Below are 119,530 nucleotides of genomic sequence, written 5' to 3' on the forward strand. Positions count from 1 at the left end.
CGGGGGACTTCTTATAGTTCCACAATCTTTCACAAATCACCATCGTTCCGTGAATGTTAGACGCGCCGTTCCAAATTATTCGTTCCAACCTTGTCTCGTTCCAGACAATCTCGTCTCGTAACAACTCTTCCAAATGGGAACCCAAAGTATCCATGCTCATCTCGCTCTCATATGTAAAATGCAGCAATACAACCCAGTATCTTGAGATTGTGTGGTGCGCGGGGACCGATTAGAGTGAAGTCATCACACTCCACTCGTTCCAACCGGTCAAGTGACCAGCTAGAACAACACATCCGCGTCGTCCACGTCAGCGTTGGCTTCGACCAACCTGGCGCTCCGACGTAACTCCGGCAAACCCTTCTTCTTACGATCTGCATCTTCAAAGGCAGTGATTAACGTTCCGAGCTCCGGAGCTAGAGCAGCTCGTGACAGCCAAAACGTCTCGTAGGTAGCTGTCAGTACCAGGTACTGAAGCTCGCCCTTTTCCATTTTCTTCGCAAGAATATCCACAATAGGCGACGAGACACCAGCAAAAGCAGTCTCTTCACCTCCAATAGACAAACGTTCCACAAAACTCGATGGAGGTAGATCATCCTCCTGCAATGGTCCTGGTTCCGTACGCATGTCGCTTCCAGTCACGTTCTCTGTTGTCACGTTCTCATCAGTCACGTTCTCGGTAGTCACGTTCTCATCAGTCACGTTCTCGGTAGTCACGTTCTCGGTCGAACCTTCAGGAATATCATCAGCGAACGGTCGACTCCAACGACCACGGAAGCGCTTCAACCGATTCACATTCACCGTAACAACCTTGTCAGGATGTCTGGGTATCGCAATCTTGTAGGCGTTCTCCCCGACTTGGCCGACAATACGGGTACGGACCGTGCCAAGAGAACGCCAACTTCTTCGTCTTGTTTTCACCGACTTTCGCTCTGAAATACTGATAGACCCAAACGGGATCCCCCACTTCATATGTGACCTTGACTTGCTTACCCAAACGCTGCTCGTGCCGATCTTGAGCCTTTAGTAGCTGTCGTTCCACTAGACGCCTTGAGTCACGTAACGACAAGTACAACTTCCTCCTGTACGCAGCAACCTCGTTGCTTTTCCAGTCTTTTCCAGTGTTGAGAAAGGCTAAGTCGATAGGTAGAACCGGGTCACGACCATATAAACTGAAGAAAGGAGTGTCTCCCAGACCCTCGTGATACGCAGTCCGGTATGCCAACAAGACCCGAGGCAAATAAATGTCCCAATCGGTCTGGGTCTCATTCACAAACATCTTAAGCATCCCCAACAATGTTCCGTTAAATCGCTCCACTAGTCCTTGAGTTTGAGGATGATAGGCCGCTCCAAACAACTTCTTGATCCCTAGTGTCTGATATAGAGATCGTGCCAAATCAGACGTGAAGTTCGTTCCTCGGTCACTAAGCAATCGTTCTGGAACGCCATGTCTGCAAATTACACCCTCGATCATAGCATCGACGAAAGAGATCGTGTCCAGTGACGCAACCGCGAAAGCTTCAGCCCATCTCGTGAAGTAGTCCACAAACACCAAGATATACTTATTTCCACGCGGTGTGACAACCAGTGGACCAACAGCGTCCACTACTAGCAACGAGAACGGTCCCGATAGTTCCTGGACAGGCATTCTTTGCATAAGACCAGCCCGCCAAGGCCTTCGACCTTTACCACCACTGCAAATAGAACACTCCTTCACGTATTCAACCACGTCCTTTCGCCAACCGTGCCAGTAAGCATGGCGTCTCACCTTATCCAACGTTTTAGTCTTTCCCAAATGAGCCGAGAAAATATCAGCGTGACAATAGTGCAAAACGGTCTCGATAAACGGTAATGGAACGACCGGAACGGTCACGGTCCGAGCAGGACCGGCACGAACCCCCAAATGCACACGGCGCATGAGGACCTCGTTCTTCATCAAATGATGCGGAGACATCTTCAGGACTGTCACTCTTAGTTGCGGATCCAGAGCAAGAGCACCGTCTTTCAGGAACGCCTTCATAGCACGCATCCACGGTACTCGTTCCTGTTCCTCCATGAACTTACCATAGTCCAACCCAAAGACATCGACAGCAGACGGTAGTGTAGATGGAGCACCCGCTTGCAGTTCTTCTTCCTGCTCTTCCTGGGTGAGTTCCCCACTAGAGACAACACCGTCTGTTGTCTCCCCGACTGGAACTGAACCGTCCGTCTCGTTCCAGTTCTCGGTCTGCTCCACAAGGATCGTTCCATTCTTGTCCGGAGGATCGTTCCGATCCTCGTTCAAGAGATCCTTCATCGAAATGGCACTAATAATCCCCTTGTCAGGACGATGATGAAGTCTCGATAGTCCATCCGCATGACCCATTGACGTCCCAGGTTTGTAATACACTTTAAACCTCAGCTGCGATAGTTCCGCGGCCCATCGTGCCAATTTAGCATTGGACGTCCTCGTGCTGTCACTAAAGATTCACGTGAGGGCTTGATGATCCGTAAACAAGTCGAATTCACCGTGATCAAGATAACACTTGAACTTCCGAGTTGCCCAAACAATTCCCCAGCATTCGATTTCCGTCGTTCCACTCGTCTTGTTGACCCAGTTCCGCTGTGAGCCTACCAACATCTTGCTAGCGTAAGCCACCGCTCGGTCACGTTTGTCAACTTCTTGCATCAGGCAAGCACCCACGGCCAAATGAGACGAATCAACGTAGAGCTTAAACCGTTTCTTGAAGTTAGGATATACCAGTATCGGAGGCTTCACCAAGGCCCGTTTCAGTTGACGGAACGCCACTTCACAATCATCGTTCCATTTGAAGTCAACTTCCTTCTGCTTCAGTCGTTCCAAAGGAGCGGCAATAGCAGCGAACCCAGGTATGTACCGTCTGAAGTAACTGGTTAGTCCAAGGAAGGCACGGACCGTATGAAGATCATGGGGTCTCTCGATGTTCATCACAGCCTTTTCCTTTTCCGGGTTCGGCAAGATTCCGGTAGGTGTCACGATGTGACCCAAGAACGCTACTTGGTCACGTCCCCAGTGACACTTCTTCATCTTCAGCTTAAACCCAGCCTCACGGAATCGTTCCAAAACCTGTCTCACCCGGATTAGATGAGTAGGAAAGTCATCACTAAACACCACGCAATCATCCAAGTAAACAAGGCACGTCCTCCACTTCAGATCGACCAGCACGTTCTCCATTAGACGTTCGAAAGCAGGAACGGCGTTACACAACCCAAAAGGCATAACAAGCCATTCGTAGAGTCCAAATTTACTCGTGAAAGCAGTCTTGTCGATACTGTCACGTTCCATTGGAACGTTCCAATATCCTGACGCGATGTCCATAGTAGAGAATAGCTTAGCGTCCCCAAGGACATCCAAAATGTCGTCGATTAAAGGCATAGGGTAGCTATCCTTTATCGTGACAGCATTCAACTTCCGGTAATCGATGCAGAAACGGATTCCGCCGTCCGGTTTCCGAATCATTAGCACGGGACTAGCCCATGGGCTATTCGACGGTCGAATCAAGCCAAGTTCCAGGCATTCTTGAATCTCGGCCTCCATGACATCTCCTTCAGCCTTCGAGACTCGATACGGAGGTTGCTTTATGGGCGTACTCGCTCCAGTATCGATGCTGAACTTCAGAAGGTCCGTTCGTCCCGGTTTCTTGGACGTCTCGACGAATAAATCCTTCATATCCTTCAACATTTCCACGAAAAGTCTCCTTTGTTCAGCTCCAAGTGACGAATCATGGAAGTCCACTTTGAAATCATCGTCCTCATCGTTCTGCATAGCGGCAGCCATCTCTGCTTCGACGGTTCCTTCTTCAGTATTCTCGTTCCTTTCGGTAGCACTTATCACGGCACTAACTTCATCCGTCGTTCCACTTTGAACATTTACACCAAAAGCCGATTTTGGAACGAGGGTCACCGCAGCCACATACGCACCCGATGGGATTTCAACTTCTTCGGTAGACGCATTGCAGACTTCCACTAAGACAGTTCCATTCATCACCGTACACAAGGTTCTGGCAACTCGTACGTTCTCATCCGTTCCAGGAACGCCTTCGACCAAAACTGTGGAACGATCTTTCATTGTTCCCTGAACTTTAGACTTGACTAGAGCTAAATGACCCGGCTTCAATTGCACAGTCGAGGTCACCGTGGCGGCATAAGTCTCTTCTACTCTCGTGACGCCCAGCGGGATTACATCTCCAGTTCCCTTCAGAGTCATCGATTGATCCTCGAGATCGATAACGGCACGGAACGAGCGTAACGAGTCCGTTCCCAAAATGGCATCTACGAACAAGTGGTCGACCACTACGAGCGGAAGCGTCATTTCTATCGTTCCAGTGTCACAGGAAGGTGAATCACACCGCGTACGCGGATCGCATGCCCCGAAACACTATCCAAGCTTCCGCTATAGGGTTTGAGAGGTTCCGACGCCCTGCCGAGTCGTACCAGCACGCGCTGATTCACGAGACTCGCAATGGCCCCAGTATCCGCTAACATTTCCGACGGACAACAATCGATGTAGCCACCGGTCACAGCCTTCACGCCTCCAACACTGCAGATGACACGTTTCCCGGCCGGCACGACATCCGCTTCATCTTGAGGAGCGTCACCTTCACTCACAGCTCGCAGTCCAGGCGATCTCTGTGGCTTCCGGAACTCCTTCGCGGCATTGATCGAATAGACGTCCGGCAGTTCTCCGGCTATTTTCAGCCTCTCATCTTCCGACGCATTCGATTGGAAGCTCAAACGTCACCTTTATCTGTCGTTTTAGAGCAACGGCTGTTGCGATGGGTCCTTCTATTTTAGAAGCCCTTTCCTCCCTGTCGCGTATCCTGTCACGTATAGATGAGGCTTCGTTCCAGAAATATTCTCGTCCCCAATCCATCGTCCGATGTTGAAGCGAGCGACTCATCGTTCCCCCAATGCTTTCCAAGTAGTCACGAAGATAATGGACGTCCAAGATGTCCCTGTTAGACTTGTCACGAAACGGAGGAACTTCACTCTTCGCGTCGTTACGTCCCATCGAACCAGTTTCTTTCACGGGACAATTCTTCTCCTCGTTCCACTCCTGCTTGAGAAGCTCGTACACCCACTTGCGAATTTCGGAACGCCACCTAAATGGCAGCGGCGTTCCCACAGAGTGTTCAGCAGCCTTAACCTTAGTTCTCTCTACGTCGACGCACACGTTCTGCACGAACTCGCGCTCTTCATCTTCTTCCTCCGACTTCACCTCTTCGCTCTCACTTTTCGTCACGGAACTTACAGGCAAAGTCGGTTTCTTCGTTCCATCGACTTCCTTGAAGTCCCTATTGGCACGCTTCGCCTCCGACGAATTCTTCAGCGTAGTCTCGTACCAATCCAACCAGTATTCGGGCGTCCTCATCTCTCCTGAAGAGACTTCCTTCGTGCGTTCCAGCACTTCTTCCGATATTCCTAGCTGTACACTCATTTCCGCAAGTGACGGCTTCTCCTGTTTCTCAGCGTTCCGTTTCACTCGTGACAGAATCTTCTCGTCGTCCAAGGGAAACAGTCGCTCTTCCAATTCCTTGTCGTACTCCTCGGGTTCACTCTCCACTACCGGATCGTCACCGCGTTCGAGCATATCCAGCTCCTCGTCGGTAAACAAACGATCATATTGACTGGTAGAGTCCATCTCCTTCGTACGTTCCGAATCATTATCAGCTGTGGGAACGCCCGCCTCTTCCTGGGTTGCGTTCACCAATCCGATTACAGCTGCAAACTGATTTGCCCTGACGCTAACCGCGTCCTCCGTGTCTGATTCGAGTGCCTGTTCATACCGCATAGAACTGTTGGACGGCACTTCAGCCTCCGTTCTCCTATTGCACTCCTCCTTGGTCTTCGACGCATCCTCGGAACGTTCCGTTGTCCCTTGATCGACGTCCTGTAACCAATTGAAACGATCCTTCGTTCCACTTTCCCAATCCAGCGTTACGGTGGAGCTTTCCGTTGCTCCTCCCGCGCACACAGTTCCACTTTCAGATTTCTCCTTAGAAACCTCTACCTTCTCATCTTGCCTTGAATCAGTCCGTTCCGTTGGACTGATCGTTCCAATCCCAATATCCGCATTTTCAGTCGTCACGCTCGCAACGGGAACGTCACGAGCGCTTACTCTTCTAGTCACACCAGCCCCAGGAGCCCTCTCAGGTTCACCAGTTCCACTTAATCGTGGACCTTCATCTCCCTTTGTGTCGCCAACCTGGCAAGAGGAAAGAGCGACACTTCTTTCCCCTTCCTCCTGCCCCCTTCATGGTCGGGACATTTTAGTTGGTGTAGACGTTCCAGACGAGGTAGACGTCTCAGTCACGACAGTGCTCCTCGAGAGGCTACGCAGTTTCTCGACTTCTGGACAGTTTGTCACGCTATGACCCGGTTGTCGACAGAAGACGCACTCCTGAGTACGACGATCTCCATATCGACCTCCACTCGCCCTCCTGGGCAAGTTACACTCCATAGAGTAGTGACCAAACTTGTGACAGCGATTACAATAGCCTCTCGCACGAGGGCACGTCTCACGACTGCATCCCTTACGCTCGCAACGACCACACACGACTTCACCTTCCGCTGTGCGAGTGTCAGGACCCATACGAATGTTCGGCGGTCCAAGTTCGGCACCAGTGCTCTCGTTTGGAGCGCTAGCCGGTTTTGGAACGGTCGGAGCCACCGCACTTATATGCCCATGGCTCGTTCCAGAACTCTTCAGCACGTTCCGATTCAGTTGTTGCAACTCTTGTAGCACTTGTATGTCAGTCGCGGGTGCATTCTTCGTACTCGATTGCTTCGCTCCTTCCTCAGGAAATTCGTCGTCCTCTTCAACAGGCAAGTGAAGATTCTTGAACAACAGGATGCGACAGGCTTGCTCAATGGACCCGATCATGTTACCGTTCAACACCGCTCGCATCTGCTTGTTCCTTATTCCTTCAAGGAAGAACTCGTACCTCATACGAGGGTCAGGCATGTTAAAAGCGTCACATATCGTCGAAAGTCGATCTCCCCACTCTTCTGCAGACTCGCCACGTTTCCTCGCGGCCGTTTTAAGACGGGCCCACGATTGAGTCGGAGTCAAGCAGATGAACCGGTTGTGAAATCTGGAACGAAGGAGCTCGAAGCTGTCGATCCTCGAATTGTACCACCATTCTTGACCCTTTTTGCCCTTCACGCATTGTTCAAAAGCAGTCAAGCGCATTTGATCGTCCATGCCCACCGTGCACTTCTCAAACGAGCGCCAGAACGCCGCAGCACGCTCACTCGTGGCCGTGTCCGAATAAAATGGAACGATCACTTTGACAGCGTTCCTCAATTCGTTCGGGATTCCAACAACAGGAACGTGACCTCGGGAGTAGTCTCGTGACTCGCGTTCTGCGTAACGATCAGCGGGTTTATCTGGATGAGAAGTCGCAGTCCTCGGATAGCGTTCCGGATTGAGCCCAACGTTCCCATGAAGACCCAGATTCTCACTGTAATTCGGGAACGATCTCACATTCGCTGGCTTCGTTCCCCAATTCGGAACTCCCTCTGACCTCATTTCTGCAGACACAGAAGGTGTAGTCACAGGCGTAGGTGGGTACATAGGAGGCATCTCAATCGGATCCCAACCAGGCGGCAACATCGGAGCAAACGGATTTCGGAACGAGTTGGTTCGACCGTTCCATACGTTCCTCCCCCATCGTTCGTTCTAGGCGTAGGAGCGGACACGTTATCGTACGCGTAGACAGGAGACATAGGTCTGCTCGTCCTAGGCGCAGTGGGTGACTGGTACACAGCCCTACCACCTCCAGGACTACGCATTTCACTCCTCGGCGACTCTAGCAGTCGATCCATCTCGGCGCTCGAGTACACCGGCGGCGTATTCGCCATTCTTGGTTCTTGATCCGCCAGCGGAATGCGTGGCGTTCCCACTGACCCACTCGACACCGCAATCTGTTGCATCGCCTGACCGATGGTGTTGACTATCAAAGCTTGTAGTGCCGGGTCTACAGTGGTCGTTCCACCACTCACAGACTTCGTTCCGTCACTAGCGGAAGCCGTTCCAGCACTAGTAGGAGTCGTTCCACGACTAGCAGGCGCCGTTCCGTAGCTTGCAGACGTCGTCCCACGACTTGCCGTAGGAGTATAAGCTCGCGAAGTCGCCCTCGGCGCACCGTAACGTTCCACGTCGCTCTGCTGCTCAGCGCGAGAATTAGCCGTACTCCGAACGTTCGACCATGACGCAGGAGCGTCGTTCCCATATCCTCTACGAGGATCCTCCCCACGCGAATACTTAGTCGACGCGGCAGGGGTCGCCTCGCGACTCGTTTCTTCCACGGGATCCAGAGACGGTCGTGACGGATCCAGCGAGAACGATACCCCTCGTCTCGTTCCAGAACTTGTCGTGTCGGTCTCACGCGTCTCCCTAGCCCGGGCCTGCTCCTCTCTAGGAGTCGGTCGATCAGCTAGAGTCCTAAAGAACTCTTGAAAGCTAGCCCTGCCCTGAGGCGTTCCCAGCATCGTCACGAACATCCTTCGATTCTCCTCAGCTCGAGGTGACGTGCCAAACAGGCCCTCGTCTTCATCCAGGTCGACTCGTTCCTCGTGACCTCCGGCAGCTCGTTCCGCCTGACCTTCAGCCGCTTCCCCTGTCTCACCTTGAGTCCTTGGCTCAGCTTCGTCGCCTTCACCTTCCGTGGCCGGAGCGTCAGCTACTGGCTCCTCATCTGCTTCAGCCAGGATCCGCGCGAGACGAAGCTCCTCATCCTCGATAGGATCGTTCCAATTTTGGAAGCTCATACCGTTCCAGCTTCCCTTTTCCTTCGCCTTAGTGCTTCGGTACTAAGGATCTCCAAGCGGCTCTCTCGCTTTTACGTTCCTACGCAACTTGGCTAGAAGATACCCTGCTTCTCCACCAAATTGTCGCGGTCTCCTTCTCTCGTCGGGGTCGTGTATCTTATGTAAGCCGGCGACGTAGGAACTTATACGTAAAAGTAAAGCAAATGTATTAACTTGTTTCTTGTTTCTGTTTCTTGAGCACTTCTGTTGAAAGAAGGAAAATCACGACTGAGAGCTTCCCTACCTGCTCTCCTACCTCCGAAGGTATCTCCTAATAGTCCCCATCCTGACCGACATCACTCTCAACTTCACTACCCTCCCACTGTCTGGATTCCTTGGTTCCACGTCAGACTTGGAACGAGGCCGTCTGAGTAGTAGAGACGGGATAGTCAGACGAGGCACTAAGCTTCTGCCGTGCACTAAACTGTCGGAAACACTCGTCCAGAATAGCCAGTCCTTCTGCCAGCCGTAGACCGTGACACATCTCCCAGTTCGTCTTCTCGTCGTATTTATTATCCTGCCTAATAAATCTGACAATGATGTCCTCCGCCTGAAAGCGAAGCTTCAGTAGCTCGACAGTCTACACACATACTGTCAATACCACCAATAATTTGATTTAAGATGAGTTGTCCATGTCATACCTCTTCCACAGTCCATTTTGTGGCACGTTTTTTCCTTTGATTGCCCAAGCGGGCTTCAGCTTCTCTTATCATTCTATTGCTGAGTAAAACATAGAGTCGTGAGCACATAAGAGATTCTGACAAGAAATTATTAAAGCGGAGCATCAGTAGATATAACAATACCTTTCTAGCACGAAACCAGTTCAGTAATAGATGAGCTTGTTTGTTTGGGCGTGTATGTCTTCGTGTTCAATACCTGCATAAGGTTCACGTTTAGCAGTTAGTAGACATTACCTAAGGTCAGTACAGCATGCAAAACAGCTTTGCAGCGTAGATCGAGGCCAATCGAAACGTACAGGAACTTTGGGGAGTTTACGAATAGCAGTAGGCCGGTGAATACGACTAATGAAGCGCCGAAACTCGGTGATTCCAGCAACAGGATGCTTCTATCTGCGTCTGTGGGGTCTTTGTGAGTCTTGCTGCGCAGAAGCGCCGCCTGTGGTTGGCGTTTAGCTCCTTGTCTACTACCCCCGTTTGTCCAAAGTGATCAGTTTTGGCCACTGAGTTAAGTCCCTTCACAAAGTAATATCGATTTCTACGCTACCAAGATATTCCAATACGTTTCATTTGAATTGCTATATCGGCAACTGCTATATCGTCAGATGAAACAGCCCCTTTATTGGCTCCTACCGGTAAGTTCATTTATGGCCAAGTCAGATTATCAGATGATCCGTGTCGAAGGATAATGCGCAAAAAAAGACTTGATACGAACGAGATAATACTTCAGTACTTCAGCAAAAATATCTGCAAAATAGACTTGGAAACTTGGTCATGTTTGACGTCAAAATATATCAACACATAAAAAACTCAGTCCAGCACGATGCTTTAATGCGGCGCCACCCAGCACATGCTCACTACGTCAATAATTCAGGTGTCAGTGAATCCATAAATTAAATTACAAGCTACAGACTACAAGCTTCGAGTACTATCTTCCAACTTGCCGGAAGTGCGCAGTAGGTACTGATTATGCGAACAGCAAAGAGCTCATATCATCGTTAATACTATCATAAAATCAACTTCGGAGCTGCTTCCCAGTAGAAGTTCCGTCGTCAGAGACGGAACGGTATCAAGTCCACCGAGGTCAGCGCACACATCCTCCTCGGTCAACACGGCAATCGATGCATCAGAATAGACGTCGAAGCACAAGTCCATGTCGGCATCAAGGTCGATGGTTTGCTATGGCTGTTGCTGTTGCTCTCACTATCATTGTCAGCATTGCTGACATCGAGTGACGTAGCAGCGGCGTCCCAGTCCAGGCCCGCCAGATCAACAGAATCGAGTACACCAAGTAGCAGCAGGTCGTCATTGAAGCCGAAGATAGCTATCCATTAAACACGGCGAGTCCACGAATGACGCGGAGCATACGTCCGACTGCTCGTCGATGGCGCACACGTCGCGGGGTGACCTCTTGTGCTTCTTGGCTAAAGTGGTGAGATCAGCGGTGTACCCTAGATGACTCCGAGGTCGCTTCATCGACGTCGTTGGCTTCACCGGTGCCGATGTCATCACGGTCACAGCCTTCGGTTTGAGCCTCATCTGGCCCACCATGACGGCGAGCTGGGATGGGTGGCACCGCACGGGCACCTCGTGACTGAAGGTGGCGACGCTGGCGTGCGTCTTGGTCCACTTGTGAAACCCGAAGTTATTGAGCTGGCGTTGGAAGCTGGAGAGCTTGCTGTGCTTAAAGTACTTAAGCAGCACCTCGGACTCCAGCCGCGGCACGTCGAGGACCTGGAAGTGAGATCCATCGGCCGACCAGGATATAATGCGCTGGTCTTCGTTGTGCAGCATGTCGTAGACGGTGCGCACGAAGCGAGGCACAGTGGCGAAGGTCACGTCGCTGGTTTTGTTACTGTCTAAATTCATGTTTAGGCTGCTTTGGTTGCTTGTCGTAGTGGTTTGTTGTGAGGGTGGGCCGACTGTTGTTAGGTGGTCTGAGCGAGTGGAATCCAATTGAGTAGTGATGGGTCTTCTTACTCGAGGTTCTATTCGCGGCAGATTTGGGCAACACGTAGCAAGCGTCTGGCTTACGTAGTGCCGCTCTGGGGGCACACAGCTGATCTGCAGCAACGTCGACAGCAGGACGAGGAGAAGCTTGTGCCAAGTTGCAAAGGATTATATAATTTGTCATAGTTTTGCCAGACCCTGCGTCAGATTCGTGAAGAACGCTCGACTAGCGATCTCGCTGCTGCTATTGGTCCGACCGAGCTGCTACGGGAGAATTTACCGAGAACTCACGTGGCGCGTGTGTTCTAACAAAGCACATGCTTTAGCTTGGGGTTTGAATATGCGTGCTTTATAACACATGCAAGTTCTATCGTGAGTTCGTGCAACTGCTTTCGTAGCACCAGGCAGCTTACAATTGGACCAGACTAAGAATAAGCTCTTGAAGTCACCGAGTTGAAGTGTGTGTGATGATGCATGTCGAAGGCTACAAGTGTGTAGATGAGCTCGTAAGAAAAGGACTAGATACGATCACCGAAAGTGCACGAAATAATACTTCAGCAAAAAGATCTGCAACAAAGACTTGGAACATGATCTCTTGTTCGACGTAACAGGCGGACACCTATCGTGTTGGATGCGCCACCAAGCACGTCCGGTCCAATAAAAGCACCGATGAATGCTCACTACGTCAATAGTTCAGGTGTCAGTGGATCCAACATTTAATTTACAAGCTAGTTACGAGCTTCGAGTACTATCTTCCAACGTGTCGGGCGTATACCGCAGGTATTAATTATGCAAACAACAACGAGCTCATATCAGAGTTGACATCGATGTCAACTTCTGCCAGTAGAAGTTCCGTCTCACACTCCGTCAGAGCCGGAATGGTATCAAGTCCACCGAGGCCAGCGCATACATCATCCTCGGTCAATACGCCAATCAATTCGGCGCAATCGACGTCGAACAACAAATCCATGTCGGCATCAAAGTCGATGGTACTGCTTTGGCTGTTGCTGACATCGAGTGACGTGGCAACGGCGTCCCAGTCCAGAGTCTCCAGATCAACAGAATCGAGTACACCCAGTAGCAGCAGGTCGTCATTGAAGCCGAAGGTGGCGTCCTCCATTAACCACAGCGGATCCACGAATGACGCGAAGCATACGTCCGACTGCTCGTCGATGGCGCACACGTCGCGGGGTGACCTCTTCTGCTTCTTTGCCGAAGTGGTGAGATCAGTGGTGAACGCAAGAAGATTCCGAGGCCGCTTCATCGACGTCGTTGGCTTCACCGGAGCCTTTGTCATCACGACCACAGCCTTCTGTTTGAGCTTCATCTGGCCCATCAAGACGGCGAGCTGGGACGGGTGGCACCGCACGAGCACCTCGTGACTGAAGGTGGCGACGCTGGCACGCGTCTTGGTCCACTTGTGGAACCCGAAGTTGTTGAGCTGGCGTTGGAAGCTGGAGAACTTGCCGCGCTTGAAGTACTTACGCAGCACCTCGGTCTCCAGCCGCGGCACATCGTAGACCTGGAAGTGAGATCCGTCGGCCGACCAGGATAGAATGCGCTGGTCTTCGTTGTGCAGCATGCCGTAGACGATACGCACGAAGCGAGGCACGGTGGCGAAGGTCGCGTCAGTGATATTGTTGCTGTCTAAATTCATGGTCACGTTGCTTTGGTTGCTTGTCGTAGTGGTTGGTTGTGAGGTTGACCCGGTTGTTGTTAGAGTGTCTGGGCGAGTGAAACCCAATTGAGTAGTGATGGATCTTCCTACTCGAGGTTCTTTTCGCGGCAGATTTGGGTAAGACGTAGTGCCGTCGACAGCAGGATGAGGAGAAGCTTGTGCCAAGCTGCGAAGGATAATATTATTTGTCATAGTTTTGCCAGACCCTGCGTCAGATTCGTTAAGAACACTCGACTAGCGATCTCGCTGCTGTTGCTCCGACCGAGCTGCGATGGGAGAATTTACCGAGAACGCGCATGGCGCGTGTGTTCTGACAATGCACATGCTTTAGCTAGGGGTCTGAAAACGAGTGCTATTATAACACATGCTAGTTCTATAGTAATTCGTGCAACTGCTTTCGTACTGCTTACTATTGGACCAGACTAGGAAAAAGTGCTTGAAGTCATCAAGTTGAAGTATATCAGATGATCCATGTCGAAGGATATGTAGACGAACTCGCAAAAAAGGACTAATGACGACCACCGAAAGTGCACGAAATAGTACTTCAGCAAAAAGATCTGCAACAAAGACTTGGAACACGATCTTCACTTGATCTTGTTAGACGTCCAAGTATAACGACAGACGTATAACTCATCTCAGTACGGTGCTTTGACGCGGACATCAATCGTATTAGATGCGCCACCAAGCCCTTACGTCCAATGAAAGCACGGTTGAGCTACAGACTACGAGTTACGAGCTTCGAGTACAGTACTGCACCCCGTTTTCGCGCCCTAGGACCTTTGATAAACTTCCGAATGTGATGATTCTGAATCCAAATCAACAATTGTTTGCGGGCTAAAGTCTGATTTATTTGCAAATCCTATATGATCCACCCCCGCGAAAACGGGGTGCAGTACTGTACATGTGTCCTATCCTCCTAATTATGCGAACAGCAAAGAGCTCATATCATCGTTAATACTATCATAAAATCAACTTCGGAGCTGCTTCCCAGTAGAAGTTCCGTCGTCAGAGACGGAACGGTATCAAGTCCACCGAGGTCAGCGCACACATCCTCCTCGGTCGACACGGCAATCGATGCATCAGAAAAATGGACGTCGAAGCACAAGTCCATGTCGGCATCAAGGTCGATGGTACTGCTATGGCTGTTGCTGTTGTTGTCATTACCATTGTCAGCATTGCTGACATCAAGTGACGCAGCAACGGCGTCCCAGTCCATCTCCGCCAGATCAACAGAATCGATTACACCAAGCAGCAGCAGGCCATCATTGAAGCTGCAGCTATCGTCCTCCATCAGCCACGGCGGATCCACGAACGACGCGAAGCCGACGTCCGACAGCTCGTCGATGGCGCACACGTCGCGCGGTGACATCTTGTGCTTCTTGGTTAAAGTGGTGATCTCGGTGGTGTACCCCAGAAGATTCCGAGGTCGCTTCATCGACGTTGTTGGCTTCACCGGTGCCGATGTCATCACGGCCACAGCCTTCTGCTTGAGCTTCATCTGGTCCACCAAGACGGCGAGCTGGGATGGGTGGCACCGCACGAGCACCTCGTGACTGAAGGTAGCGACACTAGCGCGCGTCTTGGTCCACTTGTGGAACCCGAAGTTGTTGAGCTGGCGTTGGAAGCTGGAGAACTTGCCGCGCTTGAAGTACTTACGCAGCACCTCGGACTCCAGTCGCGGCACGTCGTAGACCTGGACGTGAGATCCGTCGGCCGACCAGGATATAATGCGCTGGTCTTCGTTGTGCAGCATGTCGTAGACGGTGCGCACGAAGCGAGGCACAGTGGCGAAGGTCACGTCGCTGGTTTTGTTACTGTCTAAATTCATGTTTAGGCTGCTTTGGTTGGTTGTCGTAGTGGTTGGTTGTGAGGTTGATCCGACTGTTGTTAGAGTGGTCTGGGCAAATGGAACCCAATTGAGTAGTGATGGATCTTCCTACTCGAGGTCCTGCCGCTCTGGGAACAGACAGTTGGTCCGCAGCAACGTCGACAGCAGGATGAGGAGAAGCTTGTGTCAAGCTGCAAAGGATACTATAATTTGTCATAACTTTGCCAGACGATGCGTCAGATTCGCAAAGAACGCTCGACTAGCGATCTCGCTGCTGCGATGGGAGAATTCACCGAGAACGCACGTGGTGCGTGTGTTGGTCATGTGCTTTGTCAGAACACGGTGTTCTGATAAAGCACATGACCAGCATACTCAGACTCAACTAAGATCAAGTTGAAGTTTCCCAAAATTGGCTCGAACAGCAACAAGTCCACACTCCCTTGCCCACCATGTAAAACCGAACCAAGACTATTATGGTCCTCACATTAAGAGCATCCAACCTGACAGTCCTGAATAAATACTTGCATTATTGTCAATACCAACTCGCTTATCAACCCACACTGGCACGTGGCGGTGCTTTGCGGCTCGATCCGTTGAAAAGTCTTGAGTTCTGCAACAATCGTCGGGCTGCGGCTTGGGCAACAGGACTTGACAGCAACGACACTCCGGCACCACTAGGGCCTGCGTCACTATCTCCCGTGCGTAAGTCATGCAACAGTTCTCCAAACCCACGTCCATAACTGATATCGCTGGAGAAAACGTACGCTCGATCTTCTCGCTCGAACAATCTGCCCAAGGTAGAATCCACGCCGCGCGGTCTCTTGGAGAAATAAATCGGTACAATCGTCTTGCCTTTGTCTTCTGCAAACGCCAACTGGTCGCTCACCAGCTCGGTCTTGACACTGCGCTCCGATAACACGACGAGAAAGACCGAGCTCTGCAGGATCGCATCTTTCGCCGCTAATATACGCTCCTTGGTGCTGGATACATTGGTCATGGAATCGACCACGAACGGGAACTGGTGGCGACGAAGCTCCGTGCACAATCGCGTGACGAAGTCGCGATGGCAGTCGCCGTGAGACACAAAGATCGAGAACGTGGGGCCTCCTCCAAACGTGTTTCTCCTCCCACTTCCGCGAACGATCACTGCGTTGACAATCTCGTCCATCGCTCGACGTCTCAAAGTCGCAGCTCGACCCAACGGTTGGTGCTTGCTCAGAGTCGTTTGAGCCAAGTCTCGATCGCCTTCAAGTCGATGCATCTCGACCTCGTCTCGCAGTCCGTCGATGAGACTTCGGAGACTCGCTTGGAACTTGTCTTCGTCGATCTCGAACTCGATATGGTCCACACTTGACGTGTCCGATACACTGGAGCCATCTTCACTAGACTCGGCTGTCTTGAAGTGATGCGACGTCACGGCCTGGCCGAACGGAACGATCTGCCGCGTGAACACGAACAGCTGCAGTTCCTCCGACATTTTTACAGACTCGCAAGAGATTGGCACCACCGGAACCTCGTGCTGTTTGGCGAATGCCAGCTCGTCCATACACAACACACTCTGCGCGTAGCCATCACTGAGCATACACACGATCGCCGACGCGTGTTTCATGACCTCGAGCGATTTCTCTGACGCGCCGCCGCCCTGTCGACCCGCCGTGTCGTCCTCCACACTCCGCATGTATACCGTCATGAAATTCTGCTCAATGCCCGCACGCACACGCTCGGCGAAGACACGAAACACGGGGTCAAACGAAAGCACCACGTCGACACAAGCACCCGCGACTTTGACTGCGTACTGCAGCTCAGCGGATGCGCAGCATTCGACAGCGCGACGTCCTTCTCCGTTCAACGCATACAAGTCAGCTTTGCCCTCGACAAGCAAAGCCAGTGCCGTCTCTTTATACCCAAGTCGTAACGCGATGTGAAGAGGAGTCTCCTCTATCTCGGTGGGGACAAGAGCGTCGACATCTGCTCCAAAACGGACAAAAAGCTCGACGCAATCACCTCGCAGCAGTCCGCCATCCACAGCAAACGCTAAAGGTGTCATCCCACTATGGTCTAACTGTAGAAAGTCAGCATCTACAGCCAGAAGCTCTTCGACTGCATCCGCATAATTATGACGAGCAGCCCAATGCAGTGGTGTCCGTCCATGACTGTCCTTTGCATTGACGTCGGCGCCGCGTTTCACCAGTTCGCTGATCACACGATGTCGGCCCATCACAGCTGCCCAATGGAGTGGCGTACGGCTGTGTACGCCGCGCTGAAACTCGCCGAGAATGTCCGCGCTGATCCCCCATGACAGCAAATGTTGTACAGCAGCGAGATTCCCGGCAGCAGCAGCCTCGTGTAGTGGCGTCAGCGCAACGTCAGCGCCCCATTCCTCCAGCACAGTCGCCAATTCTCGACGACCCGAGAGCTGTGCGCGCTGAAGAACTGTAGTGCTGGCAGCATTGCCACCTCCCGGCACCAACAGGAGATTGGCTCGATGTCGGATTAGACACTCGACGACATCGGCCGAGTCCGCCAAGAAGATGGGAGGGACGCGCATGGAGCGCGAGAAGAAGCTGGACCGCGCAATGATGTCCAAGTTGGCGCCGAATTTCACCAGGAGATCAATCACCTGCGTGTGGCCGTGCAATGCAGCCACATGCAGAGGCGATCCCAGCACATGCGTCACTTTCTTCACTCGTAGTTGACACAGTTCGTACAGCAGCTCGAGATTGAGCGTCGCGCCCGAGATTTTGTCGAGAAAGTTGGGGTTCAGACCTGCTTCCAGCAACACCGAGACAACGCGCACGTCTCCTGCGCGACATGCAACATGCAGCGGGTTGTGTGTCCGATGGGAGAACATCCAGCAGAAGAGCGAAGGCGTCGTATACATGCGGTTGAGCAGCATGTCCAGCTGCACCTTGGACCCGAGCACATGCTCTGCACGCTCCAGCAGTTTCTCGACTGCTGCGCAGTTCCCACTCGCCGCGGCGTCATAAAGCGCGCCGCGTATTTGTCTCTCCACCGTCCGAACGGTGTTCTGCGTCGTCGCCCATGGATGCAGCTCCTGATTCAATGTTAAGTACGAATCTACGTGGTTCGACTGCAAGATCGGCGTCTTCACGCCACTTGTGGCGGGTGTTTTGCTCTCTGTGGCCTCTGCGGCATTGCCATTCCCTCCCGTTAGCGCAGTCGGGGCTACTGCCATCAGTTCGTCCTCCTCCAGACCCGCACCAAGCTGCAATTGTTGGTGTGCGCGAAGCTTGTCAAACTGTTGTGTGTGGAGCGCGATAGTAAGAATGGCAAGTAGTGTGACGTATGATACGGGGTCCGTCCAAATGGCCCACACGCCCTCCTCTGTGAGCTCTCCGAAGGCCCAGTATACGCCCAGCATTAGCACGACAATCCACGAGAGCGACACCGTCTGTACCACCACAATGGCCTCGAAGATGGCGAGCGTCAGAGTGCGTTCTAATGTCACTCCAGGGGCATCGAAAGCCGAGCGAGAGAGCGAGAAGGAGCTCACCGTCCGTGTGCCCAGCAGTTGCTCGCTTGTAGTCGCAGCTGCGAACGCTTCGACGTGTGGAATATCAATCACGCGCACGCGGTAGAGAGACACGGAGGGCAGCGCAGCTAGGCCCAGCGATATGTTGAGCGTCTGTAGTCCGAGCCAAATGTCGAGGACGACGCCTTGGGTGCTGGTGAAGAAGAGCAGCAAGAGAGACCCTATAGAGAGAAGAGATGTTGCCGCCACGCGCCATGTATAGTACGAGTTGGACCACTGGAGACACGCATCGACACCTCGCCACCGCAGCCTCGGACGCGAAGACGACGGAGGAGGAGGCGGTGACGTCGGCCCAGCGGCATCTGCAGCCATTTCAATTGTGTCACTTGGGTGGAACATCAGCTAGCAGTGAAATCGATAAAAGCAAGTGAGAACGGATTGGAGAGGGACCATTCCTGTTTAAGTAGATGTATATCGGATTGAACGGGGGTGCATCCGACCGAACACACCGTACAGTAGTCGGCTATACGATACAGCTCATGCTCGAGCTTTTGAGCTTTGCTTGAAGCGCTATCGGCTATCGGCTATCGTCTCGAGCTAATGTATAAACACCGAATGGAAGCTATGCAGGTTGCCTGTCCTGAACTTAGTGGTTTACAATCGCAAGCCGAGAATTCTTACGGCGACGATGAGAAACACGCGTCAAACGTGCTCAGTGACTTTATTTTAGCCAATTGACGAGCATTCTCTTCCTTATCCGTCCAATCATTGGATGAATAAGTGGCGAGCAAAACGAGTCGGTCAACCAATCAAGCAAACGACTTCAGAGAAGAAAGCAGACAAGAAGGAGTGTTCACGTCGCGCAACGCAGTGCGCCCACAGACCTTCAGACCGCCAGTCGCGCCACTAACATAGCTACTTGCCGAACATTTCGCGGCCCCGAACAGCCCAGTACAGGAACAGGAAAACAGGAAAACAGGTTAAGACTTGCCATGGCCAAGCGCATCAGAGTGGCAAAGCAGGAGGCCGCGCCCGCGGGTCTCCCAGATGCAGCTAATGCGGCTACCAACACTGCACCCAAAAGCAAGGCGGCAACGCCCTCAAGCGCCGAGGGAAAGCACGTGATGCTGCCCGCGTTTCTGTCCAAGACGTACGAAATTTTCAGCATGCCCGAGTTCTCGCATGTCTGCGGCTGGAACGCCAACGGAGACACCATCATCGTGTCGCAGCTCGAAGCCTTTGTGGCCATGGTGCTGCCGCGCTTCTTTAAGCACCGCAACTTTCCGTCTTTCGTGCGTCAACTCAACCTCTATGGCTTCCACAAGACGGTGCTGGACTCGAAGCGTCTCGAGTTCCAGCATCCGTACTTTAAGCGCGGCCGACCGGACCTGCTGCACCACATCAAACGCAAAGTATCCAACAGCAACCACCACAACCAGCAGCTCGTCAACTCGTCCATCCAGGTACAGCGTCGCGTTGTCATCACTAGAGCCGGTAGAAGGTTAATTCTAATGCTTTTTTTCTCTAACTATCAGCAGAACTCGCGGCTGGATGCGCATCGAGAAATCTCCGACACGTTACTGCGTGAGATGAAGGAGCTGCGTCAGCGCAGCGACGTCATGGAGAAGCGTCTTCGCGAGGTGGAGATCGACAACGCGGTACGAGCGATGTCCAGGCGTGTAAAAAACTCACTAGCAGACTCATTTTATTTTATTTTGTAATGACAGATTGTACGCAGTGACAATCTCAAGTTGTGGAAGCACCTGGAGCAGGCCAAGGACAAGCAGTTGATTATGCAGGAGAAGATGAAGAAGATCATGTGGATCCTGTTCCAGATCTACCGCGGGAAGCAACAGAATCTCCCCAAACTGTCCGGCAACGACGCGACGGGCGCAGTTATCAGCGAAGAGTACGTGTCGTACGCATGTGAACCCTTGGGTTGGCTTGTGTCTCGTGCCGTGGGATGCGTGACTAACCGTTTATGCTGCTGTGGTGTTTTCTTAATTTCGTGTCTGCTTCCTGTTGGCTCTGAACTTTTTTTCGACCTATTGGTAGCTGCATCCACAGCAGTATGCTTGGTCCCAAGGAATTTCGTGATGTATTGCGCTTCTTGGCGATGGACGAGCCCCCGCTATTGCCTGGATCGACCGATGTCGCCACTGCAGCTGCTACGTCGCGAAAACGGAAGTTCGTCGAGGTTCCGTCGGATGTCAGTGGCGCTGCTCCGTATAAATTAGGTGCGCTTATTTTTTTTTAGGGATTTTGGTATTTATTCTGACTTGTATTTGTCAGATGTAGAGCCATCGTCTGTTATCGACATGTCCAGTGCAGTGGAGGAATCCAACCCGTTTGCAATGACTGTGCCGTCCAGCTCACTCACCATGGCGCACGCGGACAGTGTACACAACAACGTGCTGAGCATCTTTTCGCCGATTAAAAGTGCACTTAACAGCAGTGTACCCAACGTTGATACGACGCTGGGTGGACTTCTAACGAATGGTGTGGCCTCTCCGCGAGTATCGTCGCCGCCGCCGACCGTATCGACGCCTACGACGTCGACTCCGACGGCATCGGCGCCGACTGCACCTACTGTGACTGTGTCGACACCAAACGTCAGTACATCGGCCGCTAGCAGTCCGGCACCGAGCGAGAAAGCAGCTGCAGTTGACGCCGCGGCGGATGCGAACCACCAGCTGGCGTTTCTGGACGAAGAACTCCCTTTGCTGCCGGAATCCGACCACTACAGCTTCAGTGACGGCGAACAGGTACTGTCAACACATCCTGTGGTCTTTGGTTTGAGCGTATTGGTGCTCTATACTGTAGATTGTGTGGTCTAATGGCGTGTCTTTTGATGGGCTGTGCATTAGCAGGCAGTAATGAAGAAGCTCGAGGATTTTGAGACGTCACTTTTGGACGAATACGACGTCAGTTGCCTTGACACATTGCTACAGCAACTGAAAAACGCTAATGGAGAGAAACCGGCAGGAATTTCGGTGGCAGAACCGGAGGAAGTTGTCGTGGGACCGACCAACGCGTCGCCGAACGATGCGTAGCCACCTCAGCCACGAAGTTACATATCCACGTACATGTCAAGCGAGTTGCCGCGCGTGCTGGTCGTCTACAGGTAGGACTGCTGTACATGTCCTCCTTTTACCGACCGACAGCAGCGTGGTGGCTTGCGTCTCCTCGCCAAGATATAGAAACAGATCGAGTGTGCAAAAAGTCAAGTAAAAAATAAATAATGCGGAGTGATGGAGGCACAAGAGGCGAAACCCAAGAGACGGAGACGAGTTCGTACGAACAAACAGCCAACAGTTGATGCGATAGGCATTCGACGGCAGCGAACGAGCGCTCCGAACCGATGACGAACACATACACGCGGCTGGTTTTATTTATGCAATTATGCGAGAATTGAAACAACCAAAAGAAGAAAAAAAAAGTGGAGTAAATATCCTCATTGTTTTATGTCTTAATCTTGTTCTAAGTGCTGGTTTCTAATTGACTACGTAGTCGTTTGATTTCCTTGTCCTTTCGTCCGAGCTCCAGTTGCGCAGTTGCAAATAGTGTCGAGATGTTGCTCTCCAATTGTTTATTCGCGGCGCCGAGCTGTCGGTTCTGCTCTTGTAGCTGCGCCAATTCGTCTCGCAGTCGCTTGTTCTCCTTCTCAACTTTCGTCTTGAGGTCCAGCGCCTCCTTCTTCTCCAGCGCCTTGGTGGACGTGTCCAAGTCGCCGTACAAATCGTCCATGTTGGGCGTCAATCCGAAAATAAGACTTACAAACTCCAAGTCATTGACCGTTTCAGAAATAATTGTTTCGGAAATTATTGCAATAGTGGCTCACGATGGATTCGAGGTGCATCAAGTTCTGGGAGGATGGTCAAGCGTTGGTGGCCGCATTCGCCGAGCCGGCCAAGGCTGAGACGACGCAAGCCAAGATCTTCAAGGAGTTGCGTACCATGAGTCGCTTCCTGCAGCGCAACCAGAGCCAGCGATTCAGCGACGCCGCTCAACAAAAACTCGTCGACTGCTTGGGGCACTATGTCGGACTGAGCAAACAGGGAGGCGTGATGTTCCCAGTGGCAGAAGCCACGTTCCAGACAGTAAAAGACAGCCTCGCTATGCCGTTTAATGTGGTCGGCACGAAGCAGAAGAAGCGGTTGCTGAAATGGTACAACGAGCTCATCGCAATCGTCGGTGGAGACCCGGACGCAACAATTACTGGCGAGATTGTTGCTGAGCCGAGTATCGAGTGGAGTGTCATGGACATCGATGAGGACGGATTCTTGTCGCTTATACAAGTGGAAACAGGCGAGACCAACGAGAGTTTTCGGGTAAAGAAGAAGGGCGCAGAGCACAAACGAATCAAGACAGCAGTAGAGAACAACGAGGTCATTGTAGTGACAAGTGGCGACGATATTAAGGAGATCCGAGTGGAAAACGAATAGATGGGACGTCCGTGTCTGCACGTTAGATGATAATTAGAGGTGGCTAAAATGCATCGAGTGTTGGACCCATCAAGGTGCCTGCTACTCCGTTAGAAGGGGCTAGCAGCATCCGTTTTCTGCCGACTTTCAGTCCACGCTTTGGCGATCGAGCGCTTCATCTCATCGTCACCTTCATCGTACATGTTCTACGACAGGAAAAAGAAGGTTAGACTGCGTTACAGTCAGCTGAGAGTCAACGCACGAACGCACCTTCATCATGTCCATGATGCCTGCAGAAGGGTCGCTAGTGTCGGGTTTGCTAGTCTTCAGCGGGTTTTTGGCCGTGAGGTTCATCCACATGTTATTCTTGTCCGCCTTGTACAGCGAGATCGTGACGCGGTTCTTCTTCACGCGGAACGAGCTCTTAACCGGGTCGATCTCCTTCTCCAAGTTGTGTTTGACCAGCCTGCATCCCACGTCACTCAGTACTCAAGAGATCAAACTGTATCTCAGCTTCGCCACCTACCGGTAATTCTTGCTGTCCAGCCCAATAATCTGTCGCAACAACAGCAGCAAAAATACACGTCAGCGACCTAGTGCGCCGACCACTATTTAAACTGTAGCAGCTCTTCGCACCTTCAGGTCGAACGATGTCTTGGTGAAGTGGCACGTCACGTTCTCCTGGGGCAAATTGCCGACCCCGTCGATGCCCGACATGATGTAGACAGCCACCTTTTCCTTGCCGTATCCATCGTCTTCCCAGCCAAAGCGACTAATCTCCGTGAACGTCGTCAGGTCGCTTGCTGCAGGGCGAGTTGCAGTCACTTTGGCGGGCTGTGGGTCCACCTCTTTGGGCCCTTCCTGGGGCTTCTTGGCGGCCTCCAGCGCCTTCTGCTTGCGCTGCAGCAGCTGCTGCAGGTCGCGGCGGTTGCCACTCGTCTTGGTCTGCTCTAACAGCGTCTGCAGCTCAGCGACTTCCGCCGCCAAATTGTCGGTCATGCCTGCCATGATACAGTGTTACTGTACTCAGAAGTTTTTGCGATCCAATTCGAAAGTGACGGCTGAAAAGGCAACAATTGAAAGCTTTTTCTAGAACAAATTTTGAAAACAATCTAATCAAAGACAATAATTTTATTCAGAAATTGCAATTAGCACCAGCGACTATTTTTGGATGAGTATTTGTTTCGACCTGGTGTTTCAGCACTCGATAATTATCGGCGCGAAAAGATGGACGTTCGAGCCCCGGTCTCGCTCGCTACCGGGGCCGCTAGGGACACGTCGCCGGTATCTCCGCCTCCCCTAAATGCAGAAGACCTGGCTTTAGCGCCTGACGGCCTGATTCTTGAAGCTATGCCCTCTGAAGTCCCCGCACAGACAGTGCGAGCGGCGCTATCAACGACGACAGATACGACCCCCAGCGGCTCTCCCACGCACGCCGCTCTTGTCTCTAACGAGCAACGTACAGGACAAAACAATGCCAGCACTCACGAACTGCCGAACACTCCGGAGACTGAGAGATCAGCGAGCGAAGGAGTGGCGACTCCAACAGAGAGCGAAAAAGGCGCGAACGGGACTCAAAATACAGGCAACAGAGACCGGATCGGGACGACGGAGGCGGCCATCAAAGCACAAAATGGAGATATTAAAGCTACAGGACAACCGAAAGAACAGGTCAGCGCTGCAACAGGACAAACAGAGCAGAAGAGTGTGAAAAAGTGGTTCGATGTGCTGCCGATGGTGTTGCAGAACTTTAAGGCGCAAGATCGCGAACAGATCCGACGTACGCCCTCTATTGAGTGAGCTGCCTAACGATTCACCGACATCTGACGTGTGTTTCTGCGTCTACAGAGTTGATGCTGCCACGTTGCGAGCTGTGCAAACGAGGCAAAGTGGATAAGAAGGCGGAGGTGAAATGCAATCACGACAGATGCATTATGAGAGGTCGTGCGCTGTGTTCTTCTTGCTGGAAGTTAACCCATTCATCGGAGAGCGGACGACAGCACCTCCAGCTTCCTGCTTCTTGTACGTTTTTTATTCTAATGAAATTAGTGATACTAATTTCGTGTTTCTTATTTTGTGTGTTGCAGTTTGTAGACAGTGCCAACTAGACCACGTCGCGTATTGGTGTGCAGAGTGTGACTTGCAGCTCTGCAAAGATTGTTTTGAGCAGATCCACAGTGTCCCCAGGACTAGAGGCCACCGCAAACTTGCAACTGAAGGTTTGTAACTAAAGTCGGGAGATGGATTGATATAATAATTTACTAATAATTTGTTACAGATGCACCCGGAACGTGTTTAGGAAAGTCACATTGGGCTTCGAATTTCCAGAAGGTGATCTTTCAAATGATTACAGCGCGGAAACGTCCACCTCCAGTGTCCAATGGCAGCTCTGCCGACAGTGTTGGGGTCAAACGGAAGCGCGATGTTGACGTGATCGTTATTGATGGCTCCGACGACGAGAAACCTGACGATTCAGTGATGAAGAGCGCCCAAGCAAAGTCGACGCTTGCCAATGGAAACTCAGGCCAACAAGGTGGCAATACAGGGAATCAGCAACACAGCAGCACAACACGAAGCGGGCTGTCGCGTTCCAGTGAACTCTTCTGCCAGCTTCAAGTCCCGTTGCCGCCAGCTTCTATTAACCCGCCTTTTCAAGCTCCAGCGGGTATGATGGAGCCTATTCCGCTCTCGCAAGCGCAAACCCAAGCGACTTCAACGCCCTTGCCTTCACCTGATGCAGTACAGACTAGCGCAGCGTACACAGCGTCGAACACTGTCGATATCAGCTCGAGTATGGGGTGGAACGGCAGTGCGTCTCAGTGTGGAGCTCCAGCAGCGATGGGGAATGCGAACGGCAGCGCAGCCTACACGTCGAGTGTCATGAGCAACGGGATGAGCACAACGGACGGAATGTGGTCCACAACGTCTGCCATCAGCACAGATTTGGTCAGCGCGTCCAATGTCAGTACTCTTCTACCTCTCGGAGGCGCCGTCTTTGCTGAGAACGCGCTGGTTGACTCGTTAGTGGACCGGTATCACGAGGTGAACCAGAACGTGGCGAATATGGAGCGACAGACGGAACAGCTGACCAGGCATATCGCAGTCGCCACGTGCCAAGGACCGTATGTGGCGGGGCCGATCATGGCATTGCTGAGCAAGCTACAGCCTATACTGGAGGCAGCGCGAGTGCGGCGAGACAAGCTGCTGATCGCCATGATTATCCAGTCCAAGGACATCATGGCGTGTGTGCGGGTGCTGCGTCTGGCAGAGCTGGGCGACGTGCCTCAAGTTCCCATGATTAGCCACCGCAAGTGTCTGCAGATATCGACCGAGATCAACCATCACAAGACGAAGCTCATCGAGTTGAATCAGCATCTCAGTGAGACGCTGACGCAGTCCAGTGCAGTAAGCTCTAGCTGGGAGAGCACCTTCATCCGAACGACTAGTACGAATATCCAGATGCACGAGAAGAGTATCAAGGAGCTGAAAAAGGCCCGCGAGGTCGAGTTTGTGCGCATTGTGCAGTTCAGTCTCAAGATCCGCGAAGGACTCAAGGCTGCGTTCCAACGCACTGTAGATATCCAGCGTCAGCAGCAACGACAGGACTTTCAGCAGTATGGATAGTTTTTTTCTTTCTGCTTTTGCAGCGCTAGGCAAACGGATTATTTAATGGCAACACAATGCACTTGTGTTAACCATGTTGGAACACGAGGAAGCCGATCTGACCTACGAAGAAGTAGAGCATCCTGTATGTGGGTTTAAGATGAGTGAAAAGGTTGCTAACAATTAACTGAGACGGAACCTACTTTTTGACCTCGTGCGAGACGAAGGACCCGAACGATTTGCCCACGATGACATGCCACGCGCCTTGTTGCGTTTCTTCGATCTCGTGTTTGATCTGTTGCGCCACCTCTGTGAAGTGGTTCTTCTCGCCCTTGAAGAGCGCTTTGAGTGCGTTAGTAGCGCTTGTGAGGATGAGCTCTTCGAGTTCCTTGGACGTGTCCTGGTACACGATACGTAGAGCCCCCACAGCGACGTCGTCTTTCTTTTGAGCTTTCGACATGGTTGGGAGACGCTTCCTGACCGTTAGACGCTTTCCAGCTAATTCAAGGAATGAGTTTTGGTGCATTTGGTTCCAAGGTTTAAGCATGACGGACATTTACGAGCGTCTAGTGCATCAAACTGTGAGCTGTGTGTTGTTTGGAGAACCTTCCAGCGGCGCTGTGAGCACTGGTGATGAAGTCATAAAGGGAGTTGGGACTGAAGACTCGCTTCTTCACTTATTCCTCCGCGATGGAGAGGACCCTGCTGAAGACGAGGACAACAATGCAGATGAAGTTCGCCGTGATATGTGGCTGGTTGAGTGTGTGGAGTGGCCCATCGAGCGTCTACGCCGTGAAAAAGCCGCTGTCAAACGCTATCTCCAAAGTCAGAAGCTTCAGAAGCTGTCGGGTGACATGCTGGTGCTTCATGAAGTGTACGCGCTGCTCAAGCTTTTCCTCCTCGAGAGAGACCCGCACTATCGTCGAGGTCTGCAACACTGCACCAGCTCTTTTTTAACGTCGCTGCATGTGCAGCTCTCACTGTACGCTACGTACTTTGAACGTGCCTATGGGAGACAGGTACATACGCATGCCATTTGTTGTCTCTTATTGACTTTACATCTGACTTTGCTACTGTGTAGATCTCGAAGAAGACCGACGTGAAGCCAATTGAGACGCTCTATGAATTGTTCGTGCAGCAGACGGAGTAAAGAGAAGCCAACGCAATGAAGTTCTTCGTTGACGCAGTTACATTTGCTCTACACGAACGAACTGTGCGTGGGGATGATGTCATCCTTCTTGGAATCCATACAGGGCACAGACTGCCACGCGTAGTAGAAAGCAGCACCGCCCATCACGTGCATGACGCCCTTGGCGAGTCCCAGAGCCGTGTGGCTCTCGTCGCTCTCCAAGAAGATAGCGATGAAGCCCACAATAGTCGCCCCAGCCAGGCATCCCACTGCGTACGTCGCGTTCTGCTTGTTTAAAGGGGAAATGTCGCTGCTGGGCGTGAGGACGCGACGATATATAAGGCCGAGCAGGTAGCAGACCACGAGAAATCCTTCATACAGTGTCGAGTCCCATCCGTCCTTGGTCTTGAAGAGCCAGGCGCCTGCAAACGCCACGTAACGCAGTACGATGTTGTGGCTCTCGTCCTTGTAGCCCATGAGATGCACGCAGAGCAGCAGGAAGTACGAGATGGACAACACGTCGGAGATAAAGTGCCACTGATCCTCTCTCAGGAACAGCTGCGTGGCAAAGGCCTCGGCAGCATTAAAGCTGAACGCAACGATAAGCTGCAGCACCCCGATGAACAACTCAAAGTGGCGGCGATTGCGCTTCATCACGTCCAGCGCCGGCAGCATCGCCGCGTCTGTAAGCGCCAGGAACACGAAGCGCCCGATCTCCAGCAACATGGTCGAGTATGGCACACGTAGAGCCAAAGCGCAATCTAATCGTGTATTCAACCAATCAAAACGCGTAAAAGCATGTGCACCTGTCTAAACAGCTACTATCGAATTAAAAGGGGGCCTCTTGAATGCGAATCCCGGTAGTCGTCATTGTTCAACCTGCGATCAAGTCTGTGACTATGGCAGTGGCAGCGTCTCCCATTCTACTGGATGGCAAGGCCACAAGCGACGCAATCTGCACGCAGCTGCAGCCTCAATGTGTCGACTTTAAGCAGCGCTACGGTCGCTCCGTGGGGCTGGCAGTTATGGTCGTGGGTTCCCGCAAAGACTCGGCCACGTACGTGCGGATGAAGCAGAAGGCGTGCACTGCTGTCGGTATTACGTCCTGGAAGATCGCAATCGCATTGGACGATAAACCTCAGGAGAGCGTAACCAGCGAGCTGCTGGCCATTATCAAGCAGCTCAACAACCGCGAGGACGTAGACGGCATCATCGTACAGCTCCCGCTACCATCTTTCTGCGACGAAAGCGCCATTCTCGCCACTATTGCCCCCAATAAGGACGTGGACGGCCTGCACCCCGAGAGCCACGCCAAGCTCTTCCAGTACGCAACTACCAAAGCTCAGCTAGTGCCTTCATTCGCCCTACCTTGCACACCTGCCGGTTGTCTGGAGCTACTGGACCACTACAAGATCCCTCTAGAGGGCAAACACGTCGTCGTGATGGGTCGCAGTCAGATTGTGGGTCTGCCTGTGTCGTTGCTGTGTCTGCATCGCAATGCTACAGTCACCATGTGCCACTCACACACTCGTGACCTTAAGGCGCGTGTGCTAGAGGCGGATATCGTCATCGCAGCCATCGGACGGCCGTGTTTCGTCCAAGGAGATTGGATCAAACCGGGCGCAACGGTCATCGACGTGGGTATTAACCCACTTGAGGACGCCACCAAGAAGAGCGGATACCGTCTCGTAGGCGACGTGGACTTCAACGCAGCAGTAAAAGTCGTACATGCCATCACGCCTGTGCCTGGAGGCGTCGGCCCCATGACTGTAGCCATGCTACTCAAAAACACCCTCCAGTGTGCTATTCGACGTGCGCAACAGTAGCCAAAACTCTTTAGTGCTTAGGAGAATCACCCAAGGTCAAACTCTTGGCTGCTTATCCTACTAGGTAAGGCGACAACAAAGCACAATGTTCCCTGACCCTCAAAATGATCCTCAGTCGAAGAGAAACTCCTGCTCGTCTTCGGACGAGAACTGCCCGCTCTCTTCCACGAGCTGCACGTCTTGATGCAGCTCCTCCCAATACCCTGTTTGTGCTTGCTCGACTAGAGGAGACGCGTCTTGATCAACACGAAACGAGTGCATGGACGCCTGACGCTGATGCAGCTCCTGCACAGCTTCCTCCAGTCTCTCCAGCGCCGTCTTCTCACTCGCTGGACGTTTAAGTTTCTCTTGTTCCGCAGCGCCAGCTTTCCGCTGTGCTTGAAGCAGCAGCCGCATACATTCCAGTTGGCCATACGCGGCAGCGATCTGCGCCGGCGTCTCCCAGTCGCAATTACTCCACGTCGGGTCAGCTCCAAGGGATAACAAGGTCTGGGTCACTGTAGCACGACCTGCAAACGCCGCCCAATGCAGCGGCGTGTCGCCTCGTTCGTCGGCGACGTTCACGTTGGCTCCATGTTGCACCAAGCGAGTCATCAGCTGAAGCGCAGCGTTCGAGTCCACTGCGTAGTGCACGGCAGACCGATGTAACTCGTCGACAGCATGGACGTCGCAGCCTCCTCCAGGGGTCAAGAGGAAAGCAGTCATAGCCACATCATGCGAGAGAACAGCCAAGTGCAGTGCTGTGCGGCCGTCTGCGTCGCCGTGCGCATGGAGCAGACGATTCCACTCGAAATTCGCTTCGGTGAGCACGATCAACTGCTTGGCACACTCGACGAACCCCATTCCAGCGAGATAATGCAGTGGATACCGACCCGATTTGTCGGGTGTGTGCAGCGTGAGTGCTGTCGGGACGAAAGACGCCATCGTCTCGGGTATAGGCGTCTCTGCGATGGAGTCTTTGAGCATAAGTTGCTGCAAGAAGCCGCAGATCTCCACTTGGTCTTGTTGACACGCGCGATGCAGCACATTCTGGCCTTGATTGTTGGTCAGTCGCAGGTCCGCGCCATGTTGCAGCAGCTTCTGCATGAACTCGAGGTGCCCTAGCGACGCGTACAACATCAACGGCGTCTCACCGTTGCAGTCGACAGCGTTGACGTTTATGGTCGCACCACAGGTAAGCAAGAAGTCCAGTACTTCAGCTCGCGATCGATGGTTCTCCTTGGAAAACGACAGGAGATGGAAGGCATTGCGTTGTGTCTTTGGGTCGAGAGCTCCGAGATCTGCTCCTTGTTGCTGAAGAAACGTCGCGGCTTCCAATGATGCGGCCTCTACCGCTGTGAAGATGGTTCCTGCGTTCTGTGCGCGCGGCGAAGTGACTGGACGTTCTTGGACACTTGTATCGACTTTTAAGAGCTGCTGACGTCCGGTTTGAGCATGTTGCTGCTCCATGTGTTGCATCAGCTTGATAGATAGAGGTAACTCCAGTTCTCCGACGTCGTGATAGCGCAGTTCAGGCCTCGGGTTAGTATTGTGTTCCATGCAGACTGGAGACTGGACAACGTGCCAGGCATCGCTCGCGAGTTCATGCAGGACTTGCTGAATCTCTGACGTCAAATATTCGTTACTTGGCTCGAATAATTGCAACAAGTTACGCGTCAGGAGCTCGTCGAAGCGAAGACGTAGGATGGAGACGTTCGGGTTGGTCTCGGCTGTTGAGGACTTGGCTACGTTCCAATCCAACCAGGCACGGGCTCTCCAGAAGTAGAAGTGAAAGTGTTCGTGGTTGGCCGCCCCACCTGAAGTGGTAAACGAATGCTGGAAGTGAAAGTGCATCTGCTGCCGTCGCTGGTGTCCTCGCACACACTTTTGCAGTACCGTGGCTGCTTCATGGCAGAACAAAACCTGGTTCACACTGCGTGATAAAATGTGAGGAAGCTGTCGGTGGCTCCAGTCAACGACAGTCGACTCCACAGCACTATGCACCACATCCACTTGAGCTTCTTCATCACGAGACACATCTGTTGGCTTCTCCGTTGGCTCTACTATCTCCAGTTCCTCTCCTATCGACAGTTCTTGCAAATTCCGTTCCTGCGACTCGATCGACGTCGGCGTATGCTCTTCAATGAGAGACTGGACTGCTGCGTCTCGTTCCTCTACTCTGTCAATCGCTGTCTCGAGTTCAACCTCGTTCTCCCTCTCCACGACCGCTCTGTGGGACACCCCGGTCGTCGCAATTAGTCTCCGTCGAGAAACCAATGCTCGTTGTATGCGTTTCGCTGCCAACGTGCGCTTAGCCGCTATCAGCTTCCGTTCGAGCGCTTTGGCTTGTTGGATTAAACGCAGTTCCTCGCTCTTCGCAGCTGCGCGCTTCGCTTGTCGAATACCAACGTTCCACTGTCGCCGGCACACTTGCACTTTGGTTGCGAGCACTGAGATCAGGAGTTGGTATTGACGCACGTCCTCGGCGTGTTTCGCCTCCACTGCTTGCAGGTACAGACCCCGGTACAGCCAGCCTTTCCAGACCGCCTCAATTTTCGTCGCAGCTCTCGCCTGTCGTCGACTCTGATGGTATCTCTTGACTGCACGTGCGATGCACTGTCCATACGATCTCTCGGTGATCGTCTCGAGTTTCTGCTGCCGCTCTAGCTCATATCCAGCTTGGTTGAAGGCCGTCGTCGCACTACTGCGTTTACGTTTCTGGAGTCCAGCGTCTCCACCTTTCGTTCGCTGCTCAAGACGCAGATACCGCCATCGTCTCCAGTGCTTTTGGATCTTCAACGCGTTTAAATTCTGCTTGTGTCGAAGACGCATCTCGATCACTTTCCGTCGCCGATGCGAGATCCCCAAGCTCCGTTGGATCTTCAGAGAGCTCTCGTCTTGCTCCTGTCGAATGCGTTCGCGCTCCAGTTCTTCCTCTTGTTCGTGGTGCCACTTGAGCCACAGCGTCTGGATTTTAAGCGCAGCCATGTGCTGCTCGTGCTGAACACGCTGTCGCTCCATCTTACGTCGATGCTGTCGAAGTCCCCAAGTCCGCTGGATGGTCAACGAGCTAGCGTTGCGTATCTGTTCCACCTGTTGAAATCGTTCGTCTTCCTGTTGGGTTCTCTCCACTTCACTGTGGCTCTGAACTGCAGCATGATGCGCTCTCCACTGCTTTTGAATGGCCAAGACAGCACAAATCTGGCGTCTTTGCTCGTGCCATTTCTTCCATGTCCGTTGAAAAAGTATCGCGCTGACACGCTGGCTTTCCACCTCTCGTTTCCTAGCTCGCTTCACTTCTTGCTGACGACGCCATCGACGCCAGTTCCCCTGAATGCGCTGAGCTCCGATGTGCCGTTTACGCTCAGCCTCCTGCTTGTTTCGACGCGATAGTTTTGCTGTCCAGTTGTGCTGAATTCTAGCAGCCACTGCGCGTTCTTCTTTTTCTTGTTGTTCTCGCTCCGCCTTCTCTACTGATCGCTTACGCCAGCATCTCCAGACTCGTTGGATCCGCTTGACAGCACAAGTTTCACGCTTTTGCTTCTGCTTTCGTGCTTTCTCCTTCTCGTACTGCCGTCTACACAACCGTCGACGCCATCTTCGCTGTATCCGAGTAGCTGCCACCGTTTGCTCCTTCCGTTTACGTTCAGCATTCTGCTTCTCCTTATGCCACTTGTTCCATCGTGTCTGGATCCTCTTAGCGCTCTCCTCTCGTCTACAGCTCCAGTCTCGCCAGCTTCGCCAGCATTTCTGCAGCCTTTTAGCGCAGCATTCTCGCTGGATTCGAAGTCGTTGTCGTGCTCGCTTGGCATTTCGCCGTCGTTGCCACTCCCTCCACTTCTTTTGGATCACTTGAGCACACGCATTGTGCAGGATACGCGTCCGTGTCGCCTTCACTCGCTGCGTCTTTCGCCACGTTCTCCACCATCTCTGAATACGAACAGTACTTGAGAGTACAGCGCGATGAGCACGTCGTCGTGCTCGCAGCTTCTTCTCGAGTACCCACCGTCTCCAAACTCGCTGGATCTTACGCGCGTTAGCTCGAATTCGACAGACTTTCAGCTGCGCTTCAAACGCCAATCGCTGCACGTGTCTTCGCGCTCGTTCGCCTTGAATCCATCGTCTCCATTCCGCTTGAATCTTACGAGCGCTAGCTCTTCGACGTATCGCTTCGACGTGCTGTGAGAACAACAACCTTCGCTCTTGCTCACGCTTCACCCAACGTCTCCACACGCTCTGAATTCTGCGTGCATTGGCTCGAGTTCGAATCACTTCCAGATGTGCGTTAAACGCTACTTGCTGTTCCTGTCTTCGCTCTCGCTCACGTTGGACCCATCGCCTCCACACTCTTTGAATTTTTCGAGCATTGACGCGAGCTCGAATCGACTCCAAGCGCTGCTCTTCTCGTCTTCGCTGTGCTTCAAGCCAGTCTCTCCACCACACCTGAATCCTTCGAGCCACTGCTTGGCACTTGGCTTCTAGTTGAGTCAGTGCTAGTTGTTGCGCACGTTTAATTCCCATATATCGTCGCCAAACGCGTTGAATTCTCCGAGCATAATTCATGTTCCGCAAGTGTTTCAACCTCGCGAATGTGTGCACCTGCGTCTTGCAGAGCTGCGCCACACTGGCTAAGCCTAGGCTGATGCCTCTGTCACTCTCTCGTTCAGTCAGAAGCTTCAGCTGGATAATAATCTGCACCAGCTGAGCTCGCGTACGTTCAGCGATCGACTTGTCCAGTGCTGCCTTCTGCTTGTGCTGGATTTGAATCAGTTCCACTGTTTTGTGGTTGCGCTGCTGGCTGATGCGTTGGTGCAGCAAGTTCGTCGCCTTGATCGAGGAGATCTCGCTGTTCTTTGCTTCGATCATGTGGCGTTGGTGTCGCTTCTCCTGCTCCAAGTCGTGCGCTGCCAGTGCTCTGATAGCAGCCTGCTCCTTATGAACTTTAGAGAGCTGTACTCGTCCGGATACCCAGGACGCTATCAGGTGCATACTCGCTTGGACTCTGCTCTGCTCTAAGACCAGTGCAGCTTGCCGCGCTTGCTCCTCCTTCTCTACTGCCAACAGATTCCTAGCAGCCTGCAGAGCCTCTGAACGCGTTTCCATCTCCGATAAGCGCTGCTGAAGATCACAGGCAATGGAGACAGCAGTTCGACGCTGCTCCAGCTGATCTTCACTGGACATGAACTCACTCTCCGTCTTCTCGGCTTGTAGCTGTGTTTGATGCAGCAAAAGTCTTCGTCGCTCACGTTCTGCTCGTCTACAGAGCGTCCGCGCGTCCATAAACGCCTTGATCTTCTGTCTCGCGACGCGTTCTTGAGAAATCCGTTCGCGCTCTTGATGCGCTTGCAGCATTTGACGATGCTGAGCGTCCGTGTGAGTCGCTTCTCGTGACATCCGGTCAAGTTTGCGCTCCAGTACTCGCACTTGAGTACGAGTCTTACCGATACGCTGTCGACTGTCAACGTCCAGCTTCTCCTTGGTGAGTACCTGTTCTTTAAACTTAAAGTTGTAGCTTCTCTTCTCCATTTCAACTCGTTGCAGCTTCTCGTGCAGAAGACAGAGACGGAAGAACATCTGGATCTTCAGTGCTGCGAGGCGTCTCTTTCGTACCTCAACAGCTTGCTGTTGCTGCTGCACCACGCGCTCGTGGTGCGTTAGCAGCAGTAGTCGCTCATACTCGGAAGCTTTCCACTTGCGATCGAGGTCTGCGAACCTCGCGTTCATATCGGCGATCAGTTCGATCCGATGCTTGGAATCAAGCTTCATAGTACGCTCCATATCTCGCCTCGCCTTCGTCCACTTGAGCTGCTCCTTGAACAGAATCTTCTTGGTCATCTCCTGAGTCGCCTTCAGCTTGCGACGCAGTAGAATTTCCTTCAAGAACTTCTGAATATCCCTGAACGCCCTCGTTCGTCGCTCTCGCTCTCGAGCGATTCTCTCGTATCGCTGTTCCTTCTTCTTGATAAGGAGACGCTGACGTCTCCACCACCGCACGATTCTCTCCTTTGCATCTTCGCGTCGACGTCGTCGTCTTGAGATCCCCACGAAGAACCGCGCGCGATGAAATGTCATGTGAACAGCGCGAAAGTCAGCTTGTCGCTGCGCTACGGTCATATAGTGGCGGAATATTCTCCAGTTTCGCTGAATTCGCGTTGCTGCGAGGAGCCGACGACGATTCTCTTCGTAGGAACGAGCTTGTTTACGTCTTCGATGATGGTCAAGCACAAACATTCGGATTTTCCGTCGTGCCACCAGTCTACGCACCACCACTTTAGCTCGTTTGTGACCAACCACCCAACGTTTCCACGATGCGATGTTCCTTTTCAGCATCTTTAGCTCGCGTTCCAAGTATTTAGGAGCGTTGTCCGCTTTGGACACGCTTTGGACAGTGGGCGATGCGTAGCCCAAAAGACAAGAGAATGGCTGAGCAGCTGACTGGATATATTCCTCCACTTCTCGTTGCGATACCCAATGACTCATGTCGAATGCCGCCACTTGGATGTCGCGACAGAGCGAGAAGATGCGGTTCAACTCGGAGCCTTCCTCTTTAACGTCAGCTTTGAGATTTGCTGCTGCTGACGGTGGCAAGTTCGACAACATGCTTCGAGAAGATACAGAAGACGAATTCGCCGTTCTCTCACTTGTCAGGTCAAAGCCACGGGGGGCCAAAGGCAGCAGATGAATCGGCTGGGTGATCAGCTCCACAGAGACGTTGCTATGAGCTGAGATAGCAGAGATCTCGCCCATTAAGCCTTCGTCCGCTTCGACTGAACATCCTTCCACTTGAGATACGAGAGAGCGGTCGGTATTGAGAGAGTCTGCATCTACTTGAACGTCAGGAGCAGAGAAAATGTCACCTCTCGAGACACCAGGCAGTAGACTCAAAGCCATCGCAATACTCGAGATAGCGGTGCTTGATGAGTACGCGTACTCATCGTCTTGTGTTGTGGGCGTCTGTACTTTCTGGTCGACACTTTCACGTCCAGTTCGACTAGATTCCACACAGATACCAAGCTCGAGCAGTGTAGACGTAGGCGTTGTGTAGTCATTTGACGCTGTCGTGTTCGGGAGTAACACGATAGCGGAGCCTTGCGGTTCAATAAGCGGTACTGTTTCTGCTAAGGTTGAAACTTCATCGGCACGCGGGGATTCAGTAGACGAAAGCGAGAAGTCTGGCAGCATCTGCAACGCCATCGCGATACTGGACAACGCAGAGTCGGACGAGTACTCAAAGTCGCACTCGTACGCGTTATCGTCGCTTGGTTCGGCTTCACGGATGTCCTCTGCCTCGCACTCGTCAGGGACTGCCGTTTCTATAGCGTTAACTAAGCGATTCAGCCTCTCTTCGACCGTATCGCGTGGTAGGACCGACGGCTCCGTGACGGGATTTAAGTTCTCGCCATTTAACGCTGGTACAACGTCCACGTCAATGACTGAGACCGAAGACTCCCTACCTTCTTCATCTTGAAGTGACCGTCCGGACGAACTCCTGCTGGTTGTTTGCGTCGTTGCCACTATCGGGGTGTTTAATTGACTCATTTGGACTCCGGCATCAGCGAAAGTCGCCTTAGCAGTTCTGCTTTTCTTTTGGGATCCAGATTTATCCAACGAACTCGACGACTTTGCAATTGCAGCGGTGTTCAACAGCGGGATCAGTCGCGTACTTGCCACATTGGCATCAGTCTCAGTCGTCGAGTTCCTTGATGCATCTGATCTCACAGAGTTCTGGTCTTTAGGACTTGGCAGCTCCGTCCACGCCGAAGATGGCGTCGGTACTTTGCTGGTATTCTTCTCTTGAGGCTCATCAGCAAGACTGGACGCTCTTGCCTTGTGCAAAGTCCTTCCATCCGAAGCTTTCGCTGGTGGCGAGCCAGTCCACGCTTCCAGCACAGATCCGTCACTCTGAAGTGATTCGTCATCTCTAAAATACGCTTGCGAGTCCTGTCTATCCAGCCGCTGTATCCTGTCATGCCCAAACGTACCGTAGTCATGAGAAGTCTCATCAGGTCTGTGAATATGCGTTCTGTAGCCACTGTGCGACTGCAGATACCTCGGAAGCATCTGAACAGCATTCGAACGGGTCTCCAGATCCATGAGATGCAGTAATGCCGCCGCCACACGCGCTGCCGGTAACACCTGCCAGCCGGGAAGATATCGTTGAGTCTGGAGCGCGAAGGTTTCGAGCCTTTGCGTCAATAATTTCAGCAGCGACGACGACGACGACGACGCAGAGCAGAATAACCCACTGGACGTAGCACTTTGATGACAGGCACAGAGCAAAACCTCCGAGGAATCCAGAGATAATCCATCCACGAAAGGGTTTCTCGCCAAGCTGACGTCAAAGTCTTCAAAAAAACGATGGAGCTGCGGAGAACACGCTAGAAACTCCGTGTCGGACGACGCCATCTGCAGCAAGTATCTGTAGAAATCCTGCTCCAGAATCTCGTGCTCGTAGCTCCTGGTAATCATACTTGACGCTCCAAGTTCGCTGCTCAGATACACGACAGCTTCCACCACTGCGAGCGACAGACTGCGCATCCTGTTGAGCAGCTTGACCACTCGTTGCGGCACGTTCTTCTCCACATGAGACGCGCGATGCAAAGGCAACACGCCCATCAGTTCTTGCTGTAAATGCGCCATCACTTGGTCGCGCAGGTGGATGTTCTGTTGGACCGACTCGACCACAAGTTGAGCCGGCGATTTGTCTAGCGAGGACGAACGCGTCACGCGCTGTGACGCGTGGAGAGCAGTCGAAGTGTGTCGAGAGCCAAGCACCTGTTTCTTGAGCTTGTGTGGACTGGAAAGGCGTTTGGCATGAGCTTGCTGCATCTGACGCTCGGTAGGAGTCCTCGACTGCAAGCGTGGCCTTGCTTCAGCGATATTGTGGTGGTCGTACCTAGGATGGACGTGTCGACTGTGGCGGATGGCTCCAGCAGAGCTCGGTCGCCTGTTGTCGCGGTGCTCCATACCTGACCGAAGCGAGTCGTCCAGCTCCAGCTCCACTAGCAGACGCTGCTGGTCGTGATGTCGACGTCCACTGAGCTCCGAGGTTCGACGCATTGGCCCACCCCACATTGTACTTCGGTCGGCCATACCTTTTGTATAATTAGGCGACACGAACCAAACTGCTGGGACGTTTCCTGGATGCGTTTCGCTGCTCAAAAATCCCAATAAAGTTCAAGCAACTAGCAACAACACATGCAGCTCCAGAGCTAGATTTGGTGAGCGTCTTAAAAACGAGTTATCAATGCCAATTTGTACCTAGATAAGCATGTCGTCCTCTTCCTCATCACCATTAGTCAAAGTTGTGAGACCCTGGGCTCGGTACAGATCGGCAATCTACATGCAACGGTCTCGGGCGTTAGTGGTCTGCTCATATAACAGTATAATACAAGCCACGTCGTACCTGCGAAGAGTTGGTCGCCTGCGTCGTGTCCTTGTCGTCTCGGATGCGAATAAAGCGAGGGAAACGCAGAGAGATGCCTCTATCCTTGGCCACCAGACCTATCGCTGCCGTGTACTTGGGCGAGATGGACAGATCAGCACCTAGAATCTCCCACACACAACTCGCCTCGAACCAAACGTCAGGTTTGATCCCTTCGCCGATCGCATAGTCACTAGGAGGTTTATCCACGACCTTCTCCTTGAGCTGCGTGTAAAACTGCTTCAGCACTTCATCCGACAGCCCAGTGCCCAGCTTGGTAATCGGTTGAAACATCTCCGTATCGGGGTCATAACAGGCCAACAAGTACGCGCCGTACACGCCCGTGCGCTTGCCACGACCATAGAACGCTCCAATCGGAACCAAGTCAGCCGAGTCGCCGATACCGTCCAGATAATCCTTCTTAAGCTTCAGCCACTTGTGCGAGCGGTTAGCTGGCTCGTACGTCGCCTCCTTCTCCAGCGTCTTCACCATCAAACCTTCGCAGTTTTCACGCACTGCCTCCTCGAGGAAGTTGCGGACTTTGTCCACCGCTTCTTCCATCGCCTCTGGGTTGTCCTTGACGTCGACGCCGTCCTCAACGTCCAATGAAGTGGCAAATTCAAAGTTGCCGGGCTTCACGTCGAACATCTCGCGCAATTTTTCACGACGTCTGGCCAGCGGGACTCCGAGGAACGACTCGCCATTCAGAAACAGCAAGTCGAACGCGTAGATGCACACAGGGATCTTGATATCCTCCACTTTCACGTTCTGGCAGTCACAACAAAGCCGTCAGTATACCCACCTTCAAGCCAGGGTATTTACACAGCACCACAAACCTTTCGCGAGCGTGTGCTCAGGATCTGGAACGGCAGACGCTTGTTAGTAGCTCGATCCACAGCGACCACCTCGGCGTCAACGATGCAGCTGTCCACCACGCCCTCCTTCGCTGCGTTCGTGATCGCCAGTTTGACGTCGGGGAAGCGCTCGGTCGAGTTCTCAAAGTTGCGTGAGAAAATGGCAATTTCTCCGTTCGGCAGGATGTGGATCTGCGCGCGTTCGCCGTCGTATTTGTACTCGCACGTGAACGGTTTGCCTTCGAAGCGATCGAACACCATCGCGTACGCCTTCGTCGGACGCGCCAGCATTGGCGACACTGGAGTTCCCGGCGTCAGCACGCACCTGTCCGCCACCTTGGCAAACTCCTTGACGCGGAGGAACGGGGCGCTCTTAACCTCCTTCTGGACCTCGTAAAAGGCAGCAACCAACGCGTCGTAGCTGGGACACTCGGCAAAGGCCTTCTTGACGAAGGCAAGCGCCTCTTGCTGCTTGTCCTTGTCCTTGTACTCTTTGTCAGTCATGAACGCGTACGTCAGCCCCATCAGAATCGACTTTTCAGCCAATCCAATGCGAAGTTTGCCCTGAAGGCCTCGAATAATATACTTGGCACCCTCGGCAGCTGTCTGCGCGCCCTTGTCCTTCTTCTCCTTCTCGCACTTGACCAGTAATCCCTTGATAATGGAGCACTTCTGCTGCTGCGAGTTGTTCCCAGTCATCTTGGCGATCTTGACAAACTGACTGTACACATGCTGCACGGTGAGTCCGCTGCCCTTGGCCGTCGCGGGTTTAAGCGACGCGAACGACAGCGTCTTCTGCTTGGATCGCGCATTCTGCGCCACCTTCCCGAGGTCTCCTTCCTTGTGATACATCTCCTTAATAAACTTGAGGTTCGCGCCCGTGGCTTCTCCGATGGCTTTCATGAGGATGGCGTCACCAATGCCGATCTTCAAGTTCTCGAACGGAGGCGCCAGGTCCACACAGACGCAGAGGTAGATACAGGCGAGTAGATCATCGGGAGAGCGACGGATGACGCCGCGGAAGAAGGCTGTGAGCAGGTCCTGGATGACGAGACGACCCGTGACTTGTTCGATCTTGGAGAACAAGTGCGCTAGCTCAAAGTACGGCGTCTCTCGAGGCTCGTCGGTGTCTTCTGTCTGTTTGTCGCTTGTAGCTGACTCGCTCTTGACCTTGGCGTCTTTCTTGCCATCAGATGAAGTCGACGTGGCCGTGCTGGAGGCGGCAGTGAAGAAACTCGTCTTGGATGCAGCAGATTTCTTCTTCTTCTCAGTCTTTTTGGCCTCTTTCTTCGGCTGAAGCTCTTCATCTTCTTCACGAGCTTCGACTTCTTCACTCACTTCCTTTGTAGGACTCTTTTTTGCCTCCTTCTTGGGACTCTTGACCGCCTTCAGAGGGGTCACGACTTTCTTTGCCACTTGCTTCTTGACGTTCTGCGGTGTCGACGTCGGCGACGTCATGTCGATCACCTCCTGCTTTGCATCTTTCTTGTCTGTCGTCATGGCCAGATCCAAGTCGCTGTCCTCGTCCTCTTCGTCCACGACGCGTTGACGCAAACGACGCCGACCAGCTGCAGCAGCAATACAAGCAACGTGAGTCATGTGACCTTCACTCTCTCTCTTCTTTATGTCGATACGTACGCTTGGTCTTGCTCTTAACGTCTTCGTCCTCCTCGTCTTGCTCTTCAACATCCACAGACGTCGCCTCTTCTTGCATCTCGACGTCCTCCGGCTCTTCCTCCACCTGCTCATCCTTCTCTTCTTCTTCAACTTCTTCTTCTTCTTGTACTTGTTTCTTCTCCACTTTTGCCTTCTTCATCGGCTTTACAGGAGATGCGGCGGGTTTCTCGGCATCGTCTTCTGCAGGTTTTCGCTTCTTGGCCGGCGGCGATGCACCTGCGCCAAAGAACGACCTGATAATGGTGCACGCAGATGAAGGTCAGTGAGTGAGTGTACAAATATGAGACGAATAAAGCCTCGCGTACATGATGGAGCTCTGCTTGGGTACAGCCTTCTTCGCCATGCTGGAGCAATTTGCTACTGACCCATCCAAACCAAAATGGCGCCAAACGTGTACACCAAGCGTACACAGCAATAATTGTCAAAAGTTGATCTTTTTGTGGCGGGAAACACCTTCACTCTGTCGAACTTCCTGCAATTTTTTTTGGTTCAAAATGGGTCGCAAGTTGCTCGCGCTAGTACCATCAGAGTTGCCGTCGTCTGTCAACTTGGGGCGCTTCCATTCGGACGCAACGGACGCCCCGCTTCTCTCTGTTGCTCTGTGGACCTCCCGCCCCACTGCAGAGTCCACTCGAACGCGACAATTGGCTTTGGACAAAAGCAAATGCCAGCTCCTGGAGCTTCAGAAGCTGCAACCCGTCGAGGGTGCGCGCAGCTGGTTCGTGGGCAATAGCGTATTGCAAGATGGCGGGTTGATGGTCTTCTCACCGGTGGATGCACTCTTCGTGCTGTTGGATGCGGCGTGGGGTCAGCGCACCCGCTTCTCATCAGTCTACGATCTACTGGCACGGGATGGCAACACGTGGCTGTTGCAACTCACTACGCTCCGGTCAGAAACGATTGAGAAGATCTGTGACCTACAGGCGGTTGGAGACGAAGAAGGAGTTGACAATCTCTTCGTTCAGGCTAACGAGAGCAAAGTTACGAGCTGGTTGAGCGCCAAAGTGGAGAAGGTGGCGGCTGTGCTGGCAAAGCAGGAGCTAGACGCAAATGCCAAAGCTGCAGCTGTCGATGACCAAGTTAATCTACCGGGATACGAGAAAAAAGAAACGAGCAGTACCGTGGCGCAGGAAGATGTTGCACGACATTACCGTGAAGCGATTGATATCGTGGGCAATTACCTTGCGAGTGACTGGATTGACGTACTCTGCGACAAGTTCAGGTACGTTACGGTACTGCAAGAGCTAAGAAACATGTAGTAATGTTGACGCATGGTACTGTTTACAGAGTGAACAAGATGGTTGAAGTCAAGGTTGTTGCTAAGGCGGCACCACAGGACACATTCAAGCGGTTCGACCGACGTCAGACACCCGAGAATGGCTCCAAGAGACCAACGCCGTCCACCGCAGCCAGCGCTAAGAAGAAGAGCAAGTTGGCTAGTGTGGACCGCACTGGTATGAAGTCACTCACGTCGTTTTTTGGCAAAAAGTAAATGGTCAAAGTGATGCATTTTAGCAAATTATAAAGAGCAGCTTTATCTTCGAGCGCTCGAGCCTTCCACGCTGATCCGATGCACGACCACAAAGTCGTCCCAGCCGGAGACGATTTTGAATTTGATGAAGGACGCATCAGTCGGCTTGACGTTCTCGTTAACAATTTGCATTTCGCCTTCGGCCTCCTTCAACTCTGGCAATAATAATTGCACGAAAAGGTCAGCTGGTGATCAAGTGAAAAAAACACACGCAATTTTCTCATGTTGCTTACCTGAATCAAAAAGTTTAACCCATTTTGTAGGCGTCGGACCGCTGCAAGATTCTATCGACACTTCCTTGGCATTTCGCGTCCACATTTTGGCACGAACAACTGACGCCGTTGTAGCCAATTGGACTACAATTTCTTGAGGAAAGCTTCCAGTTGTCACCCATTTCGACGATTGTTCTCTATTTCATCAGCAAAGTGACTTTAGCAATTGCATGCAACAGCAACAAACACTTGTCAACAAAGTAGTACCTACCCATCCAAGATATTAACCGGCGGGAAACTCGGGTCATACGATGTCACAGCCGTCACCTGGGCACCTTCTTCGTCCAACGCAAGCTCCATCACGATCACAGCGACTGTAGGTGTTTAGCAAAATGTCCCTTTACCAGTCTGCAAGGGTTAAACTTAGACACCAAAAAAGAGTCGCAAAAAAGGTAATAATAATAGCAAAAGTCGGTCACGCACTCATACTTATCAGGTCGTTTTTGGGCTTAGTTGAACACCCTTTTAGATACCAACGTCACAGATGGCCCATATGAATTCTGGTTACCCACTTCCACGTAGCTCCGATGTGCCGTAAAAGTGGACTCACTAACCTCTCCAGCACCTCATGAAGTCAACGGTGCCTCAACAGACTCTTTATACAGGCGCTCGAAGCCGGCCGACAGGATATCTGCCGCTCGTGTGATGCCAGACCCGTCGTCATTGAACAGCTTGCAGTTCGACCACATCAGTCGAATATCGTTGGCGAAGTGCGTCACATCCAGCTTCTTGGCACCCGACGCCGCCATGTTGCTGTCCACGACGTACGCGCCTTTCTTCAGCTTGTTCTCGATCTTCGACAAATCCATGGGCTGCTTCACCACCCGCGTGTACATTGGCACATTCTCCACAGGTGTCAGGAACGGCTTCGAGAACGGGTGCGACTTCAAACACGCCACAATCTTCAGACACCTGTCCAGCAAATTCTGCTCTGCAGCCACCGCAGTGGAGTATCCGTCAAACCGCGACGGTTTCTTGCACTCCGCACACTGCCAGTCGCCCTCTGGAAGATCATTCTCCGTCATGTGCAGACACTTCAAGTGGTAGGAACGCGGACATTTGTCGCAGCAGACGAGGTCTCCAGCGCCCTGACAAACCTCGCAGAAATCTAAGTTCGCGTCCAGTTCGCTGTCCGATCCGCTGTCGTCTTCTTGTCCCTCATCGTCTTCTTGACGGAACGACTCGTCCTCCGTCTCTTCGTCATCCTGTTTTACTCGCTTCGGGCGCTTGGGGGGTCGACCTCTTCCCCTCTTCACAGGAGGGGCCGGCTTTTGTGCATTCTTCCTCACTGGCGGGGCAACTCCCTCAGGAAGAGGATGTTTGCGAGGGCGACCCGGTCCACGATGAGGCGGCGGAGTCGTCGTATGGCTCTCCTTCCTTTCGGGCTTCTGTGTGATCTCCTTCTCCCCACTCTTCGCGCTGAGCTTCGGACTAACCTGGGCCTTGTGTTGGGGCTTCTTGTCATTACTCTGTTCTTTCGCAGCGCTATCGTTACGGCGTACAACCTTGGAAGCATCACGTGACGATATATCCTCCGAGCCACGCGGTGCCGGACTGTCCTCGGCGGTACTGTCACTAATCTTTCGCTTCCGTGTCGGCGTCTGGTCCAGCGGCCGCGCACCAACAGTGGGACGACGCGGACTGTCGGATTCATCTGAGCTGGTGGAAGACTGATCCTGATACGGACTTTTATCTGGGCGGCGACGGTCAGCAATGCCACGTCCAGCGAACGTCCGTGGAGACGCCTCCATCTCAGTATCGCCAGAACTCTGTGTGTTCCCGCTGCTTCCGCTTCTCGCTGCGATTCCGTTCGTGTGAGTGTAGCGAGCATCACTTGGACGTTGACTGCTGTCCTTGCTCGACTGGCTACTGGCATCCATCGCAGCTGAGCTCGCAGGGGTCCCACCTTGATTTAGCGAGCTCAACAGCTGCACCAACGATTTCTCCGACTCGGCACAATTCAAAACAGTCGCTGCTGATGGCGATTCCGCGTGCGCAACTTTTGGCGACGCGACTCGAGCTGCCACGCGAGGATCCGAAGCTTGTGCGGATTCCGCCATCACGGCGAGCATACCAGACGACGTATCCTTGGCTGCACGTTTCGGAACAGGAGACGGGGACTTTGGTTGTGCCTGCATACTGGGGGAATATCCGTCTCGAGACGTCTGTTCCTTGTCACTCTCGGCCTGCTTGAGCTGCATCTGTCTGCGTACGTCGTACGCTTTTCCTGCCTCCACACTGCGAGCTGGTAGTCCGTCTCGCTGCATAGGAGGACGGGCTTCTGCTGGAGGTGTGGGTGGATACTGAGCGTATCGACGACCATCGCTAGAGCTCGTACTTGGAGCACTCCCGTACGTCAATCGACCGTCCGAGGCCGGGGCAGACAATGCAGCTTTCGCAGCAGCAACGGCAGTAACACGGTCGTCCTTGGGCGCCATTAATGCCCCTTGTCCACTACGACGTAGCGTATCCATAAGATAGCGTTTGTATTTCTGCACCTCCACCCCTTTCTCCGCCGTACACCTTGTGCACGGACATCCGCGCGTACAGATCAAGCAGCGGAGTAGTCGACGATTCGGCGCCGAGCCGTTCCTGCCCACAAACAGCGCTTCCAGTCGCACTCTATACACGCTGCGCAAATGTTCCCGACACAGCGAGTGCTGCTCATCTCCATGTGGACAGAAATTCACTACTGGCATAAACTGGCTGTCACTCGCTCCGCACAAGTGACACAGTCCTTTAGCCACAAAATTGGCTTCTTCTTCCGGGATCAAGTCCTCCATCGCCACAGCATACGCGTCATGCAGCACCGACTCGTCCAGATTTACCTGCTCTCTTAACATTTCCTCTACTCTCGGAGGCAACTTCCTCTCCCTCTTGTAGTCCTCCGCCATCTTGCCAGAAGACGACGACGTCTCGACCATCCTGCCTTGATACGACTTCCCTCCTGCAGATCCATCCGCTACGCGTCCCTGATAAGCTGGAGAGCCCTGGACAAGTCTCCCCTGGTACACCACTGGTCCATCCGATGGTCTCTCCTGGTAACCTGGCGGCGGCTCCATCCTTCCCTGATATCCTGCATCCATTGGTCTACTCTGATACCCCGCAGAGTTCTCCATCGCTCTACCTTGATAGACAGGACCAGGCGTCGCTCTACCTTGATAGCCATTAGGTCCGTCCACTGTTCTCCCTTGATATGTCGCTGCTCCGTCCACCATTCTCGCTTGATATCCTGGATCCATAGGTCTCCCTTGGTAAGTCTCCGGCGCTCTCCCTTGATACGAGGGACGACGTTCTACCAGTCTTCCCTGGTAGCTAGGGGCAGTTGAGTAGTGCGGATACTGCACAGGTCCCTGAGGACCCGACGCTTGAGGGTAGTCGGACGGCGCTCTCGCTCTCCCTTGCCAACCTGCAGCCGAAGACGTGGCCACCCCACTGGCCGTGACGGCCGAGGCAGGAATGTATCCATCTGGCGTCTTACCCTTGCTCATGATGGCCTCCATCCACACTTCGTTGGGCGGGGGTGTAAGGCGTTGACGCTTCTGGGTTGGAACATTTAGAAGTATTAAGGGAAGAGAATAAGGTTAGAGAGGGGGGAAGGAAGAGAAGAGAAGAACAGGGTGAACACTCAAGCGGCACCTTGTCCCCGCGGTCTCGAGGCGCCCCGTGGTACATGCTGCTGCTGCTGGCCACGCTTCCTCGCTGAGCCGTCGGCGGCTTGTGCTGCCTTGGAGGCTTCTTGAGATTTGTCGTTAGCACCACAGAGACTGGGTTTTTGGCGCGACGCGGCGACGTGAAAACGAATATATTGACCAAGAACATAAGGAAATGGTGTTTAGTATAGAGTTGAGGAGGTACCCATCGCAGATGGTGCTTGGAATTACAGTTCGGGCGCCGCCCATGTGTTCCGGCATCATCATCATCATGAACGGCACGCAAACAACCACTACCCGCGATGGGTACGCGGAAGCGTTGTAAACTTGCCAGCAGTAATTGTTCCACGCGTTAATGTTTGGCAATTATTAATGGGGTTTTACAGCTCCAGTTCTGCGAGTGAATTGTGCTGTGACACTAGGCAATAACCCCATACAAACAGAAACGAGGTTTTTGTAGCACTTTAATAATTTCATGTCTGAAAATATTAATGTATAAATCGTAAGAAAATATAGCACTCGGTAACCCTGCAATAATCGAGAAATCCGTTGCTGCAGATAAGGAGCCATCGTACTTCGTTATTTGCAGAACATATTGATTCCAGCTCCTGATGAGCAGTATATAAAAACTGCTGTTTACCAAACAGGGAGAAAACCAAAAAAACTAAAATAGTACACCGATAATTGCCGAGGGAGCATACAACATTTCAGATCATTCTACTGACAATTTTCGCCATGGTAGACGAATTATAAAGCTCTTTGTCGTACATGTAATTAAATACACAGGGTACGCAATTACATGTTGTGCGGAAACTGCGGCCCAGGTAGCATCCCATGTACTGTATCCCTACGACAAGAATTTCCCCGCATCATGTACATGGTACAGTACACGCATGTTGACAAACAGTCAAACAAACTGCCCGTTTCTTTGGGAAAGTCGGTGCAGTCTGTGCTGCCTATCTCTGTTTTCTAAAAAATTGCTAAAGCTGAGGTAGACACAGTAGATTCTAGGCTACGTAAAAATTATGGTAAGAAATTGCGCCGATGGACTTTGTCGGTATATATTTTTTGAAAGACTACCGGCAAACTCTGGTACTAATAACAATGTGAGGAAGTACCGTACCCGCTCTCAAACTAAGCTTTTACACATCTCGAAGCAGATCGAAGATAATTGCAAAGATGTGCAAGTTCTTTTTCCAGAACACTCTACCTCAACAGATTCAGCTCCTTTGAGCGTAATACGATAAATTGACGGCGCATGAGCCAGAATCGACAGTATTTACAATGATGCGGACAAATTGCATTTTTCGATGCCTAAGCAATTCGGCTCAACGAAATTCAATTATATAATATGTCACGTGCACTCTGCAAGGCGTTAGCACGCACGTACAGTACGGTGGTTACGGCAGTGTCGTGCCGACCAGTGTTACGACACTGATCGGCGGGAGATCTGAGTGCACGCAAATGTTGTCTGTCATATAAATTGGGTACGCCCATTCCGAGAAATGTTATATTATTGGTCGACATAGCCGCTCAATAACTAGAGGCGATGTTTGATCTGCTGATAAAAATACATGAACGTTTTTGATCCGTTGCTGTCAGAAGAAAAGCGTAAAAATGTTGGCCTTTTCACATTTTTTTTATTAAGTAAGAGCAGTGTCAACCCTCGGCTTTATAGACGAACAATCGTTTTTTAAACCAGTTTTTAATATCAGTAAAACATATTATAAAACGGTCTTTTATCGATGCTTGCTTTAAACCATTAGAGACAATATCGCTCTATTCGAGAGCGAGCTGGTGGATATGAACGCTCGCTGGTACATCATCATTAAAGCCAAGAAGGGCACAACACTTATCGCTAGACACAAGACACGCCGCCTGTCGAAATGTAAAGCCAAAATATTACTCCGAAAACTTCTTTTTGAAGAAGTTAAAAAAAAGCAGAGAATCGTCACCGATTTCAACGAAATACATGTAGAAAATTCGATTCTTCAGCGAAATACAAAAGTAATGTGCAAAACCGATCCCTAATTTTTCAGTATTCTACTTCGACCCTCATCACAATCGTCGCTCAAATTCATATAGACATTATAATATGTCTGTACTAGGAGACCTTTAGTCCACCGTAGCTTTGACAATCGTCGCTCAAATTCGTCTGACAATCGATGCCGCAATAAACTTGTTGAATCAGGTTTATAAAGAATTGGGCGTGGTTCATTGTGGTTTTATCACAATGGAATAGGATGCTAGCCTTTGCATTTGCCTAGCTTGAATACTCTTGGGCAAATCGCTGGGGTGTTTGAGAGCAAAACCAAAACGCATAAATCTATGAAAGGAATGACTCCACTGGTGTATACTTTGTCTGCTACCCGTACGGGTGTATTCCACTGTAGTTACGGGATACGATGCATTGAAGTTGAAAAATGGCAACGGCAAGCAGATCACTTTCATTTAAATTTGTAATCACATCGAAATCGTCTCGATATTTCAGCTCAATTAACCCGCGTAGGTTCACTCCTACAGTGTATATTAGACCATGTAGTCCCTCCCGGCATGAGCGTACGCGATCTAGTACATGGGAGTAAAGCTTGTAAATAAAAAGTGGCGTCGTCGGACGGAGATGTCAAAACATTATGACTAATCGGCTACCAGCTAAATACATACCCGGTACTTAATTTTGCGCACCATACCGCAAAGTTCTGCAGGCAAAACTGTTTGAATCGACCAAAATCACAGCACCAGCGGTAGGCTCCAGCTGGAGCGTCATTCGGGTCGAGGATAGGCTTAAAGAAGATAGCACGCACCTGCTGGATAGTGAGCCCGGTGGTTTACGAGGGAGAGTCGGCAAGTGTAAGTATGAGCATGAAATACTGTTGTCTGCTATATCTTTCAACATTACCCACGATATCACTGGTTAAAAAGATGTTTCCAGTAGTCCTACCGGGAATAATCTGATAAAGAAATCAGGAAGCACTGGTTACAAAAGCTATAGAGGGCATTACTAGCTGGTTGTGTAGTGATATAGCAATTATGTCGACATCGGAGTTGAACTCAAAAATGCTCACAAGCAGTTACTTCAGCTCCACTTGTAAAAACCGAGCGAAAATGAAAACGCTCGTCTAGAAAATTATTGCCATTATAATAGGCTTGTGTTCGGGAAGATGGGACAGAGGCAACTCCTTTAAAATATGAAGGGGTATAACTCAGCTTCAGTTTGAAGGAGCTGGACCCCCAAATGCAAAAGTGTTGTTGTCGTTAAAGGCAAATGCCGAAGTGAGTAGATTAAAGTCAATTAAATCTGTCCTCTAAACTTCAGTGCTCCTGGCCATCCACCAGATTAACCGCTTTGGGACCGGTCCATTTTAGAACGTCACGCCGGTTAGCCGAACCGTGCAGAGTCGGTGCATATCAACACTCCCACGCACGTCGCTCCTCTTCTTGATTCCACTTGCTTCGCGAAGGAACGCTAGCGACTTCGTTCCCAGTGCTTTCGTAAGCATGTCAGCTAGCTGCTGCTTCGTGTCGATGTAGGCCACCTTGATTGTGGAACGTTCCACATTCTCTCGAATAAAGTGGTGACGGATATCCACGTACTTGGTCCTCGCGTGATATCCAGCGCTGCTTGCAAGTGCAATAGCACCTTGATTGTCTTCCCAGACCTGCGTCGCTCCCACTTGCTCGTGACCCATGTCCTTCAGCATGGTACGTGTCCACAGTACCTCTTGAGTACAAAGGCTTAGTGCCATGTACTCTGCTTCCGCTGAGCTAAGCGCAACCGTCCTCTGGTACTTGGTCTTAAACACCACCGGAGCGTTCCCAATCATGACCATGACGCCAGACACTGAACGTCTGTCGTCAACGTTGCTTCCCCAGTCTGCGTTCGTAAACGCTTCCGCCTTGACAGCTAGCGCTCCATATCCACTCGTTCCACTTTTGTAAACGATACCATGATGGCGAGTGGACTTCAAATACTGCAGAACACGAATCGCTGCCTTCCAATGTTGCGATCCAGGATTCTCTAGAAATCGTGACAACTGCGTGACAACGTAGGCAATGTCCGGCCGAGTGCAGGTTGTGATGTACATGAGGCACCCGATTAAGGAGCGATACGGTCGTGACCGCAATTCGGCACGTTCCTTTTCCGTAGTCGGCGAGATCATCTTGGACAATTTCAGGTTTGCTGCACAAGGGTTCTCCACCATCTTGGCGTTCCGTTGATTGAATCGTTCCACAATGTCGTCAACATTAGACATACGTACATGAATGCGTTTTTAAAACGTTTGACGTAGACACACTGGTATACGTAAACGAATGCGTTTTTGGAACGCTTGACGTAGACACACTGGTCGGATCCGCAACATTTGAAACCGTTCTGCAGGAACACACGATGAATAGTCTTGTTCCATGCACTTGCAGCTTGCTTCAAGCCGTAGATGGCCTTTAGCAGCTTGCGGTTCATGCCTTCAGCATTGTCGAGACAAAACGGAGCGTCCATATAAACCAAATCCTTCAAACCACCGCTAAGGAACTCTGTGTCGGCATCCAGTTGCTCCATAATGTAGCCGCACGTAGCGCAAACAGCGAGTACAACTCGAATTGAGTTCATATTCGCAACTGGAGAGTACGTCTCAAAGAAGTCTATTCCAAACTTCTGCTTGAACTTCTGCGCTACCAGGCGTGCCTTGTAACGGATAACCCGGTCGTTCTCGTCACGCTTCTTCGTGAACACCCAGCGACAACCAATGGAACGAGTTGTCGTTCCACGTGGAACGAGCGTCCATGTTCCGTTCCGGGAATGCGAATTCAGCTCTGACTGCATAGCTCGACGCCACTCTCCTGCTTCGTCACTGGCAATAGCTTCTGCGTATGTGTTAGGCGTATCTGTAACGCCACCAATGCTGGCCGCGTACGCCAACACTGCCTCTGCGAGCAAACCATCTTTGTCGATTCTGGCACGCTTAGGAGATGGCGGTCCATCACTTCCACGTTCCACATCTTCATCGTCACCGTTCCCAAGTAGACACAAGGGCGCGTAGATCGCTCCGTTTCAGGATGGAAGATCATCCGGTCCTCATGGAACGATGGAGGCTGCGAATGGAGCGTTGCCAAATTCAACCCATTTAACCTGGGTTCCTCCGGCGCGGGTAGCTGCTGTATTTCTGCGTTCCGTTCCGGTTCAAGGTCGTTCATCGCAATGTCTTGAGCAGGCTCCTCTGCTTCTTCCATCGGTACAGCCTGAGCAGGCTGACGCTCCACTTCAGATATTGGAACGATCGTTTCATCGTTCCTCGTCACATGGATGACCGTTCCTGAAGCTGGCGACTGCGTGTCATAGATTCCGCCCACCTCACGCTCGTCCAGCTTGACCGAACGTGTCACCTTGACCTTCGACGCATCCATGTCGTACACTCGATATCCTTTCACGTTCTCAGCGTACCCGAGGAACGTGCACTTGAAGCTCTTGGGTTCCAGCTTCGTTCTCATCATGTCGTCCACATGAGCGTACCCTTGTGATCCAAAAACACGTAGGTGTTCCAGCCGTGGCTTCACTTGGAACGCCAACTCGTACGGCGTGACATCAGAGCTTGATGTGTTCGTGGAACGGTTGATGAGATACACTGCAGTACTAACCGCTTCCGCCCACCACTGCGTCGACGTAGACTTGTAGTGCAGCATGCTTCTTGCCTTCTCAATGATGGTACGGTTCATGCGTTCCGCCACTCCATTCTGCTGAGGGCTGTATGGAACGCTACGCTGGTGCACGATACGGTTTCGTTTGCATAGTTCCAAAACTGTCATGTTCACGAACTCCGTTCCATTATCGGAACGAAGACATTTTAGACGTTCCCCCCACTGGTTTTTGTACAATGCCTTGAACTCCTTCAGTTTACTGCCCACCTCGCTCTTGCTCTTCATAAAGTACGCAACGACAAACCTTGAGTAGTCGTCTACGAGCGTCAGAACATATTTGGCACCACCCTTTGAGATCGTTCTCATTGGGCCCATTACGTCCGTGTGTACTAGTTTCAACACACGCGTCGTTCTCGTTAGCGATCGTGACGGGAACGTCGTTACGGTCTGCTTTCCCTTCATACATCTATTGCACAAAGTCTCGTTGCCATTTTTCACATGTGGGATACCAATTGTGGAACGTTGAGTCTTCGTCAGCGCGTCCTTGCTGGGGTGACCCATGCGAGCGTGCCAAAGCTGCCACTCGCTATCAGGACCGGCGTATTGCACGAAGTGCGCCTTCCCTGCTGACAGTCCAGCAGGAACGCCTTACCGACCTTCTTCCCTGACGCTATCGCAGCGTTCCGTCCCCAAATTACACAACCTGAACGCTGGAACTCCACGCTAATGCCTCGTTCCGCGAGCTTCCCGACCGACAATAACCGTCTATCGAGCCCCGGAATGTGGAGCACGTCCACCAGTCGGATGCGTTTTCCGTCCAAACCAGTCAACTTGACCGTTCTGGTTCCTGCGACGCGCAGCTCCTTACCATCTGCAATCGTCACGTTGATGCCACTGTCTAGTGCCTCGTACCCGAATAGGTCGTTCTGGTGAGGGGTCATGTGCGACGTCGCACCACTATTAATCAGCCACCCGGCCGAGCGTTCCCCACCAACTACAAACACTGCATCGTCTTGACTGCTCTTCTTCGCAGCAGGACAGTCCCGCTTCATGTGACCCACTTGGGCACAGTTGAAACACTTGCCCTTGAAACCAACGTTCCGTTTCGGACCGTTCCATTTTCGATCGTTCAATTTTGACCGTTCCCTCGGCCGTTCCGGAGCTTGCCTGCGTTCCCATTTACTTGGAACGCCTTCTCCGTGGTATCCTTCTTCTCGAGTCGCTCGTACTTCTTCAACAGCTTTATCTTGGCCTCAATGAGCGTCACACCCTTGGCGTTCTCCACGATAGACGAAATGAGCTCGAACTCACCGGGGAGGCTGCTCAGCAGCACCACCAGATGGCGTGCCTCGTCCATGGGCTCCCCAGCGTCTGCAACCCGACGACCAGCTGGTCAAACGCATCCAGATGCTTGGCCATCGTCGATCCACTCTCCATCTTGAACTCGTGGAGGCGACGCGTCATCGCCACGCGATTGTGGAGCGTGGTGCGGTTGTAGAACTCTCGCAGCGTTCCCCAAGCTTCTAATGAGCGAATGGCCGACCGAATATTGGTCTGATGCTGGAGTTCCACTCCCTGAGCGATGATGCCGAGCGCCTTGGCATCATTGACGATCCACGCCTCGGTGAACTCGTTCTCCGGCTTGACAGCTTGAATATGCGCAAGCAGGTCCTTCCTGGCTAGCGTCATGCGCATATTGTACTCCCAGTGAAAATAGTTCCCACTCCCGAGGAGGACTTCGACGCGCTTGGTCGTCGTCATGTTTTGGAACATTCCGGTAGAGCTGAGTGCGGCTGTTAGCCTGTTGTTGCTGTTAAAGGCAAATGCCGAAGTGAGTAGATTAAAATCAATTAAATCTGTCCTCTAAACTTCAGTGCTCCTGGCCATCCACCAGATTAACCGGTTTGGGACCGGTCCATTTTGGAACGTCACGCCGGTTAGCCGAACCGTGCAGAGTCGGTGCATATCAACAAAAAGTAAAGCACCTGAAGCACAAGACTTGCCTCTATCACCGGGTGATAGACCTGGACGGAGTGATATGAATACCGATTGGTTTAAAACCCAAAACAGGCAAACCAAAGAATAAAACTGGTTGTACGAACGTTTTTTAATTATAAAAAACAAGCATACCGTTCGTATAACAACCAAAAACTCAAGCTTTTCTATCTGTAGTATTCAGCAGCTCTAAGCTGTGCCTCGGATGCCTCCGTCCTTAGTAATTTATCGTTCAAACTTTGTAAAAATGTAATGGTGGTTTCCAGTTAAGGCATTAAAACACGAAATCGCTTAGAAAATAGCCTTAGAAGTCTGTCACAAATTGTTAATAACACACATTTTTTAGAATAATGAGCAATGTCTAACAACAATCTTCTCGCACAAATAATGTATAAGTCCAAAGATTAGAGTCAACAATGAAAAGAGAAAAAAAGAAAAGGATTTACATATAGGATTGATCTCTCTACTATACCGGGTATGAGAGAATACATCGGATTACCGATAGCTGCTCTGTGCGCTTCGACTGGGAGGACAGATTTAGCTGGCTGAACAGCCTAACCAATCAAATTACAGCGGCCGGGACCCCAGGCCTTTATTTCACGAATGTCCTTAGTCCAATGCGGGCAACCTCATGCCAAGATGTCTTATCATTAGTTGTATCCCTGCAAAATTGAAAAACTCGTACTCATCTTGGATAAAAGGCACTAATTTACTTGTGAGCAATTTTTACTCCCTCCGTACTGGTCGGGTTTAGCACAACGCGCGAAGCATTCGCTTCGCACTTTAATGCTAAACATTCTTTGCCGAGCTAGAATCCATGAGCTTAATCTTGCAGCGGTGCTTGATTTCACTGCCGAATGCAGGTATTTTGAGGGAATAGTGTTGGGTTTTGTTTGGTCTACCTAGGCACTTTCACTCTAAATATCAACACATAATGAAGAGCGACAACATGTTCGAAATCAAATATCCTCCCAGGCCAAAACAATGCCTCTAGTTCGTTGAAATTTATTTCAAATCCAGGGAAAGCATTTTTGAGAACATTTTTAAAGTATCCATATTCCAGAGAATTACGATAAAAGCCCAGTAGATCACGAGTCACCAGACTTACAAAAGTTATAATGTTGTGATAGCCAAAATTGGACAGGAAGCTGGTAAATGCAAAATTAAGAAGACGAAAAAAGAAAAATGCGAACCTTTGTCAGCCAGCCTTTGCGTCTATAAGTGTTGCAGTACAGCAAGATTGACGATGAGCCGATCAAATGCACGGCTAGTGCTCGCGAAAACGGTCCCGTTGGCTTACTATTTGTTAGTGGTTTAAGAGGAGCAACGGTTCCTCTGGGTTTATCGTCAATCCCCCGTCACATCTGTAAATTATACACGTTAGGACTGGTTTGTGTGGGAATACCGAGCTCTAACGTTACTATGCAGTAAATATTGCTTGCGTGTCCTAACAACATTCATACATATAGATTGATAGCAAAAAACTAACCGAAAAACGTTTTTAATCAGGTATTTTCAGCCTGAAACGTATTTAAACCAATAGAAATGTTTATTGTCGTTAAAGAGAAAGAGCACGATGCAGCTGTATAGCATTGGGATGCCGGTATCGCGCCGATTGAGCAGCTGAAACCCGATTCTTACGTCGTGATAAGCTCAGGAGGGGTCGATGTCTTCTCACAATGCTGTCTATTAGGAGGTCTAAGAGCGTGGAAACCTTCCAGTCCATTATACCATTTGCTGCTCATAATGAACCGGGTTTTAGACCGATATAAAACTTTCGTAACGTTTTTCTCGTTTGATTCGCGAAAATCCATAGACGATATCGCTAGGCTCAGTATGTGGACTGTCGACTCATGTAACAATGGCGCAATTCTGGCCCCCACACCGCCAAGGAAATAAAACTGGTTAGGCTATCCTCCCAGTGTACAGTAATACTATACATGAAAGCTAGACCTGTTGAAAAACAGCCTAGAAATCTGTCAAATAGGCGAGTGCCCAGATTGGCCATGATTGAGCCATTTTATGGTCATTTAGCCGAAATCTGTCCGATTTTGATGGCGACAGATTCTGCTGGAATCGGTCCAATACTTAGCTAAATGCTGGTCTAAATCCACCTGTGTTTAATTTAGTTGATGTAGCCACAAGGCGCATTGCCCTGTGTTTGCGCTGATAAATCCATCCCTACAAGCACGGACGTGGCTGAATGAAGCGCTGTATTTGTGCCAGAATTGATTATGATCACTTTTTCGTAAATCACCGAGCACGGCTGTATGAGCTCACTTTATCTTTTTCCACTACCTGTTGCTTGAAAATCCAGCAACCCTCATCTCGTTTGCCAAAATCTTGCGACACACAACACTTCAAAGAAGTCTTAGCTCAGTTTTTTTTGTCGCGGGTCGTACAACCTGTGAGAATCAATATTTCGTATCTTTCGGACCAATTTTTCAAAATGTTGCTTCCGAGAGAGGGTGGGAACCGCATGAAATGTCACCTAGCCCTTATTTTGTACCAAATTAAGTGGAGTCGGTACAAACACATTTACTATAGTTCTAGCATTTTACACTCTCTCACTTTAGCTTATTAATTTAACCCACAAAACCGCATCATAGTTTTTGCTTTACAAAGCAAAAACTACCTGCGCAGCCACAGCATCAGCACCAGGATACTAAAGAACTTTAGTTTCTGGAATAACGCAAGGCTTGGAATAACAAGTATCTAGATAAAAATTGAATAAGTGACGGATAGATTTCCGATCGATATTCCAATACTCTATTCTAGTGGAATAACGCGACCCTTTGGAATATATTTCTGGACGAAGAAAACTCTTATTCCAAAGCCTGGGTTATTCCAGAAACTAAATTCCTCTACTAAGGCAATTTTAGCCCATGTCATCTAGCCGGTATATGCACACTCTGAAGTAACGGGCTAGACGAAATCTATCGGCGGCGATTTAGCCCGAAAAATGTGGGAGCCGGTCTATTAGAGTCATGCATATTCATACATTAGGATTTCAGTTTTAGAGCCAAACATAAAAGTGTCGACGAAATAACTGCTAAATCGCATTCGCCAACGCCTCACTCAAGACCTTTAATAATAATAATAATAATAATAATAATAAAGCGGTTTACCAAACGGATACCCAGTTAAGCTGCCTGTCGCAGCAGTGATAAGGAATCCGAAGCCGACCACGACGGCAGCGGCTCGCGCTACTACTACGCCGAGGACATAATATTATTGCTAAAAACTCGCTTTACTTGATCTGGATCCGACGCTTCATGATAATAATACCGGGTGCGCAATAATGCACATTTGGGGATCGAAGGCAAAATTATGTTTCTCTATGCTCGATAAGAGCAGTAAAAGTTGTGCTCACACAAACACTAACTGTATTTTTAAAATATTTGCAAATGTTTGTATGTGTTTTGTACAAATAGCTGACATGTTCGTGGAGTTATAGTGCTTCGCCATAAATCTCATCCTCACCCACAAAAACCCATACGATTGGCACTGCTTCTTTACAACTTCGTATGTAACGACTGCCTTCACATTGTCTACCAATGACGAGCTGTCTGGTCGCCGGCTGTCCCGACACATCGTGCTTACGCGAGACTTTTGACAGCTCACTATGTTAGACCAATGCCGCTGCCAGGAAGCTCTTGATATTATCGAAAGTAATGCGCTTTCTAATTTTTGAGGTCACCCTCTAAGTCTTACTTAATAAAAGCTCATATAAATAAGATAGGAACTCGGGACTTTGTGTTGTATTTTCACCATTAGTGAAACTTGGGTGCGTAAATTACCCATCCTGACACAGGACACCTGAGGCTGTTTGTTTGTCCGGCTGGGCCAACATTCACCCATTCTGAGAAAACCTTTCGCATTTCATTAACATACTGTTTCTGGGTTTTATTTAAGCATTCTGATCCAAAACTACCCTAACTTCTTATACTCAGATCTTAAACTAGCATAAAACTTAAATAAATGTACTTCAGCAATTAATGCGCCTGTTATTTAAGATCTACTTTGGATTGTCGAGCCCAAAATAGTGGGTTTTACTTTTAAACATGCATAACCTGTCATTTCAGCTTGTATCAGAAGCAGCACTTTTACTTTAATCAAGAAGAATGGTAAAGCATAAAAAAAATCCTCTATACCAGTGATGTCACCCAGGTGAAAGTTGCCGGTAACATCACTGACTTGTGTCGAGATATCGTAACCTGAAGTGGTAACGCTGAAGTAGCGGCGTGTGATTGGTCATAAAAATGAAATTGAAGGCATTTAAATTTTCCGTAGTTCGTTTGACTGACGCGACGCTGTCGACTCGGTGCTGCAGACGGAAAATACATGCCAGCGTAACCAGAATCAGCTATGATTTCGCAAAATATTTTTTGACAAGTGGAACTAGCAAGCCAATCAAATAGCAGTAGCCGACAACGCGTTTTGACAAGAAAAAGTAGCACAAATTAGCTACAGCGATTCTGAGTTATTGATTAGCTTAAAGGTCGATAGAATCAATCCAAACGCTTGCAACACACAGCACCAAGAAATCCTACCAGGTGCTGAGGGTGGTTACCACTGCCACACGTGCCATGCCATGGCACTAGAAATTGATCCATGGCATGACGTGGTTAGCTATAGGTCGGCCAGGAATGTTATTAGAGATCATGCCAACAGGCTAGTAATACAATACACCTCACCCTAAATTAAGAAGTCCTACCAGTAATGCGTTGGTGCTCGGATCCATAAGTCGATGTTGGTGGGAGAATTGATTGCAATTTGGGTAGTTTCTACTCTCAAGTCATCAAACTGTTCTAAAAGCCACTTGCTTTTTCAAGACCCAAATGATACACAATAGTGGCCTCTTCATGCTAACTTGCAGCACTTTACAATGCAAAGTTAACTTCATCGCACGACACTTGAGAAAAACATCGTTTTACGTGATAAGGCTACGTTCTAAGATCTGTAATATGTTTTTGTTTTCTGATGACTTATAACAGGTAAATATGAACAGGCTTAAGCTTTCACGCAGATGTTATGCGGCTGTGGAGCAGGCGTACGACATACAACACCGCCAATATCTCTCTTGTGATCGCAGTGCGACTCGCACAATGTGATCGCGTATTTACTTCGGTGTACAGGACTGCAGTAGTAGTATACAGCAATGTAAATAGAGCAAATTGACAAGTACATACACTTGAGTATACTGTAAAGTTCGGCAAAAAGGAGAGCATGGAGTCTAATATTATTGTAAAGTTTGTACTGATCAAATTGAAAAGTACCTTTTTCTAGCACTTTAGGTATGCTAAGCTACTTACTGACACTGTTCATGTAAAACCAGTCCTGAAGCAGCCGCCCTACACACAGTACTGTAGTGTGAAACACGGCTTTGTTAGCTAAATGTTATTACGACATTAGCCGAAGTATGTTTTCGTACAGGTTTACCGGGTCAGGAATCGATAATTTTTAGCCAAACTACTACATTAAAACAGTTATACCGCTCACAAAACTATTACTAGGGAGAAACACTACTACAATTTTAAAAGTAGTACTATCTGTACAAATAACTAGAGGACAATTGATTTTTTGAAGTTCACATAGTAAGAAATTGAAATATTACTAGAAATACAAATGTTTTTGAGTTTTAGAAAAAAGTAGAGAAATATTTAATGTCATTGCTGGGACAGACAAGCAATAAAATACTGGCCCAAAGTGCAGCCGAGAGAGACGACGACTGAGAAGCCACAGCTGTTGCAGCATGTACAGCCGAGACAAGTGGGTTCAAGCGAAAGCGACAAGAGTTGTACTTGCTGAGAGTATTCTGGATAAGGTGGCGTTGACGAGTGACGAGCTGGAGATATCGCGATCCTGTCATAAATATACGAAGGATCCAAAGCTTGTACTAACTAGCCTATTGCCACTGCTGCGGATGCCATCCTGGTGCCGTTGTCTTCAAATAATGAGCTGCTTCTCGCATTAAGTGATCACGCTTCCTACCAACATTCACGCAACACTAATCACCGAACGTACGCTAAATATTTTGTACCCCTACGGTCAGTCTATGGGCTATCGACTCAGGTAACAATCGCGCAATTAGTAATAAAATTGGTTAGACTGCCCAGCTAAGGCTGTCCGCCCAGTAATATTGTCGACCACCTACCTTCTTTAGGAAATTTGGCCCATCTTCGACAACGAGGACAGATGACTCGGGGGTAGACTAAAACAGAAGAATAAAAAAGGCCACACCATCTCCAAATGCTGGCCTACTGGTTGCTGTCCACACGACGTATTGGATTTCTTATAAAAAATAGTATGACCACTCATTAGGCCTTACGAAACGACTGGTGCTTACCATACAAGCTCATAATGCGGTCCTTTATGTAAATGTGCCGCCCAGGAGCTAATGCAATGAGTAGTATTATTATTAGTAGTTGTTGATCTTTGCTCGATAAACTACTAGCTACTACAGTTGTTCAGTGGCTCTTCGGTTTTAATTTCATGTAGTTGTACCATAACGTTACGTCGAAGCTACGTCAATCCCTGTGCGCAATACCGATAAAATGATTTCGTCGTTTTCACTTACAGCTTGTACCGGCTCCTAAAAATGTGTACTTATAATCTAAAAGCTGACTACGAGTGATGAAGCTTCAAGCAAACGCGTAAAATTGATTAATGTGCATTGCTTCTGATTAATGCCAGATTTTCGTCTTTGTAGCGATACCCTGGCTTAGTGCTCGTCCGAACGAAGATGACGAACGGCCGACCCAATAGTACCCTCTTACAGAAGAGCTGGTCACTTACACGGACGAAACCCAAATCCGTTTTGGAATCGTTTTTTTATTTTGCGAGGCGAGTGTAAGCGGATAAATTCGGTTACCGACAGGAGAGCAGCCTTCAGCTTTACGAAAAATGATCGTGAAGCATGTTGACTGCTCCAGACAAGTGACGACGAATAGTTTCGAGCATTGGAAGCCCTAAATGGCAGCTGTGCGCTGCCGACGCTGTATTGTACCATGTTACTTGAAGATAGAAAATCTTCAAGGCATAGCGCTGATTTATCCCGTGAATATACTAGTGCATTCCCTTGCCTCATTGAGGTGGTGAAAACGGAAATATTTTCGCATGCTTTTCGATGGCTGATGGCTCGATTTTTGGGCGCTATCCTTGCGAATGCACTACAACATCACAATCACCAGGTTGTTGGCAATATTTTGTCTAGTGGATTGTTGGCTCTTGGAAACACCAGCTCTGACTGAATAGTTAGCACTCCACTGTATCAGCGGGCGTTCGAGGTAGCGATCAATAATGGAGAAAACACCTTATACACGTCTATTATTCTAACAGCATGTTTTGGGCCTACAGAACAGGCCTTACTCTCACTACATTGGCCTCAGATGACTTCCAACAAAGACAGTTGTTTTTCAAGAGCTGGTCTGGACTTTACCAATAACAATTAAATCATGTTGCCCTCACCGCACTGCTTCTATTTAGCAGTGATGACCAGCTGCACTTCCTTAAAAAATACACAGCTGATTTAGAAATGTCAGTATCAGTTGGCACTTCGTCTTGACTACAGTCTGATTTTTGCCGAGAAGAAACCGAGAGAATGTGTACGTAGGGTGGCCGGGTAGCACCATTTTCGTTAAGCTCACGGGCGACTGATTGGATCATTTCATAAGAACTTTGAATGATTCGTGGAGCATTATTTTAAAATTTCTTTGCTATTAGCAAATTGCTATTTACAAGTCAAGACACTTTATAATTAGTGAAGACAGTTTGCAGAAGTTTGTCGGATACAAAAGTTACTTGATGTAACACCTACGCTCATCACATAAGTGTGTCATGTCAGCAACATGCGCAAGTGTTACAGTTATGCGATGGCACGTTTGTCACTGAATTTATTAGAGCACTATTTCTTCCAAGTATATTTGTATTAATGCACAGCTTTCGTTATACATAAAGTCAACATCTCATTCCAATTGCTGGTGTGGACATCGATTTGCGTATCCCCAGCTACGCGTAGGTAAACTACTACTTTGAAGTATTCTCATATGCTTGGTTCGTTTGGTCTTCGTTTTTTATCCGGATTGGAGTGAAACCATCTAGATTAGCGGGTAACGTCCTGAGCTGGCAATTCGTTGCGAATAGATTTTGTTGCATTGCTAAAAACCTATTGTTTATAGATGTGAGGAAAGCGCGGCCAGTAACTTGTTCAGAATCAATTGTGAAACCACCTGAGGTTTGAGCTGCAACATGTGGTGTAGTGGCCGCATTATTAAAATATACTCGCTCAGCAAACGTTGCTTCGCGAGCGTTGCCACCAGCACCATTATTGGCTTTATGTTGGGGGGGATATTTTTTGGTTCCATTCGAAAGCTAGCAGGATCTCTGATAGGGGGTTTCCGAGTATCAATTCCATCTCTAACGATTCGCCAGTGAGGGTCAAAATCGGCTGGTAGCAGCTTACTTTTCCCGTTCGACGTGTAGATCGATATGATTTTCGTACACACAGGGTCTTCCATAGACAGTTTAATAGATACCAGTACAAGCTCAATCCGTTTTTCTACCGGTAATGATTCCTAGGGCTTCTTTCCGTAAATCATCTGTAGCCCGAAGGACCCATGTAGTAATGATACGAACAGCTTGCGTATACTGATCGTGTTGCAGAAGATACGATACAATGGTTGCATCACGATTAACACTTTCGACCTTAATTTCCACCAGTTGTTTTTCAAGATATGGTGAAAGATAGGTAATGTTTTCTTAAAATTATCCTTGAACGGATTTTGCAGGACAATGTCAGGACATTGAAATCGACCAATCAGTGTTCCCTATGATATGCAGATAACACTGAGTTTCCGCCGGTCTTATCGGCGATTCGGTGCAGTCGGACAATCGAGATCCAGCTTAACTGCACTCTCCGTCGCTTTCTAGCGTGTGTAGTGCTAACCGGCACTTCGACAGCCGAAGCACATGCAGCATACACTCTGACGGCTTCCTCTACGGTTTGTCTCGGCTGGAGTAAGTTGCTTGCCGCTGCGAACGCCTCAATTTTCTTCATCAGATATCGAGCATCACTGAGTCGCTTTTGACTGTTTCTGTTTGGCAGGTCAACACCGCTTAGTAAGTACAGAGGTGGCAGCTGCGTCTCGGAGTTTCCACATCGCCAGAGCACCCACGGATGCGCAACGGAGCACTCATAGAGGACGAAATTGGGGGAACACGGCGAAACTTTTCAGCCCAGAAGAAGGTCGGTAGTGTTGCATGTTCACCTGTATCAATTGGGGCTTGGTGATCTCGTCACTCTGACACGTTGTTTTTATCGGCTAGGTCTTGAATCCCTACGTCTGCGAGACAGTTACGCAGCGCATCATGCAATCCGTCATAGGTGACTGTGCGTGCACCGATAGCTCTATCCTCTCGATCATGTACGATATCCTTCACGATCTCGTGGCGGGCCTTTTCATTTTTTTCGATGATCAACAATGCCTGGCCTTGCCGTTCCTTCATCTGACTTAGTATAGTTACATGAGGTGGAAGTCCTGTTGCTTTCAGCTTCGAGTCGGATCCACAAAATCCGCAACGCACACGCTCCATCAGGCTCTCGATAAGCTCAGCATCCTGAAACAGCGCTGTCTCAAAAAGAGGATGACAAGGCGAGAGATGCGTTCGCAGAAAAGGTTTGTGGTACACTATCGACGAAAGGCAAAACTCTCCTTCAAACGAGAAGTGCCCTGGGGTCCCTTAAAACATGGTCGTTACTCCACATCAAATCCATTTATCTTGCTGCTGAAAGTGGGGAGGCAAAATTGCAAACTCGTGACTATTCGATGGTAGACCAACAACAGCTCTCCCGACATGCATATCTCCTGCCGCTTCGTAGCGTAGATAGGTGTTCTGCACCACCTAAAGACCACCCTGCGCGCAAGTGCACTGCTGTAGACGACGGGCAGGCGGTTTTACCAGAGGCACAATATGTTACACCTTTACCCATTTAAATGGGTCCCAATCACACTTGAATTCACACCTCGTCTCTTTAACTCTACGGAGACGTTGTCATCTTCTAGTAGACGGTGTAAACTCTTGCGAAATCGCTCATACTGGTCAGATCCTGGAAACAGGCGGTTGTTCATATCAAATATAGATGTTGCCCAGTAAATTCCTAGTGCCAGGACTGGGCATATTGATGGATGTAGTGGGTTAGCGTATACGTGACGCGGGTCACGAGGCCGATCACCGCCCTGATCATTTTTCATGTGAGCAAAGTACACTCGCAGCGCGTCGCCACGCCACTCAATATGCGAATGCCTAATGCCGAAAGCAGTTGCAGAGCGACACATGAGATTCCACAACATGATCAAGTACACCCGCGCGAAAATTGCATCACTTCCTGGTAGCGCCATCAAGTGGGTGGTAAGAAGCTCAAAAAGCTCAAATGAGAGTGAGTCCTTTCCCACCTTTATAGCCCCCCCCCCTCCACGAGCTTGAGTAGCTGCAAGCTGACGGTTTAGACTTTTAAAGAACTTCTTGAATTTATTTTCCATGGCAGGTCCCATTTGGCGTCCATAATCTCTATAGATGTTGAATAACCCAGCGCAGTGAGTGTTAAGAGCAGAGTAGCTGAGCATTTCGCCGTCCGCTATCCGAAGGGTGAGAAGCCACGTTCCAAATACTTCTGCATCCAGGTGGTCAAAACAAGTGGGGGAGGGGGGGGGTATTGTCGTGCTTTCTAGTGAGGAGTGGCTTAACACGTCGTCGTAACTGCTTTTCAGAGAGCCCTTCGGCGCTACCCACTCGTTCTGCAAACACGCCACGTATTTAATGGGGATGATTAAGATAAACCCACGAGACGAAGCGACAGTAGGAATTCACGTATGCAGCGCGTGAGCTTGGGCTGACAGTGTTGTCACGAATCTGCTCAGCTTGGCGCCTTAATTTATCCAAACTGGCTGCGTGTGTGCCCATTATCGAATGTCTACTTATGCCGCGGACATTTATCTTGCAAAAGGCCAGAAACGACCGGTTGTTGTAGCGTCTCGCAATAATACTGAACGTTGTATGCTTTGTTGGACTCCAGCGATTTCGGTTAAAAACTTCAGGACATCCTGTCCTGTCGTAAGCGTTTCAAGCAACCCAATTTGTCCTGCAAAAGCTAGTGAATGAACAATGCGTCGCAAAATCGTGTTCCGTCTCGTTATCCACTGCATCGTAAAATGACCACATGAAAACTTCAGTCAGCCATGTATTCTTATTGTTTTTCGACATGGCAGAGGATTCTGTATACGGATTTTGCCGAATACAGTCCTAACTTTCGCCAAAACATTCATATCTAAGTGCGATCTGCACACCGCTGACGGTTCAGTAAGAAAAAGCGTTCGAAAGCGTTGACGAAGGTAGGCTCGCGATTCGTAAGGATGGCATAAAGTAAGCGAAAATCGTTCCCCACCACCATATCCCGAAAGGTTCGAAGAACCAAACGAGATCATCTTTTCCTTCCCCTGGTAGAAAGCACTGAGCTACAGGCAATATTTTTGTTATGGAGATAGCGTTTACATGGGTCAAGTCGTATTTGTCGCTTTTGAATGTTGCATCCATAATAATGACTCACAGTTCTCCTTGTAGAGGCGAAGGACAGATGGATGAACCCAACGTAGATACTTAAGCCGATGTGGCGAAGGGCTCACCGCGAAGCGATAGAAAAAAGTATGCGGACCTAGTAGAGAAACCAGGATTTTCAATTTCTCTGTTTCTCGATCTAGCCTTTGCGCTACAGATGTCTTGTGGTAGTTTTAATATGAACCGAGATGGGTATAACTCGAATTTAGCAGCTGGTATACCCGAAGCCGTTTGGCGTGAAATTAAATCCATCATACTTTGTTTTTCAGCTTGAATAAAACTGGTTTGAGAGCGACGTCTGTGAGCGGCACACGAACATCCCTAGAAGAAGGGTGGTTGTAAATTTCCCTGATTTGGCCAGTATAGACAATTTTCTAGCGCCCTCCTATCGTCATTTGAGAGTATATATTGATTCTCATAGGGCATCCCAACCTCTTCGATCCGCGTATAATCTGTTTCCGCTCGAAACTACGAGCTCTTGGGTACACTGAGGCTTCCCAGCTCGGTTACCCTCGAAGTATTGTGCACAGATCAGCTCAGTTCCATATATAAATCTGTAGTAGGTCGTGGAATAAACGCACAACTGCGGGAGCTGGCACTACCTAAAGCTTCTGCCTAGTGTATTGCTCTAGACTGACTAAATGACTTTTGTCTGTACTCTATGTATACGTACTATGTATACTTGGTAATACATACCCTGTATATATTGCCAGCTCGGGCCGGTCAATGCTGAACCTCACTCATCACTCGATGGTTGGCCAATCCTAAGATCAGCACTGCCGCCCACTGTAGTGGCTGGATGAGGCTACATGCCCCCAACCCACTACAATATCTCACGCTTCCGCTGTACACATTAAAATTGTGCTCTAGTGTCCACTGATGTAGAGCGACTTCTGCTTCGCCGTGAGAATTGCACACAACTGCCGAAGGAGATGGTATAACGTATACTTCTGCATTGCGCTGAAGTGCTGGATCGTATTTTTCACTGGCGTCAGCAGTCAGAAACCGCGGGACGACAGCATCTTCAAATGCGGGGCGTTCTTATTTCTCCTCTTCTTTTAAGAGGCCCTCTTTCTCCTCTTCGTCCAGTTGATGCTTCACAACCAAGTTCAATAAGTTGTCCAGACGACACTAGAAGATTGTGATTTCCCCGACGAAGCGATGCTTTCCACATCTAAATTGGTAGCCCGAAAAATCAAATTTGCAAGCTATATGCTCTCGGCATACACCCGACAAACTGAAATGGTTTCAATTGTCGTCGCTAAGAGGGAGTCTAACGCTGTTTCCAGCTGAAAATAGGAGTGTTGGTTTGATTATCCGAATCCATAAATAAAGTTTTTCGAGCTCAGAGTCTGCATCGCATCTGTCTGTGAATACACCGTCTTTCGAATGGTTTCGCTCGCTAGGATCACACAATGGCGAGACCGGATTAGAATGTACCACCATCAGAATATCCTTGATGTAGCGTTGAGGATGCGTACTCTCGTTGCGTCGTTGGTAGCATTCATGAAGTGATACTTCGAGACGCGTCGCTTATGTAGATGAAAGATTCAAGACCTATGAGCTGTTTTCGCTTGCAGGCTTTTCATAAACAATATCTACAATCTGTATTTCTAGCTGCAAAAAAGGATGAAAATCATAGCCCATGATTGAAAACCTAAAACAAAACCGTAAGATACCAGCCCCTGTGTGAAGAGGCCATCTCCAGCAGTACATACGAGTGGTCTATCAGTGCTTAGCATTGACACTGGCATTTGATCCTGAATCATATCCTACGCCTGACGCTACCGCCTGCGGCGGCGCACTTGCTGACGTATCTCGTGCGGACGCGTGCGGTTATACCAAACTTACTATGTTCGCTGGCCAAGAGCGGCCGTGACGTCGTGCTATCCACGACGACACAGACTTAGGTGAAGTATGTTTTATATTACTTTACGTACAGTATAGAACTTTGCGGAGAGGCGTACTGGCTAGCGTGAGGCTTTCTCTGTCTCTCTCACAGCTCAATTTGCGGCTCAGCGAATCCAAGAGGAGAGTCCCCACACCAATACTACAGCCCTGTCGTGGCATTTCGCTCGGCACTCACTGTGTTTACGTACCTCTTTTGATTGCCCTATTTGCTAGTGCTTCTTTTAGGGTAAGTCTGTTCTAATGACACCTACTCTAAGAATCGACCCACGCTTGGAGAACAGTCCAATGACGCGCCCTGCGTCATCTCAGGTTATGAACCCAATCATGGTTCATGGCTCTACAGCGGGCGCACCTGAAGTGGAAACCCCAAGTCCCAGCGGTATTTAGGCGAGTGGAAGGCAAGGAGCGCGTCCATTGGCTGATTATGTGTTCAACAAGGCGACTGGTCGCGGTGATGATGTGCTGTCACATGAAGAGGCCAAGCACCTTATCTGGTCGTTATCCGAAACTCAAGGTGGCCACTCATTAATGGAAAGGCTGCGTGCTCGCAGCTGCTAAGTTAAAGGCAGCCACCACCGCCATCAAAAAGCACGAGCGACGGTGGTGACTCCAGCGCAGGGCACAGCGTAGCCCATAGAAGCCTGCTAAGCATATTGAACAGCCAGAACCCCGGCGGCGCTACGACAACGCAGATTTCGCAGAGCAAACGAAGTCGCTGCGCAACACGGTCGACATCCGGCTCCCCCCGTTGTCGAAGAAAGAAGAGTACACGGCATGGATCAGTGAGATGCCGTTGTACTTCAAGGGCCGCCTATTGGGCGAGATTACCTTCGGTGCGGAGTGATTTGACTCTGTGGAGGGCTACAATAGGCCCAAGTATGCTGAGTGGTACAAGGCGAAGAAGGTAAAGGCTTTCTCAGCCTTAGAATTGTCGCTGTCGGTGGATGTACATACGACATTCAAGATCAACTTCATCCGTGATCAGATGGAGGCCCCGTCACATCTTTGGCAACGAATTACTAACCGTTTTGGGAACGAGTGCCGGAGTCAACCCCGAGTACCTACGGCGTGAGCTGATGGAACTTCTGCTACAGCCCAAAGAAGCTGTGAATAAGTACGTGCAAGACATTGAAGCTATGGTACGCCAGCTGCGACTAGCAAAGGGCGAGTTTGAAGAGTAGGAACGTGCAAGTCTACTAATTTCAAGCACGTGGTTGGTGTTATCTGATCTGGCACGAGAGCACTCATTTTTGATTAGCAAGCAGAATCGTCGGACCATGTTACTTGCTGAGGCGTTGCAGTGCCTGCCGCACTGCAAAACATTCAAGCAACCCGTTGTAGCAGCAAATGTCGCTGGTGGCGCCAAGAACGACGCAGACGAGTACCAGTCAAGTGAGCGATTTGAGTCAACATGCAAGCCAAGGGCATGCAGGCAAGCGCCAGAGGCAGCGCATGGGCAAGAACGCCGCCAAAAACAGAGCTATACCTGTGCTAACTGTGACCAGCATGACCGTTGGTATGCTAAGTGTACTACGAGCCATGACATGGAGCTGAAGCCTGCGTTGGTGCAGCGCTTAAGGAAGAAGGCCAAGAAACTGGCAGTATCGCTGATCAGCTCAGTGCGTCGCGTCCATACGACGCCGACGACTGGCGAACCGCGTCGCCTTTTTGAAAACGTGGCGCTGAGCCCGTCGCACGCAAGTGAAGGAGCGATCGGAGCAAGCTGTGAGAGAAGCTCGAAGTCGCCTTTCTACTCTCCGATGTCACCTGGGAGTGATACCAACGAGACGGAAGAACTCATGGCGGGACCAATGGGAGATGTGAGCGTATCAATGATGCCGCATCATTTGCAGCTACAGCCGGTTCAGAGTGTGCAAACTACTTAACCTGTGCAAGGTATTCCGCCCAGCCAGAGTATGCACCTGCTTAAGTCGTGCAAACTGTGCAAGGTGGTTAGCCCAGCCAGAGTGTTACACCTGCTCAATTCATGCAAGTTATGCAACCTACGCAACTAGAGCCACTACACTGTGTACTCAACGTGAAGTTAAAGTGTCGTATGGATGACAGGCACCAGCTACGGGCGCTGCGCAGCGCCAGTGGAAGGATGGAAATATGCAAAGCCCACCTCCAAATTGGGATACACTATTCTACTATTTTGGTCAAGGACTTTCGAGTGGATCGCAGAGACATATGGTTGAGTCAGGCCATGCGGTGGACCACATTGGGGTTCATATGTGCCAGGGGATAGCTACCAAGGTCGCCACGCGGATCCACGAGGATAGCAAGAGCCTGTACGACGGAGGATCGTATGATGGGTGGAGAGGACATAACAGACCATTTGACTGTATGGAAGAGAGTGGCCAGGAATAAGAGCCGTACGCGCTAAACAACGTTTATACTATGGGCGTGGCGACACGTCTTTTTTTGCCACCTCGGGAGATTGCTGGGCCCAGGGTCGCCAGTACGTGGTCAGTCACGTCAAGATGTCCATCTGGGTCTTGTTACCAAGGGCGTTCGCCAAATTGTGGACGCTCACCGGCTCGTGACAGTTCTCCACCTCGTGGATATGCTAGACCTCCATGGTCGCCATCGCGTGGACGTTCGCCGCCTCGAGAACGTACTGGACGGCGCTACGCACCGCCAAGAGGCCGACCGCCTCTGCGTGGCCCTTACAGTCGAGATAGATCGCCTCCTCAAGGGCAATCAACACTAGACGGCCCAGCGCAACGCAGCGCGGAGGACGCAGCCGGTCGCCACGTTGGATTTTTGACGAGTCACTGTGGACCTCAGCTCGAAAAAGGACGCCGAGGAGGCGAAGATACCCGAAGCAATGAGACCGGCCCCATTGGAGGTTTGTCGCATTGCGTTGCTTAGGGCACTGCGACTGGTGAATATGGTGTTACCGGTCGAAGAGGTGAGCCTGGCCATGGGCAAGACGCTGTGACAAAGGTCCGACGTTGTCGGTAACTGCTTTCGGACGTGATGAGCATATGCAACCTGTTGGAGGAAGCTTTCATGAGTAAATTATCGACTCTGGATCACAGGCCAGCATTTGTGGTGACCTGTCACTGTTTATGACACCATACAAGCCGGTGGGACCTCGCTACTGGTATACGGAGTACATGCTAGTTAGTGGCTCTTTCCTACTGCGCGCTGTCAATCAGGCAGCTAATGAGCTCGAGGATTGACTACTGGAAGAAGTGGTCTACACGCCGAGTGCTTAGGTGAACCTGATTAGTATGGGATACCGGCAGACTACCGGCAACTACAGACTGATGGGCTCGGGTTAGATGCGCAAGAAGACGGCGTGGATGTCTAAGCCGGGAACTACCTAAAGTTCAAAAAGTCACAGCATCCACCGGCTGCGAAGCAAAACGACAGCCATCCTGATGGTCATAGCTATGGCTAAGCAAGTTGTAGAGGACAAAAGACTTTGGAGATGTTGTATCAGCGCTTTGGACATTACACATGGCTGTGCTTCAGGTGATGGCAAATAATATGAATTTCGGGGTACAGCTCAACACGAAAGATCTGAACACCAACGAATGCATTGCCTATGTTGTGAGCAAGGCTAAGCCAATGAGCAAGCCACGACTTCCTGTCCGCTCGACTAAACAACTTGAGACTCTGGCCATGGGCATATGTACGGTGTATGTGGAGGCGGCAAGCAAGGCCACTATGCTCATGTTCATTGTAGACGATGCTATGAGACATAAGCGGGCTATCCTATTGAAACCTGATGATTCAAGGTACTTGGTTTATTTTGGAGTTACTAAAGGAGCTGGAGGCGCACCACAAGGTGTTGCATCTACGGTCGGACCAAGGCGGTGCGTTTTGCTGGAGCCGAACTGCATGAGTACTGCGTTCAGCATGGCATCATTCACGAACGCGTATTCTCCCCAAGCGAATGGGAGTGCAGAAAGGGCAAACTGGATTGTGTTGCCTCGTGCGCGAGCGCTGCTGATAGCGCCATATCTCCCTAGCATGGTGTGGGGTGAAGCCCTGCCGCACGTCGTGACTACACAAAACATGCTGCCTACCAAGACGTTGGAAATGGCGTCGTCATACGACATGCTGTACGGACGGAAGCTTCCTTTGAGTATCCTGCAAACCTGGGCTTGCATTGTGTATGTGCGAGTACCACCTGAGACAAGACAAAGAAAGGAGAAGCTTGAACCACGGGCACAAATGTGTATATTGCTTGGTTTCAGCGACTCTACAAAGGGTACACGTTTCTAGACCTATTGACCTGCTAGCGGAAGTCTCCCCAGAGCGAAAACTGCCGCTTCACGAGGAGTTCACAGTGGATGAAGTCTACGCGAAGCAACTACTGGAGAGCGCGTACCTGGACACGCCGCACGTGTTGCCAGAGAAGCCACCAGTGGTGATAATTAAGACGAGCATAAATACCTACGCTGTAGAGAGCAGCGACCATGTACCAATGAGCAAGGCAGATGAACTTCTGGGAGTTGAACGGTCTATAGACGATAAGCAGAAGCTCAGTGGGAGGACAGAGCATGAGGACTCGTCGACCGTCGAGCAGTAGGACGTAGAGAGGTCCGGTGACCATCGGAGAAGAGACCTGAGCCGATGAAGGCGACAAACAAAGACAAGCGCAAGGCGCGAAATAAACTTATTTAGGAGGACACTGGATTTGCAATTCAAAAATCTCCAGTCGATCCATGTATGATTCGACCGAGAAGGACGCAGAAGACACAGGTACGATTGAGCGATTACGTGGTGGGCCAAGTGATGGCGCACGACATGGAAGAGGACATCTCTTCAACCTACAAGCAGGCACGGCGGAACAGTAAGTTCTGTCCCCAGTGGCGGGCTGCGATGTTGGCAAAACTAGCGTCGTTGAAGAAGCACAATACCTGGCGACTTGTACCGCGGAGAAAGGCGAAAAGGTGTCAAGGCGATTACATGTCGATGGGTTTGCAGTGAAAAAGATTACGTCAAGCGGCTGAAGGTTCGCATCGTCATCCACTGAGTTAATCAACAATTCGGCATCATATACATCGAAGATTGTGCTCCTGTAATTCGCTTTGAGACTTTTCGTCGATCATCTACTTTGCTGTGCAGCGAGGATCAAGATACTCCATTACAACGTAAAGACGGTGTTTTTATACGGAGAGCTCGACTAGATGATGTGCATGGAGCAGCCGCCCAGGTTCTAGGTTGATGGACCGAGCACTGTATGAAGAGTCTCTATGGATTAAAGCAGGCGCCCAAAGTTTGGGGCCGGACTCTACATGAGAAGGTGGTAACACTGGGCTTTGAGCGTACAGACTCAGACTATGAGCTGTATGCGTTGAAGAAGGAGGGCGAAGTTAAGCTGCTGTTGACTGTCTACGTGGATGGCTTGTTCTTAATGGGAAACCGTGACCGGTGCACCAAGATTGCAGCTGCACTGCAAGAAACCTTCGAACTGACTATGACGGGTACTGTTAAGTACTTTCTTGGTGCCGACATTCTAAGTCGACATATTGGCTACTGTCAGAAACAGTAGACCGCTTAAGCTTGAATACTTAAAATATCTTTAAAAACGACAAATAGGCGTCTCAGATTTTGTTTGAAATATCCTAGTGTCTGTAAGCACGTCAGAGACGAAACGTATTTTTTATGGATTCCGGTCCTGTGCACGAGGCGGACGACGTTTAACACCCCCCCCCTCCGAGGTCAAATCGAGTTTTGCCCCCCCCCCCTTTAGCGTAGTCGATGGTGGACGACACCGAGAGCAGCTCCTTCAATGACCTACTCAGCGACGAAACCTCGGTGTCAATTTAGTTAGGGCAAGTAGAGCTGCCATCGATCGCGGTGTCGCTCTGACTCTGTTCGTTGTATAAATAGAGGCCGAAAGCTAGCGTTCTTAAATAGGAGACGAAACGAGAGTAAAAAAAGCAAAAATCCTCAAAAAGCATCAATTTCTCCTGAATTTTGTTTCGTATCGATCTGCTATAGCTCTCTAATATATACTGAAAGCTCTGAAGCGCTTCCATAATTCGAATTGCAACAAGTATGCTACTCTTGAGACCTGTATTGTCACAGGCTACTTTGTCTGCCACGAAGGACTATCTGCCGTACCGTGGGGTGGGCGCACTTCAGTACTTGGTGAGCACTTCGAGGCTTGACATTGCGCACGCCACGAGACATGCTGGCAAGTTCTGGCATCTTACGACCGCATGCACTACACGCAAGCTAAGAGGGTACCTCGGTATTTAAAGGTTACGTGTGATTACGGTTTGGTAAACGACATATGTAGCGGGCCAGGTATTTACTCCGTTACTTGCTTATACTATTGTGTTGAGGAAGCTCGCAATAGGACGACTGCGTCTTAGGTTTAAGAAAAAAATAACTCTAACTTTTTTTTTTAGGACCAAGGCCACAGCCCTGGCCAATCAAATACACGTCATAATCCAATTGGCTAATCCTGGGTCTGGCTCCCCATATATCAGCCAATGGCATGACAGCATTTCAGCACACGCTAGTCGTGTGCTAATGCACCTACTTATGTAGGGAAATCTACCTACTTATGTAATGAAGGGGCCCATTACATTACCCTTCCTCTTAAAGTTGCTCTTACGCGACATAAGCGCTGATAAAGAACATTGTAGAAGACTGCTGGACGGAAGAGGCGACACTCGCGACATTAGGCCACTGACGTATCAACAAGAGACACCACGCTCGGCAGCGAGCGTGCCATCTCAGACAGCAGCTTGGAGGCCACCTGCGCTGATGTCGACACAGGTGGGCTTTGAGGAGCCAGGTGAGGTTCTGGTGGAGTGAAGCTTCGACCTTTGGAAATGTCCTGAGGCACAACGCAAATTCTGCGACGTCGTGTCCGAGCGGGTGACGGAGCATGCTCACGCGCAGTACGCGTGAGTTCGATTCCCACGGAGATCAAACAACGCGACAAGCGCACGTTTAAGTGTTTCTGCAAGGAAACTCTGGCACGATGATCACCACAGACGCAAAGACTGAGCGCCGACTGGAGACCTCCTTGTGTAGTGCAAATATACACTTTTTGTAACAGAAATTAAAAAAATTAGCAATGATACTTTTAAATTCAGAGCTCCCCTGCTTAAACTGATAATGCAAAGCAATTTTATAAAAACATGCGACTCTTCACTCATTGGTTATAATTTCCTTTCGCCTGTCAAGTGCTCGGTAATTTGACTGAATTGCTCGACCACGCCACATCCCTGCCTCCCAACAGTCGTACAGTACTCCTTTAAGATAAATGACTCTCTATGTGACTGGTAGACAAACTTTTTGGGTTTAAAACAAAACCCAACACTTCCCTCAAAATGAACCAATTTCGCCTGCCGAAGACAAGCACTGCAAGATTAGGCTCGTGGATCCTAGAGTTTTAGCATCAAGCCAAGGGCGCAAAAACGGGGTGCAGTACTGTACTGTACGAAGATCCAGGTGCTTGCAACTCTTGAGCGTCAACAGCAACGACGTATTAATAATCATCAAACTCTCGCATCGCCTTGCAAATCGCTTCCGACGAACGAAGCTTCCTCGCTTCAGCTAGACCGCGATGGGGCTCACTATTGTGGATATCTCAAGCAATTTTCAGGCTGGTACAGTGTAGTTCCATCTTTGGCTCAACTTAAATGTGGTATTGGGATCCTTTTCCTTGTTCCCTGGATACTTTGTTGATGGCAAGGATCCCAGTGGAATTCCCAGCTGGCCGTTGGCATTCACCTTTGCGTGAATGGAAGTGTATGGCGAAGAAGCGTTTACGGCGCGAAGGAGCCCACGTGGGCGGTCGCTAGATAAATTACTTAGGTTGGGGCTACTTTACTGAGGGCTCTGCTCGTCTAGCTTCTAGTTCTATGGGGTCTGCTATCATTCACATGACCCGCTGGCGCTTAAGCGGGCCGCCACACGAAACAGTGGGTACCACGCAGCGCTCGACCTCGGTGACCTGATACTTGGCCCACAGTCGGCCGAGCATTGCCTCCTCCTGCTTTCGGCGGATGTAACTGCTGTGCGCTGGCAAGTTGGCGACTGCGAGTCTCTTGGGCGGGACCGGCGTGTGCTCGACGAACAGGCTCGGATCTAATTCGTTCAGGTACTCGTCGAGGCTGCGAATGAGCACGCGCTCATTGGTCGGCTGAGCGGTCTGTTGCTGCTGCTCGAGCTGCTGTTTGCGCTCCAGGAACTCCTGGATCTCCTCATAGTGGCTGCGAGAGCGACTGTCGTGCACGCCGAGTAGCTGGCTCGAGGCCTCATCAAGCCCGCCGACCTGTTCGCAGATATACCGCTGCACGTGGTCCATTTCAGCGCGGTATTTCTGCTCCTTAGCAGGTGATGCGAACTGCAGCGGGCGGCGCACAATGCGGCGCGTCATCGGCTGCGGCTTCAAGCTGCTACTGCAGGACATAGTGGATTTCGGTGGGCGTACGTACTGGTCTGCAAATAGCGGAATGCCACGGATCTGGCTGCGGAGCTGCTCTCAGCTCAGCACCAAAGTCCTACGACTGTTACCAGCGCTTCAAGCACTGCGATTTGCCCATCACCAAGCCAAAGACGACACGACGACGGCGTGATTCTTTTTTGGCTGCCTATTACACACTTGCATCTTAAGGGCTGGAAATGAATGTAACTGTATTGCTTTGATAAAGATGATATCAAACCATATAGACGGGTATTTGTTATTGAAGGGTAAGACCGTCACTCCTGCGATGCGTCATCTGGTTCTAAGAAATCGGGAAAAGTAGTCGAATTTTGAGTTTGAATACAAAAAACAAGCTCCAGAAAATCGGGATCAGATACATCTTGCTTCGAGCTGGATTATTATCGCAATGGCAGGATTTTGGTTCATGACAACGAACCAAAAACAAACGGTTGTCTTGACGTCGGCGGTGATCAAGAAACAAAGCCATCACGGGCTGTGGGCGAACAATAACGAACATGGGTTCAATCAGTGTCTATTGCTCAGGCAGATCGGATCGGGTTGCGGTGCAGCGCTCTGCTGAACGTTGCCCGACATGTGTGACTCCCACGCATTGATCGGATGGTTGCTGTCAATTTGACAGACCCTATTAGTAGCTCACTTCTCCTCAAATTCCTCGGTCGTTTCGCTTGAATCCCTGGCAAACACGCGATGGGGAGTCGACCTTTCCAGCTACAACTGCAAGCTTATGGCGTCGGATCACAGAGCGTCAATAATGGATATCGGATAGGCCTCCATTCAGGTCAACTAGCTTGTGCATAACTATTCACACGAATGCCGAAGATGTTATCCAACTGTAGTCAGAGTCGTATGTTTATTCGCGATAAGTACTGTAGAAAGGTCGGCCATACATGTAAGCTAAGTTGAATGTGTCAGAAAATGAAGTCCTTTAAGACGCCTCATCATTGGCTGAAAGTCGTTAAAAAGGGGAGGGGTTGGAGAAGTTCAATCTTGGACGTCTACGTCATGGACGGAGGGGTCGGCGGCGGCACCGAGCGTGCGCTGCTGGCGAGCGGCTTCTTGCTCTTTTCCTCAACCGTCGCTCTCTTCTGTCTGGAGCGCAAGCGACACCGTCAGCGCGTATGGCGCCAGCGTCTGACCTACAAGAAGCTGTCAAAATCGTAATGTCTTTTCATCCGTTTTTCAGTCATTCCCACTTGGAATCTTCCCATAATTATTAACCGCACCATTGCAATCCCTACTACAGATCCGACCTGGGAGCGTCTTTCGGTTTGGACATCGGTGCGTCGGCAAATGGAAGGGAAAAAAATCCATTGGCAAATTTCTGATTCGGATCTGGACTGTTGCTGCAGGTGGCACGTTGGCCAAAATCGTGTACTTCGAGCGCCACGAGGCCGGCAACGACACGCGTAAGCGGCCGCGCTCTCCATCGCTGGATGTGGCGGCAGGCGAGATGAATGAGTTTTTGCGCGAACATCACTCGTTCGGCACGACTGGCGTTCAAGACGTGAGACTGCGGATTCATTCCAAGACGCTCAACGGAGTGAGTTCGATGCAGCTACAGATGCGAGTGCTTGTAATAACAGTTCTTATCGGTGACTAGATCTTCCACTTTGTACGGTTCGAGAGCAACAAGACGCGGGACGCCATTGAGTTCATCACGAGCAACGGGATCAATCAGTCGTTGCGGATCTTGCCCTGCACGGGAGGGGGAGCTCACAAGGTTTGAAGTGTGATGACGGCATCTAGGTTGTGGGTATACCGGACTCATCCTTGTATCTTGTTATCGATCCAACCGGCAGTATGGCCCTGCATTCAATGGGATCGCTGGAATCGAGCTGGAGAAATACGACGAGATCGACTGCACCATTCTGGGACTGCACCTGCTGCTCACGACGCTGCCTGACGAAGTGTACACTTTTGAGGTATGAGATTGGTGTTTTGTGCTGGTCTGCAAGAGGAAGGAAACTGAGTCGTTGAGTCTGTTGCAAAACTCAGGTCGTGGATTTCAATTCATTGGCGGCGTCTCGGGTGAAAACCATTCGTACTGATACTGAGGAAGATGTTTACCCGTATCTGGTGCGTAGGCCAGTAGTTCCACAAGCCTGTGTTTAAAAACTAACAGCTATCTGTAGCTTGTCAGTATTGGTTTGGGAGTGAGTGTGCTATATGTCAAAGGACCAGGAGATTATGAACGTGTGAGCGGTAGCAGTATCGGTGGTGGCACTTATTGGGGGCTTTGTCGTTTGATGACCAACTGTGACACATACGATGAAGCCTTGGACTTGTGTGTCCATGGCTCCAACAAATCGGTGGATATGAGTGTAGGCGATATCTACGGTGGTGCTTACGACAAATTCAAACTTCCGGCTTCGACGGTAGCCAGCAGCTTCGGTAAAATGATTACAGTATCTCGAGAAAGCGTGAGCGACGCCGATCTCGCTCGATCACTGCTCGTCATGATCACGCAGAACATTGGCCAAGTTGCCTTTCTGAACGCGACTCTGTACAAGACCAAGAACATTTTCTTCGTCGGCAACTTTCTTCGACACAACAAGATTTCGTCTCGGACGTTGGCGTATGCAATTAACTTCTGGTCCCACGGGGCCATGGAGGCGCGCTTTTGCAAACATGAAGGATATTTCGGAGCTTTAGGAGCATTCTTGCGCCACGCAGAGGCTACCAACGCCCACGGCGAAGAGTTTATATCGGCGGCAAGAAGAGCATCCCGACAGTCCTCCTAGACACAAGACGATGTTAAAGTTTGAGTTTCTTGCAATAGAAACGTTCCAATTGGTTGTCAGTAACCATAGCTGCTCAACTGGTTCCACCACTACACGTTCTCAATATGCTTGAAGCTCGCGGCGTTGCTTTCAAGATCTGCGCTCAGGCCCGCGGCTTCTGCGATTCCGTTAGCGCTAGGACCCGCTCGAAACCAATCTAGGGCACAATCTTTGTTCTTCTGGAAGCACAAGAATGCCTCCACCATCGCCGGATTTTCTGCCAGTGCTGCCTCACGCGTAAGGCCTTCTGTGCGCAGCAGCACATTATGCACATTGCTTCGGACAGTCTCGCCGCTAGAGGACGCAGCCGGAAGCGACAACACCATTTCAGCATACGGCGCAATAAGCGGGAAGCGCAACTGGTTCGTTTTCCACCACGCCAACGGGTCAACGTTGCGTTCCGATACTGGGAGACTCAAAAAAGCGCTCAGCTCCTTTTCCCACGTCGCGACCATCTCACTATTCCCCTGGAGAGACGACTTGGATGATTCCGACGGCAGGTGAGAGAGCAGATCGTCATCTTCGTCTTCGCCGAGGGCCACAGTGTTGTCAGTAGGGCTGGATGGATCCTTCCCCAGCTCTGGCAACGTAGAGGCCGATAATCCAGTAGAATTGGAGGCAGTTTGCCCTTCAGACGTGAACATTTGACGCAGGAAATTTTTGCCAATATCGCAGTCGGTTTTGAACGACAGATAGCAGTATTCACGGTTCTTATAGCGCGGGTCGAACAGCGTCGCTGCGTAGCATACAGGTGGCAAGCATGCAAACTGATCACGCAGTTTCCTCGCCAGCGTCTCGAAAAAGTGTTTCCACATGAACGGTTCCAAGTGGGAGGGGACAGTCTCAGCTGCTGTCTGCGCTTGTTTCTCAGCATACGTCACTAATGCCGCAGCGATCGTAGAAATACTGGAAATGCCGTTCTTGTTCACTTCCTTGTCGCTGCCAGTTTTCTTGTTCTTTTCTCCTTCCAGCGCCTCCGAGTATCGAGCAAATGGTCGTAGTTTCTTCACTAGCAGCCCCAAAAACTCCACAGTAGTCGCAGACATGTACTCAATCAGATTCGCACTGGCGATCTGCTCCAGTGTGGGCAGTTGGTCCACGAATTCCCGAAGAAAATCATAGTACGACATTGACTCGAGTAGAGAAACCTCCAAGTTGAGCAGCGGACACACCTGGCTAAAGGCAAGGATGGCAGTCTCACAGTCTGCGAATCGAGTCACGAAATCGTCAACTTGATTTACCACGTTTGGGAACGCTTTGGTAAAGAAACTCGGAGTCAAGCATACACGCAGATGCTGCACCGCGGACGTCAGGAGGAGCGTGTTTTGCGCTGCACCAGGTGACGCAATTCGACCATCGAAGTTAACTGGGACGAAGAGCGACGGGAGATCGGCCGCTGTGAGCTGGACCTTCGCAGGTAGTTCATCCTTGATACAGGCAATTACTTTATCCTTGATACCCAGTCGTTCCAGGTACGAGTCGACGATGGCCTTAATCGTTTCCACCCCAGCTGATTCGTCCAATGCTGCGACGCCTACTGCAATGTCAAAGAGTTTAAAGTTCACACTAAAGTGAATTTTTACAGCCAGATACTGCGTCGGCTTGGGTTTCGTAGAAGAGGGGTGTTGCCAGAGCTCCAGCGACACAGCAACGCTCTTAGCTCTCGCTAGTACCATCTTGGTGGTCAGGAACACGCTTTCTTGCAGCAAGAGAATACTTTTCCCTATGGCTTCTGCACTGGGCAACGGCAGCTTCTTGTCCCCGAGCAACTGACTCACTACGTACTGCATTCCTGGCTTTGTAGCGAAGTTCAGTGGCAAATTATCCATCAGAGCCATTAAGGCCAAGTCTTGTGTGAACTGCTCCGTATTGACCTGGGCAGGCTGCACTCCATACCCTGGGCCCAAAGCCTCACGCTGTTCCCTGGTCATTGCCAGCCCCGCAACGTTTAGTGCTGGTGTGTAGAAAGCAGCCGGATTATCTCTTTTAAGAGCGGCGGTGAAGATACCAGGAGATCCTCCAGCCGCGGCCACAGCGGCGGCCAGCGCTTGAGAAGCTGCCGGCTGAGGATACATGGCTGCAGTGACGAATTCTGCGCCTTGGCCTGCGATGGCCTGTATCCCCAGCTTCTGGCGCTTGACATGGCGCTTCGTCTCTCGGTGTTCCTCGCAGACGTTGTTCGCCTGTTGGTGCACCGTGTCCGTGCGACCGGCTGTGCGCAGATGCGAGAGCAGGTTGGACGAGTGGTGGCCCTTGATCACACGCTGGCAAAACTTGCAGATGGAATTGCCCGACTGGTCCTTCTCAAAATACGACCACACGGCCGAGACGCTGGCCGGTCCATTGGCCAGCGGAGGAGCATGGCCTGCGGGCGTCGACGGCGCCGACGAAGTGGTAAGCGCAGCGGATGAAGCTTGCAGGAATTCCGCACTGGCAGCCGGCACTCGCTTGACCATCTTAATAAACCGGTACAGCACGGTAAAGTCGAAATGCCTGGTGAGAATGCTGGGGCTTTTCAATACAAAATTAGATGTCGCCCTTGACATGTCATCTCTCCTGTCAATAGATACACGTAGTAATCATTTGAGTATGCTAATATAAAGAAATGTAAAGATACCAGATGATGAGCTTGAATTGACCATTGCTTCATGCATCCTCCTTGTCTCCGCACTAAAGGTCGATAGGATTGAAGAATGTTGCGTCACATTTGCCACCGCCGCATCGGATTGATCGGGTGTCGAAGCTTTTCTGGTTGGTATCAGATTATGCATGTACTAGGGTCGTCCACTTTGAGTTCTTACGTGTTCATGCTTAGTCTCTAGCAATGCCGTCGGCTTCATTGGTCTGGGCAATATGGGCTTTCCAATGGCGCACAACTTGCTGAAGGCAGGAGTGGACGTGCTGTGTTTTGATGCCAACCGCGCCAACGTTGATCGCCTCGTGCTACTCGGTGCGAAACCTGCTGCTTCTGTCGAGGAGGTAGCAGCCCAAACAAGTACGATCTTCTCGGTGCTACCTAGGGACGAAATCGTCACAAGCGTCGTTATCGGAAATGAAACAAAGCATGGATCGGGTTTGCTGGCCAGCATGGCACCTGGCGCGTTACATGTCGGCTGCTCTACGATCCACCCGAACACGTCACGTACTCTTGATATCAAGCACCTTGAGGCGAAGACGAAATATGTTGCAGCTCCTATTTTTGCACGTCCTGACGGCATGGAAGCCATGCAAGCGAACTTCGTCGTGTCAGGCTCCGATGCCAGCGCTGTGGAGCAGGCGTCTCAATGGCTACATAAGTGCACGAATGGACGAGTGGCGTCGTTCAGCTCAGAGGATCCTGGCGCGGCGAACGCAGTGAAGCTAAGCGGCAACTTCCTCATTGCTTCAGCTATCGAGTCAATGGCCGAGGCATTGACACTACTGGAAGCGAACGGCGTGGATCGTGTGCAGGCCATGGAGTTCTACAGCAGCACGTTCTTAAAGTCAGTTATCCATAAAGGATATGGCCAGCGCGTGTCCGAGCGTGACCACCGTCCCGGTGGGTTTGCACTGGAGCTGGGCTATAAGGACCAACGTCTGACTCATCAATTGGCGATGGAGTCACAAGTGCCAATGCCATTCCTGTCCACACTCATCGATCGCTTCTTGAGTGAGCGAGCAAAGGGCCGCAGCGATCTTGACTGGTCCGCTATTGGTCTCGGTGTGTGTGAATCCCGTGGTGTAGACGTCTCGGAAGCCATTGACCGCTCTCGTGCGGGGCAAGCGCCAACACCACGCACAATGTAGCTTGGCCATCTTGTTGAAGGTTAATAATACCGGTATTATTGTTTTGCTGGATAAAATAAAGCCACCTTCAAGCAACATTCTTGTAATTTTGCCATCGCAGGCAAAGATGAAGCTGCTCAAGAAGCAGATCAACGAGAAGGATGGCGCCGGCTCAGTGGTGCTGCGTGCGGAGGAGCCAGAGGATATGTGGCACATCTACAACCTCATTCATGTCTCCGACTCTGTCAAGACCACAACGATCCGTAAGGTACGCAAGGGCGGCGTATTGATGCAATGATCAGTCGTACTTAAGTGAAATATCGGACGCATGCAGGTGGTGAAAGAAGGTGTTACAGGCTCCACTAGTAGCCAACGTGTGCGAATGACGCTGCACATTGAGGTGTGGTGCTAATGTGCTGAGATATGATCGTTCAAGTGATAAATATTGGATTTTGTGCAGGTTGAGCAAGTCAACTTCGATCCAGCTCTGTGTGTGTTGCGTATCAAGGGCAAGAACATCATGGAGAGTCAACACGTTCGGGTACGTTTGTAGTGCTATCAGAAAGGAATGAAATAATCCCTCCAACGACGTCGTGTGCCTGTAGTTGGGAGCTTACCACACACTTGATCTTGAGATGAACCGGGACTTCACTTTGACCAAAAATTGCTGGGACGTCATGTCGCTTGAACGTATTGAGATGGCGTGCGACATCACCAAGCAAGCTGAGCTAGCGGCAGTGGTTATGCAGGTTGGCTTAGCACACTTGTGCTTGATAAAGGGCGACATGACTGTCATCCGTGCCAAGATCGAGACGAGTGTGCCCAAGAAGCGTCCTGGAAACTCTGCCCACGCCAAGGGCACCGAGAAGTTCTATGAGAACATCGTGCGTTCCATCCGACAGCACATTGACTTCAAGCTCGTCAAGTGCGTCCTGCTAGCGAGTCCAGGATTTGTCAAGGACGACTTCTTTAAGTTCATGATCGAGCAGGCTGTTCGCCAGGACGACAAGCTCATTCTCGAGAACAAGCCCAAGTTCGTGCTGTGTCATTCTTCGTCAGGTCACAAGCATGCGCTCGATGAAGTGCTCAGTGACCCGGCGATTCAGATGCAGGTGGCGGATACCAAGGCCGTGGAAGACGTCAAGTGTCTGGAGCGCTTCTTCAACATGCTGCACATCGACCAGGACCGCGCATACTACGGCTACAAGCACGTTGTGCAAGCTAACGCCAACATGGCGATTGAGACGCTCATGATCACGGATGCTCTGTTCCGGTCGCAGGATATCGCCACACGTCGTAAATACGTCGACTTGGTAGAAAGCGTGCGGGAGAATGGCGGCACCGTGAGGCTGTTCAGTAGCTTGCACGTGTCAGGCGAGAAGCTCGGCCAAGTGAGCGGTATCGCTGCTATCCTGCGGTTCCCTATGCCTGAAATCGATGAGGAAGATCAAGACGAGGAGTCTGATTCCGAAGAAGAAGAGAGGGAGGAAGACAGCGGAGTGGGCGACCTGTCAGTCGAAGCTTTGAGTATGTAGAGACGAGATAAAATGCATACAAGGCACAGAGCCAAAAGAAATAAACGCTGCATCCACCTTAGTTGCCTGTGTTGTGCTGTACGACGAGGTTGGACACTCGTTTGTCAAAGGTCTGCGATGTCAGACGCTCGCCAAGCGGCGCGAAAGGGTTCGACATGGCGTTCACATAGAGACGATGCACCTCCGCGAAAAACTGCAATCGGCGGACACAGCAATAATTCAGTGAGTACCGTAACCTCCAGCGACAGCATATCAATAGCTTTTTAATGAAGCTGCTCGTACCGGTCTCAATTCGGATTCGCGCACTGGTGCGTCCTGCAGCACCACGACGAACTTGACAGATGTGTTGGTCACGTAGCCGTATACTCGGTAGTCTTCAATAGGACCCAGGAATCCCAAGTACATGTCGTCTTTGGAGCTGGTGATGCCCGCGCCGCGCAGTTTCTCCTCGATCACATCCAGTGACACATGCGCGATGTAGTGGAAGCCCAAGTCTTCGCCCTCCTCGCCGAACGTACGGATATACAGGGGGCTATTCTGCAAGACAGGTGATAATAGATAGCATTTTTAGCTTATAGTCGCTTAGCGCTGCAGCGACAGAGACGCACTTACGGCCGCGCCGATGACAGCAACGCAGGCGATCATAATGCGAACGAGCGACTGAGAGACAAATGTTGTGGGAATGTTACGCGAAGAGATGATTGGTACCATGTACCATTCTGACGTGGTCAAATAAGTTAATCTTCTTCATCTGAGTCGCGTGCTGTTGACGGAGGCGTGTACTCTGGAGTACCGTCATCTTCGGACCCCCGAGGGGAGCTCTCGTAGCTGGCCTCGCTAGTGTGCTCTGTTGTTTCTAATGGATCTGGATGATTTGACGTTATTTCAGGTGCTTCTTGATGCGTTGGCGTGGGGTCCTCCTGCATTTGAGGGCTTGGTGCGTCATCGTCTCCCTGTGCACTTTCTAGATGTGCAACTTCGTCGGCAATGTGTATAGGTTCGCTAGCGTCGCCAGTGTGTGGATCTAGGTTCCATACTGTGTCTTCAATTGCCTCTTCCCCGTCAGGAGAGTTAGTTTCGTCGTCATTAATCATTGACGCGGCCGCGGGTGCAGTTGGCTCTAAATTCCAGACATCATTGCTTGTGTCGGCGTCGGTAGTGGCTGCATCAAGATTAGGTTCAACCTGTGCGTTTCCAGCGCCAATAGAGAACTCGCTAACTCCTGCGTCATCTTCTAGAGGTGTTCTTGCAAATTGCACCAGTTCTTTGTTGTCGTCTTTATTCCCCACTCCGGATGATGCTGAGGTGGATTCCAAATTCCAGAAGTGTTCACCAACTTCCTTTTCAGCTGTAGATACAGGATACGAAGGGTTTAAATTTGCTTTAGCGATTTCGTTCGTGCTGCTTCCGGAGTTACCACCCAGAGGCTCCTCAGAAGCATCACGATGAGCACCAGGGTCGTCTGGGTTTGAGATTATCTCCGCTACGGGCTCAGGATTTAGATTCCAAACAGGCTCGTTTATTGTGTCGTCACTATTGTTCTCCTTTGTAGCTGCTCGAGCTGGATCTGACGAAGGCATCGGGTTTAGATTCCAAACGTTCACATCCGTGCTGTGCTCAGTAACTTTCGATTCTCCCTCTTGTACTGCGTTCGCTGGACTCTGCACTTCCACTTCATGTGACGTTGCTGCGTCTACAAGTTTCGCATCAGTAACAGCGGAAGAATTGGGGTCTAGATTCCAGACATTGCTTGTGTTTCTATCCTCATTTGAGATTGATTCAGCATGTTCCAAAGGATCGTCCTGTACGTGATCTTCCTCATCGCTAAATGCATCGTCTTCAAATGAATCTGAGCCACCAGCATAGGGATCTTGATTCCACACAACAGCTTCGTCGTTGGTTCCGATTTGTTGACTCATTTCAGTATTTTTCCGATCAGACTGGTGATCGCTCTGTGGATTCGGATCCACGTTCCAAGCATTGTATTCACCTCCCGCATCTTTTTCTTTGGAGAATTCATCAAAATGCACTGAATCGTCATGTGCACGAACCTCATCATCGCTATGGACTGATACGTCGTCTATCGGCTCATCCGAGCGACCTTCTCGGGGATCTAAATTCCACACCTCCTTATTAACAACGACTTCGCTCGGTATATCTGCTTCTGTCGCAGCTGCTGGATTAGGATCTGCATTCCAGATTCCAGGATTTGTGATATCCTCGCCGTTACTGTCGGTTCGTTGATCAAGCTCGACATTATTGTTTTTATTCTGAGGACTCGGATCCAAGTTCCAAACATTGTATTCACCCACAGAGCCCGTTTCTTTGGCGTTGTCATTCGTACCATCATCATTGTCATCAAACTCATCATCCTCGTACGTCTTCTGCGTATCATGATCGTAAGCTTTCCGAAAACCTTCAGCTTGGTTTCCCACTTCTTCCCCCGACACACGCTTTTCAGCAGACTCAGCTTGCTTAACGTTATCACCAGCTTCCTCTACTGTAGTTCCTGGACTGACATCAATATCCTTATCGGTCGAGTCGACACTCTTTTCTTCACTATAGCCTGCTTCACGTGAAGTTATCTGTTGCAGCTCCGATTTGCCAGGGTCTACATCGCCTTGTCCTGAGTCATCGAGATTATTCCTCCGTACATCTTCATCTGTACCAGAACCCGACATCTTAGCCGATCCATCATTTCTCTCCTCAATTTTTGTAGTGAAATCCCGAGACCTAGCACTATCGCGAACTAGCTCCTTCCTTAATTCTTGCTGTTGACTGGCTTCAAGCCTCCTTGCTTCCCTAGCTGCTCGAATATGCAGGTTTTCCTCCAACTCGCACTCAACTTCCAGCTGGGCAAGACGGACCTGCTTGTAATATTCAGCCTCGAGTGCTCGTCGACGCGTTTTAGTGACAAATCCCTCTCGTCGCTGATACTTGGTAAGTGGCACCACACGAACTTGACCTGTAGCTGTCTGCGTGAATGGCATCCTGTTAGCACTCAAATCAGTTAAGACAGAAGCGTTTTGTCTGATTTCTTGACTTGTATCTTCAGGCATGCCCAACGGATCCAGCTTGGGTTTCTTCGACAAGGTACTAGTGAGGCCTCCGGTACCTTTAGGCACAGCCGAAACTTTAAGTTTGCCAACAATTGCAGTCGCCGAGGATGGCGATGTCGCTAACTTTGCTCGAAGCCGCTCGATCTCTGTATGACACTCTTCGATCTCAATCTCCAGTTCCTGGAAGCGAAGAAATTTACTATCCTGCACGTCAGTGAACAACCACGCAACATCGAATGGAGTGCTTTACCTGCTGTACTTGAGTCGGTCAAGCTCTCGCCTCCGTTCCTCGGCCAGCGCCTCAGACGTCGTAGCCTATCTAACCAGAGTCGGGGGCATCATATAACTGAGGATCACTGGTATCAATTTAACTGAGCCGTACCCTTTGTATACACTCGGAGACTAAGCGGTCAACCAGCTCCTGCTTGCGCGTTTTGGTTGTCTTGGCGTCTTGTGGGGACCGTAGAATGGCAAACGCAGCTTGCAACTAGCAAAAACTTGCACATTAGACACCACAGTTTTGTTGATGATTACGACTGGGTGTCGTACATCTTTTTCTTTCTTGTGCAGTGTTTCCTCTAATCTGCGAGATGCAGTTTTCAACTGAAGTATCAGTGCATCCTAGACACATAATAGACCTCTCCGTGTTAGCAAGACAATTCGGTACAGCATAGTACTGTATGAACAGACCTTCTCTGCTACTTGTCGCTTTACCAGCACCAGTTCCTGCTTGGTGTTTTCCCATTCTCGCCAACCATCGTCCAGCTACACAATGATCAGTATACTACAGTAGTAGTATCAATATTCAATATTATTTACCTCTATCTGCTGGTACGGTGTCACCTGCGAGTGGCTAGTGCTGTTGCCACGCCGACTCATTAACCGCCTTGTCATTTTGAAGAGTCAATTAATTGCCCTACGTCGTTTCGCCTTCCCTGAAATGTAGCCATGTTGAATTGATAGAAAAGCTTGGCTTGAAACGTCGCGATCTGCGTTCATTCCGCAACAAAATAGTCAGCGACGATGGGCGAGGCACCGAGTTGGCAGCACATGTGGGGCGCTAAGGTCAAGATGCCCTGCGATATGGAGGACGACGTATTGGAAGACGCGATCAAACACGTCACGTCACGACTGGGAAAGTTCGACACCGAGGAATGGGAGAAGAATGGTTTAGCGGTGAGTTTGTTGCGTTTACAGCACTGAATTGCAACTTCTAGTGACGTAGTCGTTGTGGTTGGTAGGTATGTGAGGAGATCAAAGCTCATTTGGACGAGGCATGGGATCCTCATTGGGTGGTGTGTATCGGTCGCAACTTTGGCTCATTCGTGACCCACGTGACAAGAAACTTTGTCTTCTTTTACTACAACGAAAAGGCCGTGATGATCTACAAAGCAGGGTAGCACCAGCAGAGCACGCTAAACACCATATACTCTTTATAAAGCTAAGTTACTAGTGCTATTCAAGTTTGAGCGGAATATGAGAAGAATGGTTTAGCGGTGAGTTTGTTGCGTTTACAGCACTGAATTGCAACTTCTAGTGACGTAGTCGTTGTGGTTGGTAGGTATGTGAGGAGATCAAAGCTCATTTGGACGAGGCATGGGATCCTCATTGGGTGGTGTGTATCGGTCGCAACTTTGGCTCATTCGTGACCCACGTGACAAGAAACTTTGTCTTCTTTTACTACAACGAAAAGGCCGTGATGATCTACAAAGCAGGGTAGCACCAGCAGAGCACGCTAAACACCATATACTCTTTATAAAGCTAAGTTACTAGTGCTATTCAAGTTTGAGCGTCCACTTCAACTCTTTCATCGACTTCTGATTGGTCGAAATTTGAATTTTCGCGACAGCCAACAGTTTTTGCCACATTTTGCCATTTGAGTAGCCATGGCCACGCACGTCGCCAAGAAGATGAAGGTGGAGCACGAGCCCAATGGAGCCAACATCAAAGGTGACGCGGCAATGAAGACAGAGGACTGCAATGCTAGTGACAACGAAGAAGACTCGGATGACGAGACTGGAACGTCCGCTATTGCCCAGTTTCAAAGTGAAGATGTGAGACGGTTGACACTTTTTCTTTCAATAAATTGCGCTTATCCTGCTGCTTTTTCGTACATTCGAATAGGGAACCAATGTGGGACCGCAGCTGGAGATTCCGATGAGCTCCAACGTCCGTCAGATGGAGGAGCTGGTGAACGAGCTGCTGCAGAACGGCAAGAACCGTGTGCCGTACTCACTTTTCATAGGTGAGACGGAGGTGACGACGTCACTCAAGTCTACGGTCGAGGAACTGGTGTGTGGGCAATTTAATATGCAACATCGCTGCTAAAATCATTGCAAGTACTGACTTGTTGTGATACTTTTATTCAGAAATTGTCGACGGAGACTGCGCTGACCATCACGTTCCAGCCACTGGCGGCATTCCGTGTGCGTCCGGTCACTCGTTGCAGCGATACATTGCAGGGACATTCGGAGGCTATTCTGCACGTGAGCTTCAGTCCTGATGGCAAGAGATTAGCTAGTGGAGGAGGCGACGCCACCGTGCGCTTCTGGGACACCAACACGTGCATGCCCAAGCACACTGGTCGTGGTCACAAGAACCACGTGCTGTGTACGGCCTGGTCGCCGGATGGAACGCGCTTTGCGTCGGCTGATCGCAATGGTGAAATTCGTCTGTGGGATCCGCTGACAGGTAAGCAGATCGGTCAGCCCATGAAGGGCCATAAGCAGTGGGTGAACTCGCTGACCTGGGAGCCCATGCACCGCAATGCCACCTGTGAGCGCTTCGCGAGTTCGTCGAAGGACGGATCGATCAAAGTGTGGAACGCTCGTACAGGTCGATCCATCGCTTCGTTGTCGGGCCACACGGACTCGGTGGAATGCATTAAATGGGGAGGTGAAGGTCTGCTATACAGCGCATCCCGTGACCGAACAATTAAAGTCTGGGCGATGGAGGGCGAGCACGTGGGCAAGCTCGTGCGTACACTAACTGGTCATGGTCACCGTATCAACACACTGGCACTGAACGTGGACTACGTCTGTCGTTCGGGTCCGTTCGGTCACAACTCCAAGAGCTTCGCGTCGCGTGAGGAGATGCAGCAGGCAACACTGAAGCGGTACCAGGAGGTGCGTAAGGGCCAACCGGAGCGTCTGGTCTCTGGATCAGACGACTTCACGCTGTTCTTCTGGGAGCCATCGGAGAGCAAGAAGCCACTGGCGCGTCTTACAGGCCACCAGCAGCCAGTGAACCACTTGAGCTTCTCGCCCGATGGACGATACTTTGCCAGTGCTAGCTTCGACAAAAAAGTTAAGATCTGGAACGGCCAGACGGGCAAGTTCATTGCCACACTCACAGGCCACGTCGGCGCTGTGTATCAGGTATGTTGGTCCAGCGACGCGCGCTTGATCGTGACAGCCAGCAAGGACTCGACTGTAAAGGTGTGGGAGCTCAGTGAACCCAAGAACGCCAAGACGACACTGTCAGGTCACGCAGACGAAGTGTATGCGCTCGATTGGAGCCCCAACGGCGACATGGTGGCCTCGGGAAGCAAGGATCGCACCATTAAGATGTACGTGGAGCTGCTCGATGCTGTTTGGAGCAGCCAGGTCACTAATTTACCTCGTTTCTGTGTGTGTGTCGTGAACAGCTGGAAGCACTGAGTAACAGTTTCAATAGATTTTGCACTGGTAGAGAGGATTTCGTACTTTAACGAGTACGCGCCAATTGATTCCCGCCATCAGCGTCACTTCCGTTTTAGCGCGAGGCAAGCGCTGTAAAATTAGGTCCAATATGAAGCGGTCACGCGATGAGACCACTATGGAAGACTTTGACATGGATGTCTTGGGCATGACACCGCCCCCTTCGTCTCTATGGGCCTCCATGTCGCCCTGGAAGCCGCCACATGCGTCTGCCAAGCGCTGCCGAGACCGCTCCGTACCCGTTGGTGCGTGGCTCAAACCCTGTTGAGATTCATGTTTAAACACTGAGACTGACTATCGAAACGCGCTTTTGCGCAATCTTCAGACGCGATGAGCCGCATGATGTCTGCCGCCATCACCAACGCGCGCATCAAGAAGCACAGCAGCATCGGTCGTCTTTTCGCGGGCAAGTGCGAGACGCCAAGCGCCTGCTGCGCCGTGTGCGATAATACCAAGCGTCAGTTCGATACTAGCCAGATTCAGCGCTGCAGCCACTGCGAACGGCAGATGGGCGACTGCTGCCGCCGTGAATGCGACTCATGCTACAACGTCTTCTGCTCGGTGTGCTCGACACTCAACTGCGATGAACAGTTCGACCGCGTCTTATGTCTGTCGTGTAACGAAGAGCGTTAGATGGCTGCTGGAACTGCCAATTCGGAGCTCTAAATTGTTTTAATTCTAAAGAAATGCATTTTTTTATAAAGGTATTTAAGAGTGAATTAACTAAACATGCCAACTCGTGGATCGTCATGCAGGAAACTGCGGACCATCTCGTATGCAATGGCGGGCTGGTCATGAGGAACCATCTAATACACAAGAGAGCTTAGTGAATGAGTGCAGGGGAAAACGGGATACCGGTATGTACGTACGTGGCCGGCATTGTAAACTTTCATGAAGCTGAGCCCATGAGAAGACCGCACGCGACCGATGCTTCGACCGTTATACTTTTGTTCATTGAAGGCTGCGGAGCTGAATTGAGCTTGATGTTTCCAAGACAAAGCGCGCGTCCACAAGTCTTGGGACATCCAATTGACGACAGTGTCGGCGTCACCACCGTAGACGAGCACTCGAACGCCGCGTTCAAGAGCTCGAGCGACGTTCGACTCGCTCTCCTCCAGTTGATCCATTTCTGCTAATTGCTGGAGTGCTCCGGAAGAACACAATTTCCATTCATGAGGAGCTTCACCGAAGTAAGAACTTGCAGCAGGGGTGTTGACAAAAGCCTGGAGACGAGAAAAGCGATAACAGAGTTGAAGAGCGTCGTCTTGATGGCACTCACGTCGTATGTCATATGCGTTCCGACCAAGACTGCAGACTGAAGAGGAAGTTGCTCCTTCAAAGTTTGTGAGGCTTCGCAGAGCCTCACTGCAGTCAGAACTAGCACCTTCAGTAGGTAAGTGACGTAAGTTATTTCCCTCTCTGCATTTCGAAAGCGCTGATTCGAAGTTATCGCGAAACGTTTGGAACATTATTTCGTTTGAACCAAGGAAATCGTAACCATACTCGTTGACTTTGAAGAAAGGGATCACAGACTCGACCCAAGCTGTTGTGGACACGACGCCGTTCCCGATGGCTATTCCTTTCAGTGTTGGAAGTGAGCTGTCGTCGATCAATCTCAAAGCCAAGTCTGGTACGTAGTGCCCGGCGAAACTCTCTCCGAAAATGTAAAAGTCGCTCACTCTGAGCTCTGGATGTTGCTGGTAGAATTGGTGGAGAAACTCGTGTATGTCATCCGCTGCACCGTCAAGTGACCAAGGACGCGTAATCCCACGCTCTCCATTGCTGTATCCTGTGCCTTTAGGCTGGTCGAGGTAGACAACATTAGCAAGCCCAGTCCACGCGTACGGATTGAGTGAGATTGTGTCGGTCTCGTCGTCAAAAGAACAAGGACCATTCTCAAATAATAACGCGACAAGCCCAGAGCATCCAGGACCACCTGAGAGCCACAGAATCACAGGAACATTCTTTCTTTTGGCGGACGATTGGTAGTACACATAGTACAGACCGTTGAGCGTACCGGTCTCTTCGGCTAGATCCTCTCCACACAGCGACGTTGACGAAGGATATTCATTACTAAGAGCACTCGCTTGGGCGAAGAGGCTCTCACCACCTGACAACATGCAACATCGCGCTAGTATCGTTACTAAGAGCAAGCTCCAAGCCTGGGGGTGCATCTTCGATGGTGCGAATGCAGACTTTGGGTCACTATGAAGTCGCGACCTTTTGTGTTTGGAGGCAGCATAAGATATGAGAACACGTTACGCCGCCTTTCGATAATATCGATTCAGAAGTAAACCGAATCCATGATGGCACTAAGAGGGTCGTAAGTGAGCACAAAGTCTTCCTGCTGGAAGTCAAGGGTCTCCGGCTGCATCCCCTCCGGTGGCTGGAGATTAGCGAGTTGGTTTGAGTTGGTCCACACATCTTGAGCTCCAGCTGAAATTGGACGAGCTGTAGCCTGAACTACAGCACGGTCCTGCACCTCAGCACTGGGAACACCGAGTGTAATTGGTGGCATTCGTGGGTCAACGGATGCACCTCCGAGTTTAGCGTGTTTGACAGCAGCTGCCGGAATTGTGGTTTGCTGTGTCTTCTTGCTAACGGATAGCTCTTTCGTACTAGTCTGCGAATTATTCTGCAAGCAGGTGCTGTTGAACCTGAATCGATCTAACGCACTGATAGCCATAGTCTGGTGGATGGTCTTGGACTTCTTCAACTGTCCGCTGCCTTGATTTCCTTCGTACGGACGCTTGTACCTGCGACGATGGTTAGTTCTCGGTTTCTCCTGCGTTCTGCGGTCACTTTGTGCTACTGAAGATCTGTTAGATAGTCTGTTCTGCTCTCGAGGTTTTTTGTCTTCCCACTGACTCGTTCGAAGCGTTGGGATGGAAGTCTTCAATTCATCCTGATGCTCTTTTGCGTTTGTCGCCATCAGCGAGCGAGGATGGTACAAGTCTCTCTCCTCTGTCTGCTGCGTGTGTTTGACTTTCTGCAAGTATTGATCCATTCGCTGCTGCTTAGCATTTGTCTGGTGGTTTGTCAGTGTCTTGATGTAGCGGAGGATCCTGCTGTCTCCACTGGGAGACACAGCCCCCCTCTCTTCCTGGCGACTTGGGGCTTGAACGGCGCGCTGCACCGCTATATTCTGCTGCCAACTCATCGTAGCTCCACAATCTGCTCAGACACATACGCAAGAAGAGCGACACGAGGGATGCGGACAAAATGTAGAGTGATGGTCAGCTTCAACTTAATTTTGAAATATATAAAAATAAACCAGAAATGTAAAAATAAAGTCTATGCACTTCAATTTATCTGTTGAACCATCTCTTCTTCTTGGACTTGTGGCGACTGTACACCGCCGCAGCGCGACGTCCTCGTCGGGAGATCGTTAGCGACGTGAGCGATGAGTTCGGCGCTGCAGACGACGGCGCTTTCCACGAATCCAGTAGAGAATAGCGTCGATCCGAGTTCACGTTGCTCATGCCACTCATTCCACTCTGTCGACTCAGATACGTTGCATCTGATGGCATCTCGGTCGATTGGTCGCGTCTTCGCGTTGTTGGCGCTTGCGAGATGAAGTTGCTGACGTTGATGTTACTCATGGGGATGTCGCCTACAGCAGTCGGCGCGACGCCATTTCCATTAACCTTTTTCACGTCCACATCATCAGGTTTCAAAGGTAAACTCCCACGACGCGGTCGACTATCGAAGATATCCTCGTCATCGTGATAGTCGTCATACTCGGCTGCCTTTTTGGAGTGATACTGCGAATCAATCGGCTCGTATCGAGCTCCTAGCGTCGAGTAACGTACCGACGCGGGCGATGGCAGTGGGGAATCACGTGCAACTTCGCCCTTGTACCGGAAACTACGAGGAGCTACAGCTTCTGTCAACTCGACAGCGCCACCAGTGAAGTTGATACTCTTCGGAGGAGCTTGGATAAACGTCGCGTCGATGTCGATCTCACGATCGTCTGGTACGCCCTTGATATCAACTCGAATAGAAGGCTCTCTCTCGACATCCACGTTGAAGCTTCGAGTGTCGATGTCTCCTCTTGCTCCATCCACATCGAAACTTCGTGTACTCATGGCGTTCGGATTGACAGACTGGTAATTTGTACTCACGGTACCCACCGATGGCTTCGAGTCCTGCTGTGCAGTCTTGATGGAGTTGCGCAACATGGACGGTCTGCTTTCCAGTGTGAAGTTGTGCCAGCGCCCCATAAAGCTGCGTGAGATCTGCTTCAAGTGCATTTCCTTGGGTTCTTCCGCATGAATGATACGCAGTACTCGGTTCACGTTGGAAAGAAGAGAGGCATCGATCTGCTCCTTGTTCTCCACGAGTCCTTCTAGGAACGCCAGCATTTGCGGATAATACTTGAGGTCTTTTAACCAGTACTCGGGATCATCGTTCGTCTCGTTCTCCGTTAATGTCGTATTACGCGCTTCTAAAACCCGACGAAGAACCTTCATTAACGACGGAATATCCGGGTGTTGCATGGTGATGCGGCATGTAAGCAGCTCCACGAACTCTTTCGACGTCATATCGGGGAACTGCACTAACCGTCGAGCGATACGCAGCACGCAACGGTACGGGAAACTCGTGATCAAGTGCTGATTGCAGTGACGCACCAGCTTGACGATCTGCTCTGGTATGCGATTGTTAGCGATGCTTTCATCAATATCCAGGGACGCTCGTAAAATGTGCGTCATCGCCATCGTGTACTTGTCAATTTCATCAGCCGCAGTCTTGAGGTTCTCCGGAGGATTCTGCAGATCAAACCTCATCAGTTCATCCAGTTGAGTTCTCCACAATTGGAACAACAACTCCAGATTGTATGCTGGATTCGTGAGCCTCTCTGGGTCTGGACGAGACAAGAACCGATCAAGGTATAACCCTGCCACGAAGTTTTGAGGCAGAGGGATGAAATCCGTCTCGTCATCGAGTAAAACCGTGTCTCGCTTGGCAACTGAACGCTCCACGCGATTGCGAACAATCACTTGGTCCAGCTTCTTACGGACTTCAGTACGTCGGTGGGAATCCCAGACCAAGTCGCTCTTTTCGTGGTTGTCATCGAAGAACCGCGTCGCTTTGCTGGGGTCCAAATGAACCTGGTACACGATCGGGTACGGGAGAAACCTGCACAGTCCGCTGTACATCTTCTCTCGTAGCTCCAAGTCTTTCATCAGCAGAGCATACAGCACTTCAAAAGCAGGTTCACGTAGAGCTTCAGCTCGCAGGAAATGTTCATGGAGAACATGTTGTCTCGTTTGAAGCGCGACGCCCAAGATCTCGACCCACAGTCCACTATCTTGTACGTACTGAGCAACTACGAGACACGTATCACACAGCTCAGCCAAGCAGGACAACGCGTAGTAAGCTTGCTCGTATCCGAGATGATCCGTGATAACCTGAAGACACCACGTGAACTGGCAAAAAGGAGCCAACATCCGCTCCAAGTTGCACTCGAAGCCGCAGATTTTGTTGAGAATCAGCAACGCCATCTCTTGTCGAGCCAAGTAATCCACATTTCCAAACTCCGTCTCCATCGCAGTGGGGCCGTCGTTGGAGTCAGTTTTGGCTCTAAATCCATACGTCGACAGTGACCGTCGAGACGATATCGAAACGGCCGCTTTGGCTTTATCATTACCGTCAAATGGCAGCAAATATCTGCCCAAAGTTGCCACTGAAATGGAGGCATTGACTGCATCCTCGTCGTCCACATGTTGCTCCAGACACTCCACAATAGCCGGTCGAAAGGCAGGCAAGTCGCAAAGAAGACTCAAACAGTCCAACGCTGGCATTGTGTCCGAATAAATACCGAGCTTGGGGTCTCTGTTCTCGTTCAGAAAGCAAAAGAGAGATTCGACAAAATCAACCGCTGTGGTCGGGTACAGCGTATCTTCCGTGATAGCTTGGAGACCGTCCTCTGACTTCTCCAGCAATATCAGCAGATAAATTCCTCCAACATACGGCTCGGAGCTCAGGCAATCGTACATGTAGTGAGTGGCACTTTCCAAGAACGACACCTCGTCGCCATTCGGATCCGTGCAAAACTCTTCTGTAAGTTGAGAGAGTTCAGCTCGCGTGCTTTCGTTCCAGATGCAGGTCGGTTCACGAATATCAGACAGCAAAATAGTGCAGAAGTCATGCCCATTAGGCTTCTCCAGTCGATCCAGAAAGTCCATCGGAAGAAGATTCGCCAAAGCTTCAAGTCCAGCTGATCGACTATTGCCATCGGGTCCCAACGCCAGCGCTCGAAGCGCTCCGAACGCGCTCTCCAACATATCCTGCTCCTGTTTCGCCAACGCACTGGTACTTGTCTGCTCTGCATCGAAACTCTCGGCCGACGCTAGGATCAAATACAGACCTTTCCAGAACACCCGCGTGGACGCCATGATATGATGCTGCAGCTCGTGACTCCGACAAAGCGAAGACGCGATTTCAAACGACATTTTCTGGATATGCCACGGTTGGATATTCTCGAACGAAAGGATGACATCGTCTAGCAGCGAATATACGCGCTGGGCGTGTCTGGACTTGCCCGTTCCGTTCTGAGACGTGTATTCCGTCGCAGTAAAGAATGATGTGTTGTCATCGTCTCCAAAGGTGTTGAAATCGAACGCTCTCGACACTGGCACATCGTTGGACGGCGTGGGTCTACTGCTCTTTAGCAGCGACTGCACCCCTTCTTCCGATGTTAAGAGCAGCTTCAGAATTGAGAACATGCTCTCTTTCGCTGCCAAGTCATGACCGTATGCACATCTCTCCACTAAGTCGAGCATCACGTCCCAACTACCTTGGACGGTAACTAGAAGTGGGCCATTTTGAGGCGCAACGGAGAGCAGACGCTGCAAAACTTCCATCGCCAGGCCACGGAACTTGGACTCTTTCGCCGATCGAGATGACAACACGCGGATAACCAAGTCAAGAGTCGACGACTCGTAGGAGAAAAACTGGAAGCCGTACTTGTCCAGCAACTGCAGTTGTGACTTCAAGATCCGCTCGATGACATCCGATGTCTTCCCACCGCCAGCTTCGTTCTTGTGTTCTAGAGCAGCACATAGAGAATCAAACGCTTGGCGAACTGCAGACACTTCGACCTCTCGTCTACACAGCTCTCGATACCGCGAACGCAAATCTGAAGACGAAAACGTGATATCCTCGCTCCAGCCGAAGAGTTTGTACGCGTCTGAATGGTCCGTATCGTCCTCCACGCCATCTACTTGACGCCGTGCCAAGTATCGCCATTTCTGCTCAATACTTTTCATCATAAACACCGGATCGTCCACTTCTTCGGCATCTGAGTTCGACTGGTTAAACGTCGACAGATAGAAGCCACTGCAGTAGACGTCGCCTGATAGCTCCAGGTACGAGATCGGAGGGATGGGCGTGTAGCTGTACTTCGAAGTGACACTCCTCTTCAAATTCTCCTTGAACTCACGTAAGTGTTCGTCCAGCATCTCTTGTAAGTGTAACCTCATCGGTGCAGACCACAGCACCCGCTTGTCACGCGTACGACCAGTGTACACGTCAGCGAAATTCTCAGGGCTCTCCGTGTCCAACACTCCGATGAGCGACTCAGGCAGCATGTCTGTCAAGTAGCTTTGCCCCACATATCGCTCCGATGATCGCTGGATTCGATGGATGCGCTTGAGTAGTGCTGCCTCGGGGACAAAGGCCGGTACGTTGTTGTCACCTCTGGGATTCGCCACGGTTGACAACATGAAATAAAAGGCGCCATACTTGTACACTTCCTGCAGCTCCTCGTCGCTCAAAGACATCAGCATCTCACAGACATATCTCCGTACGCTCGAGACATTCACAAGCAGAAGCTGAACTAGCAAGGCTAGCGACGACGTATTTGCGACCACAGTATTCACCAAAGGAGGAGGCCACAGCTGCTTGTTCACAACCGAGGCTTTGCGCTGGTTTTTCACCATAAAGTTCCTCAGAGACTTCAACGCGAATGCTGCGCAGCTCGTGTCGATTGGCTCGTCCGTCAGCTCCATCCAGCGCAATTCGGGATACTCAAACATAGACTTCCATACGTGCTCCTCACCGTCATGCGTCGAGCAGCAGCAAACATACAGTGCGTCGATCTGGCGATGTCGAATGAAAGGGTCAGCGTCCAGATATTCCTTCAGTTCGTTTGCTGAAATGGGGCCTTTTACCACACCGTCATCGTCTGTTCCCCCCACAGTCTTGAGTTTAATGCTCCATCTGAGCGCATACCGTGATTCTTCATACAGCGAAAGCTCTGCTATGGGAACGGAAGAGGTGTCGTTGCCTTCCGACATAATGAAAGACTCCATCATGGGGATTTCCCCGTGATCATTGCTCATGTCACTTCCAATGGGCGCAGTCTGGCAGCGATGGGACAGCAACGACATGTCCAGCAACACTTGGATGTGATTCTTCGTACACAACTCGGCACAGGCGTCTCCAGACAGACTCAGTCCAGACATTAACTCCACGATGTCTTGGATCTCACTAGCCAGGTACGAATTACGCAATAACTCGGTGAGAAATCGAGCGCGATGTTTCGTAATCGACCGAGCTTCCGGGAACACGTTGGCGAGTTCGATCAAGATCTTCAGCATCGAATGGCCGTGTTGCTCGCTTCCAGTAGCACCAGTGAACTGAGGGAACCCATTGCTGCCACTCGCAGACCAATCGTTCGTCCCTGACAACGGAATATTGTTCAGATGAAGATGCTCCAGCCAGCACTGATACACTTCACTGAAAAACTTAGCCGGGTCCTTGGCAATGTCCATGCTGGCAAAGAAGAGACTGCTCGAGTTTTTCAGCTTGCCTCGATGTGTTCCAGCCTCCAACGCCCGAGCAATCTTGGCGACTTCAGCCAGCTGCAACGACCCATCGTTTATCCTTTCCGTGATCACGCGTAGATAGAATCGGTCGACTTGAAGCTCCTGCGCAATACTCTCGTATCGAACCGAGAACTGCACGTGATTCCACTTCGGTTCTTTGCTTTCTTTCCGAGAAACCAGCAGCGACAACGCAGCTGCTTGGTTCGCTTTGAACTGATCGAATTCCTGGATCGCAGACGTGAGAGCAGCTTTCAATTCGTTTCGAGTGGCTTCGTGCCACAGCAAGTCTGGCAGCATAAAGTCCTTGCTCACCATACTCGACAGTAACGCCATATCCGTCGATGACTCGCCGGGATAATTCATACGCGTCGAGTCCTCCTTGACTCGAGCTTCTTTGACCGAGCCACTAGCAAACAGCGTGCCGATCTGGAGCTGCATGCGACGAATAAACCACTCGGATCCGTCCCCTTGGCTCAGTAATTGATGCTTGGTCTTCCGTCGCACAGACTCAGTCTGTCGAGCTCGTTGTTTCTTCAGCAATTTACGCACCATCGGGCTCGAAATCATGCGGATGAACCCATGCGGAAGGATCCGCACCAGCATTTCATGAGAAGCCTTGTGATGCGTCACCCAGATACTGGCGACGTATTGATACGTCTCCTTCGCGTTGTCGGACGGGTGGAAGAACGCCTTGTGCAGGTGTTTCAGAGTAAGCCCCGAGTCCAGCGCATAGTCGCAAATACGTCGTCGTACTTTATGATCTCCGTGGTCAACAATCACTTTCAAGACACAAATCACCGCTGCAGCCAAGCCTGCGCTCACGTTTTGAGCTGCCAGCTCCAGCAACAGCGTATACTTCCCGCCGAGATCTTTCACGATAGCATCAAAGTGGTTGTTGTCTGTGCTGTGCCGAGACACCACCAGGACGTCCAGAACCAGTTGCAGCATGACCAAAGTGGAGATCGGGTTCCGTTGTTCCAGAAGGCCAGTGAGCAGGGAAATGAGCTTCGTATGCTCAAACACTTGAAAGCGAATCGCCTTTTCAGCAGCTCGATGCGAATTCGACCGCGATTTGTCAGCGATTAACGAGTGGAAAGCGTTCACAGCCCACACAGTGGCTATCGGATCTCCAGAGACCAATATTTGAGCCAGAATCGGAACCACTACCATCGCCCCGCCGTTAGCTTGCTCCATCGATATCCGATAACAGCCGTCATTGATTCTGCAGAATGTTTCCAGGATAACACAAATCTCATTCGCACGAATTGGTGGCTTGCAGGAATGCTCGAGCTATTTCAAACGTACAAGCAATTGCATAACAAGTGTTAGTCGCCCCACACATACTAAAGAGTGCACGTTTGTCGTACCAAGTTGTGGATCCCTCGAAGCAGATAGCTGAACGACAGCTTCTCCAAGCGACCACGCATAGATTTCCCCGCAAAGTCCTCGACCTCGACATTCATATTTAAGCTGTCGAGAGCGAACGCGACCTTGTTAGTGGCAGATGTGATACTCACGCCTTCCCCACTCATCATTTCAATCTCCTTCTCCAGTACTGCATGGGCTGGAATGTAGAGTCCATCGTGATTAAGATAGAGAAAGCGTTCATGCTCGTCCTTCAGCAGCGCTCTAGGAGACATTCTTGGGTTTAGGTTGGAGAACTCTCGACTTAGCGAAACGTCGTAATTGTCCACATAGCGATAACCATCATACAACGCTGCCAGGAACTTCTCCATTTCGTACGGCACATAGGCCACACGACTGCTGTCCGAGAACTCCAACGCCACCACAGCTTGTGTTTCATCACTTTCCAGTCCAGGAACCACTACACGACGAAGATTCTTGAGCTCATAGGTCTTCTTGGAGCAATTCGTGAACTCTTCAATCGTTCCGTCCACAAAGCAAAGCTTTTTCTTCCGTAAATGAGTAGATCCATGTCGACCTGTGCGTCTCTGGACATCGAACAGATCATTCGACTGGAAAGCTGATTGATCCAGAGGCTTTTCCGCTTGCTGCTTTGGAAGTTTGTCTCGAGTCTTGAAGCGAAGATGGATCCCAATAACTCCAGCCAAAGATTTCATTTTCTCGACGATTTCGCTGCTTTGGTCCGAGTAAATGAACTTGAGTTTGTTCTTCAACATGAGGATAAACGCATCTGGGATGGTCGTCGCTTGAGTGATCTCGTCGATCGCGCGGAACTCGAGCTCATGAGTATGTTTCGTCAAGATCCGAACAGCGATCAGCGCTCGCGGGGTCAGATAAAACTTGGTCTTCTCTCGTTGTCCATCCGCTGTGCCGATAAAGCCGCTGAACTGACAGCAATCCACACTATACACGCGCTTGAACTCCTCGAAATTCCCCACCAAATGACTCATGAGTTCCTGCAGGAACACGTTTCGACATCTGTAGCGAAGCCGCAAGAAAACCGGGTCGTCGTACTGATCGATCCCCATCTTAAGTGAGCCACAGGCTGCTTCGAGGAACTGTCGATACTGCCTCAGCAGCACTTCCGGGTTCTGAACGACCACCACGTTCGCTGGAAGACCTGAAGCGCCACTGGAATTCGATTCTGACGACGACAACGTGTTGTTCCGACCAGATGCGCAGTTGTTTCGTCTAGAAGAGTACAATGCGGGACGAGATCGAATATCCGTTGACGCTCCACGTTGACTTGCTGGACCAAAGTTCAAAGTCTCGCCAAAACTGAGCGATCGTCTCGGAATTTTCCCATCGTTGGACCGTAAGGGAGACCCCATGTTGCCAAAGTGCAGGAACGCTGGGTTCTTCGTCATCCTGCTGAGAATCCCCACACACGCCTCCACTGTAGCTAAGCCAGGGAAGCTGAAGAGAACTCGAAGCATCATACGATACTTTGTGGCTAGATGTTGGTATAATGTCTCGGAGAGTTTCCGCTGCTTCTCGACGTTCGCCTTGACCAGTAGCAGAATAAACTGACACAGCTTCATCGTCGGTAGATCCGACAAGAACGCACCCGTCTACACAGCACACGCCCACGCACTTTAAGACACAAAAACAACAATATAACCAATCAATTGCGGGTCGTACATGGGTATCTTCGTCCAGTAATGAAAGCAGCGTCATCATGAAGACACTGTTGGATAGCAGCAGCTGTCGACACTGCAGCTTGTGCGCCTTTGACTCCATCAGTCGACTCAGCACCATGAACATCCAGTAGATAGCCACCGAGTTCTTGCTCATCAGAACTTTCGAGATCAAGCCGATATATTCCTCTCCACGCTAGACAAGAGACAGTCAGAATTAGCATCTCAGGAGCATTTTTCAGCTGGACAGAAAACACTGTACCTCTGTCAGGATCTTCATGAACTCGTTGATAGCAGGTGGAGCGAGCGTCAAACGATAGAGCGACTGCAGGTATGTGCTCACAAAGTCGTGTGTGGCTCCATGTCGACCAACAATGTCATGAAGCTCTCGTGCCAGCACGTAGACCACCTTATCGAACGGTTTGTTGGGCTGCGCTATCACACCGGACGTCGGTGTATTCGCATTAAGTTCCAGAGCCAATAAATGCATCTCTTCGTCAAGTCCACGAGGAAGTTGACGTTGAGTGCGCGCCGTCTTGCGATATCCATGTACCGCCAGTAGCTGCAGCACATTCGCTTGAGCGACTCGGAGCTCACGGTCCATCACGTTGACATTAGACACAGTATTCACGATCTTGTTGCCTTCCTGGAGGATGATCCTGCGCGGTATCATGCGCACAGAGTCGGCGATCTCCGTCATCTCCACACCCACCTGATAATTCCCCAGAGCGTGGCAGGAAGCTAGTAATTCACACACGATCTTCTCTCGTTGAGCGGAGTAATACTTGCGCTTGACGCCGTCCACATACACGACTTCGAACGCTTGTAACGTGTCCTGATACATGACCAACGTGTAGATTCTGGCCAAGGGACGACTGGAAATCACCGTCTTGGCGTCTGCATACTCCGTAATGAACTTCTCCGACACCAAAAGCGTCCGTGGCGCGGCAGTGGACTCGTTGGACTGGGAAACCTTCAAAACTTGATACGCAAATGACACGCTAGTGCTAAACGACGCCTTCCCGTCGTCTTTCAGCGCCGCTTCCATTGTTTTCTTGCGGTATTCATTGATCTGCATCCCGTACGCCTTCATGACTCGATTTATAGCTTGCGCGAGCTCTGTGCGTCTTGGTACGATGAATAAACTGGAATTATCCGAGTGATTTAAGCCAATAGCTTCATGATCGTCGCAGATGAGGTCGATGGACACGAGACTCGTGTACGAAATGTGGCTCATGATGTCTCCCTCGGTATCTCGCTGGTAAATACCGTCCGGACGGATCTCTACGACGCAGGTCGAGTGTACGCCGCCCTTGTGGCATTTGAGACTCTGGAACGTCAGCGTCTGCAGCTCCGCAGGGGGCGGCTGAGGCGCGTCGGGCATCTTGGCGTAGTGCTGACTACGCAGTCGCATCAGACACACCAGCACCTCCATGCGGAAGTGGCAGCGGTACACGGTCTTCTTAATGCGGTGGCGTGGCGTGTGGATGACGAAATCGGTCTCTCCTTCCAGCACGTTGGCGCTGTCCACGTCCTCATAAGGCCACGTGTTGGTCACCTGTTGGTTCTCGCGATCCACGGTCGAGAAGGAATACTCGCCGAAGCACAGAACGCGCTCTTTGACCACGAAGCTCCCCACCTTGTGCACCATGAAGCGCGCCACCACGCGCTTCATCTCCATGGTACAACTCAGTGTTGGAGCTTGTTCACTTGTTTCTCTTTTCTCTTTCTGACGCTGCGACCTGCTCGGATAGCCCTGTGCTGCTGGATTCTTCTCCTTCCCCTCTGCCCGTCTCGGAAGTCTTGGACGATCTTGAGGCGTATTCAGGTCGGACTAGCGGCAGAGAGTGCGAAAGGTCGCATTTTGAGTTTTACTACTCAATTTTGTGGCCGTCCATCTAAGTTGGACCAGCCGGCTTAGCGAATTTACATGCACACGTTATGGATACCAAGCGTCACCGCCAGTTCAATAAGAAGCTATCCAATGAGAAGCTATGAATATCGTAGCGGACTTGATCTTGATTCTGTTGGAGCGCATCTTGGTTGTCACAGCTGTCAGCGTTTGAAACTCAGAACACGTGCTGGCACTTGGACAAAAAAAAAAAAAAACATAATTTGAGACTGCGTAACAAAATGTTACTTATGAACCTAAGTACGAATCGCGATTTAAGCACTCTAAACGAAAGCGGGGCGTCTCCTCTATCTTTTTGAGCCCTTAAAAGCTGCAGAATGCTTAAAACTGAAGAAGTTGTGGTCGCTCATAAATATTATTTTCATTTGTGGGCCCTCGAAATGACGATATATTTAGGAGTGCTGTGAGCTCAATATTTTTTCAATTTTAAAGATTTAAGTGTTATTTAAAAGCTCTTGTTAAAAGCAATTGAATAAGGGTGGTTTTACAGTTTTCGATGAAAGTTTACAATTAATGTCACTGTTTCGGTTAAGTTATAAAACCAATTGGCCGAATTTAAGCTCGATTATCTCAAAGGTTCGTAAGTAACATTTTGTTTGACGCAGTCTCATTTGTACTTCGAAGTAAAAAAAACGTTTAATGCCAAATCAAGCGACTTACAATCCTCTTTGCAGTGATATCCTCACTTTATACCTCTATCCGAAGGAATCACTTTACAGAAGTGCTCTATTGTAACGGGGTACAGTCCAGCGTACCCCAGGTTACTTAAAGAGTGACCTGTCACTCTTGCGGATACCTGGTACACGGTACCAGGTGCTCTCGAAGCCCGCCAGGAAATGGCTACTTAGCTCCACGAAAGGTAACCTCTAGTTTGTACGGAACCCAAGCTAATCTTACTTATAAATGCATCATTCTTACATCTACCCCTCTAACTAGCAAACCGTTTCCTTTGAGGCCGGCAACACGTGGACTGGCGCTCACTCGGGTAGATAATACCCCTAAGCATTTCCTCTGTGCAAGGTGCTGTGTGACCCCGTCACACTTGGTAGCACTCTTAGTCAATCCTACACATTCGCGGGTAGATTGAACTACCCGAATCCTCTGCGCTCAGCGTTTGAGCCACGATGGACCGAAGTGAGCTAACTCGCTTAAACGACTCACAGTACGGGCCTGTTCGGAAGATGGGAGGCATCTTTGGACAAGATGTCTTTCGCAGCTTGGCGGCGACGACGCCTGTCGAGCAATACGAACGCGTGACTGCGTTTGAGATCTACGAGCGTGGTCTCGTCGCTCATGTCCGCGGGAGTTTGGAGTCATCGATGACCGCACCCCAGGCAACCAGGCCTAAGCCGCTATGGCTAAAGGTCCCCGCATTTGAGGGGAAGGAAGGGGAGAGCCTTCACTTCTGGGTCGGGGTGGATGAGATCGCCATAAAGGCTGGTCTCATCTCGGACGATCCACTTTGGGTGGCTTTTGCCCTGTCCAACCTTTGTGAACGTGCCAAATAACTGGGCATACACCAGGAAACGACATCTCCTGGATGTTTTGCATCCTGGGTTCAGCTGTGTGGTCAGCTTCGATCCGCGTTCCTATCGGTGAGCAACGATTTTCGCCAGCGCTCACGCTTTTTTTGCGTGTTAGCAAAGTAAACGTGAGCTGCAGGAGTACGTACAGGAGATGCGCACGTTGGTGACATCCCTGGCAGCGAATCCTCTGCTTGAAGACATCAAGCCAATAGTCTTCATGGACGGCCTGAAGATCGGTTCTGCTCGCACCCAGCTATTCCGGGTGCAAGTGACAACTATGGAGGGGGCAATTCGAGTCGCCCTCCAAGAAGAGTACAGGTACAAGCAGGCTGGTAATCCTCGGCAAGAGGAACATCGCCACGGTGAGGATGGGGTTCCTCGGGAAGAGGAACAGCGCCAGGGTGAGGATGGTGTTCCTCGGGAAGAGGATCATCACCAAGGGGAAGATGGCGCTCCTCGGGAGGCGGAGGATCGCAGCAATGACGCTAATGTTTCTGCTGTCACGCAGCACGTTGATACAGGTGCGTACAGCGAGACCGAGCCCATGACTTAATCTCGATCAAGAGTATGGTCTGCTGCTACGGATGAGGCGGGCATGGACACTACTAGCGTGTACGCCCCTCACCAGTCCTCGGGAAGAAGACAGCCCGTGGACCCCAGGTCTGTTGCGCAGGCCACAGTCAGGTAGACGAAGGCTCTTCGACCACCAGTAGAGGCGGTAATTTCTACGGAAGAGCGCTAAGACTTCGTGATAGGCGAGCAGGTTGTGCGCATCACAGGACTTAGCCCAGAGAGACGTGGCTCTCCCAAACCGGTGAAGAGCAGTGATGGGATGCTGGTAGTACACTCGGTTTACGGGGGTACAGTATTCCTTGAGTGTATGATGAATTTTGGGGCGTTGATACGCCACCGGAACGTCGCTTGGCATAGTGACACCCGACTGCACTCTATTGTCAGAGTGGCGGTCGTGGGCCGGTCCTTGGTGGACTAGCCTTTGATACGGTGAAGGAGGTACCAATGGTCCTCGACGGACCTGAGCGTTTGGGCTCGATCAACTCGCGCACGGCGGTGTTGTTCGCAGCTCTCGCCATGAGAAACATGGCTGTGCCATACGTAAGACGCATCCCTGACTATGGTGTGGCAAGGCTGAGAAGGGCCTGACAGTCCAGGTCTATGACGGAGCATTGGTGAGTCATGATCCCACCTCCGTCATGACTTAAGCGTCTGATACAGACCGCCAGAACTCAGAAGCATCACGGAGCTGTCAACGCATCGACAGCTCTGCGTACAGCATGACCATGATCCGCTGCGGCAATGCCATTAACATGGGTCTTTTGCCCGGCGTGTGGACCTGCTACACCAGCAGCACCCGTCGCCGAAGGTCGTCGCGCCGTACGCACTTCGACAGTGGTGGTGCCGAGGGGCATTCACCAGGTGTAACATAAATTACATTGTGATTAGCAAGCTCCGCAAACAGCGAAGCTGCTTCAGGAGACCGACTTTCGGTGGGTAACAGAGTTCCACGCAAGGTCACTCAGACCATAACTGATAAGAAAGTCGCTGTATGCGCTCTCGGTGTAAGTAACAGAGTTCCACACATCAAGGCGGGTAACACATTTGGGCGCCCAAGGTGGGTAACGGAGTTCCGCAACCAAGGCGGGTAACATAGCTCCGCACCGGGCTGGATGCCTTCGGTCCGCACGTCCGCCGCGGCCATTCATGCTAGCGTAGTGCACGAGGCGGATAGCCGTCGCGCCTGCCAGTGGTGATTTAAAACCACCAGAGACGCAGTAGTCTCGAGATTAAGTGGGGGGGGGCTCAGGAATACCTCCCTGGTCTTGAGGTAAGATCAAGCTCTTTACGGAACCAGGCGTCGATGTACATCGACTGCAGGCTGAAGGCGAGCAGTAGGGCTACGGCTGCGGTAGTTTTAGCCAAACAAGCCAGATTGGCGACGGAAGCCGCTGGCGCTAGGTGCCTCGGAATTGCTGAGTGAATCAGCAGTGCTGTGGTGCATGCAACCACTCACGAGGCAAAGCGCGGACCTAGTGCAATCACCGCACAGGTCCCTTGGTCATGAACGACCTGTCGAGTAGAGTGAACGGAGCGCTTCACCCGCCGACAAAGCGGTTGTGGTTCGTGATGTACGCGACGCGCCGGGTATAATGGGTCGTGGAGCCATAACCCAAGTGTGGTGCATGAGTGCGCACACAACGGACCAGGTGGTCGAGGTATAGACACCATGTAGCTTGATGGTACTCGACCGTGGTGGGGCTTATCTCATTACCATGCCACTGCGGCGCTGATGTCTGGCATTGACACTGAGTACTTAACCATGGTGAGGCAAGCAGCCATCACCACGGTGCCACGCTCGGCGCGGCACCAGCTACGGCTGCGTGCGTTGAGTGCAAAGGATATGCCCATACCACGACCCGATGCTGCTCTAAATACGTACCGTCCACCGGCACTGGCTGCTGCCAAGCAACCCGCCGGATGTTCCGCGTAATGAACTCGTTGTACATGACCCACATGAAGTGCACTGAACACTTCTGACAGATGTGGTACATGTCGTACGCAGCGTATCTGGTGTACGGGCCCGTGGCGCTTTACACTGTGCTTGCACATGCGTCGTGCATGATGCGAGCACTGGGCATGACTCAGCTCAGACGACAGCACAGCAGAAGCTGCTGCCGCCAAACATGGCAACCTTGCGGTTGGTGCCGCACGAAAGCTTAGTACCGGACGGTACATGGTGTCGACTGCACCACGACTGAGTACCATCACGATACACGATGTCAATGAAGGACACCTACGCGTCGTTAGCATGGCGACTAAGACGCGAAGAGAGCGTGACAGAAGCTCCGCTCGCAAGGATGAATCCTTACTCGTCAGCACTAACTTATCCAAAATACTCTCAGCAAGTTGGTCCAATAGCGATTCTTCTTGCTTTCGCTTGGACCCACTTGTCTTGGATGAACATGCTGCAACAGCTCGTGGGCTCTTTTCTCAATGTCCATGAAGCAATCGTCGTCTCTCTCGGGTGCACTTTTCACCAACCTGTTCTTTAATTGAGTCAGTTTTCCAGGTACTTTGAGGTTGGACATGAAAAGTAAAAAAATCAAACTTGATGGTTTAACAACTTGCTCAATGACATCGCAGTCCAACATGACAAATAATTGGCGTACCGGACGGGGGTCCGGGGATCGCAGTTCGAACCTGGAGCAGCAGAGGAAATTATGACATTTATTGAATAACATGTTGCCTAGTATTCATGTGACTAACTGCAGTTGCGGATGCCTCTTACTGTGGGTGTAAGTGAGTCTGGTGGTGTCATTACGGTGGATTCATTGCGATGTGTTGCAGTTTTGACCTGGTATTGGCTGGCGTTCGTTGTTGGATGCGGTGGTGTCATTATGGCGGAGTCACAGCAGAAAGGTATTGCAGCTTTGACTCGACTTGGCAACACTCGTGATAAAGACGCAGCTTGGTGGGCTTGAATACGATAATAGAGCCCGGCGATGGGAGATCTGGGTTGTTAGCTGCGATGTCGTAAAGCGAAAGTGTGATCAGGTATTGGTTCGCTTCGTAGGGGTCGTCCTGCTGCGCTTTTTGATAAGCCTGTGAATCATGTGTTAGTCAAGTTGTGTGTGCTAAACAAATCGTTTGTAGCAATGCAGATTTACCGTTTGTTGCTCGAGCAGCGGTTCATCTGCTTTTTGTTCGCCCAGATAGACGCGGAGGAAGCGTAGGCCATGAATATATATTTCGTTGGTAACCCACAGCAAGCGCGCTTGGATCCGGATTGAGTCGCGGAGTTTTGAATCGGCGACGTCATTGTTCTTAATGAACTCTCGGAGGTCTTGGTTCGTATAATGAGTTTGAAGAGCATGCATTATTAGTAGCAAAGGCCACGATCAATGTTAGTAATCGTACCGTCGATGGTGTCGATCACGATGTGCTTGCGGTCTTGCATCGTCTTTCTTAGTTTCTGAAGGGGAGACACGTATTCCGTTGGCGGATGGTTCGTGTTGGGTCGTTCGTGTTTGGTGAGCGGTGAAGATTTCGGAATAACTGTGACTGCTGTTGGCTTGGCAGATGCGGTTGCCGATGTGTCAGTGCTTGTCTTGTGTGACTTGGTGGGGGTTTTAGGTGGCATAGGTGGCTGTTGCGAGCAAAAGGGGGCTTTGTGGTTATGCTTGAGCTGCGTAAATTGACGAATGGACCCAATATTTGCTGATGGCGCTCTTGGTTTAGAAAAATATACGCCAGCTTTGCGGGGGACGAGGTGTTATGAGTTTAGATAATTATTTCTGCTTCTCGTCTCACATTACAGACTTTTGAGTCTCCTCCAATCTCGTCTTGGTTGCTACTCGTGGTCGGTGACGGAGTTTGTACTTGTAGCCACATACCGTATAGTTCTATCAGGCAAACAATGTTGTAAGTAGATGGTGACACTAGTGTGGATTCTGGTACACTAGTGTACCAAAATCTCACAAAGACTAAGACAAGATGCAGCCATCCAAGAGGCCGTCACGAGCTGCCGCTGCTGCTGCTAATGCTGGAATGTATCGACAACTGAAACAAAAGGATGCACCTCTAGGAGTAATCTTAGCTCCAATACTGGTACAGGTGAGTTCATTAGATCTGAACCCAATATTTGTGGATGTCGCTCTTTATACGCCAGCTTTGCGGGGGACGAGGTGCTGTGAGTTTAGAAAATCTTTCTGCTTCTCGTCTCACATAGATTTTTGATGAATGTTGTCATGCGAGGGATGAGGTGGTGTGTGCTTCGGAAAGTTAACATCTATTCTATCTCGTGTCGTATTCACTAGTGGATATGCTGGTGTGTGAGTAAAAGTACGTACGATCGTAAATGGTGATGTTATAGTACTTGAGAGGTGCGCGTTGTACGTTGTTAGATGAAAATTGTCGTGCTCATTTGTTTAGAATAGTTTACGCCAGTTCCCTGTTTCATCGTCTCATACACGCATAGTGAGCTGCACATGGTGAATGTATTTGTATGGAAACAAAGAGGTACGTGCGAAACGTGTTGTCGGTATGGTGTCGTAATTTTCACTGATACTACTGCAGTGCTAATGTTTTTGAGTGCAAAATGGATAGCGAAAGCATGGTCGGGCATGTAATGGATGGAGTGATTGCTCAGGCCTTCGAGTCTATTCGTATTGTCGAGGCAAACGTTTGCATTGGCGGCGCGAGGTTAGCACATTCCATCGTACGGGACATCGTTTATCTGTGATGTTAGGAGCTAGAGTGATTGCTGTATCTCGAGGCTTTCGTTGTTTTGACTTTAATGTTTTATCATGTTGAATCAGGGCGACTTTCCGGTGTGCTGCTGCGAGATTGACGAGAAGACAGAATATGCCTGTGGTGAAGGCTGTATTAATCGCTCTGTACGTCGTGTACATATTGTGATTTTATTTGGGATTTTCATGGTGTTGGTGATGAGCGTTGCGATAGATGCGGTACGAGTGTGACGTGGAATACTGTCCATGTGGAGAACGGTGTTCAAATCGACAGCTGCAGATCCGCTCGACTGTAACAACCGCAGTGGTCGATTGTGAACGTAAGGGTGTTGGATTGATTGTTTTGGAAGGGGATCAATTCTGGACAATTCGTTGGTAAATATGTGGGTGAAGTATTGAACATCAGCGAAGCCAAGTTACGCTCTCAGGTGTGTCATTATAGTAATGTCTTGGCCTCAGTTAATATTTTGACGTGTGGTATATAGCTCTATCGAAATTCCGAGCATATCGACATGGTTCAAGTGAATGCTAACATGATTATCGACGCCACACGATTCGGAGGCCGCATGCGATTTATGAATCACAGTTGCGAGCCAAACTGTTAAATAGAGAAGTGCAATGTTCGCGGTCAAGAGCGATGTGGGTAATTCACGATATGCCAAGTTGATCCTGGCAAGGAACTCACGTTTGATTATGGGTTTCAGTACTTTGACTCTGGGGTGTGTAAAAATTTGCAGATTTTTTTGTGTTTATCCTCGCTGACAATAAATGTTATAGCACGTTGTGGAATGTTTCTGCGGCTCTCCAAGTTGTAGAAGTGTCATCGGTGTGCGGAAGAGGAACCAATCAGCTGAACAACAAGCGTGTGTTGAAGCTCCGACAAAGAAACGAATGGTGCAGCTCACCATCGATCGTTTTCTATTCAAAGAGAGATGATGTGTTTAGTTGATTAATACGTAGTCATCGTGTCTATAGGTTATCAGCGTCGTCTGTCAGTGGGTATTTATTAAAATACCATAGCATAAATAACACCGGTGCTGTAAGTTTTGCGACTAGTTGCATTGTCGAATTTGATCGACTTAGTTACTTCAACTTACAATTGTCAAACTATGGTCATTTTTTTAACAGCGGTCGAGATTGATTTGCGTTAGTACTTAGTGTTACTTTGAGGACCTTCACGGTTGCAGATATCAATATAGTTCTCAGTGGCGAAGAGCGGCGCGAGCGCAATCGGTTAGCAGTTCAGCGATCACGCGCTCGAGAATCACGTGAAGCAAGAGAAGAAAGAGTTCGCAAGCAACGCGAGAGAGCGCGAGTAGCACGCGCCACCCAACCGCCAGCCGCCATACGTGGAATTTGTGATACTTCGGCAAACAATGAATATCACGCTTGGGGTGATGGAGATATTTCGAAACTTCGTCCGGTCTCGGATGCGGCGAAACGCTCCTGTCTGCAACGTCTACGACTGGCGCTAGGTGCGGTTGGGCTTGATGAGGTTGCGTGTGCTGTTTGTGATCGTAGTGAAGTCCGAACATCGTGCCGCGTGGTCACCGCCTTGGATAGCGATATCGTGGAACGATTTCACCAGTTGTTGTCGAGTGCTGGTGAGGCCTTGCCTGATGAACTTGTTTCTGAATACGATTGCTCTCATTTAAACTCGTCTCTGAGGGGATTATTGCTGTCAAAGCGTGGCTTCCGCTCTGACGGCAGTCTATACATTTGTCAAGAGTGCGATAGAAGTTTGGCGAAACGATTAATCCCCAAGTTTTCTATCAAAAATGGTTTCTATGTGGGCACCTTGCCAAGTCGTTTCGTGGATATTACATTGCCTGAGCGCTTGATGACGCAGATGGTATCTGTCGTCGCAGTAACATGTGTTATGCGAGGAGGTGTGCACCGGACAATTCGCTCCCATTGCTTAGTCTTCGATGCTACGCCTGGGCCACCAGCGACATTGCTGCCAATTCCAGTATCAAACCTAGCATCGTATCGCGTGGTGTTGGCGGGACCGTTCACAACGGAACAACAAGCGTGCGTTCGTCAAATGCATTGTGTCCGCCGCCAAATGGTTAACGACGTTTTGATGTTTTATAGACAACACAACGCATTGTATGAATCTGTTGTTGTCAACTGTGGTGGGCTTCCAGATCACACAATTGCAGAAAACTTAATTTTTGAAGACCCGGATACTGATATTGAAGTCTCAGAAATAGAAAGGGAACATGATCGCGTCGGCGGTGTGTCTGAAAACGATGCGTCTAGTACGGAGACAGACGTACTAGAGCGGCGAGTCGTTTTTATTTCTGATGATCGTGAAGTGAGTGCGGAGAATGCTGGCGTCGCCACCGGGCATACGTGTCAAAGTGAATCGCAACCTCAGTTTCTTGTCCGTCATTCCAGCCAATTCGCTCAAAAAGATAAGGTGTTGTTCGCTCGTATGTTCCCTCATTGATTTCCGTACGGAAGAGGGCACCCTGACGAGCCGCGGTATATTCCAGTGTCGTTCGATGCGTGTATCCGCTATTATGCTCAGCCCAGCACGCGATTATTTGCAGAGGATGAGTTGTTCATGCTAGTGAGCTTTGACTATCTATCGGTCCAGAAGATGTATACCCAAGTCGCGTTGAAGTGCCAGCGCAATCCTGCTTTGTTCGAGCCATACAGCGACATTACTGAAGAAGATCTCGTAGAGGCATTGGGTGAGAAGGAGTTGTGGAGACAAGGGCGAACAACATCGATGCGGGGTGGAAATACTAGCGCGACAAATTGCTAAAGACGGTTGAGCTCAGTGGGAGCTCGATGTGGGGTAGCGATGCCGAGCGAGCACAATGTCGTCGACGGGCGTTCGCGTATCAAGCGCGATTCGGCCAACCGGCGCTTTTTGTGACGCTAACGCCAAACGTTGCTGATTCGTTCGTCATGGCTCAGTACTGTAAGATCACGTCTGTTGAGACTTTGTTTGACGCTGCGCTGGCTGACATTCCTGACAAGTCGACACTACACAGCGCATGCATGCGTAATGACGTTGCATCGGCTCGACTTTTCATGCGCAACATGGACGCGTTTATCGAGCATGTCCTTGGTGTCGCACCCAAGCATATGAAAAATATACCGTTTGAAGGCCTCTTTGGAGATGTCAAGGCATATTTTGGCATGGTCGAAACCCAAGGTGGTGGAACACTACATGCCCACTTTTTGATTTGGTTGGATGATGCCCCTCCGAACAGCGATGCTTTTGAACGAGCTGTCGTAGCGTATGACGACCAATACTACTGAGACCTCGAGGCGTACGCAGACAGTGTCGTTTCGACGACGATGCCATTGCGTGTTGCGAACTCATCATGTGTATTTTGCGGGCATTCATTTGCTGATCTTAAAGAATTACCGATTCCGCCAGAGGCCTATGAAGACCCAAAAAAGCAGCATGAAGGCGTACGCGGTGAGCCGGCCCTCCTTCGGTGCTCTGAATGCAGAAACGTTTTCAGCTCGCAGCACGTCATTCCACGTCTTTTGTTAGAAAATCGACCATCGTCGTGGCCGCCGAAGATGCGCTCGTACTCCTCGGATGAGCTGAAAACTAAAGTGCGATTGGAGGCTCCATGTCGAGGTGGTGTTGCAGCCGCAAAGGTAGCAATTTATCGTCACGGTATGTATCTGCATACAATGAATTCAGACAGCAACAATGACATGTATGGAGAATATTTGCGAGACTTGAACCAGATATCGTGTCGACTCGAGCGCCGTCAAGATGATGCGTTTCGCGATGATAAAGTCGCTCAAGCTATCATGATGCTCCCCCCATCGGTCGACGATGCCCGGTGGCTGCCTCGCATAGTCTCATTCGCGGTCTCGATGCTTGTCTTCATGCTCAATTTACATTGGTGGTCACATGCAGGAAGCTGCTCCAAGAAAAGTCGAATTTCTCGCCCTGGACAATGTCGCTACGGATTTTTTTACGAGCTCGAAGTAAGCAGACGGTTTGCTCGAGTGAGGGAATTGTACTTGCGCGACGATCACCATTTGAGTTCGTCAATGGCTTTAATCGTGAGATGATGCTGACATTTAAGTCAAACCATGACATTCAAGTAATGATCGGTGGTTTAAACGCGTTGCAGCGGATATACTATGCGACCAAGTACGTTACGAAGATGCAGGAACAAATTGATTCGATTACTGCTGTTGCTCTCGCTGCGTTTAAGCGACGTCAAGTTCGGGAAACGCTAGATGGTGTGTCTCGTGATGTTAATCGAGTTGCAGTGGGCCGCAGACGCGTTGCGTCGTTAGTTTATGCGATCACAAATCGACGCGAAATCGCAAGGCCACTCGCTGCTTTATACGTGCTACGTGGGTCATGCGCGTATATGAGCACACCGTGTGCATCGCTTCCTCTACGAAACGTGCTAAACGAGCTCGTCGAAGGCGTGCCGCCCTCGTGTGATCTCGTCCGGCTTCAAAGGCAAAGTTCAGATGTTACCTTTCGTGCAGCGTCGTTTCTTGACGATTTTGTATTCCGGCCGCGGTCACTTGACAATGTCAGTTTGAACGAATACGTGGCAAAACACTTTCGACGCAAGAAAACTCTTTCAACAGCTGAGTCTGTTCTGTTCTTACCGGACCACCCACTTTTTAATTCGCACTGTGTTGGTACGCACATTGATGAAGTGGTTCCGGTCGTGTCTGGCATTCAAATACCCTTTGTGGATTCCGAGTCGTCGTTTGAGCTTGTCGTGAAGCGGAGCTAATGTGCATTAGTTTTGTTTAAACCGTTCCGTGCTGTCAAAGATCTTGTTTCCAACGCGACAGACAATGCTAAATGGATTGAATCATTTTTACAGTGGCAACCCACGCGCTCGAGTTTTACGTGTGAAATCATGGCTAATATGGATGACTATTACCGCGCAACTAAACAGGCAAAAGAATGTAGTGCGGCCAACGATGATGCTGAAGTTCCTACTGATAACAACACGGATAACGATGAACTCGTTGGGACTCGCGAGGACGTCGATGCTTTCTGCCGCTGTTTTAACAACAAAGGTGGTGATGATAATAGAGATAATGATAACGAAAGCCCCGCTGCATTTGCTCTGGAATCAACCTTGCTAATCTTCCCGAACTCAGGATCGACCATCTCAAGTGACGGATATCAACATTTGTTGAATAATGCCGCGCAGCGGACTGTGAATGCGGTCGCAGACGTGCGCAGTTACAGCTTGACATTCGATTTCTCGGTCGATGAACTGCAACGATTTGTTAGTGATACTTCCAATGACGAAACTACGCCCCTCGCTTGAACAGATACTGCAACGAACGACCCACCGGAGTGATTGAGCTCATTGAGAATACACTCAAATCTGTTCCACAGTGGTCGTCACGGAATCAGCAATCGCCACAACCACCATCTCCTCTTCGAGCCAACGCATCGATTGAAGACGTCGCTAGAGCATTTACTCTCAACAAACGTCAATACGCTGCATTCACCTTAATTGCAACGTCACTCCTTCGACATTTTCTCCATCAGGAGCTTGGCAGTGTTCGTGGTAACAGCGACGGCTATCGCACAGACAAATTTGAGGCGCAATTTCGTCATGACCAGCTATTGATGTTCTTAGGAGGTGCTGGCGGCACCGGCAAAAGCCGTGTGATCGACGCAATTGACGCGTTTTGTGCTAGCTGGCAACGTGAGTATTCTGTCGTGAAGACGGCCTTGACGGGCAAGGCAGCTACTCTCATTGGCGGGCGAACTCTCGCAAGTTTCATGATGCGCCTGCAACACGACATCAATGAAAACAACTTCTCGCCGTTGGACCTTATAGTGATTGATGAGGTCTCCATGATGAGTAAAGCCGAATTGCTCCGGTTGGACAGGCTGCTGCGGCGCTACAAGCACATGTCTGCGGTACCGTTTGGCGGTGTCCATGTCGTCCTTGTTGGTGATTTCTTGCAAATGCCACCAGTAAAAGCTGACCCCATTTACCGCGATCCAACCGAGAAGGTCAGAGCGAAAACTACTGATATTGAAGGGTTTGACCTCTGGAGAAGATTTACGACCGTTGTGATCCTCGAGGAATCAGTGCGTTTCCGAAACGATCCGGAGTGGGGCACTGGCTGTAGTCTGGCTCGGCTTGGACAATGGACACCAGAGTTCATTAATTTGATTAACAGTCGCGTGATCACGCGGCACGAAGGGGGGAGCACTAAATTGCCATTGTTACAGAATGATATAGGCTCCAATGCAGTCTTTGTCACTCCAGAAAACGCGACTCGGTTGGCCGTTAACAACGAGTTCGTCACAAAGACTGCGTCAATGCTACCCACCAACATGTTTCCTGTCCGCGTCATCGCCAACTTTAAGGGCTCACTCAATGGACTTAGCCAAAGTGATCTGCGCTATGCCATGAGCCTTTCCGATAATCGATTCGGTAGGATGGATCCCTACCTCGACTTAATAGACAGCATGCTGATTCAGATCACGCAGAACACCGCAACTTCGAAAGGCGTCGCGAACGGCACGCTTGGCACTTTAGCTTTTGTGCACTTCCCCCTTAGCACTAGCTTTCAGCTCGTGCGCGATGGTGCGTCCAATACAATCGTTCAGTTACCCAGTAAATCGCCGGAGTACGCTATGGTTCGCATACCACGACCGCAAGCGATTGCCATTCGTGATGGAGTTGACCCAGAGCTGTTCCCAGTATTTTTCAAGACCGAAGCCTACATGAAGTCCACCATCGCACTCTCAAAGACACCTGACGGACAACCGCGCTCGGTCACCGTCAAGCCCCAGCAACTGCCTTTCGTCTGCGCTGTCGGGTCGACGGTCTATAAAGTTCAGGGAGAAACGCTCACCTCCATGGTCGTCATGGATTGGAAGTCGACACAGCGAGTTGTGAACAAACCACAACAATCATACCTGCTTGTTTCCCGAATAACATCCAGATACGCATTTGTTGCGTTGACTCCGTTTACCCACGAGCTTGCAGCGTCGTCCAAGCCACCTGTACGCGCACTCAATGAAGAAGAGCGGCTGATTCGTCTCAGTAACATCACCCTAGCGTCATTTCAATCACCATCGGTTCTTCACTCAAACTCCACCGCCATGGAAGGTATTCAATCATCACCACCTCTTCTCCACCCACGACTCCACCGCCATGGAAGACATTCGTTAGTTTGTGTTGTTTGGTCTAAACAAAATTCAGGGAGAAACGCTCAGGTCAATGTTCGTCATGCATCTGAGCGCAAGAAGACCGAGAGAATCGTAACTTTCCTCTTTATTCAAATTCTCGTCATCGATCGCTTTGTTAGTAAACACACTAGCGACACATCGCAACGAATCCGCCGTAATGACACCACCAGACTCACTCACACCCACAGTAAGAGGCATCCGCAACATCCCGAAGATTCTTTCCAAGTAGCAGCGCCAACTCTTGTGCCAATCTGTTCTTCAATCATCACCACTTCTTCTCCACTCAGACTCCACTAGCGACAGCTGACACTGCGTCAAGTCCATACCCGCTCGAGTATTCCACTGCATCCCGAAGCTTCTTTCCAACTAGCAGCGCCAATTCTTGCTATAATCTGTTGTTTCCGTCCTCTTCCACGTGTTTATCTCTCCAGCAAAGCGCTTTCCAGTAGTACCATGGAGGGTATTCAATCATCACCACCTCCTCTCCACCCAGGCTCATCGTGTTCTTCTCTC

The 119,530-nt window shown here is 50.5% G+C and overlaps 23 protein-coding genes and 1 pseudogene across 23 annotated transcripts; 11 read left to right on the forward strand and 13 right to left on the reverse strand.

Annotated features, from left to right (window-relative positions):
- Positions 1 to 14,071: 14,071 nt before the first annotated feature.
- Positions 14,072 to 18,824, reverse strand: PITG_04700 (transient receptor potential Ca2 channel (TRP-CC) family protein; the record flags this gene model as incomplete). The annotated part of the gene is made up of 3 exons (XM_002905388.1): positions 14,072 to 15,012; positions 15,519 to 15,622; positions 15,724 to 18,824. 3 exons carry the CDS (start codon positions 18,822 to 18,824, stop codon positions 14,072 to 14,074), a joined length of 4,146 nt encoding a protein of 1,381 aa, XP_002905434.1.
- Positions 18,825 to 19,304: 480 nt separating this feature from the next.
- On the forward strand, positions 19,305 to 21,505 carry PITG_04701 (cleavage induced conserved hypothetical protein; the record flags this gene model as incomplete). The annotated part of the gene is made up of 6 exons (XM_002905389.1): positions 19,305 to 19,915; positions 19,988 to 20,110; positions 20,180 to 20,361; positions 20,508 to 20,689; positions 20,745 to 21,217; positions 21,320 to 21,505. The coding sequence occupies 6 exons, from the start codon at positions 19,445 to 19,447 to the stop codon at positions 21,503 to 21,505; spliced, it is 1,617 nt and encodes a 538-aa protein (XP_002905435.1).
- A 17-nt stretch (positions 21,506 to 21,522) lies between these two features.
- Positions 21,523 to 22,199, reverse strand: PITG_04702 (uncharacterized protein; the record flags this gene model as incomplete). Its single annotated transcript, XM_002905390.1, has 4 exons — positions 21,523 to 21,570; positions 21,615 to 21,627; positions 21,735 to 21,834; positions 21,956 to 22,199. 4 exons carry the CDS (start codon positions 22,197 to 22,199, stop codon positions 21,523 to 21,525), a joined length of 405 nt encoding a protein of 134 aa, XP_002905436.1.
- A 95-nt stretch (positions 22,200 to 22,294) lies between these two features.
- Positions 22,295 to 22,897, forward strand: PITG_04703 (uncharacterized protein; the record flags this gene model as incomplete). Its single annotated transcript, XM_002905391.1, has 2 exons — positions 22,295 to 22,339; positions 22,388 to 22,897. 2 exons carry the CDS (start codon positions 22,295 to 22,297, stop codon positions 22,895 to 22,897), a joined length of 555 nt encoding a protein of 184 aa, XP_002905437.1.
- On the reverse strand, positions 22,748 to 23,915 carry PITG_04704 (uncharacterized protein; the record flags this gene model as incomplete). The annotated part of the gene is made up of 4 exons (XM_002905392.1): positions 22,748 to 23,082; positions 23,147 to 23,342; positions 23,403 to 23,431; positions 23,513 to 23,915. The coding sequence occupies 4 exons, from the start codon at positions 23,882 to 23,884 to the stop codon at positions 22,987 to 22,989; spliced, it is 693 nt and encodes a 230-aa protein (XP_002905438.1).
- A 311-nt stretch (positions 23,916 to 24,226) lies between these two features.
- PITG_04705 (uncharacterized protein) lies at positions 24,227 to 26,582 on the forward strand (the record flags this gene model as incomplete). The annotated part of the gene is made up of 4 exons (XM_002905393.1): positions 24,227 to 24,656; positions 24,725 to 24,783; positions 24,975 to 25,095; positions 25,155 to 26,582. 4 exons carry the CDS (start codon positions 24,227 to 24,229, stop codon positions 26,498 to 26,500), a joined length of 1,956 nt encoding a protein of 651 aa, XP_002905439.1.
- PITG_04706 lies at positions 26,568 to 26,939 on the reverse strand (annotated as a pseudogene; the record flags this gene model as incomplete).
- Positions 26,940 to 27,677: 738 nt separating this feature from the next.
- PITG_04707 (uncharacterized protein) lies at positions 27,678 to 28,334 on the reverse strand (the record flags this gene model as incomplete). The annotated part of the gene is made up of 1 exon (XM_002905394.1): positions 27,678 to 28,334. One exon carries the CDS (start codon positions 28,332 to 28,334, stop codon positions 27,678 to 27,680), a length of 657 nt encoding a protein of 218 aa, XP_002905440.1.
- Positions 28,335 to 28,507: 173 nt separating this feature from the next.
- Positions 28,508 to 29,434, forward strand: PITG_04708 (bifunctional folD protein; the record flags this gene model as incomplete). The annotated part of the gene is made up of 1 exon (XM_002905395.1): positions 28,508 to 29,434. The coding sequence occupies one exon, from the start codon at positions 28,508 to 28,510 to the stop codon at positions 29,432 to 29,434; it is 927 nt and encodes a 308-aa protein (XP_002905441.1).
- A 111-nt stretch (positions 29,435 to 29,545) lies between these two features.
- Positions 29,546 to 41,711, reverse strand: PITG_04709 (DNA ligase, putative; the record flags this gene model as incomplete). Its single annotated transcript, XM_002905396.1, has 6 exons — positions 29,546 to 38,508; positions 38,707 to 38,752; positions 38,820 to 39,605; positions 39,674 to 41,259; positions 41,330 to 41,601; positions 41,674 to 41,711. The coding sequence occupies 6 exons, from the start codon at positions 41,709 to 41,711 to the stop codon at positions 29,546 to 29,548; spliced, it is 11,691 nt and encodes a 3,896-aa protein (XP_002905442.1).
- A 151-nt stretch (positions 41,712 to 41,862) lies between these two features.
- PITG_04710 (uncharacterized protein) lies at positions 41,863 to 42,860 on the forward strand (the record flags this gene model as incomplete). The annotated part of the gene is made up of 2 exons (XM_002905397.1): positions 41,863 to 42,594; positions 42,681 to 42,860. The coding sequence occupies 2 exons, from the start codon at positions 41,863 to 41,865 to the stop codon at positions 42,858 to 42,860; spliced, it is 912 nt and encodes a 303-aa protein (XP_002905443.1).
- A 42-nt stretch (positions 42,861 to 42,902) lies between these two features.
- PITG_04711 (uncharacterized protein) lies at positions 42,903 to 43,471 on the reverse strand (the record flags this gene model as incomplete). The annotated part of the gene is made up of 3 exons (XM_002905398.1): positions 42,903 to 43,054; positions 43,133 to 43,308; positions 43,383 to 43,471. The coding sequence occupies 3 exons, from the start codon at positions 43,469 to 43,471 to the stop codon at positions 42,903 to 42,905; spliced, it is 417 nt and encodes a 138-aa protein (XP_002905444.1).
- A 266-nt stretch (positions 43,472 to 43,737) lies between these two features.
- Positions 43,738 to 47,097, reverse strand: PITG_04712 (uncharacterized protein; the record flags this gene model as incomplete). The annotated part of the gene is made up of 3 exons (XM_002905399.1): positions 43,738 to 46,713; positions 46,811 to 46,909; positions 47,056 to 47,097. The coding sequence occupies 3 exons, from the start codon at positions 47,095 to 47,097 to the stop codon at positions 43,738 to 43,740; spliced, it is 3,117 nt and encodes a 1,038-aa protein (XP_002905445.1).
- A 28,738-nt stretch (positions 47,098 to 75,835) lies between these two features.
- Positions 75,836 to 76,369, reverse strand: PITG_04714 (uncharacterized protein; the record flags this gene model as incomplete). The annotated part of the gene is made up of 1 exon (XM_002905400.1): positions 75,836 to 76,369. One exon carries the CDS (start codon positions 76,367 to 76,369, stop codon positions 75,836 to 75,838), a length of 534 nt encoding a protein of 177 aa, XP_002905446.1.
- Positions 76,370 to 77,407: 1,038 nt separating this feature from the next.
- Positions 77,408 to 79,207, forward strand: PITG_04715 (pantothenate kinase, putative; the record flags this gene model as incomplete). Its single annotated transcript, XM_002905401.1, has 7 exons — positions 77,408 to 77,562; positions 77,649 to 77,683; positions 77,755 to 77,945; positions 78,006 to 78,125; positions 78,205 to 78,327; positions 78,401 to 78,481; positions 78,538 to 79,207. 7 exons carry the CDS (start codon positions 77,408 to 77,410, stop codon positions 79,144 to 79,146), a joined length of 1,314 nt encoding a protein of 437 aa, XP_002905447.1.
- Positions 79,208 to 81,812: 2,605 nt separating this feature from the next.
- Positions 81,813 to 83,044, forward strand: PITG_04717 (uncharacterized protein; the record flags this gene model as incomplete). The annotated part of the gene is made up of 2 exons (XM_002905402.1): positions 81,813 to 81,936; positions 82,001 to 83,044. The coding sequence occupies one exon, from the start codon at positions 82,039 to 82,041 to the stop codon at positions 82,969 to 82,971; it is 933 nt and encodes a 310-aa protein (XP_002905448.1).
- A 20-nt stretch (positions 83,045 to 83,064) lies between these two features.
- On the forward strand, positions 83,065 to 84,536 carry PITG_04718 (protein pelota; the record flags this gene model as incomplete). Its single annotated transcript, XM_002905403.1, has 4 exons — positions 83,065 to 83,218; positions 83,285 to 83,350; positions 83,411 to 83,491; positions 83,556 to 84,536. 4 exons carry the CDS (start codon positions 83,078 to 83,080, stop codon positions 84,483 to 84,485), a joined length of 1,218 nt encoding a protein of 405 aa, XP_002905449.1.
- A 7-nt stretch (positions 84,537 to 84,543) lies between these two features.
- Positions 84,544 to 85,130, reverse strand: PITG_04719 (trafficking protein particle complex subunit 2-like protein; the record flags this gene model as incomplete). The annotated part of the gene is made up of 3 exons (XM_002905404.1): positions 84,544 to 84,678; positions 84,768 to 85,022; positions 85,098 to 85,130. 3 exons carry the CDS (start codon positions 85,128 to 85,130, stop codon positions 84,544 to 84,546), a joined length of 423 nt encoding a protein of 140 aa, XP_002905450.1.
- A 2,660-nt stretch (positions 85,131 to 87,790) lies between these two features.
- Positions 87,791 to 88,423, reverse strand: PITG_04720 (uncharacterized protein; the record flags this gene model as incomplete). Its single annotated transcript, XM_002905405.1, has 5 exons — positions 87,791 to 87,859; positions 87,927 to 88,031; positions 88,094 to 88,165; positions 88,235 to 88,309; positions 88,364 to 88,423. The coding sequence occupies 5 exons, from the start codon at positions 88,421 to 88,423 to the stop codon at positions 87,791 to 87,793; spliced, it is 381 nt and encodes a 126-aa protein (XP_002905451.1).
- Positions 88,424 to 88,567: 144 nt separating this feature from the next.
- PITG_04721 (dynein light chain/pantothenate kinase) lies at positions 88,568 to 88,944 on the forward strand (the record flags this gene model as incomplete). The annotated part of the gene is made up of 2 exons (XM_002905406.1): positions 88,568 to 88,720; positions 88,786 to 88,944. The coding sequence occupies 2 exons, from the start codon at positions 88,568 to 88,570 to the stop codon at positions 88,942 to 88,944; spliced, it is 312 nt and encodes a 103-aa protein (XP_002905452.1).
- A 561-nt stretch (positions 88,945 to 89,505) lies between these two features.
- On the forward strand, positions 89,506 to 91,203 carry PITG_04722 (notchless family protein; the record flags this gene model as incomplete). The annotated part of the gene is made up of 4 exons (XM_002905407.1): positions 89,506 to 89,598; positions 89,669 to 89,836; positions 89,929 to 91,116; positions 91,198 to 91,203. The coding sequence occupies 4 exons, from the start codon at positions 89,506 to 89,508 to the stop codon at positions 91,201 to 91,203; spliced, it is 1,455 nt and encodes a 484-aa protein (XP_002905453.1).
- Positions 91,204 to 91,300: 97 nt separating this feature from the next.
- PITG_04723 (uncharacterized protein) lies at positions 91,301 to 91,910 on the forward strand (the record flags this gene model as incomplete). The annotated part of the gene is made up of 2 exons (XM_002905408.1): positions 91,301 to 91,487; positions 91,568 to 91,910. The coding sequence occupies 2 exons, from the start codon at positions 91,391 to 91,393 to the stop codon at positions 91,873 to 91,875; spliced, it is 405 nt and encodes a 134-aa protein (XP_002905454.1).
- Positions 91,911 to 91,961: 51 nt separating this feature from the next.
- PITG_04724 (serine protease family S10, putative) lies at positions 91,962 to 93,416 on the reverse strand (the record flags this gene model as incomplete). The annotated part of the gene is made up of 3 exons (XM_002905409.1): positions 91,962 to 92,048; positions 92,112 to 92,550; positions 92,710 to 93,416. 3 exons carry the CDS (start codon positions 93,414 to 93,416, stop codon positions 91,962 to 91,964), a joined length of 1,233 nt encoding a protein of 410 aa, XP_002905455.1.
- Positions 93,417 to 94,550: 1,134 nt separating this feature from the next.
- On the reverse strand, positions 94,551 to 104,816 carry PITG_04725 (uncharacterized protein; the record flags this gene model as incomplete). The annotated part of the gene is made up of 4 exons (XM_002905410.1): positions 94,551 to 101,363; positions 101,441 to 103,069; positions 103,140 to 103,331; positions 103,398 to 104,816. The coding sequence occupies 4 exons, from the start codon at positions 104,814 to 104,816 to the stop codon at positions 94,551 to 94,553; spliced, it is 10,053 nt and encodes a 3,350-aa protein (XP_002905456.1).
- Between the last annotated feature and the right edge of the window lie 14,714 nt (positions 104,817 to 119,530).

This window comes from Phytophthora infestans, genomic scaffold (genome assembly GCF_000142945.1).
Source record: "Phytophthora infestans T30-4 supercont1.6 genomic scaffold, whole genome shotgun sequence".
Taxonomy (NCBI): domain Eukaryota; phylum Oomycota; class Peronosporomycetes; order Peronosporales; family Peronosporaceae; genus Phytophthora; species Phytophthora infestans.